Below are 129,853 nucleotides of genomic sequence, written 5' to 3' on the forward strand. Positions count from 1 at the left end.
CAGAAAGATTGCTCATGCCATCTGCCTGGTGTGAAGATTGTGAAGTCGGCTGGGAAGTATGGTGCTGTGGAAAACAAAACTGATGTCGATTACAGGGCATGAGTAACTGTAATTACATGTACTGACTGGGTAATCAACAGCGGGTCCTGCCTGCCGTGTAATTACATAGATATACCCATGTAATTACACACTTATTACACCATCGGTTTTGACCATGTTATTACATGGTTACCGTATTTCTTTGAATTTAAGACGCCCTCCAATTTAAGATGCAGCCCAAATTTACCACCCTCAGTTTGAGGAAAAAATTAAAACATCAAATAAATATGCATTTACAAAGACACAACCTCAATTACGCTGCTGTGTCATACAAAACTGACCCAAAACAGATGGAGCTTGTTTATTGTGCTGCTTACTGTATAATACTTAAGATGGCGTCTCTGTCGTACACACACCCCTCACTCACTTACAGGATCACGCATCCCAGCAACAGCAAGCACGACACAACACTCCACTACATCTGGTAACATGTAACCCAGCAACCACAACAGTCAAAATGGTATGCACAATACCAACAGAACAGAACATACTCATATGGAGATTACTCACACCTGTTTTTCTCCCAATTTGTGAACTGTGATATTGTTGGCATGTCGAAAAATAGGGAGGACTGCTCAGCATCCAAGCTGGTGGTGTTTGTTAGAAACGGTGAAATTGTAAAAGCTTCTTTGAATTCCTCAGGAAGCTAATGACTCATCTTTGTAAATGGCTGCCTGTATGTAATAGATGAATCGAGATCGGGCAGTAACGTTTTGGTTTGTCTTTTCTCGGCAGTCAGTCACGCTGCTGCTTGTGCAGTCGGGTAGTCAGGTCTTTTGTGAATGATTTTAATACACGCATCACTATACTGTACTTGAATTTAAGATGTAGGACAAGAACAGGACAAGCTGACAAAAAAAAAAAAAAAAAAATCAACAGATAACATCTTCAAATCTCAGCTCAATGTTATTCTATGTCTTCCTTGTTTCAAGTAAAGTACAATGCTACAGAAAATAGCTTATTGGCTGGGTGCCCGAGCTTAAAGTGGACACCTGCAGGGCCAGCCTTTGTCCTCCAGGAGACATCCGCTGTAGTGCTCCAGCTCTGATTTATTCTCTTGTTTGGGCAGAATTAGAAGCACAGTATAAAGATACACGTTATTTTAATTAAGTTTGAACCTCAATGTTTTTCATGTAGATTGAGAACTCAGAAATTAAGTCTTTGAAACACAGTCCAGGGTTAATTGTACTGATGAACACTTAAACTCATTTAAGTATAGCTTTAGTTATTTTGTTTATTCATAATACTGAGCGTTACATACTCACTCTCTCAGGCTGCCGAGTAGTGAAGAGGGGAATTCAATAAGTGAAGAGCATTTAGAATCCCATTATGTTGGTTTCAACAAGAAAGATTGTTAAGCGTAGGTATCATCAACTGTTTATACTGAAGTAAAACATGATGGTTCTTCAGTTCAGAAAAGGACAATAGGACTATTGTGCTGAAGTGCACATGTTAAAATATTCAAAAGCAATTCAATTCTTATTAACCCTTTACTTATTTGATCCCAGATTTAGCAAGGTGCTTTATTTCAAACACAATACTTTTACATATCTAATTTGCAGTTCTCAATGAAAGCTGCTATCCACTGAAGGACTGAAGATTAACAAGCGATCTATGGTCCTGCTCTCAGGCCCTTCACCTTTGTTCATCTGACCAAGTAATGGATGTTGCCAAGCTAAAGAACCAATGAGACACTGTAGCTTGGTCAGGCAAACCTTCTCCATCTTAGTTTCCTGTGGGCCCTCAGCCAAGATCGGCATCTCAGTGTGAATGGGATTGGAACCAAAACATTCCAGATTACTCAGCTCACCCTGCACTCTTACATACTGCCTTTATCAATGGCAGTATGTAATTCTGTAACTCTATAAAAAATGAAATGTCAGTGTGCATTTCTTCAGGACATTCTCTAAATAAAATGACAAACTGCATGGCACATTTAGACGGTAGGAAATGTTGGTAATCATATGTTTTATCAGTTAAAGCTAATATTGCAATACCTCCTTACCTCACAGTAAACCATTGAGGTAATCTGAGTCTGATTTGTGGTGTATAAATCAGAGTTTTTAATTCACAAGACCAGCTTCATTGCTTGCAGGTTTTCTGCGCTTGTTTGTGCTTAGAAAGTTGCTGCAGTTGTATTTAGCATTTCTGCATCACTGTTGGCTATTCCAGCAAACACATATTCACACAAGACTTGATTCTTAAGACTTATTTTCTGAAGTGAGATAGGGTAGAATTTTAGAGTTGCGCTGTGCACTGAAGCCTAAAGCATCGTGCTCTGAAATCGGTGCAACACTGGTATGTCATCACCTCAGAGATCTTACTTGGGGAGTCTTTTTAGAACAATTTATACTGATATTAATGAGTGTAACAGGCAGTGTTACAGATCCCGACCCCTCTCGGTGCAACGGTTGCAAGTTATCACCCAGCCTCTGCTCCGTGTTGCATTGGTGCCATTACTCGGAGCTCCTACCTTGGCTGCAGCCAATTACCAAGGTTAAAGGGGGAGGAGTGTGCGGCGTGCATGGTCACCAGTACAGATGCAGAACTTAATAGTATATAAACGGATAAGAAACATAATGTTACAGAAAAGTAGGTGTTATGAAAAAACACATGAAAAAACTAAATAAGTGAATATTTTTTATTAAACCTTTATTTTACTAGAAAATCACACTGAGATTAAAACCTCTTTTTTTAGGCAAGACCTAGCCAAAAAAAGGTATGAATATGAATATGAGAAAATCATGGCCAAAAATATGTGGGTTAATAAGAGAAAAGCCTCCGGTACACAAACTCTGTCATCAAGTGGAAAAGAAGGCGGCAACAAGAATCCACTTTGACTTATTGCTGCTCTAGAAAGAGTGCAAAGAAGAGCGACCAGAATTATTCCGGGCTTAAAAGGCATGTCATATGCAGACAGGCTAAAAGAATTGAATCTGTTCAGTCTTGAACAAAGAAGACTACGCGGCAACCTAATTCAAGCATTCAAAATTCTAAAAGGTATTGACAATGTCGACCCAAGGGACTTTTTTGACCTGAAAAAAGAAACAAGGACCAGGGGTCACAAATGGAGATTAGACAAAGGGGCATTCAGAACAGAAAATAGGAGGCACTTTTTTACACAGAGAATTGTGAGGGTCTGGAATCAACTCCCCAGTAATATTGTTGAAGCTGACACCCTGGGATCCTTCAAGAAGCTGCTTGATGAGATTCTGGGATCAATAAGCTAAACAACCAAACAAGCAAGATGGGCCAAATGGCTTCCTCTCGTTTGTAAACTTTCTTATGTTCTTGTGTTCTTAAAAAGGACTTTGCTAAATGAAAAATAAATCAATTTTGATTCTAAAATGAAGCCAGAAATTGCAAAGAACAAAGGCTATAAAAATAAATGGTTTATGGAATACAAAATAAACGATTTATAAAACAAACAGGATTCATAGTCTCTTAATATTATAAAGTGTGTACAGTGTGCTGTGCTTTGGGCGTTCTGGTTTGTGTTGAACTCTGTACAAATGCTGTATCCTTCTCCTGCACAGCTGTTGGTGTTTAATGTATTAGATCATCATCCCTTCAGACTGATGTATACCTGTTATTCGGTTAGTATAATCTCCAGACATCAAATTTGACATGCATGTCTCTGTTTACTGCAGGGAGTCTGACATGACTCAAGAGAGCTGCTATAAAATGACATGCAGGAAGTTGCCAGTCTGAAGTAGGATTGTCTGTTGTGGTGATACAGGGTGAGTCCGAAGTTGCACATCTTGGGGCTTGGTTTTGGTTGGTGGAAGGATTTTTCACATTTCTTAAGCATTTCCTACCAGCTTACACAGGACATGCTCCACCACCATGAAGGGATTTACTAGTTGCATCTGAGACTGGATCATAATTAGAACTTTCAGTTAATGAGTCATTCCTACCAGCTGAGCTGACAACTCGCAGTGATTAGGTGGGGCTAACATAGGAAAGTAATGATTGACACTGCTGTAGTGGGATTACATAACACCTTTTCCATTACTGGGACTTGTACATGGACAGCCCTCTCCTTCTCCACAGGGGATCCTAGTGGTTTTTTGATCTCAGAAGCAAGGAGCTGAGCTGTAAATGGGTTATGTCCTGAGTCTGTTAATAAAGGATTTAAGTTATGTGCCTACTTGAAAGTTATCACAGACAGCTGCTTCATTTTCTGTGATTTTCCTTAGCTTGGATATCTCTGGCCGCATTTGGTCAGCTGCTATCAGCAGCAAAGAGTGCTTTAAACATTATTGCATTAAGTAGCAAAGCCTTGCATCCTGTTGCACAATTACATGCTTCAATAAAGGTCAGTGATTTATTACACTATTTTGTAAATTTAAAACCCCCATTTGTGCATTTGTTTGAGCCATTCCAAATTTCAGATTCATCTTTTTCTATTTGTTAGTACAGATCATTTATAATAAGGTCTCACAGGAAAACCTGGAATGGCTCAAGCTGTTATTCAGTGGAAGTGTTTTCTTAGTAGTTCATATATTAATTTGAAAAATGTTATGACAATCCTCTTTTTCATTTGTTTCTGCAAGAATGTGCAGGGGAACTGTTCAGTTCAGAGAGTGACATAGCTGTGACAGAGCATTAGTGTGGATGAAGGTAGTTTATGTAAACAACCTAGTTAGTCAACAAGCTGTGTAATAGAAGAGTGCAGAACATTTGAACCTGAGTGTTGTGAACCTAAAAATCATATTTCACTATAATATTAAACATGATTGTTTGCATTTCTGTTGAATATTTCCAATGTATTTATTACATTTTGACAGAGGTTTAATTGTCAAGTTTATTCCCAAACAGTTATCAACGTATTATTTCCATTGCATTTCTCCTTGATAGAATCTGCTTCCCTCTTTCAACTGCATTAGCTGAGAGTGTGTCTCCCCCTCCCCCTTCACAGTAAAGCAGCGGCGTCTCACATTTTGAGGAATGTCGCTTTTAATGAGTCCCACTTGGGAGCCAGCGAGACCTTGAACGAAATCTGAAGGTGAACTTGTTGACCATCGAACAAAAAAATAACAGTTAAATGAGGTGGTTAAGCAAAACTCTGAGGTCTTTAAGAAAGGATTTCTGCTTTACAGCCTCACTAATTCATAACCACAAAATAGACAGCTAGCACCACAAGCCTCTGCTTAATTAAGGGCAACAACATCCCATTTAATTGCTGCCAGTTAGGCCACAGCCACCACAGTGAGTCTGGAAGGATTACTGGAGAGATGTCATGGTTAAGCGCTTCACAGAGAAGCTGGGTATTCTAATGATGTAGGCGCTACTTTTCCATGAAATGATTGATGTTCAGGGGCAACTAGAAACCTTTAAGCCAGAGAAACAATCATTACTGGCTTGTTAAAGTCTCAGGAACAAGACACAGATTCAAACTTTTTTAATGCCTTTTTTCCCAGAAAATCCTTTTAAAAAACCTTATTTTGTCAATAGCAAGCAACTGGTCTAATGAGCCCTCAGAAGTCATTTGGTGAAGCATCCTCAAAATGAATACTGGGAGAGATTTTACTGTCCAGAATAGTGCTTCAAGTGCTTTGTGACCTTGGTTTTCTGGTAATCTAGTGTCCAACTGACACCCGACTTCCTGCTTATTGATTTGCTTGGGTTTTTATAAAGGCTATTTAATAGATCTAGACAGAGGCTGATCTAAGTACCGCTAGTGTTCCAATAATACAATAGGACCAATTCGATCGACAGAACCCATTTCTCTTGGCACATTGCAGTGTGGAGTCTAAGAGGATATTGCCTACACACGTCCATCGCTTTTTAAAAGTAAATGCCATTATTCCTTATCAGATAACCTATTGCAACTGATCAGGTTTCCAGGGTTTTATTATTGTCAGAAATGTCATTCCATGCCAGCTGTTGAGGATGACACTGATCTTTCCAAGGTTGTATTGAATGTAATGGCTTTTTTTTCTATAATAAGATGAGTGTGGTCATGCTGGGATAATGGACTAGTGCTCAGCAGAATGGGTCTTCCCTGATGCTTTGAGATGTTGAGTGCTGTGGCTTTTGATCGTCCATCTAATTGACATCTAATTGACAATTTTTACTGTTACCTGTAAAAAATAAAAACAAAACCTTATTCCTAGGGCTCTTAGTTTCCCAGTTTTAACATTCTGTTTTCTTGGGGTACACGAGAGGCTCATTTGGTAAAGAGGTCTCTAATGAATCACTGACATCTATCTGCTTACGAGTTTTGAACAAGGGGCTTTCTTTACCTGAGTTATATACAGGGCAATATGGCTTATTTTATTCTTACAATATTAAAGCAGAAAAAATTGAATTGTCACATTAAAAAGTTATCATTTTCTCTACAGTTATTATACAAGAAATGTTCCTAAATATTAAAATGCTTTCAAAAACAGTAAAGGCTAAACTATAGAATTTTTTTTTTTTTTATGTCCACCAATCTGTAAATTACACAAATAATAAAAGAAATGTGAAATGTCCCCTTCTTGTGCTGGACAGAGCGTTCTTTAGCAGCTTGTGTCATTTTAAACAAATCGTAAGCAGTGTGTTCAATAGGTACATCGTGAAATCTGTGATAACCGTGAAAAAATATAGCCTTAGTTATATTCGGTTCCCTGACACACTACTGCTGTCTGTTTGAAGGTCATGGGGAGGATCAGTCCTGCTACAAATTGGAGTGTGGTTCTTACATTCTTGGTAGGCAATAACCCTTCTCCATTTGGGATTACCAGAGAGTACAGGCGGTTTTGTTAAGAACTCCCCAACATCGTCCAATATCCCTGCCAAATGGGGGTAGTGTTGCTTAACTGACATGCAAAGATATCTGCTGTCTGTACAACAGGATCAATATGTGAGAGCTAATGGAAAGAACAAACATTATTAGCACAGCTCAAAAGACAGGGATGGGCACAAGGTTTCTACTCTAAGCACAGGATCTTTTTCAGAGAAGAGCAAAAGCAATCAACACACTGAGGCACACAAGCATTATATTTCTAGGCTGAGAGCTATATTTAGCTTTCACACCCCAAGCAGCCCACTCACTTGTAAGTTTCAGTACACTGCGGCTGCTATGCAGGGAACAAAAGGTTTTTCCATGTTGCTCTTAACACCATCATAACCCTCATTACCGGCTAGGATAATTGACTGCTAACATTTACTGTAGGTGTCACAAGCCAACAACTGTTGTAACAATAAGGTAAATTATCACTGTTTAAGTTTCATTGAGGGATTCTGTGACACCATGAACTACAAGAGCCAGGTCCTGGTCAAGAAGTCAATATCAATTGTACATGAATTGTGTAATATGGAGGATGGGTTGAAACCAACAAATTCACTCATGTGACCAGAGCTGGATGCCGGACTCCTGCTGTGCCACCTATCCCCCATATAAAAATGTGGTCTTAGGATCCCACAGGGACAGTGTGTGGAAAAGAATTAATGAGTTGAGGTTTCTCAATTTGAATATTAATTTCCTGGAAAGGACACTGTGACAGGGTGTACATTCCATGCACATCTGCCACCTCAGCAGGAGCCAGATATACTCAGACACTGTGTGTATTGGATGCTATTTGTCCTTGATTTTCTGAGCACACTCTTAAACTCAGGGGAGACGTTTAAGGAGGACAGAGATGTTTTAAACTCCTGTAGTGGTTTTGTTCATGCACTGGGCTTGCTATATGTCCAGACAACTTTTTAATAATCAAGAAAATCACACAGACTCGAATACATCAGAAGTCTCAATTAAATCTGATCATCAATCTGCCTTGACAGTTATTATCTTTGAGTAAATGATGTATTCTAGAAGGATCCGGTAAACTCTCTTTTAAAACTAATTGTTGTATAAAAACATTCAAAATGAATTGGCTATAACTCCTTTCCAAAATATGGTCTATAATATATGTCCCTCTTAGCAGCATATTACGTTACCTTTTCAGTGTGCTGGCAATGGGCCAGTTTAACTTCATATGCACATGTGTGTTAACAAAATATTGGAGAAAGGCTGTAGGGGTTTATCACAAGCCTTTGAATAAAACCACTAAGCATGCAGTGGCCAGTCCAGTTATTTTAATTTAAATTCAGGCTATAATTAATATGTTAAATATAATAGCTTAATATTAACTGTACCATGCTTGGACTAAGCCTGCCCTCTCTCTGTTTCTAAAAAAATCTCCTTTCTGATAAGAACTGATACTGTAGACAACTTTTCTAATTTAAATGAAATGCTCACTTCGGCTGCTGAGTGGAGTGGGTTATTTTGCCAGGGACTGTTTCTCCTCACCAGTGGTGTAATGTTAAATCTGAAAGTACTGGAGCACCAATTAAAATATAGATTTTCTTAAACAAAAAATATAAAAAAATCTCCCCTTGATTAACTTCCCCAGCTAAGTCAGAGACACAAGAAAAACATGGACACACATTCCAGCCCACCGGCACCTCATTCCTCTCCCACCAAATCATAGCTTAACATGCACTTTATTCTCTGGACATTTACAATGTTATCCCCAGGTTACAAAGTGCCATACTAAGCCACTTGCAGGGGCAGTCGTTCATTCTAATCTCCGGGTCTCTGCACTGACCGATATACAAAGCAGCTTTAAGGCTGTGTTTATGAGAACAGTCATAGGACGCACTTTTGCTGTCTTCTTGTCAGCAAATTTAGTAAAAAAAAAAAACATTGTTAGACTTCTTAAACTTTAGTACTGTAGTTTGTAATATTATCTTCATTGCATAACAAGGATGACTGACTGAATCAGACAATTGTGCAGGAATGGAGAGACGTGTGTGTCTCTTGACTCTTGACATTTAAAATATGAGGCGGTTATGGCGACCAGTCATGTACCATCAGAAGTGGCAAGTAGGGAATCGGACACTGATTTTTTTGTTCCTAGTGCTTATTCAATGTCATTGAACAGAAAGACTAATTTGATTTACCCATGCAAAAGAGATTGCTTCATCAGTTAGAGCTGTTCCGTATCATCTCCACCGGCTGACCCTGCAACCCTTCTGCAGTGGCACAGTGGATTCATTCACTGGCCTCCAGTACTCTTCACCACAGAGGCCAGGGCTACAATGCAGCTCAGGTGAATGAGTGTGCAGGGCAGGATTCAGGTTTGCTTTCAGAGCCGAGAAGGGAAGCTTTCCTGGCGCCTGCCAGCAATGTCCTTGACTTGCAACCAGTGACATTGTCCCTCACTTTCCATGAGCAATAAATCACAAGCACCAACAATAAAAAAAGAAAAAGTAACTTATCAGAGATAGTTGGCTTATCATAGACCTAATTCCTCTGTACACACAGCATGGGAAAATAGCCTACTGGTGTAGCAAATAAACATTATGTTCATTTAGACTCCCTGTGCTGTAAACCTCTCCAATAAATGCAGTTGTGGCTTGCCCTGCCAGGGTATAGGTTTATCAAATCAATCCTCTAGCAGTTTTTTTTAAGAGTTTCTACTGGTATTGAGCCCTATTATAAACAGTTGGGCAATCAGGTCTGTTGTACTGTACTGTTTATTACAGGCTGGATCTTCTAACTGTCAGTGCTTTTCTCAAAAGCACAAATGACCTAGAAGCTGTTTTCCTACCAAAAAAAAGGCAAAATTATTGCAAATGATATTGGCACATTAAATATATGACTTTTTGCTTGAGCCATAGTTGTATTCTCCATCATATAATAAAACATACTATACCCGTTTAATTAACCAGCATCACATCGCAGAATCCAGAAACCATAATATTCTTTTTGTTTTTATTGAATTATTTATTCTAGAATCTAGCTCTGGTATGGACACAAACTATTTTGAAATACAGTAACAAAATAATTCTAGTGGAATACTATAATTTTTGCTTGTAGTTGATAAATAATCATTGCGAAATAATGCAACAATATATCTTGTAACAAGATATATTAAACAGTATTTCTCCTTCATGGTGCTAATAAGCTTTCTTTAAATCACATTTATTTTTGCACTGGAAACATTTACAAGGAAGGGGGGTAAGTTTATTGACCCAGACTACAGCTAATATTAAATAAACCCTATTGTTTCCTAAGCCTTCCTATCTGTCTCAATTAGCAAGTGGCACCACTCAAAGCTGTCAACACAAACACTGCTGATTTCAGATTTCATCTGCACGGAACTGCATACAGTACCCATGTCCTTGGGAATGCAATGCACACAGTATCACACATCGACTGCACACATTCTGAGGGGTTCTTTCTGTATAATATGATGCCCAGGGCAACACTCTAATTTGCATATCTCCAATTAAAGTTAAAAAAGCAAATAAATAAGTGATGATGCCGCAAATGCTAATAAGAGGGAAGGAAATGGGTAACACTTTATCAAGCCTATATTAATTCATTAGGAATACATTTGTAACTATTATTGAAAAACTGAGCTCTTAATACTCAGTTGGGAATTGTGTTGTGCTAAATAAAAAACTTTTTCATTAAGAATACAGATTTAACTACAGTGTAAAATACCCAATTATGCTCCCTCACTGCAGCAATTCCCCACAGCAGCTCAGGAGAACTGAAGGTCAGTGGGTGTCCTTTGAACTCACGACCAAGGCAGAATAGATGTTGGCAAGCTATCAACCACTGGAGGGCAAAGGCCATTCCTGCAGGTGTGCACTGACCTTACCAGCAGGGTCCGCTGTAGCACGATGACGAGAAACAGCCTCTGAGGATTTTGCCTCTATAACCAGCACAAGCACTAGAACCAATGCAACACTCCCTGCGAATTCTCATTGAAGACTTGCAATTCCAAACAACCAGGACATGAACCAGCACTCCCCTGACTGTAGGAATCACACTATGTGGCTATATCTTTACAAGTATATTATTTTAATGAGCCTGTTTACTAATGGTGACATTTCACTGATGTATGAAAACCCAAGTGTAAGATTTTGACATTGTTAAAAATTGTTAAAAACACCTTTATGAATTTGTTTCTAATTAATCAATGCAACTGAACATTTTTGTTTAAGCATAAAGTAATTGTAACATTTTATAACCTCTTACGTTTTTTAACTTCAATTTGGAAATCCCACAGAAGTATAAAATGCTATAGAAGTTTCTCCTACTTCCTGGTGCAAAAAAGTAACTTCCTGTGTTGCAGCTCAGTCTGGCTGCATGTAAACCCACCACACAGGAAGTGCTTCGATCTACATTATAGCATTGAATCTGTATAGCCTGAATTAGTAACCAATCCATTATATTTGTGTAGTTATTATTTTACTGTATTTCAGTTGCCATACCATCCATGTTTAATCCAGGTATTTAAGAATACAGCTCTATTTGTAATACAGTAACACAGTAATTGAAGTATAGTACTCTGCTTTTCTTGTTGTAGTGCAATAAACATGAAATAATGCAAGAACATATCTTGTAGTAAAAACCTGCATCTCTACTTCACAGTGCTAATGAGCTTCCTTAGTTTACACACTTGTACTTGAGTGTTTACAATGAGTGACAGAAACCCTTTCTTTGAAACAAAAATGTTGTTTTTCAAGTAAATCAAGAAAGGCTTTTTGGCTTCCATTGCTGATCTCCACCCTGGAATTTGGCTTGTGTTTCTTGAGCCTGGATCTCGTTGTTGTTTTTTAGAACAGAAAGTCTGGGGTTTTTGGTTCTAGGTTTTAACTGATAAGCACCGATAAAACATAATAAAAACAAAAAACAAAACCGATGTTTATTCCCTAAAGAGAGAAAGAACACAGAAGCCTACTACTTATGTTGTGTTCACTCCCACTCTAGTCATTGCTGTTGCAATAGAGGTACAGCAAGCTAAGGTATAACAGACTCCAGGGCCTGTGAGTTGTGTTGCATTACCATATGGCTTTGTTGGTGTGAAGGCACTCAGGTTAATGCAACACAACCCACGCCCTGTCGTGTGTTATACTTTACATAAACTATACAAAGGTGTATTTAAATATTTGTATTATTTCTTGACATTCACTTTCTTTAAATGTATTTTTGTATCACTACTTCAGGCTTTTATCAGCATTTGTGTGCCGATTGCTTCCTGACTTCCCCCGGTAACAGAGGGGCTGGGAAGTGTGCAGAAACAAGCAAACAAACAAATAAATAAATAAATACTCAGGTTTGCAATAAGCATCTCTCTTCCTGTCATAGCTGATGTGAGGCAGTGCTATGCAATGTAATATAAGAATCATACCGACCGTGGCATCGCCTGTTTTATACAGAATATTCTTCTCATGAGTGAAATTCGTACCTCCTATTGCAGGTACTTAAAAAATACATATGCATATATTTACATATCAGTGAATAAAAGTGTTTTTGGTATATTAATGCTGACAGTCTACATTACCGGGAAAACTTATCAATTTATCTCAACCTGACAACTGTGTCACCAAAAGAAATAATAGTCTTGTATAATCATTTACACGTGTGTGTGTGTGTGTGTGTGTGTGTGTGTGTTTATATACAATGTTTAACATGATTTCAATGAGACCAGATTGATTACAAATGGGTATAAAACATGGTCAAAGAAAGTATTCTATATGCCAGCAAGCCAGCACAACAAAATGAAAGAGCAAAAATAGAGCCCTGTTTTTTTCACAAATGCCAAATAACACTAAATGCAACATATAAAACGAAAAATCATTATAAAACAAACAAAAACAACATTTTTTAAATTGGGAGGATATACAAAAAATACTTTAAATAAACACTTGAATCCTAGTTGTCAAGACTCAGTCGCTGTTACCATAGACACGGTCTGAAGGGAAACAGAAGCTCTGTCTAGCACTTCCACTAATGTATTGTAGCGAAATAGGTCAACGCAGAGTGAGTGTGTGCCGGTGTACCTGCATCCAACTTCTAACACCAATGTAGCCTGGTGCGCAAGACCAGGGCGGACTTGAGGCTGGCAGGGGATAGTGTAGACAGCACAGGGGTAGACAGCAGCAGGGCTGGTAGGTGACATAATCATACACAGGGGCATAAGCCCAATATACGCTCCTTGCAAAGGAGCCGGCTCTTTTGTATAGCGTTATCAGCGCTATGTTTTAGTGCAAGAGTTTCTGTGTTCGTGAATAGATCACCTGTGCGTTGCCAAAAAAAGTATTGGAAACACATGACAGCTGTGTTACGCCTTGGCACAACATTTAACCAATCAGATAGTTGAAGGGGCGGGTTTTCTGTGTTAAGCACTTCGAGAGGCTAAAATGTTAAAAATGACTGCTAAAAAAATAACCAATTATTTTCAAAGCAATAGTGACAATGATAGCAGGGGGGTCAAAATAAGCCGGCGATCGGTGCAATCCATCACCTAATACTATATTTGTGCCTACTACTTTATTAAAACAAAATATTAAGATTATTTTCGGGTATTATCATTCAGTGCATTTTTTGTTGTATTATTGTACTGTAATTGATATATAGTACATAATAGCTAAACATACGCACACACACACACACAAAAAAAACACATTCCGTTTGTTGTGACATCGTAAAAATATGTACACAGTTGCTTGCAAGAGATATTGGGGTTCATGTGTAGAGGCTGTACGCCTTTAAGAAGAAAGACATGATGGGATATCAGCCGAACACTTGTCAGCTGACATACAAATGCTTATATAGATGCTTAAGTGCAGAGGTGCTGGGTGGATTATTACCCAATAATGTACTGATGCATTAGCATTAGAATGAAAATGGCCTTCAGTGTAACTGCTCAATCTGATTTGGTGTAACCAGACTTATAGATTACACCAAAGTGTCAAGATGGTTACACAGCATGACATCAAGCATGATCAAGTTTGACATTACAGATCCATATAGTGTTCTTATTTTTCTTCAAATTTTCAGTTGCCCTTTCAAGCAGGGAAAAGGTAGCTCGATACAGAGCCTGTATTAATCAAGATCCTGCAGCAAGAGCACCGTACCTTCATGTTTGTCCATATGATACAGAATCTGACAACAAATAATAGTCCAGCCAATAAACATAACAAATAGTCAAGATTGTGCACTTTGTTATACAAATGTGGAACTTTGCATACTCATACAACTTTAGCATCTGTACAATTTCTGATATAGTGGCATTTGATCAGCACCCCTAGTGAACTGTAACGTCACCCGGTGGCTGACGCAAGCAAGCGGTTTACTAGCTGAAGGGTTTTCGATGTGTGTTGTGATGTATGATGAACTACCATAAGTAGGGCAAGTCCTTAAGGAGGTGGGAAAAGACGTTGAAGCAAACTTATCTGCGTCCATTAGATGATAAGAATGCACACTTTCTGATGTAATTTGTGATTACAAGTCAGGCATAGTTGTAGTAATTACTGAGCCAGAGCCTTCCACTTCCAGATATTCCACTCTGTGCAGCTCTGACTGGATAAAACTCACAAAAGCCTGGTAGGTGCTGACTTTCCATTATCAGCAGCAGGATGACATGCTGTCAAAAGTGTCTAGTGCAAAATGTTATTTTTCTCATGTTGTGTTAAATTTCTATTCTTTCTGTGTTCCTCTTTTCACCAGTGTTGACTACATTCCTTTCATGTTGTAGTTCAGTTTTTTTTTTTTTTTTTCAGAAAGTTTCATTTATGTATTGACAATTAATCTAAAATTAAATTGTGAATTTCCTTGACCATATCAAACAGTAAAACAGGTCTTGATTGCGAGCTTATATTAAAAAAGTGGGGTCATTGCTAAGAAAATAAAGAAACAAAAAAACACAAATGTGGAAATGTGATTCTATGCATGATTAGCACTTGATTTTAGGTTAACTATATATGAATATATGAATGGTTTTGTGTATAGAAACTGTACACAAGTTAAATAATTTTTTTAAAAAGCTGTGGTTACACGGAATGAAACTTTTATGGTATTACACTTATGAATCATGCAATAAAAGGGAAAATGGGATTATATACGGTCAATTAAAAAATAATTGGATTATTGGGGTCATATATATATATATATATATATATATATATATATATATATATATATATATATATATATATATGTGTGTGTGTGTGTGTGTGTGTGTGTGTGTGTGTGTGTGTGTGTGTGTGTGTGATGGCTTACATTCTTAAGGAACCAAAAATACCAAATGCATTCATTTTTAAGACATTAAGGGGTAGATGTTCTAAAGTGTTGCAATCGTTGCAAACCACATGTAAACTAGTTGGAAGTGTAGCATGAAATGTCCGTTTTTTCTCGTGTGTTGCCATTTGTGCTCAATGTATTTTTGAGACGAATACCCAAGTACCTAATTTTCATTAAAGTCAAGGTGTACTTACAAGCCTTGAAAACAAATTTCTATGACATTTCTGGCTTTCCCAGCATGTAGGGAGCAATAGACTGCACACTAACTCCTCCAGCTCATTCTGAGCATCTGTATAGGACCATGATCTACTGTGTGTTAATTGTCTAGGCTACTAAGTAGACCAAGTTAAAAACAATGATAATTAAATAATAAAAAAAAACTAAAATAGTTTAGTTTCAATTTAAAATGATCTTTTATTTACATTGTACACCAATGTGTACAATGCTGCAGCAAGACTAATTTTGTGTTACCAGTAGCTAAAGTACAAAAAAAGTGCATATAACAGTATATAACAGTATATATATATATATATATATATATATAACAGTACTAAAATAGGTCAAATGAAGATGGAACATCTCACTAAGATGATGCAAATAATATTTCAATTAGTATATTCTGGATCGCTTCATTGACATATTTTTTCTTAGTACATACGACAAAATGTGCACCTTGAGAATTATCGTAACGAAAATGCAAACTGCGGTATGTTTGCACTGTCACTGGCCCATCTTAGTACATCTACCTAAGTTTTTTTTTTCATTTTTGAAAACCTTTTTTTTTTTTTCATTTTTGAAAACCTTTTACACACACACACACACACATATATATATATATATATATATATATATATATATATATATATATATATATATATATATATATATATATATATATATATATATATTAAAGGAAACTGATACAGTATATGTGTCATATTCCACTCATTATTTGACTGAAGTTGCACTAATTTGTCGACCAAGTTTGTTAAACTGTTGTATACGAATTTGACACATATATTTAGATTTTGAATTTTTCCCCGTTATATACTTCTAAAACTTAAAGAATCACTATAATCCAGAAATAGGAAAACACTTTTTTGAACAAAACAGATTTTGGATTATTATTATTATTATTATTATTATTATTATTATTATTATTATTATTATTATTAATAATAATAATAATAAAAAAATAAAAATTTCACTTATATAGCGCTCATCATGCAAGCATTCTAGGGTGCTTTACAAAAGAAATATAAAAAAAGCCTGTGTCTAATATATAATCCAGCTACAAATAAACACACCCAAACAAATACGTTTTCAAACAGGATTTTAAAAGATTAAATTGTGCTAGCATTCCTGATATGAATCGGGAGCAAGTTCCAAAGACACGTTATAACTAAATGCCCTGGCTCCAACAGAGATCAAACTAAATTTAGGGACTCCCAGAATTGTTTTAATTGCTTGACAGCCCAAGTATCTACACATCATTATATTATCATGCAATGTTACAGTATACTTAATCTTTTTGCACAATATATGTAAGTGTTATATTGTGCAAAAACTATTGTAGCTATGCATAATAACATTGTAATTATGTGTAAGTACACATGTTTTTACTACACAGTAATTAGAGACAATTAATGCAAAGTGTTATCCATTTGTGCAGTCTTTGACCCAGGAGCACTGAGAGCTACAATCTGACTGATCTGCAGTTCTGGTAGAAATTTTTATGGAGATTGGAGGCCCTCATGCAAGCCTGCAGGAATCTGTAAAGGTGGAGAGGAGAAGGAGGAGGCGAAGGGAGGATGATGCCAGTACAAGCATGATAGACTGACTGTTAATTAGGATTTTATACCATAATAAGAGTGAGGGAGAGCTGGAGCAATCCCTCTTCCTGAACTATGCTAATGTACAAAAGAATGTGCCTCATATTAAAAAGGTTTCCAAATGGTTTCTTTCATCCCCTGTGTTTTTTTTTCATCTTCTCCTTCTTTAGCATTGCTTTGGAGTCTTCTGTTTCTGCAGCGCTTCAATAGCCTAAGGAAGATTTAGCTACAACACACGATTGACCTGACACTCAAAGAAAACATTTGTGACCTTATTTAAAAGGCAAATTAAAGCTTAGACTTGTGAAAACAAGCAGTTTCTGTTAGATCGCTGGCTGATTAAATTAGTTAGAAGCCTGTTTTAAACCATGTGTTGTTGTTTTTTCACAGATTTCCTGACTGGCAGTTGAAATCTGCTTCTTTCAGAACAGTGAGAAAAACAACAGTTTATGAAGAGATGGTTGATTTTGGAGAACAGATTTTAATAACAACAAAATATTTAGAATGCCAATCAAAGTGTTCGAAGCAGCCATTCTGTATGGTCTGTTATTATCTAAAACAGAGTTAATTATATTTTATGCCACTGATTTTTGAAGGGCTCCAGAGACATGACAGCTCAATCTGATGCTGAGTAGCTGAGCTTGTGTGAGTCTGCATGGCTGTGAGAGGCTGCTTTTAGATTTCCTCAGGAAGGTGTCAGATTGTTTTTCATTGCCTCTGTGAAAGGCTTGTTCTGTTGTGTGAGCATGCAAAGAGAAGATCTGCCACATTTTCAAATATTATGAGCCACGCGTTGCCATAATGCAACTGATAAGATAATTATTAGAAAGTTGTTTGAGGCAACCAAAACAGGACATCATCCACTTCAACCTTTGCAATGAACTGGCATCTTAGACCATTGAATGAATAGAAAGGCAAGGGCTGGATGCGAAGTACAAACCATACGAAGAACGTCTTACCATTCAAGTCAAAAGCAAGCTCTGTAGTGGAAGAGCAAGTATGTGTCTTATGCTAATGTGGGCATTGTTAACTCATCAGCGGTTAGGAGAAGATCCGTTACACACTTAGCCCATTTGTACACAATGTCTTTGATCAGTCACACCGTTGACCTGGGTAAGACCTGGCTGCTATGAGGGTCCACGAGTGGCTCACCTGATTAAAGCATGCCTGCATGGTGCAGGGTGAGGCACAGTCAGGGCAGGTTCACATACTGGCCGTGTGAAGTCGTGGTCTTTGCTGGTGATTAATCATGGCTTTTTAAGAGTGGGTGCACATGCAGCTGTTCTGAGCTGTTTAAAAAAAAAAGACAACAGTTTTAATATGTTTCATGTATATCAACATATATTTAATCCATTAAAACTATTTAAATAAGTCAAGCTTTGTGAATAGTGGGCAGGCATACTAAGTGAATATGCAGACAATGCTTTAGAATGCCTAATTGTAAAGATGTAAAATATCTTTATAGTGACTAGGCTTGAAGTTGCAAAATTTGAATTAGAGTAAGATTTAGCTATATATATATATATATATATATATATATATATATATATATATATATATATATATATATATATATAAAACAAAGGAAATATGCTCTCTAGTGCCATGTCGATATTTCATGTCCAACAGACTTTATCGCTGTAGCCTTGATTAGTTCTAGCAAGGAAAGGGCACCCTGCAGTTTTAAAAAAAAAAATTAACTGTCAGTCTTTGACAAGTCAAAATATAATGGCTGTAAAATGTAAAAGTATTATGTATTATTGAGTAGTAACTAAGTGTATGGCTCGCGTCAAGACAATCAAGTCAAGTCAATCTTTCCTTGGCACTGATGGGAACCATCATTCTGAGGGGTTCTTATTGCAATTGTTTTCCATTGCTGTGTCTGTGTCAAGGTGCTTTCAACTGAACTCAGGAGCTGCTCATCGGTTCTAGCTGCCTGATGCTGCGATACTTAACGTAGGCCATATCAAGCGTTATGAGTTGAATTATGAGTTGTTTTTCTGGCAATGCTAGGTGGTACTGGCACATCCCAATATAAACCACTTTGCCTGATCTAGCCCTGCTATCTATGCCATGCAACTAGAACTGAAGAGTAGTTCTTGAACTCCAGGGTAAGCACCTTACCATAGGCTTAATAAAAAAGAACACATCATAATAACTACAAAAAGAACCACTTCCGTTGCTTGCAAACATTATAACAACTAAGGGAGAAGTAAACCAAAAAAGAGAAAGAAAGGCATTTGAGGCTAATATAAGACTGAAACAGAACATGATGAGTTATTTGAATCTGAATAACAGGAATACAGTAGTCAAGACAATTTACACCCTAACCTGTATGTTCTTTGAATATCAATACATCGTGGTAAACTCAGATTGAACTGGTCTTTTGCCTCTTATTTACAATTTAAGATTATAAAATCTCACATTGGTGAGATTTTTTATTTTTTTTCCCAGTTATTAGCAAGATTGTTCCCACCAATTTTCTTATGGTATTCATTTGTAAAAATAAACATTCCCAGGAAAGTCTGAAAAATGCTTCTAGCTGTGCAAAACACTATGTAACACAATTTTTGTTCCTGGGTAGTAAGTGTTATTTCCTAATTGCTTATGCCTCAAAAGTATAGAAAATGGCTATTATTCCCCACAAACTTTGCTTTTGTGACCAGGACAGTGATATTTCAAAATATCACTATTTCCAATGGGAAAATGGGAAAATGTGTGTCTTTTTGTTCACATAAAGTCAGAAAAAAACAACATATGAATCCAAATGAACATGTATTTATACTAAAGTATAAATTTTAAATGTAGAAAACACATTTTAAAGTCTTATTTATTAACCATAGCTGAAGCAGGGCTAAATTACAGCAGTACAAATTAGGGGTCTAGATATTTTGTCTTTAAACTGCAGCATTGTGGTTTTTCTATCAAAGTCTGTAAAATGAAGCCATTTAGAGTAAATGTATAAACTGTGATAATCGGAAGGAGATAATTGCCTTGGCTATTTGATCTTAAAGAGGTGTAGTCCTTCAGCTGAGGCTAGTATTGAGCATTGCTGCAGCCTTCATGACAGGATTCTAGTAGGAGATTAATGAGTTGCAGAATCACACGAACACCCATGTAGCTTCATAGAGTGTACATCCTTGGGCTCGGACATAGCTGTATATCAAGGGCAAGGCAAACAAATAAACAGATCAATCACCTCCTAGTAGAACTGTAAGAGGGCTGCTTAATTTAGCTTGATATTGATCACATGATTTCAGAGCTTACAGAATTCCATCCATTTCTGGAGAGATCTAGTGACCAAGACTTACCCCCCGAGAACAAATACAATTGCTGGTTCAGAAGCAGCACATAATCTGGCTGCCTCAGCAACTTTGCTACAGACAATTAAGAATGTATTTTCAAGTTGAGGTCCTCCTTAGAAGGACTAGCCAAAGGTTAAATTACAGTGTGGCTTGGGCTCTTTTAAGCTGTCTAATCATTTTCGTTTTGATCAGAGAGATCAAAAGAAAAGGTCTTACTGTTTGTAAATCTCCTAGCTCTGTTTGATTTGTTCATAGTTAAGGTTAGGCTACTGAATTCAGATTTTGCCTTACAATCCCACTGATCTCAATAGACCCTGCAGGTCTTATCGGATAGCGTCTGTGTGACAGGTCAGCTGATGGTCAAACGGATAAACACGCTTGTGCACTTTTATTTACAACAAACAAATGGTTAAACAAAATGCAGACTAAGTCAAAGGTTGTTAACGCAGGTGGCAGTTCCTTCTATCTCAGGTACCGGAACACTCCTCATTTGTGTCGTCACTTTTTGCCCACACTTACAGGTGAATCAATACATTTGTTTCTAAATTGAACATGTGTTTATTGGCCAACCAATCAGGGTGCAGGTTTCCTCTATTCATCACATTCCCACATGGCTAGAACAGAGAGAACCAGAAAGACAATTTTCATGCAGGGATAGGAAATGTCAACTCTATCGCTGCCAAACTACAGTCAGCAGTCACATATCCAACAGTATAAAACGAAGGGTAAACCAGTGTGACGCAGATCTGATTATTTCATTTTGGCCTGTTCCAACCCTTGTCTGTTTTTCAGGGAGCACAAAAAAGACACAATGTCAAAACTACATAGCTGAACGGACTGTGTTTTAAAATAAGTAGGCTTCCATTTAGATGTACTGCAGTTGGTTTTGTTGGTACAGTACTATATTTTCAACAGAAGAAGTATTTTAATTCATAACGACATGATTCTGAAAATATTACTTGCCACATGGACTGTAATACAGTACATACTTTTAAATCAGATAGGTATTATAGAAGTATGTAAAATTCCCCATTAACAACCCAACAGCAAAAAAATGCTTAAAATGTAAAAGACAATGCAATTTAGCAAAAGATTTTAAAAAAATAACACTGATTCCAGAATTAAAACAGTATCCAAAGTCAGTATTCAAATTTGCAGAATATAGTGCTCAACAAGACCATAACACCACAGTTCACTTACAAATGAAAATGCACAAAAGCAAATAAAGATCACAGATTTAAAAAAAAAAAAAAACATCACAGTATCTAAAACTGTTTAATGATAAACTGTTTTACATTGCTGTAGCTTGTCTCGTTCACTTTGTTTTGGCTGCATTTTTGTTCACTACTTTTACCTGTTTTTGGACAGGGAAACTGGAGAAGAGCTGTGTGTAACTGCACAATAAAAACAGACTGATTGACATGCGCGAAAAAATGGGCTGTGACGGATAATCAAATAAATTGTAACATTGAAGAGATGGGCTTTGTATCAGAAAACTGGTGGCAGAGTTGGAAATCGTGTGTAATGGGGTAAGTGCAATAATTTTTTTATATATATATATATATATATATATATATATATATATATATATATATATATATATATATATATATATATATATATATATATAATGGGAATTGATTTGTTTATTAATACAAGGATAGTAAAACGTGACTGACATGTATCTAAGTATCGTATATACCAGGGCTGTTAGGTCTTAGCCTAGTGAGGCCCAGGGCAATTGGGTTATGTTTATTTTTTTTGGAGCTTTTTATTTGATAACGGCAGTGAAGAAGTGTGGAGATACACCAGTAAAGAGATTTCTAGAGGAAACGTTTGTCATTGAATTTATTAAGTATTTTTAGTATTTCTAAATTCAGCACCATTGATCGCTGTTTAATAGTCAGGGACAAGGTAGATCAAGTAAACAAGCGTTTCAACTGTGCTCAGATTAGCAAGTGGTTATTACTGAGTGTACATATTCTGAATACAAATACTTGGGCTGATAAATATCCTGATGACTCATTGTTCTACTCAGTAAAAGACTTCTACGAGACATGACAATGAGATGGAGCAAATTAATTATTGGAAGCGCTGTTCTGAATGGACACAAACATCATGCTGACACAGTGGTAAGCATGTCAGACAGCCAGAACGGCGTGCAGGTGAGGTGTACCTGGTTAATATATTTGAGGTGATTGAAAGCAAAGGCTCACCTTGTATTCACAGCTAATCCTTACAAAATAGTTTGAAAATGGAACCATAGCAATTTACTGTCCAGTGATCCTGATATGGTGCCGCGATATTGTGTGTGTTGGTTCCTTCCATTCGGATGGCACTGGTAGCTCAAGATATGAGATGTTATGATTGTAGTAATATTTTGATGGTTCATACCATTGTAGCAGCCCATACAATTGCCCCAATGTACAAAAGCATTTTATTGCAATTTGGTGCCCATTGTAGTGCCACTGTATTGACATTACAGATCCTCTAGTAAGACAAGCTTACAATGTAGACTCTCAGAAGCTAATCAAGTTGCACTTGATAGTATAGTATATTTCATTTGAATCAGATGTTTAATTAAAAATCCATGGTACTATTTCACTCTGTATTCTAGACAAATAAGGTCAAGATATATTCTGCCCTACAAAATCAGAGGTCCCTCTGCTCCTGCTAACTCTGAACTCAGTCCTAATTAATAGGGTCATTTAACTATTCCATCCTCACTCATATTTTAATCTTCATTTTGTAGTCTTTTGAGTTATTAAAATTGATTGTTTTATAACTGTTAAAGTAGACCTACTTTTGCTTTGTCTTGCATTAATAATGAACATATTTTCTCATGCTTTAACTGTGTATTTACAATAGTTTTTTTCTTTAACAATGATGTGCCTAAGTATGGTTTATCACAAGTATGCTTTAACATTTATTTACCGTGGCGTTTCACTGTGCTTTATGAAGCACATGTACCTTTAAAAAAACATCTTGTGGCTGTTTAAATACAGCGGTGTCTATTTTAAATACTGCCACTCTTTAAATACATCTGTACTTTATCTCTACAGTAATCAAGCTAACATTCACCCAGGGTGATTTACTGCACCCGATATTAACATCTTTAAAATATAGTGAGAAGTCGTCTGTGGTAGAGCCTTTTAATGAGTTTTAGAGTAACGATTTTAAGATCCACCCCTGTTTAGATCAACAGACTCCAGTATTTTAAATATAAAATCTGTCACTGCAATCTATTCATATTTAGATCAGCTATAGAGCCAGGAAGGCAGTATTGATCTTGACTGGAACAGGTCTGACATGGAACTAATCTCCATCTGTTCAATATTACACAATAGACACTCAAACTCCCATCAATATCACTGGCTTAAGCCCCTGCTGTACTGTACCTGTGTACATAAGGTGCTATAATTGATCTATTGAGGGATATCAAATGTCAGTCTTTCATGTCTTGGGGGCACTGTTTAGCTGGCTGGCCGTCTGTGTCACTATTGTTTGTTTTTATTATACTGGAACCGTTGTTGAAAGCTTTAGAGTGACTATACCTGTGTGGCTCTTATATAACGTTGGTATGGTTATCTTTTAAAAGTAACGTTGAGTATCGCATAACAGATCTGCACAAAAGCTATCATTGTTGTCTAATGTGGATGTCCATGGAACTAACTGATGCATCATTTTTAGTTTGGCGAATCTGCAGGTCTGTTTCTATCTGGGTCAATCAAATGCTTAACTCCATACTTAACTTTTGTTTCTGCGTGGACTCACACTATAGTGGTGTTTGATAGTTCTGGTATAATTACTTAATTACGAATTAACAATATTCAGAGGGCAAAGGCAACTTTCCATGTAGTTTTGAGATAAGGAAAACACATTGGAGGTTAAATTAATGTTTCATGTAGATTTATATGACCAAGAAAAAACTTGACTTGGACAAAAACAGACAAGTTAGACAAAAGGGATCTGCCGTATATTTGATATATGTGATATCAGAAGAGATCACATAATGGGGCTAACCCCCCCCCCCCATCTCCATTTAGGAACTACTAGCAACATGAATGAAAATGAGTGGGGAACAAGGTATTAGCTATTAGTCTGTTAATCATTTAATCGATAACCTCTCAAACCTGATATGCAATGGCCCTTGAGGTCCCTGCACTAAAGTTCACCATCTATTACAAATATATGTACAGTGGCCAAGTAGGAACCATTACACCAGTTACAAACCATGCTGTCAGATGCACTGATCATTTCTTAAATAAACGTTTTAACCTACTGGGCAGAGTCACAGTGAACGGGCAGGTCTTGTGTGCCTCACTGGCAAAGCCTCAATGAACTGGGCAGGGCTTGTGTGCCTCACTGGCAGAGCCACAATGAACTGGGCAGGGCTTGTGTACCTCACTGACAATACCCAATAGAAAAGGGATCAACAATACCTTTCAGGGTATTTATTCCAACCATGTTCTTAATTGTTTCATGGAACCAATTAAAGTTTCATCCAGCTCTCAAAGCAAGCAGCTTTTTCATTCTATCTGTTAGACCTGGTATAGAATAGCCCTCCAGGACCGGAGCTGCCCATCCTTGCAATTGAACTACAGCTCAATAGAAGTGCAGCAGCATCTTCTTTAATTATTGCAGCATTTCAAAATTCAAGAGGTGACACAGAGCAACACAATCCTCAGTGGATGCAGCATTTACATGTACACACACGACTCTATCTTCATAAGTACAAATAAGGGAAAAACATCAAGGCTCCAAGAACAAGCCCTCTGCAGGGAAGATATTATCAGGGACGGTCACAAGTACAGGTTACACTCTTAAACTGACATACCAAAGTGCCTTCAGCACTTCAGATCACTCACTTTTGATTTGCAACCAAACAGGAAGAACCAGTAATTGCACATGCTTTGGAAAATATCTCTGTTGTAACATTTGTTCTTAAAAAAACAAAAAAAACAAACAAAAAAAAACAACAAAGAACAAGCTGTAAAAACTTGCTATGGTACATTTGCACGTTCATTTTTGAAGTTTGTTATGATTGGTTTCCCATGCAGTGCACTTACTGTGCTTTTTTTAGTGTTCTGTTTTATACAATGTGCTTTACCATATGTTGTGCTTTACCAAGGGGTACCACAGTAAATGATTATTATGGAGGGAGATCAATAAAGGAATGATAACAAAGGTTTATATACATTTTATTAGCAGTAGCAACAGTATCACTGAATCTGTTTATAGTGTGCTATATATTGGTCAACCCCTTATAGTGGTCCTTTTTACATGTTTGTATATTTATAATTTACATTTTTAAACTTCTGCTTGAAAAGAAAGAGATTGCTTGTTTCAAAGGAGAAAATAGCTACAGATGCTGCAAACAGCTAGCTCAGTAAGAATTGCAGCCTATTGACACACCACAGCTGGAATGCATCGTCAAAATAAGTCTTTCTCATTTGGAAAAGACCATAGTAAAAGCACAGCAAAGTGTAATAATAAAGCATCTAGAGAAAGCATGGTAAAACATAGGTAAGCATTTTAAACCCAGAGGTACAATAAAGCATATTAAAATTGTTAAACTTTGATGAATGCATACTATAATCATGGGAAAAGCATGGGAACACTACACCATGACTGTGCTAATTTATTGTGATAAACTGCTTTGATGGATTTAATTAAGTTTACTACTTTGTAATATAATTGATTTGCAGATGTGCAGCCAACTGCCTAGAAGTGGCCTGCTTTCATTATTTACTCGTCAGCTTTTACTATAACCAAATGCATTACATTTTACAAGGGTCCTGGCAAACTCGGCGGACACATAACCCACTGTACTGTGCAGATAGACACATAACCCACTTTACACTACAGATAGACACATAGCCCAATGTACTGTGCAGATAGACACATAACCCACTGTACTGTACAGATAGACACATAGCCCAATGTACTGTGCAGATAGACACATAACCCACTCGTACTGTGCAGATAGACACATAACCCACTGTACTGTACAGCTAGACACATAGCCCAATGTACTGTGCAGAGAGACACATAACCCACTGTACTGTACAAATAGACACATAACCCACTGTACTGTGCAGATAGACACATAACCCACTGTACTGTGCAGATAGACACATAACCCACTGTACTGTGCAGATAGACACATAACCCACTCGCACTGTGCAGAGACACATAACCCACTGTACTGTGCAGATAGAAACATAACCCACTGTACTGTGCAGATAGACACATAACCCACTGTACTGTGCAGAGAGACACATAACCCACTGTACTGTACAGATAGACACATAACCCACTGTACTGTGCAGATAGAAACATAACCCACTGTACTGTACAGATAGACACATAACCCACTGTACTGTACAGATAGACACATAACCCACTGTACTGTACAGATAGACACATAACCCAATGTACTGTGCAGATAGACACATAACCCACTGTACTGTGCAGATAGACACATAACCCACTGTACTGTGCAGATAGACACATAACCCACTGTACTGTGCAGATAGACACATAACCCACTGTACTGTGCAGATAGACACATAACCCACTGTACTGTGCAGATAGACACATAACCCACTGTACTGTGCAGAGAGACACATAACCCACTGTACTGTGCAGATAGAAACATAACCCACTGTACTGTGCAGATAGACACATAACCCACTGTACTGTGCAGAGAGACACATAACCCACTGTACTGTACAGATAGACACATAACCCACTGTACTGTGCAGATAGAAACATAACCCACTGTACTGTACTGATAGACACATAACCCACTGTACTGTACAGATAGACACATAACCCACTGTACTGTACAGATAGACACATAGCCCAATGTACTGTGCAGATAGGCACATAACCCACTCCTACTGTGCAGAGACACATAACCCACTGTACTGTGCAGAGAGACACATAACCCACTGTACTGTGCAGATAGACACATAACCCACTGTACTGTGCAGATAGACACATAACCCACTGTACTGTGCAGATAGACACATAAGAACATAAGAACATAAGAAAGTTTACAAACGAGAGGAGGCCATTCGGCCCATCTTGCTCGTTTGGTTGTTAGTAGCTTATTGATCCCAAAATCTCATCAAGCAGCTTCTTGAAGGATCCCAGGGTGTCAGCTTCAACAACATTACTGGGGAGTTGATTCCAGACCCTCACAATTCTCTGTGTAAAAAAGTGTCTCCTATTTTCTGTTCTGAATGCCCCTTTTTCTAAACTCCATTTGTGACCCCTGGTCCTTGTTTCTTTTTTCAGGCTGAAAAAGTCCCTTGGGTCGACACTGTCAATACCTTTTAGAATTTTGAATGCTTGAATTAGGTCGCCACGTAGTCTTCTTTGTTCAAGACTGAACAGATTCAATTCTTTTAGCCTGTCTGCATATGACATGCCTTTTAAGCCCGGAATAATTCTGGTCGCTCTTCTTTGCACTCTTTCTAGAGCAGCAATATCTTTTTTATAGCGAGGTGACCAGAACTGAACACAATATTCAAGATGAGGTCTTACTAGTGCATTGTACAGTTTTAACATTACTTCCCTTGATTTAAATTCAACACTTTTCACAATGTATCCGAGCATCTTGTTAGCCTTTTTTATAGCTTCCCCACATTGTCTAGATGAAGACATTTCTGAGTCAACAAAAACTCCTAGGTCTTTTTCATAGATTCCTTCTCCAATTTCAATATCTCCCATATGATATTTATAATGTACATTTTTATTTCCTGCGTGCAGTACCTTACACTTTTCTCTATTAAATGTCATTTGCCATGTGTCTGCCCAGTTCTGAATCTTGTCTAGATCATTTTGAATGACCTTTGCTGCTGCAACAGTGTTTGCCACTCCTCCTACTTTTGTGTCGTCTGCAAATTTAACAAGTTTGCTTACTATACCAGAATCTAAATCATTAATGTAGATTAGGAATAGCAGAGGACCTAATACTGATCCCTGTGGTACACTGCTGGTTACCACACTCCATTCTGAGGTTTTTCCTCTAATCAGTACTTTCTGTTTTCTACATGTTAACCACTCCCTAATCCATGTACATGTGTTTCCTTGAATCCCAACTGCGTTCAGTTTGAGAATTAATCTTTTGTGCGGGACTTTGTCAAAAGCTTTCTGGAAATCTAAATAAACCATGTCATATGCTTTGCAATTATCCATTATCGATGTTGCATCCTCAAAAAAATCAAGCAAGTTAGTTAGGCACGATCTCCCTTTCCTAAAACCATGTTGACTGTCTCCCAGTACCCTGTTACCATATAGGTAATTTTCCATTTTGGATCTTATTATAGTTTCCATAAGTTTGCATATAATAGAAGTCAGGCTTACTGGTCTGTAGTTACCTGGTTCAGTTTTGTTTCCCTTTTTGTGGATCGGTATTACGTTTGCAATTTTCCAGTCTGTCGGTACCACCCCTGTGTCAAGAGACTGCTGCATGATCTTGGTTAGCGGTTTGTAAATTACTTCTTTCATTTCTTTGAGTACTACTGGGAGGATCTCATCCGGCCCAGGGGATTTGTTTATTTTAAGAGCTCCTAGTCCCTTTAACACTTCTGCCTCAGTTATGCTAAAGTTATTTAAAACTGGATAGGAACTGGATGACATGTGGGGCATGTTGTCAGTATCTTCCTTTGTAAAAACTTGTGAAAAGTAATCATTTAACATATTTGCTATTTTTTTTTCTTCATCTATGATTTTGCCATTTGTATCTCTTAAACATTTAATCTCCTCTTTGAATGTTCTCTTGCTGTTGTAATATTGGAAAAACATTTTGGAATTGGTTTTAGCTCCCTTAGCAATGTTCATTTCTATTTCTCTCTTGGCCTTTCTAACTTCCTTTTTGACTTGCGTTTGCAGTTCTGTGTACTCTTTCTGCGTACTTTCTTTTTGGTCCTTTTTTAATGCTCTGTAAAGTGTCTTTTTTCGCTGAATATTTTTTTTAATTGATCTATTAAACCATTTTGGCAATTTAGTTTTACATTTAGATTTGTCTACTTTAGGGATATAATTGTTTTGTGCCTCTAGTACTACATTTTTGAAGAACAACCATCCTTCTTCTGTGGGTGTTTTCTCTATTTTACTCCAATCTACTTCTGTTAGTCTCTGTTTCATACCTTCATAGTTTGCTTTTCTAAAATTGTAAACCTTAGCTTTAGTCATTTCTTTTGGGGATTTAAAAAACACTTCAAATGAGACCATGTTGTGGTCTGAGTTTGCCAGTGGTTCTCTGACCTCTGTTTTAGTTATTCTATCTTCGTTATTTGAAAAGACTAAATCAAGGCATGCCTCCCCTCTAGTGGGTGCCTTCACAAATTGTGTTAGGAAGCAGTCATTTGTCATTTCCACCATTTCTATTTCATCCTTCGCGCAACCCACCAGGTTTTCCCATTTTATTTGGGGGAAGTTGAAATCCCCCATTAGTATGGCTTCTCCTTTGCTACACACATTTCTAATGTCATTGTATAACAGATTATTGTGCTCACCGTCTGAATCTGGCGGTCTATAGCATGCTCCTATTATTATGCCTTTTGAATTTTTGTCTGTTATTCTGACCCATATTGATTCGGTTTTATTTTCTTTGTCCAGGTTTAACACCTGGGCTTCAAGACTGTTCCTTATGTATAGCGCTACCCCTCCTCCTCTTCTGTCCTGCCTGTATTGTACAGATAGACACATAACCCACTCTACTGTGCAGATAGACACATAACCCACTGTACTGTGCAGAGAGACACATAACCCACTGTACTGTACAGATAGACACATAACCCACTGTACTGTGCAGATAGAAACATAACCCACTGTACTGTGCAGATAGACACATAACCCACTGTACTGTGCAGATAGACACATAACCCACTGTACTGTGCAGAGACACATAACCCACTGTACTGTACATATAGACACATAGCCCCCTCCTACTGTGCAGAGAGCAGGGAAGAATCTGGAAACAATGCGGCTGACCGGAGACAACGCGACATTTCTTGATTCTCAATTACTTACTTTGACACATAGTTTTGCTAAATGTTTTGTTCATTTAAGAATGCTGTGTTAAGCATGGGCGCTCTTGTATCTGAATGGGTTCTCCCTGGTAAAATATTTATGAGAAATACATCTGGTCATCCATTCGACATAGTGGATTCAGTGGTGAAATGAAATGACCCAGGTATGTTTGTCTAACTGTTTGGTGCAGTTGAAAACTATCCCCAGGTTAGCCCCATCAGAAGAGACACAGTGAATATTCAATTGATTTAAAACTCACTGTCAGTTGTATCATTAAAAGTATGGTCCTTTGTGAAAACTGTGCCCAGCAGTTTTTTTGTGTTGCTGGTCTTTAAGTAAAGCCCTTTAAATATCACTTCAAAAGGACTGAGCAGAAATGGTGACAGCACAGTGGAGTTCACCAATACCCAGGCAAAATAAACATTACAACACAGTGGAGTTCACCAATACCCAGGCAAAATAAACATTACAACACAGTGGAGTTCACCAATACCCAGGCAAAATAAACATTACAACACAGTGGAGTTCACCAATACCCAGGCAAAATAAACATTACAACACAGTGGAGTTCACCAATACCCAGGCAAAATAAACATTACAACACAGTGGAGTTCACCAATACCCAGGCAAAATAAACATTACAACACAGTGGAGTTCACCAATACCCAGGAGAAATAAACATTACAACACAGTGGAGTTCACCAATACCCAGGCAAAATAAACATTACAACACAGTGGAGTTCACCAATACCCAGGCAAAATAAACATTACAACACAGTGGAGTTCACCAATATCCAGGAGAAATAAACATTACAAAACAGTGGAGTTCACCAATACCCAGGCAAAATAAACATTACAACACAGTGGAGTTCACCAATACCCAGGAGAAATAAACATTACAACACAGTGGAGTTCACCAATACCCAGGCAAAATAAACATTACAACACAATGGAGTTCACCAATACCCAGGCAAAATAAACATTATAACACAGTGGAGTTCACCAATACCCAGGCAAAATAAACATTACAACACAGTGGAGTTCACCAATACCCAGGAGAAATAAACATTACAACACAGTGGAGTTCACCAATACCCAGGCAAAATAAACATTACAACACAGTGGAGTTCACCAATACCCAGGCAAAATAAACATTATAACACAGTGGAGTTCACCAATACCCAGGCAAAATAAACATTACAACACAGTGGAGTTCACCAATACCCAGGAGAAATAAACATTACAACACAGTGGAGTTCACCAATACCCAGGCAAAATAAACATTACAACACAGTGGAGTTCACCAATACCCAGGCAAAATAAACATTACAACACAGTGGAGTTCACCAATACCCAGGAAAAATAAACATTACAACACAGTGGAGTTCACCAATACCCAGGCAAAATAAACATTACAACACAGTGGAGTTCACCAATACCCAGGAGAAATAAACATTACAACACAGTGGAGTTCACCAATACCCAGGCAAAATAAACATTACAACACAATGGAGTTCATCAATGCCCAGGCAAAATAAACATTACAACACAATGGAGTTCACCAATACCCAGGAGAAATAAACATTACAACACAGTGGAGTTCACCAATGCCCAGGCAAAATAAACATTACAACACAATGGAGTTCATCAATGCCCAGGCAAAATAAACATTACAACACAATGGAGTTCACCAATACCCAGGCAAAATAAACATTACAACACAGTGGAGTTCACCAATGCCCAGGCAAAATAAACATTACAACACAATGGAGTTCACCAATACCCAGGCAAAATAAACATTACAACACAGTGGAGTTCACCAATGCCCAGGCAAAATAAACATTACAACACAGCAAAAGTGTTGAGACAACAAACAGTAGAGTTCATTGATAACACTTATTTTTAATGTACAGTCTATTAAACTGACCGGATACAACACACTGTAATAATTAAAACAGTACTGTAAGCATGTTGCAGTGTTCTGCATTCTTGTGCTACAACTTTATTTTGTGAACATTTCAATGCTGTACAACTTCTAATCTTATGCTTTTATTAAGTGGTATTAAGTGGGTGGAAATCACTTGTATGACTCATAAATGTGAGTGTGTGAATAACCCAAGTGATATTATCATCAACTTGTCCCTACTGACTCCCATTATTGTGGCTGGTGAATGTTAATGTAATGATAATACGCAGAGGATGAAATTACTAGGAGGGATATTAAGAGAATTTGAGTGTAAATAAAATGCCATGCTAAGTTTTTAGATCAGCCACTATTTAATCAGTTAAATAGTCCCCATTATCTTTTGGCGGGAGCCGCACACCAAACATTTCAAATTTATTCCTATTACAGAAGCATTTGCACAGAAACTTGCGGTTGTATATACTTTTAGTTCCAAGGGGGAGGTGGCAGAATGAATTAACTCATTATTCTAATGCATTACCTGATACAGGTATACATGAATTGCCCAAGACCGATTGTGCTTGATTTGATTTCTATGCTGTGCAGATCTAGGATACTCTCTGAACTGTCCCTCTTCAGTAGATGCTGGTGTTGAGGTGTTACGTCATGATGTTAAAGGGTCAGGATATTAAAAGGATATGTCGCTCACTTCTAAAAATTTAAATTGGGATCTCAGCAAGATTAATTGGCTGTGCCTTTTGAACAGAATGAAATGAAAATAATGTGCAGGAGGCATGCATATTTAATGTTTTGCACAGTTCTTATTTTTAATCTGCTGCTTTTATGCTGTTAAGACTTGTTATTAAATGGTGTTGTACAATGAAAGGGGCTATACAACTGAGATCATTACAGCTGTAAAAGTTACATTAAACAAGTCCTCTGCAGAACCACCAAGGGTGTTACAATTGCCTCAAACTGAAAGAGACTGATGGGGAGGGAGTTTTAAAATGAACTGGTCTTTCTATGGAGCTAGTTTTACTTGGTCTCTTTGCACAATCAAGACAGTTAAAAAAATTATACCAAGGATATAATTGACTGACTATGAGAGACGTGGCATAACAAGTACAGTCAATTTTAATGGGAGCATTTTAATTTGAACAAAATCAGTTGATTTGTTTTTTTTTAGCCAAAGGAGGCTGACATAGCAAGCTGTAATCAATTTTGTTTAAGAACAAGCACTAGGGCCTACGTTACCCATGTTTTCCTGGATGTTTAAATCTGTGTTACAATTTCAATTGTAACTTAAATTGAACCTTTTTCCCATTTATAGTATGTTTTAAAGACTTTATAACCACAACACTACTATTACTGCATTTCAGTGCTGTATCGCTGTATTATTCACAGATAGAAGGTGTATAAATGTTAGGTTACTTACCATAACCCTCGTTCCTTGAAAGAGAAGACAACCACCAACGAACATTATGTATGGGATTTGCCTGCATATTGGGTAGGCATTGCTGGTCTCTCTATACCAGAGCTGCCGATAGGTCCCTTCCTGGGATGATGCACTTGGTCCCTCCCACCGAGGAAATAAAAGTGTCATCCTGAGGAAGCCATTTCTCTTTTTCCATCGAACCCATGAGGGTGACCGATGTGACCTCGCAGTTGGTGGTCTTCTTCTCTTTCATGGAAAAAGGGTTACGGTAAGTAATCTAACGTTCTCTTTCAATTCAAAGACGACCATCAACAAACATTCTGTATGGGATAATGTATACCAAAGCCTTTGCAAGGGAGAAGGAACGTCAGCATATGAGGGACGCACTACCACTGCCTAACCCAGGGGTTAGTGGTGTGAACTTACACCCTCAAGGATCCTCATGCCCAATGAAGACAGGGCAGGGTCTATCACATTAAGCCGGTAGGACCTGGAGAAGGTATGCAGCGTATCCCAGCTAGCCACAGTACAAATATCAGACATCAAGGTCCCTCTGAAGAGGATCCAAGATGTAGCCAACCCTCTAATGGAGTGTACGGCTACCCTACCAGGTGGGGACAAGCCAGCATCATCATATGCAGTTGATGTGACAGATGCTGCTTTGAGAGGGGCTGTCCTAGGGTTTCATGTCCCATGACAGACAAAGAGCTGGTCATATTGACGTAGAGCTCTTGTCCTATCCATGTAGCATCTCAATGCCGACACTAGGCAGAGGAAATTAAATCTCTCATCCTTGAAGCAAACACAGGTGAATGGAAGGACTCCAGTTCCACAGACTGATTAATGTTGAAGGCGGTGATCACCTTGGGGAGGAAAGCAGGGTTGGTGCGCAGATACGCCTCCTGGGACCCTGGTATGCAAGCTGGCAACGTTCTGCGTTCCCTCTGCCTGCTGGGTGGGCCCGGTTGTTTGCTGTTGGTGTGCCCAGTAGGCAATGCACCAGGGGTACACAAGGGCCAAAGCCGCAGTGGATGAGTTTAAGCAGACAGCAAAAAACCACGGCAGAATAGATAGATAGGGGAGAGCATACTGTTTGTTTACAAGGCCTGATTCACCGAGGTGGGCGGGCCTACGCAGCCGGCGAGGTCTATTCAACAACGGGGGTGCGGCAAGGCTTAGCCCCGTGGAGGAGAGCATGGCTGGAAGAGTCACTCAACAGCGAGGATACGGCAAGGCCTAGCCCCGTGGAGGAACTGTGCACTCTCAAGAAAGAAACAGACAATCACTTGCGGGTGACTGAACAGGCAGTCGCTCACACACGACAGACAGATAACAAAGAGCGGCCTACCACACAAGCGAGGAATGCCGCTGAAAGACAGAGAGGGGAAAGGCTCGGCCTTTTCAAAGTCTTTGATTCCGGGAAAGTGGTGAGCCAGCTTTCAGCACAAATGCAAAGGAAATACAATCGAGTCGAGAAGCTCTTTTCTATCAAGACGCTCAGCTCAACACAGAGGTCTTACCATACCGTCTTGAGAAGGAAAAAGAGAAATGGCTTCCTCAAGATGACAGTTTTATTCCCTTGGTGGGCTGGATCAAGTGCGTCATCCCAGGAACTGGCATATCGGCAGCTCTGGTACAGAGTACTCAGCTATACCTACCCAATGGACATGCATATCCCATGTTTGTTGGTGGTTGTCTTCGAATTGAAAGGGAAGCAGGTGTACACATTTGTTAAAACTGATTTTTAGTTACAGTTCAGACTTATGAACAGCCTCCATTTCCAAGTTGGAATTGAAATACCCAGGCTTTCCGATAACCTATCCCTTAGTTCTGGTGGACTGCAAGAAGGAAAAAAAACAAGCACAACTATTCCCAACGTGGGGGGGGTACGGTTTATTTAAGGAATACACCAAATTTAGAAATGCATTACTGTACACTGTATGGATATTAGTCAAATGTATACTTTGTGCATAATAATATAAGAAAGTGTAAATAAATTAAAAAAAATAATGTTCAAATGCATAAATAAAAACGTCCTTCTGTTTTACCGCATTCAATTATTTTTTTCCATCAGTAGCAATATCTGCGAGGTTATGCACTGTAGTATTTTCTTGGTCCAGTCAGTTAGCTCTGCAATATGCTGCCCCTGAGTGCGATAATACTGAAGATCACTGATATCGCACAGCAACTAACCGTATGCAATTACAGCGTTTGTTGATCAGTCAGCCTTTTTTCACATTCAGGTGCAGAGAGGGGGGGGGGGGGAGAGAGGGGGGGGGGGGGGGGAGTGAGCTGTGTCTTACTGTCTCTTGAGTTCCTCCAATAGTGAAAGCTCACATTGTCACGTGTATAGAGCTACCGTCTAACCAGTCGGAGTAGAGGGAGAGAAAGAGAAAGGGGTAGACTTAGGAGGTAGCAGAGTGGAACTCGGGTAGGTAATAAAATATTACTTTTAATTGGTAAATGCGGTAAATTGGGAATTAAATGCTGCGTTGTTAAAAAAAAAAAATGCAAATACGTCAGCATTTTTTTTAAGCTGCTATGGTAATCTGCCTATATAAATAGTATTAGAGGACACTGTCAGTCTGTTTTGGGAGTATATAACATGCAACCCGAGTGATAGCGTTGCATTTATTACTTATTGCTTACCACAGAAGCTGGGATTCTCCTTTTTAAAAAAAAAAAAAAAAAAAAAATGTTTGTGAAAGTGTGATTTTCATTGCGTGTAACTGTTTTGCATTTGAGGTTGAAATAGATTGCTTTTGCGGGCTACTTGAATTATTTATAAGAGGCTGACTGCAAGAAATGTCAAAAAATTTAAGCAGCACTCGTTCATTTCGGTAGACGTAGACACGGATGTTTCTGCCAGTATTGTATTAAATGTGACATTTCAATGGGTCACTGTACTGTAATAAACTTTTTTTTAACGTATATCTTCAGTTGTTTTATGAAAGAAAACAAACAAGTTGTGCCAGTTTTAGCGTGCATTTAAAGCAGTTCTGAAATGCCACGTTTGCAAAGTGCAGCGTGCTGCAGAAAGTAACCTGTGTTGCGTGCTAGTTGTCATTCTGTTGTATGCGGTGGAGACCCCGTCCGCATGTTGCTCTGTTTGGGCTCCAGTCCCTGCTGCCAAATAGTGCTCCCACGCTGGGAGTATTGCTAGGTGGTGTGCACGCATGCGCACATTGTGCTCGGACAGGTTTCCTGCCAGATGGTGTCCGCAAAAGACCAGCAGGAGCCTCGCGTTGTACCAAAGGGGCAACGGAATAGAAGTACAACTTTTAATTTCAAATAGTAGATTTGGAATTGGAACACGTCGTACTAATTTAAAATATCAGAGCAACATGTAAGTACGAGTGAGTCATTTTATTTATTTATTTATTTATTTATTTTTTTTTAATGAATGGATAATGTTTTTGTTAAATTTCACATTGTGAGCACACGTTTTCGAAAGTAGCCGGTCACAGAGCTGGCGTGACTCAGATATAGTTTGCCACAACATAGATAAATAAATAAATAAACAAACAAACAGCTTTTTTTTATCGCTGCAAGTCGTGCGCGTTAAAAAGGTGCTGTTGACAGTTTGGATAGTTTTATCGGAAAAGCCAGGCAATACTGCTGTGTATATCCTGTTTCTCAAGAGTTGCAGAGCAAGTGCTTTGGAAATACGACACGGTACGGTCAGCACAGGACTTATTTTCTTGGGTTGAATAATGTTATTGCATTTTAATATTATTAAGCTTGTACTGCGGCTTTACGTCAACAGTGTGAGTTAGGAAATCGAGCTGTTGGCATTTAAGTTGATAGTCGCTGTCAGTGTCAGGTGAGACCCAGGCTGTGTTTTTTATTTTGTTCAGATCGCACACACTATTGATCCCTTAAAGTTAATATTAGCACTCAAGGCTATGTTATATTGTTAGTCTGATATTCCGTGCTGTAATTTGTTTTGTTGTCATTTGCCCTTTAAATGTTCCTTTCTCATCCCTCCATATTAAATAATATATCGTTGCGGGATTTTGATTAAAAAATAAAACAAAACCTATACTAAACACTTAATGTATGGTCTGTATCCTTTTCGTTTTTGTTGAGAAATCAGCAGCCCCCCTCCCTTTTTATTTTCCAAACACTTCATTGCTGAGCAGGTGGCGTCCTCTCAAGTTTCACATTTTTTCTCTTGTTTCGATTTACCTATGTGTAGGCCTTGTTATTTTTGTGTTTGTTTTTTCAAAACGGCTCGGATTACGACTTTTTAGAATCCAGCGTTTAATAGTTACAGATATAGCTTGGAGGAAGTACCCTTTTCTTTTGTAGAGATGCATAGAGGTGCATGCGGAACGGTGTGGTTCATGCCCGTCGTGTTTGTTCTGTTTTGGCACTCCGACAGCAGGTGCTTTATTCAAGCATGTTACAGCATGTGAGTAAACAAGCTGTCTGACGTTGCTGTAAAAATACACACTCTTTAAATATAGTGATATTTATATGCCAGTTTGGCGCATTGACCTTGAACTTGTAGCACCTTGTAGATTCTGCTGACATACATTTTCACTTTTAACTGCTAATTACATCATAATAACATTAGGCTACGTTATGCAATAATAAATAACTGGTGTTTATCGATGGCAAGCAGTAACATTTCTGTCTGTATCTAAAATATACTTTAGCATATTGTACACAAACTATAATGGATAGGGATCCTATACTATCGGCAGGCATTAGCAAACAAAAGCAGTTGTCCCACGTCCACTGTGTAGACAAATACAGCTCTGCTGAATGCAAAAAAAACACACAAAAAAAAACATACTTCAAACTGTCTAAGCAGCTTTGCTTGTCAGTATTTTTATTATGAAAACTGAAAAGGCATTTTTAGGGAGCAAACAATTCAAACTATGATGGCAACTGCACTTTTAAAATCTCAAATGAAACCGTTTAAAAGGTTACATTGGCATTGTTGGATGTGGTGTCCAGAAATTCATTTGACGAGTGCTGCTGGAATAATGTAATGTTGAAGTTTTAGTTCAATACCTTTCCATTTAGCACATACCAGTTTATCAGCATACAGTGGCTTCTTGTTATAGCAAATGACATTTACATTTCCTCAACCCCCCAGCTGAGTAAGCTGCCAGTATGAATGTTGATTGCTATTTGGGGTTTGCTGTTGATTATGATGACTCTTGGTTTGGCACCGTGCTGAGTGCATTGTCCAGTTTGTTCAGAAAACTGCAAGCTGTGTTAACAAGCATTATTAATAAACTAGTAGTCACACTGAAGAAGGCTGTAGCTGAAACATTTGTCTGCTTGACTTTGTTTTCTATTGTTTTGAAACAAGGGTGGCAGGGACAAGCTCAAGCATCTAGTTGATATTTTGTATCAATACTGTATATTTGCCAGCTGTTGTGCAGTGTGTTCCTATATACCACCCTCCCTCCAAAATAGCTTTTTGTTATGAAGCCTGACCTGTTAGCACCTTCCCATTTGATGTTGAGACCCCAGTTCTGAAAACAAATGTAAGGGTGATGGGATAGTGAAGAAAGAGGGGCTTAAACACAGGTAGTTTTTTCTATACATATTAGAATGTGCTATGGCAATTTATGATAATGTACATAAATACGTATCTCTGTTCGCACTGGGGGCCACACACATGTTATGGCTAAAGCAGAAATGTCCTGGAAAGTGGCAACCAGAAGTCTCAATATATAATTTAAAGCAGCTTTCATCAGTCACCATCAGAAGGCTTTAGATGTGGTTAATTTTGAAGGTTTAAGTTTGATCTTAATTTACAAGACAGAATTTTTGAACTGCACACAGTCATTCAATTTATATATTTTTTTCCATTCTTTATACATACCAGAATTGCTGGTCAGAAGGAGAGAAATTTTAGATTGCAAATTGTACATGACTGTCTGAAACTTTACCTTCTGTCAGCTACAACAAATATATTTTGTCTGCAGTATTTGATAGAATTTGTTATAAGCAGCTAGTTTTACATTGGTTTCTAGATGACTCCAATACCTTTGTTCTCTGGTACTGCAGCGGGTAATTGCAAAGCACAACAGAACACAATGCATTTTAAAAGAATGGGATTGTTTTCACAGATTTGTTTTTTGTGCCTTGCGAGATGTGAAATAACAGATGGATGACTTACTAAAATACCAGTCAGTAATATGCTTGGCTGTGTGTTCCAGGAAACATTAGCTAAACTCTTCCTTGATTATGCAGGAAGTTTATAGTGGCCGTGATAGGGCTGTGTTCAAAGGTTCCTTCGCTAGCCAGGAATTCAAAGGTAGTTCTGAGTCTTCGAAGGTTCGTCAGGTGGCATTCACGCTATCTTTTGATTTGTATAATGGATATTACTGAAACAAAAGTTGTTGTATTAAAGTCCACAACCAAATTGCTATACGTAGCAACTCTATATGGCGCCACTGCCATGCATTGGAGCAGGGATATTATGCCAAAGCACTGGGGGGAGGGTACCTATAGTGATTGTATTGCTTGTAAAATATGTAGCCTACTGACTACCTGGTGTACAAGACATTGTAACAGAAGTGCTATGGTGGAATGATAATGCAACACTAACACTAATAATTTTATTTTTGAAAACTGAGCACCTCCCCCCCAGCTCGTGTTATCCAGAGGCAGAAATTTAATTTGTTAATTCACCATCTCGACAGCAAAGCATTGTATAGTGTAGGCTGTATTGAAAGAAACGGGCAACCCTCTGCTGTTTGGGATTATTGTTAAATGGCCATAGAACCAAAAAAAGGTGAAATGCAGACTATGCAAGTGACTCCTATCATGGAGGCACAACCAGTCTCTGGGATCACTTGACAAGCTGTGCGTAAGTTCAAATTATTATTATTATTATTATTATTATTATTATTATTATTATTATTATTATTATTTTAGTAGTAAAGTAGTAAAATGTGACTGTGTCTGATAACTGGCTTGGAACAGTGAGTGCTAAATAAAGCTTTGTTTTGCCTAAGTCAGCTGCAGTTCTTTTAATTGGTTGCAATAAGGTTCTGCTGCAATGCAAGCCTGCTGTATATATTGCAGGCAGCATCAATTACGTGTACATAAACATGTATTTTTATTTAAATTATGTGAAACATGATTTAAGTGACGTGGATGTTTTATTCCATTTATATGGATTACCTGTATGATAATAGGATTTTCAAACAAATGTAAACTAGTAGCAATGGTGATGTCACCAGTAAATTATGTAAATGAGTACCATTGAAGATTCAGTCCGTCCTTCTGTAATGTTCCGAACCTTCAGAGGTCAAAATGTACCCTTCGTTACAGCCCTAGTCGTAACGGACCTGCTGTGCAGCTCTCTCAACTTCTGGAAACTGGGTTGTGTAAACTGAATCTTAAGTAATAGCTAAAAAGATGGAATACATGTCTTACACTTTTTTTTAAAATTAATTAATTTATTTATTTATTAATTTGCAAGGTCTGTGGCTTTCCGTTTAGTGATTGTTTTCTGGCTAATTTTTTTTTTTTTTTTTTTTATTTTTTGTGAGAATATAATAAAGGAACCTGACACATTTTTGCCTGTAAAACTGTTCCACATAATAAAAAATAAATTATGGATGGTATATCTAAAATACGATACTGATATCACAAGCATACAATTTGGGTAAAAGAGCAGGAGCTGGTTGCATAGAACTATATTAGACTAGTCTAAACAGCTAGACCGGTCTTAGTTTTGTCATTTAGACTAGTCTAATGCAAATTAGCCAGTTGCATAAAAAATAAGACTGACTAAGTCTTAGCCTAAAAAGTTAGCCTCCAAACCCTCAGGCTAACTTAGAAATTAGGTCTATGTTTCCATGGAAACCGTAAACTGTCATAAATAAATAATGGCCTCCCACCGTAATCTCTGGCTGTATGAACACTGTCTGAGGAGAGAGAGAGTGTTTAAAGACAGAAACAATCCACTGGAAGTGTACTCGGATACTGAGGTAATTGAAAGGCTTTGTTTACCAAGGCAAACCATTCTAACATTAGGAGAAGCTCTAAAGGATAACTCGAAGCCTGCCACAGACAGAAACCGTAGTGTCCCTGAGGTGTTACAGGTTTGCGACGGGTTGTTTTTTAAATTCTTTGCGTGATTTCATGGGGTTGCGTAAATCCACTGCCTCAGTCTACAGGTAAAAAGGAACTTGCAACAAGACTGCCAGTGTTTCCTGTAGAGTCAACTGTTCTGAACACATTGAAAAGTGACTTATTTTCTATTGCTGGATTTCCAAATGTTGTGGGAGCAGTTGATGGGACACATGTAAAGATGGAAGCTCCTTCAGTTGATGAACATCTGCATGTGAACAGGAAAGGATACCACAGCATAAATGTGCAAATGATATGTGATGCTAACCTGAAAATGATTGACTGTGTGGCTCGCTGGCCTGGCTCAAACCATGATTCCCGCATCCCGAGGCAGTCTGTTGTACACAAAGCTTTATAAGGACGCAGTACCTGGAATACTGCTTGGAGACAGTGGATATCAGCTGAAACCTTGGTCACTTACACCATTCATCAACCCCAATAAATGAAGCCCATACTCGCTATAACACACACAATCAAGAAATGTGATGGAGAGGTGTTTTGGTGTGCTAAAGAGAAGGTTTCACTGTCTACATGGAGATTTGAGGATGGTGCCTGAGCGAGTCTGTAACATCTGTGCTGCTGTAGTCCTGCGTAACATTGCAAAGTAAGAAAAAATGTGCGTTCATGTTCATTCTCCCATTGTGACAGGTGGAATCGCATTTAAATGTAAATGTATAGTTTGTCTTTAGTTAACTATTTGTGAAGATACTAAAATAAGTATAAATAACTAATTAAAATAAATATTGTAGAAAATACAATAGTCCTTTGTATTACCTTTTTCAGTGCAATGCAGTACATTAAATTAGTGTTCCTGTTAGGGCTGCAGCGAAGGGTACATTTTGACCTTCGAAGTTTGGGAACACGTTACCGAAGGAAGGTTCGAACCTTCGTTGGTACTCCTTTGCATAATTTATTGGTGACGTCACCATAGCACTTGTTTATATTTGATTGAAAATCCTGTTATTTTACAGGTAATCAATTTTAATGGAATAAAACATCCACATGTCGTTTAAAAATACATTATATAGAACAGTAAATATGTTTTAAAATACATATTGTTTATTTACACGTAATTAAGCCCGCTTGCGATATATACAATAAGCATTGCACCAGCGCCAACTGCAGCGGACACTGTGGATTTTAATAATAACTTTTTTTTACGCAATATGCATTATAGAAATCAAAAGATCAAATTTTGCATCTGAGTGACATTTACTGTGTGATTTTATAGTATTCACACAATGTCAAACCGTTTCTGTTAACAGAAAACAAAAAACCCAATGGTGCGTGAACCCGTCTGATGAACCTTCGAAAGGTTAAAACAATCTTAAGATACATTTGACAAATGATTATGAAAAACTGTGTAATGTTTTGCACATTAGTATTTTCAAAGCCATGAGAAATCTGCAACATAATTTAAAACCACAACCCCTTGTGTAAAACAAACCAGTAGCACATCAGGGACTCAGATTTTTGCCTGTAGCAGGCATCAAAATATCCTTTAGATCTTCAGCAAATGTTTTAATGGTTTGCCTTTGGTAAACAAAGTCTTTCAATTACCTCAATAATAATAATAATAATAATAAACTTGCAGTGATTTCCGATGTATTATACCTGCAATGACTTCTTATTAGGATAATACTTCTTATTAGGACAAATGTAGATATATTCAAATTAAACTTTGTGTTTAATAATTTAGTACATTTCCTGAAAAAAGACCAACTGCACTTACAAAATAAATGACCTAGTATTTTTATTTTACTTGTAATAATCAAAACAATTACTCCTAACATTACTCACGCATTTCTATAAACTACTAACAATTACTATTATTTAAAAAAATAAAAAAATAAATAATTAATCTACTACTATTTTCCTAAAACGTACTAAATATTACTGTGGAATTGGAACTTGGGTATATATAATTTCAAAGAATTATTAAAACAAGAAAGAGTTGATAATCTGTTGCACTGGACTTCAATGTTCTGTCAATCTTGCAGTTTCCATATGTAGTTTTTTTTTTTTTCCTAAGTCAAATTTTTCTATTTCTAAATTTATGATATTGTTTCTCCATTATCATAGCCTTGGTGATATTTCACTTCTCTCTCCCTGTGCCTGCACTCAGGTTGCTCCTGTACAGCTCGGTATTGGGACCTCGCTTTCTTTCTTTGTGCAGTATAGCTGATCAGTAGGGATACAGTATCAATGAAGGTTGACAGAACAGTGTGAATTAGCTAACTGTTCTTGTGTGGTTAAAAAAAGAAACCCAAAACCCCAGATGTAACTAATTGTATTCACTGTATTTGAAAAAGATAACCGATTAGGTTGGGTCTTATCGGTAGTGCATACCATTACTGGTAAGATCACTAAAAAAAACGAAACTTTAAATGCCAAGGACATGAAAATATATTTTTTTTGGTTAGATGTACAAACTCTTCTGCAGAAGTAGAAGGCTGCTGATCTTTGTCATTAGGTGCTGACTGCTTAGAAAAGAAACTCCCGATCGACATCTGCTTCGCCATTTTGACACGCACCCGCTAGTCTGACCGCCAAAAACGTCTGAAAAGCAATACAGTATTCGGGCATAATGCTGCCACCTTCAGGATTGGAGTGTACTTGGTAAATGCTGTTTTAATTATTTTCCTTTTTTTTTGTTAGTATTTTTGTTTGCGGCGTCCTGTGAAACGTAAGACAAAATGTTTCCAATATGTTGCATTTCTTTGATCTACAGTGCACCTGTCCATTGACCAGGTTTTGCTCTGCACTCATACCCCAAAATATTTATCTTCTAGCTTATTGTTTTAATTAAATTAGATGGTGAACGACACAAGCCTCTTATTTGTTTATTAATATTGACTTTAATGTTTTTTAAAACAAGCCTGTTACAGATTTAGTATAAACCGTTATTCTGCATTACAAGTGACTGATGGATGCATTGACCCTTTTTACTGTTTACCACCAATAGTAAGGCAAACAGACCCAAAAATAGTGTTTTTATTCTAAATAAGTCTGAAAGTCTGGAAGATTGCCTTTTAAAGGTGCGTGCGCGAGCGCACACTCCTTGGGTCAGTTAACTGCCAGATGAAACCTTTCAAAAATAATCTTTTTATTAAACTCTATGAAGATCAGATTTTTGTACCTGATTTGAATTGGACTTGCTTGTGGGGGATACAAATAGTTGTATTGTTTTCAGAGGTGAAGCTATCCTTCCATGGGTTTTATTTCTGTTGATTTTATCAGTGTGTGTGTGGGCACTGAAACTCAGTCCCTTTTGGAACTTTCACAAACAGATTTGTTCAGACTTATCTTTGAAAGAACTCTTATTCAGCAATTCTCAAATTTCCTTCAGAGAATCCGCTGTCTGTTCAGCAATAACCAGATCACCCTGCAGGCCTCCAAAGCAATCGCTAAGCTGCAGTACATGTGAAGTAAGCTTCTTCGTGCAGAGCCTGTATGAAACTAGCTTTGTGTAATCTTTTTTAAATGGTGCTTATTGTATGTATGTAGTGATGCAATGTGTAAAGTGTTTTACGCTTGGTCTTAAAATCCATATGACTAGGTCTAGCATACGTATCTTAATTCACTGATCTTTCACTCCAGACTGCTCTAATCTAGTATCTACTGTAACTGTCTCCAGCAGTTATGATTTGTAAGTGCTTTAAGCGCAGTAGCACTACTGTAGGCTGTGTAATTGCACTTGGCTTTGCCTTGTGTCAGACATCCCCCCCTAGTTGTACAGATATTGTAGCAGGACACCTGTCATCTGTTAGTGCTTTCTTATTGTTTAGAGTACATTTGTTTCGAGGCAGGATCTAATAAAACTCTTTACTGGAAATACCTGAGGCTTAAGTTTTTTCAACATAGGCTTTAACAACCTGAAAATGTCCTAATAATGTTGGTGCTCTTGTAAAGCATTCTGTACTTTGGACTTGATATACAGCAGTGCCCTTACGCTATTTATTCGATATACATTATAAACTAAAGAATTGCAGCTCTTAGTATTTATTTGGCAGTGATATATTTCATTGTGTTTTGTTTTAACAAAGGGAAGTTTACATGTTATGATAGTTAATGTAGCAAAGTATTGCAGTAAATAAGTGTCTTGGAAGTAAACTCAATACAGTACCACCTAACCTTCCAAAACTAAAGACCCACTCTTTCGAACTTAGTTGCATTTCAAAAATGACCAAGTGACAGTCCACACAAGAACTTATTTTTGTTTTTATATACAGTTGAGCTTTACTATAAAAAACCCTTCTTATAATGAACACCCGTTTAACGATCCCAACAGCAAGAACTGATTTTTTTCAGTGCAGATTATCCCTAGTAGAACGATAACGTACAGGATCGACCCAGATACATAGATCTCAGTACTGACTGACACTGAACTTTCTCCAGTGTCCAGTGTGTTATTATCTCATTGAAAACAAAGACCATGTTTGACTAATTCAAAGATGTCCTATTGTAGTATGAATCATGCATGACGAATGCAATCATTGCCTGTCCGTCATCTTCACACAAACTGCAACCAGGCAACGGACGTGAGGAGCAATCTACGCTGGATAGTTTTTTTAGAGAAAGGACATGTAATTACTGTATTCAGCATGTTAGTGTACATTCTTTCCTTTTTCATTTTTTTACTATTTTCTTTTAAACATACCTGTAGCAGGGTGATTGCCCTGCACAGGGGGAAATTAGTGTTGGTGAAATTTATGTGTGGAAACAGGTTTGTTTTGTGTGCTTTTTAGAGTGGTTCTGTTTGATCAAATTATTGTTTACAGACGGGCACTCGATTTGAGACTTGCTGCCTGCCTGTCTTGTGTGTGTCCTCTGTGCGTTACCGTCGTTGTAGCGTCACATTACCTATTTTGTTTACTTTCTGTTTTGTGTTTAAATCCTGCGTGCCTGTGCTGGCGTTTCAACTGCAACTCCCATGTCACAATACTGTAAATGTTGATCAATGTGAAGGAATCTTCATAGAAGTACTATATATTGATGTTCAATTCAAATTTGCCGTTTTGTCATTATTCTGATTGACCTAACACCTTGACATAACGAACATTCCTCCAGGTCCCATGGGGGTTCGTTATAGTGAAGTTAGCCTGTATTTTTTTGAAAATGTAAAAATGTACATAAGAAAGTTTACAAACGAGAGGAGGCCATTCGGCCCATCTTGCTCGTTTGGTTGTTAGTAGCTTATTGATCCCAGAATCTCATCAAGCAGCTTCTTGAAGGATCCCAGGGTGTCAGCTTCAACAACATTACTGGGGAGTTGATTCCAGACCCTCACAATTCTCTGTGTAAAAAAGTGCCTCCTATTTTCTGTTCTGAATGCTCCTTTGTCTAATCTCCATTTGTGACCCCTGGTCCTTGTTTCTTTTTTCAGGCTGAAAAAGTCCCTTGGGTCGACACTGTCAATACCTTTTAGAATTTTGAATGCTTGAATTAGCCACGTAGTCTTCTTTGTTCAAGACTGAACAGATTCAATTCTTTTAGCCTGTCTGCATATGACATGCCTTTTAAGCCCGGAATAATTCTGGTCGCTCTTCTTTGCACTCTTTCTAGAGCAGCAATATCTTTTTTATAGCGAGGTGACCAGAACTGCACACAATATTCAAGATGAGGTCTTACTAGTGCATTGCACAGTTTTAACATTACTTCCCTTGATTTAAATTCAACACTTTTCACAATGTATCCGAGCATCTTGTTAGCCTTTTTTATAGCTTCCCCACATTGCCTAGATGAAGACATTTCTGAGTCAACAAAAACTCTTAGGTCTTTTTCATAGATTCCTTCTCCAATTTCAATATCTCCCATATGATATTTATAATGTACATTTTTATTTCCTGCGTGCAGTACCTTACACTTTTCTCTATTAAATGTCATTTGCCATGTGTCTGCCCAGTTCTGAATCTTGTCTAGATCATTTTGAATGACCTTTGCTGCTGCAACAGTGTTTGCCACTCCTCCTACTTTTGTGTCGTCTGCAAATTTAACAAGTTTGCTTACTATACCAGAATCTAAATCATTAATGTAGATTAGGAATAGCAGAGGACCTAATACTGATCCCTGTGGTACACCACTGGTTACCACACTCCATTCTGAGGTTTTTCCTCTAATCAGTACTTTCTTACACACATGTGTTTCCTTGAATCCCAACTGCGTTCAGTTTGAGAATTTATCTTTTGTGTGGGACTTTGTCAAAAGCTTTCTGGAAATCTAAATAAACCATGTCATATGCTTTGCGATTATCCATTATCGATGTTGCATCCTCAAAAAAAAATCAAGCAAGTTAGTTAGACACGATCTCCCTTTCCTAAAACCATGTTGACTGTCTCCCAGGACCCTGTTACCATATAGGTAATTTTCCATTTTGGATCTTATTATAGTTTCCATAAGTTTGCATATAATAGAAGTCAGGCTTATTGGTCTGTAGTTACCTGGTTCAGTTTTGTTTCCCTTTTTGTGGATCGGTATTACGTTTGCAATTTTCCAGTCTGTCGGTACCACCCCTGTGTCAAGAGACTGCTGCATGATCTTGGTTAGCGGTTTGTAAATTACTTCTTTCATTTCTTTGAGTACTACTGGGAGGATCTCATCCGGCCCAGGGGATTTGTTTATTTTAAGAGCTCCTAGTCCCTTTAACACTTCTGCCTCAGTTATGCTAAAGTTATTTAAAACTGGATAGGAACTGGATGACATGTGGGGCATGTTGTCAGTATCTTCCTTTGTAAAAACTTGTGAAAAGTAATCATTTAATATATTTGCTATTTTTTTTTCTTCATCTATGATTTTGCCATTTGTATCTCTTAAACATTTAATCTCCTCTTTGAATGTTCGCTTGCTGTTGTAATATTGGAAAAACATTTTGGAATTGGTTTTAGCTCCCTTAGCAATGTTCATTTCTATTTCTCTCTTGGCCTTTCTAACTTCCTTTTTGACTTGCGTTTGCAGTTCTGTGTACTCTTTCTGCGTACTTTCTTTTTGGTCCTTTTTTAATGCTCTGTAAAGTGCCTTTTTTCGCTGAATATTTTTTTTTAATTGATCTATTAAACCATTTTGGCAATTTAGTTTTACATTTAGATTTGTCTACTTTAGGGATGTAATTGTTTTGCGCCTCTAGTACTACATTTTTGAAGAACAACCATCCTTCTTCTGTGGGTGTTTTCTCTATTTTACTCCAATCTACTTCTGTTAGTCTCTGTTTCATACCTTCATAGTTTGCTTTTCTAAAATTGTAAACCTTAGCTTTAGTCATTACTTTTGGGGTTTTAAAAAACACTTCAAATGAGACCATGTTGTGGTCTGAGTTTGCCAGTGGTTCTCTGACCTCTGTTTTAGTTATTCTATCTTCGTTATTTGAAAAGACTAAATCAAGGCATGCCTCCCCTCTAGTCGGTGCATTGACAAATTGTGTTAGGAAGCAGTCATTTGTCATTTCCACCATTTCTATTTCATCCTTCGTGCTACCCACTGGGTTTTCCCATTTTATTTGGGGGAAGTTGAAATCCCCCATTAGTATGGCTTCTCCTTTGCTACACGCATTTCTAATGTCATTGTATAACAGATTATTGTGCTCACCGTCTGAATCTGGCGGTCTATAGCATGCTGCTATTATTATGCCCTTCGAATTTTTGTCCGTTATTCTGACCCATATTGATTCGGTTTTATTTTCTTTGTCCAGGTTTAACACCTGGGCTTCAAGACTGTTTCTTATGTATAGCGCTACCCCTCCTACTCTTCTGTCCTGCCTGTCTTTCCTATACAGTGTATACCTACAAATATTATATTCGTCCCCATCACCCTCAGACAACCACTTTTCTGTAGCACCTATCACATCATAGTTACCTGTTAGTGCAGTAGCTTCAAGTTCTAGAATTTTGTTTCTGATACTTCTAGCATTTAGATAAATACATTTAATGGATGTCTTACCTGAGTTGTTGTTCTTGTTTTGATGCGGTCTCCCTTCTGTTTTTTTGTTGATTTCTCCCCCCTTCCTTTCTGGTTTAAATGCTTCTGAACCTGCTCGAGGATCTTTTCTCCAAGTAGTGTTTGGCATGATTAACACAAACCATTATTCTTTTGTCTTGAATAATATTTTTGCTTCTTGTAAACAGTTTCTCATAGTACTATTGATTTCACTGTTAAAGAATAAGGGGTATGTAAATCACATTAAATATGTTCAGGAAAGAGACTATTGAATCATGTCTTTTAACAACATAAATGAACATTGAGAAAAGGACACTGTAATCGGCATGTCTAAGTAATAAACTATGTGGAATGCAGTAATAAATAAAACTGCCTATGTTGCAGCTTCTGCAGTATAGCTTTATATCCCATTAGAAACCAGGGTTTCCTATACAAACGCTGCCTACTTCAATAATTGAATGTATGCCTGTTGTTTCTGCATATACTGTTGCAGCAGCACCTTGCATTAATAGCATGTTTCTTTGTATTTGCCAGGAAGTATTAACTGTAATAAAGTTATACACTAATCGCTATATGAACAGTAATGTAATTGACTTAAGTAAAACTGTACAAGTCGGCTAAAACTACACTGGGCAGCCCACAGTATGTTAATATGTAATGCTGCTTTTAAAATATCAGTTCTCACAAATTTATTTTCATGCTAATGTATTCGGGTCAAATGTGATGCCTTCCTGTTTTCTTTTATTCCCAAGATAAATGACTGCTACTGTTTGGCCCAGTTGTTGTCTTCGTTATAACATAAATCACACCCAAGTTCAGAGCCACTACCAGGTTTCTATTTTCTCTATGTTAGGGAGTTACCATCTCGTTCAGGGGGTGCGAAATTTAAAGTGTGTAATTCATGTCAAACTTATTAAATAGAAAGCTAATGCCTTTAACACATGGGCTGTGCTGTGCTCATGGTGTAAAACCTTGTTATGGATGATTTATGAGTGGGCTGTTTACCAGTTTCTTCCAATAACATACTGTGCTAATGTTAGAATATGTATGTTTTGTCCTGCTGGGACAGTGTCCTTTTTCTAAAGGCTGTTTTTAACCCTGTTTGGAAACGGTAAATCACAAGTGTACTATTATAATCCTACTTCTGATGGTTTTTAGGCCAAGGTGAATGCATGTATAGCAGGTGAGATCAGGAACCTCAAACAGCAGGCTGCTGTCAGTAGAGATTTGGTTCTGTATTTTATTTTTTTAGGGGCAGTTCAGGGTCACTATTCCTTCTCGCTGATATTTTTAGTTCATTTTCAGCACATCGCTAATTAACCCCTTCGCTCATCCAATCATTTGTTGTTAATGTTTCGGGACCAAACAACAACAACAGTACAATGTCATTAATCTGCCTTTGTGCAAATGGACAGTTTGGATTTACCGTGATTGATTTATTATAGGACCAATCTGCAGCAGACACTTCTTGATACACAGGGGAGATATCAGAAATAAGCAGTTCCAGAGGTTAAGGGCAGAACAAGACAGCATCTAATAAAGCGTATTGGCCCACTGTTTACTTTAATGCTAATTTAAAGCAGGTCTTTCCTCTGCTGGTTGAGAGTGCTAGTCAACTGTGAAAATTATGAGTTGCCTCCAGGCTGAATGAGAACGACCCTGTTGTTGGCCGCTATTTACCAGCGGTTGTCAATTTCCCCGGCAACATTGTATACTGGCCTGATGCCAGCTCGCTAGTGGCAAATTCAAGACCTTGACAAGCTCTCAGTGGTTGACAGAGCTTAGTGCAGTATTAAAACGGAAGACTATGAGATTCAGTGGGCAGCTTCTTTTTTTTTTTTTTTTTTGTGTGCAGAACCACCTTTTGAAAAATAACTAGGAAATATTAAAAATGCCCTGGTTCTAAATCTAATGTAAATGTCCTTAATGCATGAGCTTGAATAATATTCATAAGCACATTATTTAAATAATATCTCCTTCATTGCAGGCTGAATGTCATATTCCCAATCCCATTAAGTGAAGATGCTTTTTTAATAAGTGGCCTTAGGTGAGGTTTGTAGAGAGCTATTACAAGCACAACAAACCTTACACAGCTACACTGCAGTATAGCTGCTTCTATAATTAAAACGAAGAGGGGTGCGGTTGCTGTTCTAACAACATCTTGAGATTTTTGTGACCAAGACTGTGTAAGTGCTGTGTGTTTTGGCTACCTGCAGTAGTTCTATTTGTTTTAAATGCTTATATGGCATTGGTGGTACACTGTATGGACATATCGCTCTGTGGTTTCATTGCCTGGTGATTAGTAAGTTTTGCATTTGGTGAGACGATTGTGATGAAATGAATTAAACGGATCACACCTTTTGCAATCAGCAGTTGCATATTAAACCCCTCCTCTTCTCGACTGGATTACCTACATAGCAGGTTCTCGGCTTTTATTTCAGAACCTGGCTCTTTACAGAAAATAGCAGTAGCATTAAGCTAATGTTTAAAAATCAAATGCTTACAAAAATAAATGTTCTATGACTTTAAATGTCCCCATTTGAAATTCTAACCGTTAATTATGACAAAAGACAATGCACAGTATTGCGTGATCTGTGGAGCAGTCAGTCCGAGTGTATTTTTGTCCATGGTGAGGAATGTCTCTGTACATGCAGTCAGGGCATCGTTCTCATTGGAGTACTTATGAATTTTAGTCTTTGACCGCTTATCTTGTGGGTCAAGATGCACTAGAAATACATTACAAAAACAACAAACAAAAAAAACACCTTTTTATTTTCACCTAGAAACCAATCCTTTATACGCTCATAAATACTGTCACAAGGGGAATACTGATCTTGGGATTCGGTTTGGCATTATTTACAGACCTTTTTATGGGAAAACAGTGTTCTGGAATTCAGTTATCCTGTCAGTTTGTCTGTCTAGCGCTGTATGTGAAATGGAAATGAGCTGCCTTTGAATTGCCAATGTTTGCTGTTCATCATCCACTATTGAAAATGCACTAGTGCTGAATTTAGAAACACTAAAAGAAACCTAAATTCAAGGACAAATGTTTGGACTTGAAGTTTATTTCAGTGTCATGAAACGTTTGGCATTGTAAGTTTCTTTTTACTATTTCTAAGTTCTGTAATGCTTATTTATCCAATTGAAGAGTTTGTTACTATTTTCTAAGTTGCCCTACTGTAAACAAATCCTGCAGTTATACAGAAAATACGTTTTTCCTGCTGTCACAACTTGATATAAACCGATTAATTTTGGCTACAGTAATTTTTACTTATTCAAGAGTAAAGATGGTAAAAGTTTGCATTTTGAGGTGTCAAAATCTGCCTGTGGGATTGGGCTGAACAACTCTCAACAGTCTGAACAGTTGTCATTTACATTCAGTGCCATTCAGTAATGGATGCAGAACTTCTCGAAAGAATTAGATTCTTTTTTTATTACAGATTTGTACTGACTTCCTCATTTATTGTCTGCATTGTTACGGTACACCTGCCTACAAAGGATCAGTAATGTTCTTAGTTAACTTTTTTTTTATGAACTTCTTAGCTGAACTGCAATTAATCGCACACACACACTGTAGAATACAAGAGACAAAGCATGCTAAGCACTGGTGACAGGGGCTTCATTAGAATTATATTGAAGCTTAACGATTCAGTGCCAGACAATGATTCAGTTCCATTACCTACAGGAATAACTGGTAGTCGTGGTAACAGAACATGATCTTTTACAGTAGGTGTCTAAATTGTTTGAGGTTCAAGCAGCTGTTTTTATTCTTGCTAAAAATCCATTTGCTTAATAATAATAATAATAATAATAATAATAATAATAATAATAATAATAATAATAAAAATTTTTAAATCAACCACAATTGTTTTTTAGCCAGGTTAAAACTTTTTTTAAAACAACCATCTGTGGTCCACATAATACCTTTCTGTTTGGGTATTACTGGAATGCCCTAATCTGGATAAGCACTGCAGAGTGGTCTTGGTTTGTTTTAGTTTAGTTTTTTTTTTTTAGTATATATATACAAAAAGAGACTTCCATTAAATTAATTGTTATTTTAAATCTTTGTTTTTGTGTGGGTCAGCTGTCTACACTTAGGATTTTCCAAATATGCTAGCAGATTGCAAGTGGAAAGATTTAAAGTAAATATTTTGGTCTGTGGTGCTGACAAAATGTATTAGATTTTACACAGTGTGGTATAGTTAGTGGAAGAGGTGAGGCCAGCTCTAGAGGTCAATACATGGTTTGTAAGATTTCATGGGGCAACAAAGTACTGTATACAAGACTCTTCACACTCAACGATAAAAAGGGGTCGGTCTTCTCGGACAGACTTAATTTGGGTCCACTGATCTCCATACAAAGTCAATGCTGAATGATCTCTTTGTTGTTGGGATGGGGTTCAAAAAGACTTGAGGGATAGATCATGAAGGTTAAATTTGCTTAGAACTTGAAATTACATTACAGCAGAAAGAAAATTGATGTCCTTTTAACAGAGCTTAAAACTTGTTAATTCAATTTCAGTGAAAACATGTAAATCGTACCTTCTATTTTTATTTTCTGTTCGGAAAACTACAGAGAAGGTGATGACCACAGTGGTTTAGGAGTTCTTGCAAGTACAATGTGGCATTTTATTGGTGTCGTTTGCACTTCTACATTTGGCTCCATCGTATTAACATCTATGGTCATCAATAGGTAATATGGTGACACATTACTAAACTAAAGTATCAAGAAGGTATCTTGAATACCCTAACTCTACCCTCTGAAACATGCCTCGCTTCGGTGCTCGTTTTCACAGGCACTCCCCCACTATAGCCGATAACTTCAAAAATGAGTGATGAGAGCTAATCTTTTAGCATTCTTCCTTCTTCCTAAAATCCTTTGAGGTACTTGCTTATGCGATATGTGAAGAATCTGAGAGATGGTGTAGTCTGTGAAAATGACCCTTGTGACAGGGTAGTGTCACGGCCCAGGCTGGCTACTAGCAGGAATTAGACGCAGAAAGCTTCAGTCTTAAAGCACTGTTGCGCACTTTATTAAACAAAAATAAAATAAACCAAACACAAAAAGTACAAAAAAAAAAAAATCAGTACAAAGATCTCAGTACAAACACTCCCCCCTCGCCACCGGAAACTCCTCTGGCACGCAAAGATTGCTTCATTTTATACATGTGGCCATTCCCCAATTGGCATCAGTTACGTAATTGGAGAATGGCCACACCTGTGATTGCTGGCAGGGACAGATTTAATCACATCCCTGCCAACTTTACATTGTCACACACACACACTAACTATACCAGCAGGGCCCTGCCACACAACCCTATTGCATGTTCTAATCAATTTGAAAAATGCCATTGAAAGTCACAATTAGAGCTAGTTTGCTGCCACTTAAAAGATGCAATTTGATACCCTCAGTTCTACAGTGGCAAATTAGGCCTTTTGCATTGCATCTCTTTCTTAATTTTTTTTTAACTCCATAAATTCATTTCCGGACAAAGTTGATTGTGAGTGAACCTGGAGCTATTGAGCTGTCTGTGCTTACATAAGTATTTCTGCATGTATTGTACAACTGGTGAAGCAGCACACATGTTTGTTCTGTAGATGCAGTTCCTTTTAAAAGTGAAAGTCTGTTGTGGTGCATGTAGCTGCTCTTGATACTGTACAGAATCTGTCTCATAACAGTTGCATCCTTGACCTGCCCCTGCTACTTCTCTCAAGATACTGTATACACATTGACATTTACTCTGGAACTTGTTTAAAGAAGAGGGGCACAAGACCGTGTTACTCTTAAGAATGAAGCCGGGATGCCTGAATATGGTTAAGTATACAGTACTTGGAGGTTACTTTAAACTCTTATCTATTTGGAGCAATCTATGCAAGTGTTTATAACGAATGGTGAGGTGTGGGGACCCTGGTGCTGATTGAAAGTTACAATGTCACATTTTAATCCTATTTTTTACTTTTTTCATTTCTAACACTGGGCTATTTGCAACCGCATTAAGTAGACTGCTTCGAAGATATGAAAATATTGCATAAGAACAGTTTTTAAAATGAATACAGTATCCATTTCTAGTTTTCATTTTGGCTTTTTCACAACCTGATTTCAGTTTCACAGATTTCCCTAAAACACAGTGGAACAGTTTCTGCTTATTAAAGGATCCAAGCTATTTATATATTATTCTGTATCCCTTGGATCATTGCTTTTATTGTCAAAACAGGATTGCCTGGTATTCTGTCTGTCCTTCATCTTTGACTTTGTGTTTCTAGCAAGAATTGACCCATGTTTACAGCCTTCAAATGACTGCAAAGGAAGCTTCTGCTTTTATTTAGACTGGGGACGTTGTCTTGATGTTAAACTTGAGTTTACAGCTGTAGGTCAAAAGCAGCTGAGATCCATTGATCTTGATACTGTATGTGACTTATGTGCTTGTTGGAACCTGGTTACCGCTTTGTTAGGTAGTAAGGCCTGACAGAGTGGTTTATCAGGAGATAACCTTGCCCTGGGGACAGTGGCATTATCAGGCACTTGTCTCAGATGAGTGCCTCTGAACTTCTTCAATGAGACATTATCTCCTGATAACATTTTCCTGGAATTGTTTTTTTTTTATAATGAATTATACAAAAGTGGTGCTTATATGATTAAGCAGTGATAGGGCACTACAATCACTGATCCACTGTGAGTCTTTTCATTGTCACTTAAAGTAGGAGGCTAGAAATTCCAAGTAGAAGGCAGGGGGGTATGGTGGTCCTCCCCCAGCGTGGATGCAGGGGGGTGTATGGGGGTCTTCCACCAGCATGGGTGTAGGGGGGGGGATCATCATCCAAAAAACATCTATCCAAAAATATCTTTGGGTGATATTTCAGAGGGGTTTAATGACCAGTGTGGGGGACTTGAAACCAAAAGTGTTTCACAAAAATTAGAAGAGTGGTCCCCAAGGTTCTTACAGCAATACTAACGTTTTAGAACCTGCATCCCCTACAGGGTAAAGGGTTGTCCTGAAGTTTGAGTAAAACACAACTTACCCCTCATCTGGCAAATTGCCAAAAGTGAGTTGGATGCTTCTGCTTCTCAAAAGCCTATTCATTACGAGTCTAATGAGGTGCTACACATGACGGTAGCATTTAAGATGGGGCAAGGTGATTTTTCTGGTCATGGTTTTTTTTTTTTTTTTTTTTTTTTTTTTTCACTTTAGGTTGACCTTTCCAGGTCACAGCTTGAAGGGGAAATAAAAAAAATAAAAAAAAATAAAAATAAAATCTAAGACGGTCAGGCAACGGCTCTGGTTGAGTTGGTGTGGAATGACCCATTTCAGACTCAAAAACGCACAATGTCACATTATAGAGACACCATAATACCAAGTGAAACCGAAGAGAAACATTTCTAAATTAGACACAAGTTAAGAAGCAGCATTAATTGGTAGTAAATTTGAATACAGAAAAGGCATTTTTCATGTTTTTTCATTTTTTCATGTTTCCGTTTTTTCTTTGCATTTATACCAAAATACCCCACAAAAAACAAGACCAATTTTCAGTTAAATTTTAAATTCATGGAACCACCAGTCCTTACATTTATTTTTAGTCTTCCAAGATTCTGAGTTTACATACTTTCGCATGATTCCGTTTCTCATTCACTACAGAGTCAGAGAATGCGCAAGTGCATAAATAAATAAATAAAAATGCTCTTGCCAGAACTGCGATTTCAAACACTGTTTATTTTACAGTTTTCGGGGGGGGCGTCTGGTTTTATAGTCTGAAGTTGCTCTGAAAGTGGTCTGACAGACTGCGCTGCCATTTACTCGGGCTTTGTTTTTAACTCGTGAAGAGAGGCTTGCAGTGAAACCCTTAGCATGAGAACGATGCATTATGCGGAAGCAGATTTCCTTTACTGTAACTGTATTTCAGATCAGGAAGAATACTTCTGCACTGTAGGAAGCAGTCGGTTGAAAACTGGATCCTTCAGGAGACACATTGCTGCTGTTATTGTTTTGTGATCTTCAGCATTCAAATATAACTACAACACAGGTTTGCTGGGTGTCATCTTTGTTGAACAAAATATTGTGTATTTTGCTATTTGCATGTTGTGCTTGGGATTTTTTTAAACCATTTTGATGGACATTGCAAGATACATTACAGTCAAATTCTAACCATAGCATTCAAATGAGCTGGCAGCCAACATGTTGTACATTTACACAAAAGCTGTAGCTTTCCCCACATGTGCTGTGGTACATTAGCACTATACAACAGCATACTAAAAACTAATTAACACATTTTAGACATATTAATCTAGCCTTCTCAGCCAAACTTGGTTTCCTGTATGTTGAGGCATGTTTTTGTCTTGACTTGTTGCAGTAATCCAGTTACAGCAGGAGGCTGGTATTTCAATGAGTGGTGTCTCTTCTGTGATAATGATAACTAGTTTCATTGAAATCTATGTTTTAGTTTTAGCTCTTGATGTTCAAGTCAAGGCATTTATCAGGTCATTAATCTGCCCCAAATAAGCAAACAGATTTGAGGTAATTTTCTGTAATTACCAAAAGATAATGTCTAGAAATTCTTTCTTCTTCATATATTCAATGAAAAGGTCTTGGTATTAAAATTGAGCCTGCAATTTGTAATATACATTGTACTGGAGCTTCATATAGCTTGATTTTAGTAATGCTTGAAATCTGAAAAGACATAGATCATATTGCTAAAGGAGTCTGTAATGAAACACTCAAGGTTAAATTTGCAAATGAGCTGAATTCTAGAATTGCAACAAGCATTCAAATGCTACAGTAACGTGGACACAATTGCCCCATTTACCCGTTAACAATAGCAATCTCTAAACTGAGCAGGAATTTCAGATTTTATTGTCTTTTCCATTCAATGGTCACAATGCCTGTTGAGCAGCACCCTGCTTTTACATTCCCTCGTCTTGACAGAGTATTTAGATTTGCTTGTATTTAGTCAAAACCATGAGAGCATAAGGAAGTTATGCTGTATGTTAAACCAGAGGTGCACAGCTTCCTTGTCTTCATTTTTTATTTGAAAAAATTGTATTAGTCATTTTGTAGTAAAGGTATCACACACCCTAGATAGAAAAACAAACAACTCAACCACCCTGCTACAGAAAGCATGTTCCCACAGTTGTGTGGTTCAACCAGTTCCTGATGTACCACTTGCATAACACCAGGCTTGGGAAGCAGGCTTAACTTGCTCATCTGGTCGAAATGTATTGACTGAAACTAATTAATTATAATTTGATAATGAATCCTCCTTTCAGCATTTCAAGTAAACCCTTAGGCAATTGAGACATTATAACTTCCTAAACAAGTGAGCAGTGTGGCCTTGAGAAGAAGCGTCAGAGCAGAGGTCTCATTTTTCATGAGAGTAAAGCTTTGAGATTCTGGGTGTTAGTGACAGCGCATTCACATTTCAGACAGTGAGACAAACTTTGAATTATTAACCACAGTCTCCAGGTAGAGGGGTGCTGTTTTTTAATTGTTTTAAGGCTAGGTTTATCATGCTGCTTCTGCAACAAAATAATTTCAAACAGCCTTCAACAGTAGTAAAAATCGTGAAATACAGTCTGAATGAGCCTGGCAGATTTGTTTCTTTGCTAATCATCTTGTCATCTTACTGAGGTGTGTGTTTTATTTTTTACACTTGCCGACAAATTAATAAAGCGATCCATGACTACTTATGTGGTAAAATTTAGATGCCATTCGGTTACAGCAGCTGCACGGGCCATTGAATATTTATTATGCAAAGGAGGATATTGAGGGGAATGCGATTCCTGATGGAGGGTGTTGAGTCACCTGCAATTAAATGCTCAAATACAGATTGCACAGGCTTAAAAATACTGTGCTTGCAGCATGTGTCATTGGTATAGTTGCCCGGGTGAAGCCAATACTATAAAACAGACAGTCAGGGTTCGATTTTAAGGCTTGTCCATTTGCCTGGGACAGTCATAAGAACATAAGAAGAACATAAGAAAGTTTACAAACGAGAGGAGGCCATTCGGCCCATCTTGCTCGTTTGGTTGTTAGTAGCTTATTGATCCCAAAATCTCATCAAGCAGCTTCTTGAAGGATCCCAGGGTGTCAGCTTCAACAACATTACTGGGGAGTTGATTCCAGACCCTCACAATTCTCTGTGTAAAAAAGTGTCTCCTATTTTCTGTTCTGAATGCCCCTTTTTCTAAACTCCATTTGTGACCCCTGGTCCTTGTTTCTTTTTTCAGGCTGAAAAAGTCCCTTGCGTCCACACTGTCAATACCTTTTAGAATTTTGAATGCTTGAATTAGGTCGCCACGTAGTCTTCTTTGTTCAAGACTGAACAGATTCAATTCTTTTAGCCTGTCTGCATATGACATGCCTTTTAAGCCCGGAATAATTCTGGTCGCTCTTCTTTGCACTCTTTCTAGAGCAGCAATATCTTTTTTATAGCGAGGTGACCAGAACTGCACACAATATTCAAGATGAGGTCTTACAAGTGCATTGTACAGTTTTAACATTACTTCCCTTGATTTAAATTCAACACTTTTCACAATGTATCCGAGTATCTTGTTAGCCTTTTTTATAGCTTCCCCACATTGCCTAGATGAAGACATTTCTGAGTCAACAAAAACTCCTAGGTCTTTTTCATAGATTCCTTCTCCAATTTCAATATCTCCCATATGATATTTATAATGTACATTTTTATTTCCTGCGTGCAGTACCTTACACTTTTCTCTATTAAATGTCATTTGCCATGTGTCTGCCCAGTTCTGAATCTTGTCTAGATCATTTTGAATGACCTTTGCTGCTGCAACAGTGTTTGCCACTCCTCCTACTTTTGTGTCGTCTGCAAATTTAACAAGTTTGCTTACTATACCAGAATCTAAATCATTAATGTAGATTAGGAATAGCAGAGGACCTAATACTGATCCCTGTGGTACACCGCTGGTTACCACACTCCATTCTGAGGTTTTTCCTCTAATCAGTACTTTCTGTTTTCTACATGTTAACCACTCCCTAATCCATGTACATGTGTTTCCTTGAATCCCAACTGCGTTCAGTTTGAGAATTAATCTTTTGTGCGGGACTTTGTCAAAAGCTTTCTGGAAATCTAAATAAACCATGTCATATGCTTTGCAATTATCCATTATCGATGTTGCATCCTCAAAAAAATCAAGCAAGTTAGTTAGGCACGATCTCCCTTTCCTAAAACCATGTTGACTGTCTCCCAGTACTCTGTTACCATATAGGTAATTTTCCATTTTGGCTCTTATTATAGTTTCCATAAGTTTGCATATAATAGAAGTCAGGCTTACTGGTCTGTAGTTACCTGGTTCAGTTTTGTTTCCCTTTTTGTGGATCGGTATTACGTTTGCAATTTTCCAGTCTGTCGGTACCACCCCTGTGTCAAGAGACTGCTGCATGATCTTGGTTAGCGGTTTGTAAATTACTTCTTTCATTTCTTTGAGTACTACTGGGAGGATCTCATCCGGCCCAGGGGATTTGTTTATTTTAAGAGCTCCTAGTCCCTTTAACACTTCTGCCTCAGTTATGCTAAAGTTATTTAAAACTGGATAGGAACTGGATGACATGTGGGGCATGTTGTCAGTATCTTCCTTTGTAAAAACTTGTGAAAAGTAATCATTTAACATATTTGCTATTTTTTTTTCTTCCTCTACGATTTTGCCATTTGTATCTCTTAAACATTTAATCTCCTCTTTGAATGTTCTCTTGCTGTTGTAATATTGGAAAAACATTTTGGAATTGGTTTTAGCTCCCTTAGCAATGTTCATTTCTATTTCTCTCTTGGCCTTTCTAACTTCCTTTTTGACTTGCATTTGCAGTTCTGTGTACTCTTTCTGTGTACTTTCTTTTTGGTCCTTTTTTAATGGACTCGTCCATTTGGACGGACGAGTGCTTCCAATGTGTTCAGTGGTCAGCAAGTGTTTCGTAAATATATTTTAATAGCACCTTGTGTAATGAAAGCTGACGCGTCCTGTTTTGGTGTGCCGGCATCTGCACTGTGGTGGTAGCTAAAGATCAAACAGCAGGGGGCAGAAATGCCTTGCCACCACCAACTTCAATCTGGTTGCCAAGGACAACAAAATCTACAGACATTCCTCACATTTTTTTTTCTTTTTTTTTTAACTAAACAATTGCTCATAAATTGAAGATCAAGACATTGCCTTAATCTCACAAAAAATGTATTTTTCCTTTTATTATCGTTGTTGTTATTACTTAAAAACAAGTCAAATAAAATATCTAGCGATTTATTATTTCTAAGACATAAACTCGCTCCCTGCAATACTTGTATAAAGGAAGGAGGTGGGGTGGGGTGGGTATAATACTTTTAAATAACGTAACAATTTTATTTAGTAATAATCCCAATGGAACCCTCGCTTTTCTAATCAATTAAAACATTATAATTCTTGTGTTTTTCTGCATTGCTCCTAAAATGTGAATATTATTTCATTGGTTGTACTGCACTTGCAATATTTATTTGGTGTACAAGAATATATAACAGCAAAACAAAATAAAAAAACTTATTTGTGTATTTCGACCCTGAATAACAAAGGAGGGAAACGAATCCCCTTAGTGTCATGAAATATATGGTAAATGCCAATGGACTTTTTCAAAGAATACTAAAGATTTTTATTTCAGAATTCACTTCAGAAGTAAACAAATTCTAGCTGCTGTAATATTAAAGTTACTGAAACCACTTGACCAAACTCGCTGATCCTTCCGCAGGGAACAAGAGAACACCACTTCTGCAATGTACATAGCAACAGACCTTTTGTATCTTGTCAGTGACATTGCAGTTTGTCAGCCGAGCACAGTGCTATTATGGGATGTAGAGCTGCGTCCTGCAGACGACCTGTACATTTAAGCTAGTGTTTTGGTTTGTCGTTGTGGGATGAATGGTAATAGGCCAGAGTGCTTTATATGTGATTGGCGTTCCTGAAAGTCAAGTGACATGAATACAAGTATTACTGTACAAGCTTCGTTGCCCCAAACCTGTTTCTTGGACCTTTGTTTCAGGGAAAGTAGTGGTAGTAATAAATAGGCCTGCGTACATACAATATAATTGCCTACAGGCTTTTACATTTTTAACTGCAGATTTAACAAAAATACACAAAGGGGGGGGGGGGGGGGGGGGGGGGGGGGGGACACGAACATGTTTGATGCACATTACTGTTTCTTTGTAGTCTCTTTGTAGTATTTATGAACCAAAATATTTAAAAATAAAAAGGTTTTGCTTGTCTTTTAATATTTGTAGTAGTATGCTAGTTTAATGGTAAATACTGTTTTCATGTTTGAAATGTTACAGGAATGCAATATAAATAATGAAATAAAATTTGTAAAAACGTCAGCTTGAAACCATAGATTTATAAAATGTAGCCCAGGTTTTACTGTAGCTTAAATACACTGTCAAGTGTCAAATTACAATGAAGTGGTGATTTACAATTGTATTATTAATGACAAAAAATAAATCTATATCAGAATCGGTATCTGCCATTTATTGATATGGAATATCAGTACTAGGAATCAGCCCCAGCAAACACAATCGGAGCATCCCGAGTTTAAAGGGCCTGCCACCTTAAGCTATGCAAGCTGTTTGGTTTGCAGTGCTGTTTTTTAGAAATAAACTTTCAAGTGCTACACAATGTAGTATAATACTGTACATTTGCATGTTAGTGCAGTTTATATGTACCATAATGTAATAAAAAGGCACTTTTGCCTATAAAAAACTATATGTTTTACTGCATCATCATTGACACTGGTGTTCCTTTTAAAATAAGCTGCTATCAGGAGATCTAACTGTTGATCATCCCTGTGAGACAGAGCACTCTCCATTGCTTTTGCCATTGCTTGACGTGAAGTGAAAGTTGCAGATATGCGGGAGCAACTTGGAAAATGGGCGATTCCAGCAATCCCGCGCTGAAATTCAAGCCCTGTATTTTGTGCCATGGACAAGCAGTGATCTGCCTTGCACATGTCCGTGGGACAATTAGAAAAAAACTGTTGAAAAAACATGTGGCTTGCAGGAGAAACGGGCAAGGAACAATTATATATGTTTATCTTACAGGCTATGCTATTACTGAGAGTCACTGATCAGAAGTTCAGTTATTATTGTGGAGCACGGCCTAGCTATATCATTATCTGTTCTTTTAGGATACTTTTCTAAATACTAATGTTACTTCTATAGGCCCAAGAGGATGCTTAGAAAACATTATTTTTATTAAAGATTTGATTAATGAGAGTCACATCACAGCCCTGCATTATTTTCTGTTACATTATTGAGAAGTAACTGGATTCCCATAGACTGTAGTAGACCAATGGCCAACGTATAATAAATCATAATTCTGAAGTTTGGTTTTCTTAGGTGCATTACAGCTGTCTGACAATTTGGAATCCTATGACACAGGTCAGTCCAAGCCTAACAAACACCGTCAATGATTATCCTACAACACAAGAAGAGTAACGTTGTATTAGAGGCCAGGGAACTTTGCCAGACTTCCTATCTTCTCTGCCTTGAATGGAATTTGCAGTCCTCTATCATCGGTGGGAGTAGGTGCCTGTTAGAAGTGCATGAATCCTTATGTAGCTGTACATAAGCTGTTACAGAGGGAGGCTGAAGAGAAAGAATGATGGGTTCCAGCAGCTAAACCAGCAACTGTACATCACTTCAAAACGGGACTGTGCTAAATATCACGATTTATAACCTTTTCCCTTAAAACATTTTGCACAGAATAAACCCTTGAAATATTCAAGCAAACTTAACAAATTATAGATGTATCCTTAACAAGGGCTCTAGCATTCTTTCTTTCTTGGCAAATCCCAATTGTGACCAGAGCACGGATTATTCACAGCAGTCTGAAATATAGGTGTCATTAGAAAGTGACCTTGGGTTCAAATAATTTTTAAATGCATAAGTTGGAAATTTCTCCCCCTCTGGTGTAAGCACAGTAATATCATGTCTTAAGTGTTTTTCACATTGGTGCAGAATGAAAGCAGGCTCCTGACCTGGCTGACATTGGTGTACATCGTTTGTGTGATTAGGATGTGTTGCACACAAAAAGCCTCTCTGAGGTGCAGACTGGTTTAGACAAGCCTACAGTCAGGAGGAAGAGGCACAAATTCTGCCAGGCGCATTGCGAATGTTTCAGGGATCCATGAGCCTCTTGAAAACTTGCATGCTTTTTCTTCAAAATAAGCACGGTGCATAAGTAACATAAAACGAGGCATATAATATAGAGGGATTGAGTGTCTCGATACATGCGATGGCCCTGATGGGCTGTTTGTATGATGCATAAGATCAAATGATCACTAAATGAGATACTGTAGTGTAGCGCCCCCCCTAGGTAGCCAAGGTGATTCCAAAAACACAGGCAAGGAGATAGCTATGGTTATCAGTATAAATTAAATTTAATTAAATGACCAATTAAGTAGGTTTAATGACTGTGCCAATTTGAAGCTAGTATAACTCCAAATAAATAACAGGTTATTTTAATTATCAAGAAAGGCAAGTGCATAAAGTGAGGGCGACACCACACCAAAACTGCTCATACTTTAGTACTCATTTCTACCCATAAATATATGTAACAGTATAAAAAGATAGAAATTTAGAAGACAATTCAATCAGGCTCAAAGTACTATGGCACTTTAGTGAGTTTAACACAAACACTTAAACTCCAAAAGATAATTATTTTAACATACACAATTCAAATACAAATAAAGCTTCATATACCTTTAAATAATATACTTCAAAAATAGCAGCCTTTGTTTTCTTCATAGAAACAATACAAACATCAATAAAGCACCACATAACTTCAAATACAACACTTCAAAGTAACAGCAAGTAGTGACTTTAATAAAAATGACAGACAAAGCACCATATAAACTCTAAATACTGAATTGTAAAGACTCCAGCAGACAGTTCCATCAGTGTAAATGTTGCTAAAATACGAGTTTGCAATAAGAGTTTAGTGTACACTGTACTAAATATATTATGGATAGACAACAAGCACGCAAATGAATAATAAGTGACGCTGGTTCTACAGCTTTAAAACGGCCGCTAATACAGAAGGGGATTTATCACAAAGTACTTGAAGGGATATTGCACATAGATCCAAACAAACTTCCAAGGTGTAAATATATTATTTTAACTGGAAACTGCAATAGTCAGAGAGAAGGTATTGCGATATTTCTTTCAATGTTTAAAAAAAAAAGTTTCCTTTTGTTTAGACTTGACCTATACAAAGCAGCTACCGCAATCTGAGAGCATGAGGATTAATTTACCAAACCACTCTAACTATTCAATACGAATAGCAAAAGCTTAACAGTAGCTCCTCAGCCAATTTCCAGTCATGCAAGTAATAAAGTTTCAGCAAACAATCCTACCAAATGGCAGTTCATCGACCCGTGCTCTCAGCTCTCAATTCAGAAACCCGGTAGCTCTGCTTTGTTTTACCTACACGTCTTTATATACACCTGAACCAATCAAAAATTAGCACTGCAGTTTCTGTGGACACTCGAACCTTTTGGGCGATTTAAAGGACAACACCAAATTATCAGTTTTAAAGCAGACTTAATAAATAACACAAAAAGATCAGTAAAATAAATGTATAAAAATCAAGACAAAAATGACACTAAAGAAATTAAATAAATCACATTTCACATTCATTACAGTAAGGATGTACTATAGGTATTCATGCCATCTAGTAAAACATACTTTATTCATTTGAAGAACCAGTTGGTCAGTTACAGTGAGCTAATTTGTGCTTTTGGTCTTGTATCGCAATACAAATGATGCATACATCTTATGATATGGTATATTGTATAAAGATAAATTGTTCTACCCCTATTCACTAACCATAAAAGCATTTTGAATATGCATATAGGGCATTGTGCACTAAAATAGAATGTGTTAAGTTGCAAGGACCTGCATAAATGACAAAAAAAAATTGTAAGTTTCCCCATCAGAAGGGTGAGTCTAGACTCCTGTCATCTAAATCAGACTTTAATGTGAATTTGACTTACTACCAGATTTATAGTATGTCATAAATCCCTTGGTGTTATATATATATATTATATATATATAATATATTAATATAATATATATATATATATGTAAATATCATCATCACGTTCCGATTTTGCCAGGTAAAACACCAAATAATGTTTTAAAATAATTAATATATATTAATAGTTGTGTTCGTCTTCACCGCTCACGAGTCAGCGGGGGGGTGGTAGCTGTGAGCTGAGCCTAAAAATAATTGGCTATTCTACATTGAGAGAAAAAATTAAAAAATAAATTGGCGACGTACTAAATTAAAAAATAAACAAATAAATAATTAATTAATTAATACTCCAAACACCAGATTAACATGACATGCTTTCTGCTGTAAAAGAATTGCCAACGAAAGAGCTTTTATGTGAAATAGATTTGCTAACAGGCAAAATTCATTTCAGCTGAGCCTTGACTAGCATTCCAAAATGTATAGTATTGTCATTGGGTAGGGTGATTTAATGTATTCATATAAAATCGTGTCCTAAAGATGTCAGTAACAACGGTATGGGTTTAGCCTGGCTGCTATCTTTGAACACTTTCAACTGCTTCTTGTCCACAAACAATAGGCCTCTGCTAACTACCTCTGTGGTAGCTCCTAAATCTGTTTAATTAATTACCATTAATTACGTCTGGGAGCAGATAGTTTTGTAAATACTTGTATGCATTTTAAAACCTGTACGATACATTGCTAGTTTCTGTCGTAAAAACTGTGAGATGTCTGAAGTAATTTCTAGTATGTGCAAAGAGTTATTCTTCTCGAAACCCCAGTTAGATTTTTGTAGGTTAGTTGCTCTGCATCTACTGCAGGATCTAACTGATGTTGTAGTAAACCCTCCTGTAATGGCACTGTAGGTCAAGCACAGCCAACTCCACTAACACATGCCTATAGTGACCAATGCTGTACAGTTTATTTCTATATTCATTCATTTTTTAGTTTTTCAGTCAGTTGAATTTAAAGCTTAATTTCATTTGCATGTTTTAGATTCAGTAGCTTAGCTTTAGAGCCGTTCTGGTGTTTAGTTTTTCATCTCTAACCACTGCATGCTATGAAATAGGAACAGTAGTAGGGCTACATTTCCTTTAGCAAGTTACCCGAGGGAAAGCACATGTCTGTGAAATACCTGAAAGCAATGCAACACACAGCTCCTTAAAGCAAAACTGTACTTGTAAGCTCTGTTTTAGATACAACTAATTGTATAATGTAATTATTTAAAAATGTGTGTTATGCGATTTTAAGGAAACATTAAAATACTTTTCGGTTTCTTTTCCTTTAGATCGCAAGTTCAGTCTATTTTGGAGGCCCTTAAAACCCAAAGAACGTGAAGGATCTAGAAGGACAGAAACAGAAAAGAAAGGTAAGGTGGATAACAAAGCCCCTAAAGACTTTGACTGCAGATTTATCACTGTGTAGGACTGTGTTGAAAAAAGAACAGCGAGTAAGCAGTTTATAAAGCTACATGCACATGCAGAAACAAGCCTTTTAAAAGCCAAGGATGTGGGGAACAAATGCAGAATCTTTTTATAAAGGCTAAATTGAAACAATATGCACCAAACTATGAACATATATATATGTATATTAAAAGGAACAATTGGCATACTTGGGTTAATGACTTAATTCCCTTGAATTTATTTTGTTACTGGCAGTGAAAACCTAACTCAAGTAGTTAAAAGCTAGTATATTTCTTGTATCGCAGCTCTTTTCTAGTCAGTGGCGCACCTTATTAATGCTGTTTTTTTTTAAGCAACAGTAACAAATGTAAAGTAAAGGAAATGGATGATTGACGTTTCTGCTGTGTGTAATAAATGCACCAGTGTAGAGACAATTCACTTGTAAATGTCACACAGTAGAGATAGAAGCTAGGGTTATGTGTCCTGCGAACACTGTATTTGTAGCTTACGGTAGTCAGGTTTGGGGTTATAGATGTCTTCCTTCAGCTGAGCGTGACTGTCTCTCAGATAAGATGACAGGGTCCTGGTGAATGTAAAAGATTGTGGAAGTGTATACTGTTCAGTTCCTCGTCTGAAGCAGACAGGGATGAACTAATGGGTCACGATATTGTATTGTGCAATTCTGTACAGCAGTTAGGAGCCCTGGGTTTCTCTCCGGGCCATTAGATAGCAAACTGCTTGTTCATTTCTGGTAACGTCCACTTTAGGGGATTGGGCAAGTATCTGTTATACATCCTGGAATTTTAAATTGAGCACATATATTCAAATCTGTTTTGCTTCCATCCTGCTCTACAATACTTTTTTGTTGCAGTTGAGAACATTGAGAAATCCTCTTTCTTGTTGCATTTTGAGGTTCTCTATTCAAGATTGTATTCTAGAGAAAATACTTTCAGATGGTATAACTAACTTTTATAATGCCATCTGTTTTTTGTTTTGGATTTTTTTCAACAACCAAAAAAGGGGGATCCTTATGTGCTGATGATTGTCTATGTCTGTCACACACTGATTGGTAAACATGGTAACTGCATTGATTATGTACCCAGTGTTCACCAATCTTTTATCACTCATTCCTAGCCTCCTATAGATGTTTCGGAGTGCGTGGTTTATAATTTGATAAACTCTTCAGACATTGGGTCTTTCACCTTATTAGCTTGAACTTCCATTCAAACTGTTGCTGCATCTTTGCCTCACTCTGGGATGTCTGTTAAGATATGTCATTCTTCCACCTACTTTTGCATTTGAGACTATTTTAGATAAGTTGCTCTTGTCACTAAAATGTTGTGCTTTTCAAAGTATTCACATTTTTGACTGGGTTTGCACTTTGTAACACTTGCATAGAGTTTGTAGTAGGTAATATTTCCATGTTTGTGTCTGTATCCATGCAGTGATTTACTCATTCAGTACAATGCAGTACAGCATGGTTACCCTCGGGGCCAGGGTCATATCTCCTCTCTCCCTGACTCGTGGATTCATTGTGTCATTAAGCTCTGGTTTCATAGCTCAAGAGGCAACGGTTTATAGGTCAGAGCCAGTGAGACAGCTTGTTAGTTCATTCTCTTATGCCAGGGTTTGATGTGCTTGTGGATTTTTTGCTAGTGGGGGAAGAATTTGAACCAGGATTGCTCCAGCAGTTCATATGCCTTTCCTGAGCCGGACATCTAGTGATGACACTTCAAAATCACAGAGGCCGCACAAAAAAACATGACCACCCCACAACACCTTAGCAGAATTAATTCTATAAACAGAATGCTTGAGTTGCATACACACTGTACTGTTGCTGGAATAGAATAGTTAGTGCTGGATCAAACACGGCTTGAAATGTATTCGGTGGCATAATTGTACTTTCTGTACATTAAATTCACTTATGTGGTTGTATCGAATTTTCACTTTATTACATAATTCTGTTCTCATATTATTGACCAAGTTGTACCACAAAGTTCATATTGCACCGTATGTGATATGCAGGCCTACAACTTGTCCAGCATTATAGTAGCATTAAACTGTTTGTTACCTATTCAGTTGTGAAGCTTTTCAGTGTTTACTTCCTTACAGTGAGTTTTTTCCTTTCACTAGCAAATTTGCACTTTGCCATCATTAATCCATTAAAATGATATTGAAATGCATTCGGATGAAGAAGAGAGCATGGAATTGGGCAGGATCTGGATACTAAGCGGGCACAAACATTGTATTGTGATGCAAGGATTTTGCCTCTCAATTGCTGACCCTCCCAAAAACTTTACACCTCTTCTCACAAGGTACACACCATTGTAGAAGTGAGTAATTAAGAGCTGTATAAAAGCATACACCTGTCATTGGCTTCAGGATGGCTGCTGTGGTACACTTCCTGATGCGCCGACTCTTGGCTCTTGTTGAGGAGGGCAAGACGAAGAACACCCTGCGTATTCAATTCCAAGGTCTGTTTGTTTGGGATGCCGGAGGATGTGGTGCTAATGCGTTATCATCTCACTCCACATCCTAGACCTAATAGCTGAATTGAGGGATGAGCTAGACCCCAGCGTTAATCTAGGGGCCGCTATCCCTGCAGATGTGAAAGTGCTGACTATAGTCACACATTTGTCAAACGGTTTCTGTTAACAGAGGGGGAAAAAAAAAGAAAAAAACATATACATGAATGCCGCCTTACGAACCTTCAAAGTCTTAGAGCTACCTTTGAATTCCTGGCCAGCGAACGAACCTTTTGAACACAGCCCTACTTAATTCTGATGCTTTTTATTTAACTGTATTCTGTGATATGCTGATTTACTGTTGAGAGTTACTTTAAGTTGGCTTTAAATAATCTGCAGACGTTGCTTTTTGCATCACTGAGATTTCCGATAATTTGTGTTCGGACAGTGTTCTCTGTTGAAATCGGAGCACTTTTGAGGTCATTGAGAAAGGACTGAAAGTTTAATTGAACATCTGTACATTTGAATTGATTTTTGTCAGTGAAAGGAAAGAACAAACAAGGTGGTTGCTGATGCAATCTAAATTGAAGCAGCAAGGATGTCCCTGGAGTTGTGCCTTATTCGATTTCATTACACATCAGCAGCCTTGGTCTCGCTTTACCTCCTGTCTACTGCGTTTTAAATTGATATACTTCTCAAATGTAATATGAAGCGTAGAAGGTTTATCTGTACGAACATTTTAGGAATATTCTAAAGACAGCAGCCTCTCATGGTAAGTTGGGGTTGATTCATTTTACAGACTATGTGTTTTTTTTTGTGCTGAGGTTTAAAAATGGCAGAATTGAGTTTAGTGTTTCAGAACAGTAATATTGCTTTTGTATTGTATTCAGTGTTTTATAAAATGGTGTGTTGAGCTAACCATACATGTTTTAAACAGCATAAATCTACTTTCTTTAAGCCTTCTGGATTGATCAGCTATTCGAGCTAGTTGAGTGTAAAGTACAGAGATCTAATTTTTCTGACAAAACAATATTTTAATTGGACTAAATATACTTAGCTGTTTATCATATCTTAATATCTGCAGTAGCAATTGTAGAATGCCAAAAAAGTATTGATGCTGCATTTTCTCTGATGGAGCTAATGCTAAAAATATCAGAAGACATGAGCAGATTTAAGGTCATTGTATGATCTTGGCTATGTGGTTACTTCCAGTTGCCTTGGGAGCATGATGACATGGAGCAAGCTACTGCACAATATACTGGTGTTGGTTTTTATTCACTGCAGTGCCCTTGAAAACCAATGACTTTGTCTGGCTGTGCTTGCAGCTTTCAAGGTAAAGTGGCTAGTTCTGTAGACCACCAGGCAACCGTACAGTCTGTACATTCTTCATTCCCTCCAATTTCTAGATATCTTGAGGCTTCTGACGTGTGTGAATTATATATGTATCAGATTACATTAAGGACAGCCAGTGCAGGCATCTTGTAGTGCACCGTTTTGCATTGACTGTCTGCTTTCAGAGTGCATATCTCTGCACAGCTGTTCCGGTCAGAATCCAGATTTAATGGACTAATCCAGCACATTTCCAATGAATTTCTGCATGGCAAACTGTCTGGGCTCTATTGTGGTTTGATGTCCCAGGATTAGTATAGCGATTTGCTGCTTCACATTTCAGATTGTTGTGCTGTTTGAAGGGGATCAGACAAGCAGTGCATAATAGGCACTACACAGTAGCTGCAATGGCTAGAAATATGTCTAAAATGTAGTAGTGTCCTTATTTAGGCAGGTGGTGAGTGAGTTGTTAGCCATTGTTTGATTTATAACTTGGTATGGGAAAAGTATTTCCTGGATTACTGTGCTCTGATTAGACGTGTACCACCCAAGTGCTACTGTGTTAGACCAGGAGGTGCTGTAGTGCACTGCTGTCATACAGTGCATGTGGAAATTAATTGTCATGCTGTCCTGTAATAAAATAAATAGAGGACTTTCTGTATTTTAGTGATGTCTTGTTCAGTTTTGTGGTGGGGAAATGTGAACTAAATCCATGTTTAGTCATTTAACTTTGCCCAGTATTGTACAGGAGCAAGTGTATGAACTTGATCACAGTCTGTTAACCACTATGGGGATCAGTTTTTACATGAAGACCTGCTCATCCAATACCACAAGTTGTTCACTATCAGATTATGTATTTAAGGAGCAAACCTGGTTTTGTGTTTACAGCTGCAGTTTGGGATGGATGTTACTAACATACCTGTTACCTTGTTGTGATGTTTGCTCCGAGTAGGTCTGGGTGTTTTCTCAAATAATAAGTTCTATTGATTATAAAGCTGGAGTTAGGTCTTCAAGCGGTTTTGAAATTGCAAGCTCAGACATGTTGCCAGAAGTGTCTCTCTCTTAGCTTGCCCTGTTCCTTTTAAATGGCATACACAACTGCATGCATGGCTACCATTAAACAAGCCTAAAGTATTTATAAGATTGCACAAATAGGCACATGTGCACATGGTTACAGTATATGCTGTTTTCCAATGCAAATTCTATCTGCTGATTTATACAGTAAAATATTTAAAATGCAGTGCAGTCTTTTAAATTCACTACTTTTCTAGTAACCGTAGGCAGGTGGGTCAGTCACACAGTGTGTGAATTGGACATTAGAAAATGAGTCATTAATATACCTATATACAGTAGATGCCGGTTATTAGCAACCCTGATAGACACCCTTTAGTTATTAACAGCATTTTCCCAGGAACCAATCCCGTCCGATAGACTTTAATGTTAATGGAATTCTGATATTAGCAACTGCACGCCGCTTATTGACAACTTTATTAGTGGTTGTCAGTGCTACAGAGTGCACTTGCTTAATTTATGCACATACTTCATGCAGCTTTTATAACACACTGACTTCGCAACTGCGTATTTCTGGCGGACTGAGGCAGAATCGTGGCTTTGTAAACTGGCTACAAAGTTGAACGCAAAATTGAGATTTACAGCGGGAGGTGGTACATTGTAAAAAGCAGACAGCGCTGGACAATTTCTTATTTTAAAATTGTGTTTAAAATTGATTGTAAGTACACCACATTTATTTTTTTTATTTTTGCTTTACTCATTGTAAGGACAGTTGTAGTACATTGTTCCTTTTTTTGTTTGTTTTACACATGCGTGAAGTAAACAGTTCTATATTGAGTTTTGTGTTTGTCATGTTCAAAAAATTAACATCTACTGTAAAAACCTTTTGTACAAGTCCATTTTCTAGGTAGTTTTAGGGGGTCCTAAAAAGGGAGGAGCGACTTATACACTGGTGTGACCTATAGGTGTTTTCCTATAATTGTTGTCTCAAAAAAGGGGGTTGGCTTATACACTGGTGGAACTTATACGCTGGTTTTTACGGTAAAACACATTTATTTCAGTGCCATATGTGTACAACTACAGTATATAGGCCTATATCGTTCCACATAAATACACTTAAAAACAGGGGCTTCTTGCTTATTGGCAACTTCCGGTTAATGACAACTTTTTTGCTGGTAACTGAGAGGTTGTTAATAAGCGGCATCTACTATACTGTAATTGTATGCAACCTGAATGAAAACTCAAACTGTTACAGAATAGTAATATATCCAGAAAATATTGCAATATTGGCAAAATAGCGACTTAATGATAATTGCATGTCTTTTTTTAAACTATCAAGACACAGATTCATGGTAATCTGGTCTTTGAGTCTGCAGCTGGTTGAGGGCCTTATTGACTGTATGTCTCCTTCATGCTTTATGTACCCTGCATGATGTAAGTCAGATTGTGAAAGTGCATGAAAAAAAGCATTGCTTTAATCACAACAGCATCCTGGCTCAAGGGGCTGCTTTACCTGGGTGTCTGTATAATCCTTATTTACACATAGAAGAAAATTATCATATTTAGACAACCGGTGTTTAATTGTGTTCAGAAATTGGTTTGAAACCTCAACGCCCCAAACTTGTTGTTTTTTTCTTTATTAGTTGTGTCCATCTCCCTGCTTTGTTTCATTAGCAGCAGTAATGGTTTCTCTGTAAAACCCCAGAGTGCGAATGAATGAATATGTAACGGTGTAATTAATACATCACCACCTGAAATAACAAACCAGATGTGTTCCCTGAAATGCTTCCAAGGCTCCTTGCATGTGGTATAAATTTAAACTGTCCACAAGTGACTTAATCAAAGTAAACGCTGAGATTCACAATTCATACTGTGTTGATTATTTATTTATTTCCTTCGTGTGATAAACACACTGTATGTAATAGTGACATTGGTGGGTTTTTTTGGTTTTCTTTTTCTTCCTGTGTTTGGACTTGAGTCAGTCACACAGTTGGTCATACTGTTCAATGTTGTTGTAAGTGAATAGTGGAAAACCTGCAAGCTTGAATGCCTGATAACCTGTTTTGAGACTTAATCACCAGAAGCCGACAAGCATTGATGGGCTGAATGGCCTCCTGTAAATCAAACCTTTTTTGTTTTAAGAAACTGCTTTTCTGCCAGCAGAATCTAATGCTTCAAAACCAAAAATATAACAGATATGTTTTCCCATTTTGTGTAAATATTGGTTCAATGGGTGCTGTTTATGCAGTAGAATCAATGCAGTACTGCATTATCAAAGACTACTGATTCACTAGAAATCCCTATTTATTTATTTATTTATTTATTTATTTATTTATTGGTCCCATGAAATTAGTCTTTGCGAGAATTGACTGTATTACTGAACTCAGGCTAATTTCTGCCCCCCAAAAAAACAGTCCACAATCTGAATGTTTCTGCCCCCCCAAAAAAACAGTCCACAAATGATGTGTTGAGCATTATTGCTAAAAATGTGTTCATAATCAGATCACAATTTACATAGTGCAATTAATCTTGTGAGTGGAAATAAAAATCAGCTGCTACCTCAACCAAAGTGTGCATTAAGGGATAAGAGTTTAATATCTTGTCAGCCTCAGGTATCAAGTCAAAGTGTTGCATATTGTTAAACGCAATGTTGAGAGAATTTCTGTAGCAAAATTATTGATACTTTTTTTTGCAGGAAGAGTTGTACCTGCTTAGCACACAGTAATACACATTGTTAAAAGAAAGACTGCCATCAGTTCTAGGTATCCTCCTTCCCATAAAGCTCTTCATTCTTGTTAATTTTCTCCTGTGATGCTTGCTGAAGACGATCCACTTGAAACCCAGCCTGAGTACCTGAAGTCATTTTTATTCTTTGATGCGCCTGCAGCCTTAATAACCTAGTCCCTGCTGACTGTCTTAAAATGTGTTGATGTGGGGGATGCATAATGCAGTATTATTAGAGATGCATATCGCCTACTGTTTGCTGACTTAGGCTGAATTTCATCCTGCCTTTTTTTTTTTCCTATGTCTTTTACTGCGAAGCGTGCATGTGTCAGCAGGCCCCCACTGCTGCAGACCCTGATGGAAACTTTGATCAGCGCAGTGCCAGTTTTACACTGTGTTTCCAGAGCAGTCTGATTTATTTTGTGTGATAATGATTGATTTAGAAACTGTGTTTAACAAACTGTACATTTTTTGCTGGGCTGTAAACACAAAATTTTAGAGATTCAGAATCATTAAAAAAAAAAAAAAAAAAAAGATTCGAACCTCGTCTGAACTCCTGGTCTCCATGTTTGGTGAGGAGGAAATCGCTGATCTTTACCCAGAGATCATTGATGTAATCCGGTGTAATTTCGGTGCCAGTGCCCATGTCACTTCGTTCCTAAAAACTTGTGTGTGTATGTGTGTGTGTGTGTGTGTGTGTGTGTGTGTGTGTGTGTGTGTATATATATATATATATATATATATATATATATATATATATATATATATATATAAATATAATTACACACACATACATACATACACACACACACCCCCTGTATGTTACCTTGTGTAAGCATCTGCCAGATTAAATAATAATAATAATGAAATATTGGTGAATCATCCATATGAAGGAGGCAAGACACGCGAAGTATCCTGCACCGCAGCTGTGAGCGGTGCATTCCCCAGTGGGGGATTCTTAACAAGCAGTTGGCTTTTCAGGCAGTGATTCTGGTTCTCTTCGGAAAGGGAAGCCACTTCCAGCGGGGCCAGGGATGCTGATCTTTCTATGGACATAATAAGGGAATAGGCAAGCTTTACTTCTGATATTTCTACCCCTACCCCACTTTCTGACAAATGGGCAACATATAAATTCGCTTCCTTTTTCCTGGAAATAAAATTGACCCGACTACCCCACAGGATAAATAGCCAACAACACTGAGAACAGTTTAACACCAGCAACGGATAAATACGCACACTTGAGAACTGGTTATGCTCGAGAGTTTTACAAAAGATTCGATCCATGCGTTTGTTCTTTCAGGTATTGGCTGTGTTTTATTAGAATTCAGATCTGAACACTGCATTTGTTTGGGGGGAAATTCAGGATGGCACCACCAACGCCACCATCATCAAGACGGTCTTCCCAGGAGACTGACAGTTTCCAATAGATCTGTAGGAGAGCAACATACAGTAATACCTCTATTCTCCATCGGGACCTGAAAAAATAATAATAATAATAACATATTTTTATTTCTCTTGTGGATCTCTATAGCTGAAGTATTCTCCAAGTATAGATGAAGTAACATTCACAAGGCATAGACCTACATCGTTAGATGTCTTGGGGGTGCGCTCACTCTGTCCCGTCTCCCCCCCCCCCAATAAAAAAAAAAAGATGACAGTAAATCCTGGAGCTCAGTAAGAGAACTTGTCTACAGGGAAATGTGACACCTCTCTATAGCATACTCTCGGCATTTCTGGGAGTCCAATTATATACACTTGCAGGAAGAGTGTACCTTAGAGTGTATTTCACAATGAAGCTGTCAAGCCTGTTCTAGATAGGGGCCACGCCAACAGCAGTTATTTCAGCAGTGTCTGGGCACTGGCAGCAGCAATTGCCTTGGTAAGGGAAGCAAAACTACAGGTGACATGCATAGGGGTGTCCTCGTTTTTTTCTTTTAACTATTGCCCCAGTTTTCCTCAGCATCAAGTCTTTGGGAGCTACAACAGGAACCACAAGGTGACAACTATCACCTTCACTAAAGTCATCACGACTTTCAGAAATCTGCTGTGCGCTGAAAACCCTTTGCTCACTTAAAACAAGGTCATACTTCAATCAGTAAGACAAAGGACATCACAGCCTACTTGCTGGACTTACTAATAGCATCCGGGATATACTCGGCACAGAGGGTACCCCACATGTAACAAATCCATCACATGTGCTACAGGCCATATTCAGCTACTAGTTTACAAGAGTAGCCATTTTTTTTTCACACAACAGAACACCATCAGCTACCACTTTTAATTGCTCCAGTTCACAGCGGGGAGCAGCCATGGCACAAATTCCAACCCATTCCTTTGTCGACTTAAGGTTTTGGATTTATGAGATCCTGGAAATAGCAGAAGCGGTGCCCTGCACCTACAAAAGAACAGAGATCTGCTGTCCAGAACAGGACAGTGTTTTCCACAATCGTTCACGGTTGATTTTAGCTGTCTGAAGACTGAAGGGCAACTGCTGAAGAGCTAGGGCTATGTGAACAAGTACAAATCTTATGTGGTCAAAAAAAAGGGTTGGAAACTTTCAGGCTTTAGGTGCATAAAGATGAATGGAAAGAAGTTATCCTCGGGAGCGATCCAAGATCCGTGCATGATCTGGAGTCTTTCTAGCTACATTTATTATCATACCTCAGCCACCTGTTTCAAGGGTTCTACCTACTCTCCATCAGCGTTCACATTGCTGCAATCTCAAACATACTACCTGGCTGGGAAGGTCACTCTGTAGGTACCCACTCTAGGATTGCTAGAGTGTTTGGTGGGGCTGCCACCGAAGACCCCTCAAGGAAACACATCCTCCCTCAGGGGAGCCTTGGCCTGTATTCAGTAATTTAGGTAAGAAAAACGTTTACTTCATTTCTAGTCACTGTGATCTCAGGAGAGGGATCAGAAAACCAGAGCAAAACTGCCTCTAAGCAGACAGATTTAAACTGTATCTAATCCTGCATCAAATTCTATTGGAAGGAAACCATCTTCAGGATCTATCAAAACCCACGGGGTAAAGTGTGACTAATATAGGGGCAAAACTGAAATCTGCCCAACACAATGCTGTCACCCTGCTACCTGGGCCTCCACTGAGACCTTTTATTAGCGTTACAACTTGAATGTGTCTTGTTTTCTGTGTTTTCCTCTACTAACTTCTACCAACCACCCTCTTGTCTTAAATGCTTTTGTGTGGTTCACAGTGTGTGGAGTTTCAGACGAGCTAAGACAACAAAGATTACCTGTAATACGGTTTCTTCTTAGGATGGTGAAAGTTCCACACACCTGTTTCCGAACCCTCCTTTTCCTTACTGTTTTTATTCTTTTGATCAGTTTGGTCCTGGTGTTAATTTTACAGAAATTTTCTGGAAGACTGCGCACAAGCACACTCATTCAGTTACATGCAAATGACAAATGATCTAGTCACTATTTGACTTGAGTTATTCCTGGTAATGAAATGCTTAAAATACCATATTGACCTTGTTAATTGACTGCTTATTTGTCTTGGCACTGGGCAGTAAGGTTGCATCAGATTTTAAGTGAACCCTAGGTAGAGGATATTTAGGGGACTGACTATCAGATGAGGGTCATTAGTATTGAATACTCACTTATAGCGGTGCTAAGATGCAACGAGAACATGATGATACATTTCTTGCATGTCATATACGGCACTGGACTGTAACAGATGGTGTAGCAAGGTCTTTCATAACTGTTGTGCAAGGTTGATGTTGTATAGGAGATGGAAACTGCAAGTAGCAGTTTTGCATGCAAATGATCTCTGCTTTAATAAAATGACTTACTGGTCCAAAGTTAATTGTATTTGTTGCGAAAGTAGGAATTGGCAGATTGGTGTGCAGCTCCAGTTCTATCGAATCTTATTAAAGTTTGTCTAATCCATATTTAGACAAGCTAAAGTACAGAAGAGTGCAGCGGTGCATAATGTGGTGACAGTACTGTCAATAATGGCTAATCTACTAATCCCAACACAGATAATCAAGATTATACTACATTTGTAAAGTGAATCCAAAAAGCTGTTCTTGCTGTGAAGTGTGTATGTGTGTTTTTTTTTAACCAGTTACTTTACTGGTCCATTTTTCATTGATCTTTTGTTTTAGTTTTTTTAAATGTGCAATGCATACTGTCTGTACGTCAGTATGTCACCCTTACATTTATGCATACTGTACATCTGCAGAAACACTTTGTTTCATTAAATGCTTTTTAACATTTTAAAGTATCATTCTGGGGATATATCCATTCATCTATCCTTCCGTCTGCCATTATTTTGCATATGTTTTAAAGATTCACAAATCTGATTGCTTATTCTATACTGTTCTGAACATGCTGTTGATATGTTATAGACGTACTGTTTTGTAGTGTTACATACACTTAAAAACTGACATTGAAAAATTTGACATTTTGAAATCTAACATGAAATACTCTACTAATATCTAAATGATGTTCATACAGTGTTTATTTTTTAGATTGTCTCAATCCTTTAAACTGTCGGTGATGCAAAACTTTTGGCCATAGCTGCACACAGAGGAAGTGCTTTAGATTTCATTTTGTTTCATAATATTTCTCAGCTCTACTCCATTTTATATATTTCTTCCTGTATTGGAATTATTAGTTTGTAATTTTAGGGTTCGGTTCAGTTCAGTGATGTTGTGGGGGACAAATCTATATTTATAATTCTCAGCAATGTGTGTTCTGAACCTTGTTAAAATGCAAATAAAAGGCAACATACCTGTGTAGCATTATTTATGTGTATTCAATAGCCTTTTATATTTTAAGCTTCTCAATGAAGTTCAACATTTAAGCACACTTAGTATTGCTACCTCACATGACGTTATTTTGAAACAGAGTAATGTTACTTCAACAGTGTTGCAGTAAAAAAATTCAAAACCTGGCAAAAATGCACTGGTACATTGGGCTAAAACAGACTTGAAGAACAGATCGATTTTAAACAAACACAAAACAGCCACATAACTTTTAAATATGTTTACTAAAGCATCTTATAAATTACATACAATAATAAATATAATATATATATATATATATATATATATATATATATATATATATATATATATATATATCCATGATAAGGTGTGAGTAATGTTTCAGTCACAACACAAGCTTACAGACAGTCAATAAATGAAGGGTGTATTTTTTAATAATAAATTTCCCATTGGCTGTAAATGGTGGGAGCTTGTAAACTAAACCTGCCATGCCTGAGCAAACCTGACAAGTGCATTGTCTACACACTATGCATCAAACTGAATTGCACTAGTGCTGTATGTGACTGCATCTGGCGGACCAAGGTTAAGCAAGTTAAAATCGATGATAATGATTTAAAAAAAAAAAAAAAGAAAAATGGGAATTTATCAGTAAAATAATAAAAAGAAGCATTATATGTTTCAAATCTACAAAATATTTCTCCAGTTGGGCAGACTGGTGCAATGCTGTGCTTCATTGGTCAATGGCTGAGGCTGGCTGGCTGGCATGCTGTAGGAATGTTGTGATGGAAGTGTTCATTTGTAGCTCCTTTATAATGTACAACGCAGCTAAGGTGCATTGTGTTTAAGTAGACTTCCCTGGTGCTGCACCTCAGTGCATTATTCAGTGTGCAATTAAGCATTGATGTACAAACTGAATTATTAGCTATGGTGTCCAAGTGGGGAAATGTGAAGGTGGTTTTCATGTAACTTATTGTTTTTGCGTAATGCAGTTTCAATATTCTAAATCCCCACTGACTTTACACTCCTAAATAAAATAACAATGACCCTTTTACTTATAACTTTATTGTCTGAATATGAAATGTTTATTATAAACAGAACCTAATGGAATGAATTTAAAAGTGAAGTTATCCAGTACTGTGTATTGATGTTTGCAGTGTCTGCTCCTACAGTATCTAGTCAATACCCAAATGCCTTTACAATGTTGGTGAATGGCTTGATGATAATTGCATAAAAAAAGCTAATGCACAGTTGCGATGACTATGCAGCTTGAATACGAAAATAGCTGGTGATTCTTTTTCCATTGATTAGCAAGTGAGAAACGTAGACCAAAAATGCAAACCTAAGCTGAAATGCTAGAATCATTAATAAAATACCCAGTTTTGCACTTATGGGACTTTCTGGGGGGGTGGAACATTTTTTAATTGTAGTAATGCATTAATGCAACACGTATTAATAAAGTCCTTAATCCTTTTAAAAAAAAAAAAAAAAAAGGGGGGGGGGGGGGGGGGGGCTTTACTTTTAAGATGGGTTTTACATTTTATTGTGATTTTTTTGGGAGGTGCAGCTTATATAATTTCTTTTTTTTAATACAAAGAAAAATACATTATCATTAGTAAGGCCTTTCTGTGGATATGTTGGGTTTTCATTTCTGATTTAAGGTTGCCAATCTGCAAGCGCTAAGACACAAAGTAAAATAACTCCCTTTCCAAGTATCTTGCTTATTCTTTTTAGTCGTTGCGGTGTTCTGCTTATAATTTAGTATGTGTTTATATTCATCAAAGTTAAATTGGCTTCCTAATTTCAGTGCTACCCAAGAGTGGCGGCCTTCTTTTAGCACTTGCTATATGTATTATTTTCGCTTGTTTACAAATTTAAAGTCCGCCAGTGCCATGCATCCGGATATTGTTTCACGACTGCCTAGCAACAGCTGTAGAAACTGCAGTGTGCCGTCATTACAAGGGAACTCAATCTGGGATCTTTAGAATTTTAATTTCTAATCATGAATTTATTATTAAAAGCATACATCTGAGGAGGAATTTCAGATCGGGGAATGCCTGTGGTGGTGTCTCTGTTGCTTACACAATACTTGCACAGTATGTACTTTGTTTTTGCAAATCTATTTTTGCAAGTGTGTTTGAAATTATTAATAGTTAGCTGCTTATATTAAAAAAAAAAAAAAAAAAAAGATTGACTGTCAACAAACAGTCTCACCTTTTTATTTAGAGGTTAATCACTCACTAACAATTCAAGGAAATCCATTCAGCTGCTTTGAAGCTGTTGTGGTACAGTCACCACCACTTAGAATAGGCATGTTTTTGTGTTAATGTGATTCGCCCACATTTAGGTGATGGACGATGTAAACTCCCACACAATAACCTGACATTCAAAATTTCCCTCAGTCACCAGTACAGTAAACTAAACAAACACGCGCTGTGAAAGACAGCTCGGTTCCTACAGAACAGCATCCAAACCCAGACACTGGAAAATAGCCACACCAGCCCCATGCACACATAAACAGAAAAAAACAAACACACCAAATAGGTAAATCCCAGCTTATCGAAGCGGGTGGTGATCAGAACCCCAAGTGATTACTCACTTTGTTAGCAGTTAGTTAACCACAGGGCATCATATCAACTCATTTATTTTCTTTTATTTACTCAAATAATAACAATAATATAAAAACCGATATCATTATTAAAATCACCAAACGCCAAACTTAAAATCTCCTAACTAAACAAAATATGAAGTTGCAGCATTGACCTCTTTGTTTCCAGATAAGTAACTTTTTTTCAGTTTGTTCTTGGCTTTTGGTTTGAATTCGGCGGTCTCCATTGTGTTATCCAACACATTTTTGGAAGTGTGAACGGCAAACTGTCGGCGTTTTCTAAAAAAAAAAAATCACAATTTGGCTCTATATCTGGATGCTGCTTCATAGCATGTGTTAACAGCGCAGCACCACGTACATGTAGCCATTCAGAAAAAAATTCCACAACCATCCAAGCGGTTCTGTTTGCCTGGAAAACCACAGGCAGGTGGTGAACTCAAACAACGTGGGGTTTTTGATTTATCAAGCACATTTTTCACTTCCATCCATATACAGCAAAGCAGGACTGAAATTATTTCCAGCCATGCTTGCTTGCTGTTGCAGTCAGTACTGTTTTTTTCAAACCTGTAAACCCGACACTGCGTACAGGGATTGAATAGCCATGGTACAGTACAGGGGTAAGAACTCAGTAAAGTGGTGCAAACAGCTGATTGATTGATTGATTGGTCAAGTTTTTACTACAGTAAAGTGCTGCCTTTTGTATTAATCTATGTGAATGACAAGGTAACAAGGTGAAAACAGCTGATTAGTAAGAGTGATTGCTGAAGTAATAAGCAGTGCATTTGTTATTTAAATCCTATGTGAAATGGTACATAACGAGATCCAAACAGCTGAGTTTGCCCACAATATATGGCATATGCTTAACATGGTATAAACGATACCTGTTCTTGAAATCCATGGGAATGGCAAACACTGTTTGTCCGATATAAACGGCTGCCTGAAATAACCCTGTATGGTCTAAGTGGTGGATACTGTAATGGGAAAAACTGCTAGACAGCTACTTAAAGTAAAATTTGAGATCTCTCTACTAATTACCTACAGGTAGTTGTTACACCAAAGTTTCAGAGATACATAAGGGTACAACGTGATCTACCTATACTGTATCACTCCATGAGAAGCCATTGACTGGAGTGACACATGGCAGTATGCAGTAGGTGCAAAAAGATGAAAACCGCTACAAGCAACTAATATAAGAGAGCAGTATGTCACTTGTCACTGTGCTTGGGTCTTGCTGTATTGACTGGAAATGTGGATAGTAAAGCAGTCACCCAAGGGGGGGATTTGTAACAAATATGACTGTCTGGTGACCATGTTTGCAGCTTTCCTGTGACCAGGATTTCTTTAAAAGAGCTGAATAGGTTTCCTTTACATTTTATTTTTGGTTAGAAAAGGATCCAGTCAAAAATAACAGACTGGTGTCCATTGTTGATTGTTTTTTTTTTTTTTTTTTGTTTACATGGTTGTATATATCTGTTGAAATACGTAATGTTTGCATACAGTGGAACAGACTTTCAGGTGACAGCTTTGTCTTTGTAGCTTTTCATTGTGTTGCTTTATTGTTTCCTTCTGACTGTGTAGAGTATGGTGTTGTTGAGGTAGTTCCTGCTGAGTTGTATGTGAGTGCAAGTCTGCACTCGCCCATCTTATCAGCACCCAGGAGGGCCTATCCAGAAGGAAGCTGTTTCTTAAGGAGAGCTCCTGCTGAATCATTACGTTTATTTTAAGAGTTGTCCAAAATAGTAGAATGCTGCTAGGTTTAAGAATACATGACGTGCTGTTATCCAGACCTGCTCACAACTGCTCAGTTGTGGCCTCTGTGCAATTCAGTAGGTCTTAATTTATACACGGATAGTACATTTCTGCTGCTCCTTAAGTATCATTGTTAAAACATAAGAGCGAAATAAAGAAAAGGTGCATTTTGTTTAAAGTGGGCTGATGTGATCCAGTCGGTGTGACATCTCTGCCACGTCTTTGACCAGTTGAGCCATTCCCAGAAATGCAATCTGTCAGCAAATGGAAAGAGCAGTGTTCTCAATAGAATTTATGTTTTATAGAAACCTGATGTCATTGATAAAAAAATAAAAAAAAAGATCAGTTCCTGATTTAGTCTGGAGTGAGATGGGGAGAGGGTTAGTGTGGATTGAGCTCTGCTTGAGGTGATTGCCGCTGCGATCATAGGAAAGATGAGCTGAGAACTGTGACCCTCCTGCTGTGGCTGATATTTATACAGTTCATTTTCCAGAGCTCCTATTTAAAATATGCAGCTGGACAAATGAGTGTAAGAAAGACGACTAGGCTGTTTTCCATTCCTGTATGTTGAACAGCTTTACATAAACAGAACATTTATTTTAGGCTTGCTCCTGATGCAGTTTCCAAGTTGGGATTTGGGACAGTGCTATTGAAGTTGATTTATATGTCAGATAAAATCAGCAAAATAGCTAAAGAAATTTCCATGCTTTCATAAATCTGGGCAGTGTCTGCTTTGGGCTTTTGAGAATTATCAAGTTAGGGGTGCTAGATTCCATTTTAATTTATTAATTTAGAAGTTTAAAATTTTAAAAATATATAGTTTTTAAACATTAAAATAAAAAAAATAAAAAATAAACACTTTGACATAGTGCTGTAATTTTAATTAAATTGCTTTCTATAAATTACTGCTTACATCTCTGTTCTGATTTTCTGCGTTTTACCTCTGCTTTTCTACTCTCCTTCAAAAATGCAGTTGATACCTGTTAAGCCATTTGTGTATCTCAATCACAACTGAGAAATGCATTACTATTAAAATTTATTTTAAAATGGGCTTTTAAAAAAAGTATTTTTCATTTAAATGCAGAAGTGACTAGTCTGTATTAATATAAATATGGTTACTCATAACAATTGTAATAGTGTGTCCAGCAAAATACTTCATTTTTCATTAGATCTTCAATAAAGATTAGTCGCTTATTAACATGTTGCGATCTGGTTTATACGTTCTGTTTGTAAATGAAAAGGCTTGACCTATTTAGAAGCCCATTAAGTTGTTTGACAGAAAAAAAACAACAAAATTAAGCCCTATATTTAAATACATATATTTATATAACACTGAAGCAATATGAAAATAAAATAGCATTGGGGGTACGATAATGGTCTGTTTTGATAGAGGGTGAGTATTAATTGCATTATTACAGAAATGTTATGCAGTCTAATAATTAGTCAAATAATTTGCTAATAGCAATAGTTTGTACTTGTCTGACTGGCAGCAGTAGGATAAAAAGAAGACCAAAAAATAAACATAAAATGTAAGCAATCTTCTTCGCTCTTTTAAAAAAAAAAAAACATCGCTTGAGTCCCAAAATAGCAGTTGCAAACTAAACCGACATCTCCCTCCGTATAGGTGCAAACAAAAAAAAATTAAAATAATAATTTAAAAGATCAACAAGTCATTCTGTAATCTGACTCAACAAAATACATGAACTTGCTGAGTCCAGTATCCTCCACAATTGAAATTGGTTGATATTCTTATCTCCTGGTAGCTGTAAAGCAAAGTTTCCAAAGCTGTGGTCTCAGTTATTCCCAATTTTGTTTTCCATTTCTACACACTGAAACCGTGAATCTGCTTCACCTCATGTCTCTAACGACTTACTAGTGCGTATGTTTATCTGTCTGCTCCAAGCACTGACGCGTTTTTTAAATCTAAGGTTCTGCGTTGCTAAAATATAATCACAAGCTGCTGTTTTCCAATTACAGTTCAGTTCACACTGCATGAAAAGCTGCAGTTTAAGTTTCTTTGGAATGACCTTTTTCCTCTCTGTTGCTAGCCTTGGTACTAAGTAGCCTGTCTCAGACTGTCTCCCCAATGCTTAGCTAATGAATGGATTGCTTATCTTGTGATCTAAGATCATATAGTCTCTTCATTTTACTTACTGGCACATTTATAAGAAGCACAGGAGGGCTGCTGTATTAGTGGCTCCATGTATCAAAAAAGAATGTTTGACCCTTATTGTGAAAGGTTACCATGCTGTTTGATATCTGGCGAGGCTGCAAATGAATTAAACAGAGTTTCTGCTGGTGCTGAAGATAAGTACTGCAGCACTCTAACATAGTAACCCTGAGCGTAAGATGGTCAGCAAGTTAGAGGACCGTCAGGCATGCTGCTTCAGTCTGAATCATTTTAGATGCATATCATAACATATTGCTAACTTCTTATACTTACATTTTTGAGGTTGGATTCAACATTCCTATAGAAAGTCACTACCTTAAAATTATCATTGCAGATCTACAGTAGAAAACAAATGAAAGTCCACAACAGAAAACATTTATGGAATTATTTTGTTAGCAACAGTCACTTTAAATTAATCACATTTAAATAATATCTTTTGGATTTCTAGTTTTACAACATTTGTTTCTATAGAGGGTGTATGTATATCTTTACCTGAACTACAGTTATTAAAATCTGGCTTGTTCTTTGAAGTGGGACATAGGCAACATGAAAGGTTGTATTCCGTGAGTAACACACACACACCCTTTATGTATTCAAATGTACAGGGTGTAACCAGACAGATCCAGTTACTACTGTGAATATACACCAAAGATACAGCCATAGCATAGCAATGACTGTTATACAGAAGGCCCAAGCACAGACCATGAGATTATAGTGTCTGAATGTTTTTGTTATGGTGTGTTAAAACAAGCTGTTTGGAAATAGCCAAACGGTGTCCTAGCGTAAAGAGGGTGCAATTAGAGATGGGCTGCTTATAATGAGGATAGACTGTGCATTACATTAACAATGATTACTCATGAAAACTCTGCCATTTGGAAAAATAATTTAGATTATTTTAATTAAAACTAATCTACAGATTAATGGAGAATAACCACAGTAAATTGCCCTATTGATTCCATTTAATGTCACCCTGTTGCATGGTAGTGTTTGTATTTCAGATATGTTCTTACTCATTGCAAGGTATCCTGTTGCGTTTTTTACCTTCACAGCAGTTCAGTGAAATGTCACTCATGTGCCAGCAGCAGCTACTTCCTTTTTTCTTTATAGAAACTGCTACAGGCACAACTTTTAAAGCCTCCTGTATTAATCTACCAGCTTGTCAAAAAATGTAAGGTTAGTTTAGGTGCATGAGAAACAAATACACATGTGCTTCCAGATAAGATTGCTCTTATCAGTCATGTATCTACAAATATATATATATATATAAAAAAGGGCTTTATCCCTTTTATCAGCTGTTCATTAATCAACGTTTGATAGTTAATGTTTATTGGATTATGATAGTGGGGAGAAGATCATGCATGTTTTTTATCTAGCCTAATAGTTTGGAAAGGATAGTCAAAAAATGAGGGAAGTTCTCACAACAAATTTAAGCTACTATATAGATATGATGCATTATATGTGACTGTGTTTCTGATCCATTAACGTGACATTGCAGTGAAAGTTCCTTTACAGGCACAGGGAAAATAACTTGTAGGTCTCGTCTGATTTAGATTGAAACATATCAGCTTTTGCATCTTCGTGTGTGCTGAATGGAAATGCACAAGTGGAACCTGGCCTGCTAATTCAAGATGTTACACTGCTCCCTAGCTGGGCTATACTGGGATGAATACATACAGCGCATGGAACCATATGTAATTACATTAACACATGATATTGAATTGCTTGGCTGTTCATGTTCATTGGCATTCCAAAACCTGTACACTTTAGCATTTGTTTACAGGGACAGTAACATTCGTTTGCATAGTGGGAACTGCCCGATATACAAGACTAGTTGTTGCTTGGTGGTTGTCTCAACATAGACCTTAACTACTGTGACTTCCTGTTTGAATGTTATCACTTGGAATTATTTTATATTAAGGTTTCTATTTAGATAGTATCCTTCAGGCAGTCAAGAACAGTGCTCACTATTGTGTCACATCTTGTTATAGTAAATTGGGAATTTCAGCAATAAATTACAGTGCGCATCAAACAAGAAAAACATGGTTTTCATTTTACTTTCAGGTTAATATGTTGTGTTTGTTAATGCGTTTTTTAGTTAAGTTTATTCGTTACTTTCTAATTTGTGTCCAGTACAGTAACTTTATATTTAAAAATTAATTGGTATAATTCATATACATAGACTGCACTGGATATAGACTTGTATATTAATTGATCTTCTATAAAATGTGTGAGCTTCCCCAGTTTTGTTAATTAGTTTATGTATTTCAAGCAATGTTGCCCAGGCACTGAAATTCGATGTTTACATGCTTTTTTTTAATTTTGATGATGGATTTCAATGCATTCAGCAGGTGAAACACGGCACAGGAGAATAAGCTGTCCATCTGTTCAGACCAGTGCAGCCATGTGGGTACTGATCTGAGGTTGTGTACCAGAGCTACTTACTCCTGTCCTGAATTACCCACACCAGAAAGGACCATTAAACCCGGGGTTTCAGTAACCCTAAAATACATGCATCTGTGGGTTGCATCCCATGAGTGAGAAATAAAAGCAATTGCCCCTTTCTGGAGATCCATGTGGGAACTTATCAGGAAGACTCTTGAGTAGCTCACTGTGAAATGCTGCTTTAAGAAGTATTTTGAAAGACTGAAAGTTTGGTCCTTGTGGTTTTGTGACTATCCTTGCAAATTCATGTTACATATTTTAGGACATTAACTGTGCATGCAAACATAGCGCTTTCTTGTTTAATATATCAAATGTAGTTATTCACATTCTAATGGAAGATATTTGAATGTGTTTTGCATGCATTGCAGTTACTGTAATTCTTCTAGAGGTGAACATGTGTTTGGTTCAACATTACATTATCGTCAATAAACTAGTCATTGGTTATTTCCAATTGTAGTATTTTACATTTAAGTTGAATTAAAACACCCTATTTAAAATGATTGCTGGTGATTGATGTTTATTATTTGTTGCTTCAGGGATATGATTGATTATAATTGCTCAAGTTTAAATGCATGCTTAAGGAAACTGAAATAAAAAGTATTGAAGTATTGAATCTGTAACATTCACATTGAAGAACTGCTACAGTATATATGTATATGTATATAGAATAGACTGAATAAGTACAGCATATTAAATACATGAAGTATACTATGTGTGCACTGTACTGTTCATGTCTTTTGGCTTCAGGAAATTCTGCTCTACTGTGCATCAGTATTTGTGCTTTCAGTGCTAGTTGTTTTAAGTAAGCATAATTGTGTAAAAAATCAAACACATTACTGGTAGGTACTTTACAAACATCTGGAGTTTTCCAGCATGCTGCGAAGAAAATGGGGTTCCCTTTAACCACTTCAACTCCAGGTTTAAAAATGAAACCCCTTCCCAGGTACCAGATTTTGAAAATAATAATGTTTTCAAACCTGTAATTGCTGTAAAATGTTAACATATGATGAATAAGACACAAATAAATGACCTAAACTGTGTTTTTCATTAGTCCTTTATGCTTTTGTGTACTACATACCCATGTTCAGTATAGTGATAAACAAGCTTTTTTTTATTTTATTTAATTTTTAGTTTGAACAATGAAAACAGAAATGCTGCTAATAACAATAATAATCAGTAAACAGTAATTATCAAATAAAAATCAAACATCAAAAAGTGTGCCATTTTTTGAAATGTTCAGTACAACAGAACCTGGGATTGCCTTTGCAACCACTGCACATTTTTCTTGTGTCCTTTTCTTTTGTTTTTCATTTTTGTAACAGACCCTGCACCTTTTTTGCAGTCTCTGCTTCTCTTGTGTTGGAGGGATAGTCACAGATGCGTGTTCAGGGCTACTTTGCGCAGGCATTGTGATGGATCTGGCTGTTGCAGACGCCAGCGTCATTGCCTAGTAACCAGTACTGTGTTCTGATAGAATTTCGTTACAGCACTGTAAAAGGTAATCCAGGACCGGAATCTTACCCTCCACCACTGCTGTTACAGCACTCTACTGCACAGTATCATCTGGGACATGAAGTGGATGCCTAGTTTGAACCAGGCAAGACTTTTTCTGCTAGGATCATATGGCTCAAAGTCCTGATCGCAGGCATCCACAGCTCCCTTCAGTTCGCTGTACTTTTCAATGTGGAGTGGCTTTTTGAAAAATACTGTTGCTCCTCCAGTGACAGCACAGGTCTTTTCTACAAAGCCAGCAGTGTACTTTGTAGTCGGTACATTCATGTCCCTTTTGTTGTGCCACCTCGCCAACAATAAAAGCGTTTCTCCATACGTTGCCATGTTTAGCTTTCACTAAAAACTATATAAACTAAAACTAAACAAGTAAAATGAATAATAAAACAAAAAATAATGTAAAACACTAATATGTGTATATATATATATATATATATATATATATATATATATATATATATATATATATATATATATATATATATATATACATATATATATATACATAAACATATATAACTATTTGAATGGCTTCCCACAATATATCTGTCTTCTAAACGTCCACAGGTAGATTGGAATGTCTACATGACACGCAATTGGATACAAATGTCACCTGACCTTCCCCCGACTTTCATTGCACATTCCACAGTACTAGCACTGCTTTAGAGAATGAAACCTGAAAGGCTAGACTGAGAAACCACTCATAGAATAGAATGGGAAACTTGACGTACGGGGGTTTTCATTTGATATACTTGCGTACGGCATGGTGTTGAAGTGGTTAAGGGCAGTGCGTTTGTTTTTGATAAGGAAGGTATTATTAATGTCTTACATTCTGAGTCTCTTTCGGAATACACAACATGTAGCACAGTCTGTATAAGATGCAGGGGTCTTTATAAAACATATTGTTGTTATGCACATTGGGGATTTCTGTAATTGTATAAAAGTGTCCTTCAATTCGGTTGTTTTATTGAAAAATGGTAAAATAAGATTCACTTCACTCTGTTGGATTCCTAAATTAAATTGTTTGTTTCCCTTATTGCATTTCAAATCAGCTTTTTCTCTTTCAGCATATTCATGTCATAACTGCAACAGTCTATTGATAATCTTGAATGCCATTCGCATTTTTTTTTCAAATGCTTGCCAAGTGTAAAAAAACAAAACAAAATGCTGTTTAAAATTAAGAGCTCTTACTTTCTTTGTGCTCTATAGACGTCGTTACACAGGATTTCTGCCAGCACTTGTTTAAATTAGTTCAGTTGAAATGTCTCTACTAGTGTCATGCTGTAATATGGGCTATTAGATCCAGTGTATTGGATGAGTAACTCGGAGTATTGCTTGGGTGCACCTTTGCACAGTTGCCTCCTTTCATCTTTCAAACTGTGCTCAGCCTGGGGTAATAATCCAGTTTACCGAAATTGATTTCTTCCAGCAAATTATATATGAAAACCTTGCAGCTAATTAAATTATTCTATACATATTCCTGCTTCCTGCTGCACTTCCATTCACTATGTAGATCTGATGTATGCAGTTTGAAAAGAAGCCAACATGTATTTATATTAAAATGAAATATACAGTACGTACAAGGTTATGTACAGCCTTATGTGTTTTAGTTATACAATCTGAATACAGAAATGGGGTTATTAAAACAAGCAAACTAAGAATACCTTGGGTAAATAAGTTGATTTTTGGTTGGCATTGCTAACTTGTTCAAAGGACTGGTAATGTGAAGTAAGGAGTTCAGTTGAGAGAGCAGATTTCTCCAGGGATCACTGCTTTCTGTTCAGCCTTTAACGGTGTGACAGTTTCTAAGATGTTTGCCTCAGATTTTACTGGAATATTGTGGATCCTCCTGTATTAATTGCTTTGAGTCATGAGCAGTGGTTGTGTATGTGCTGTAGCTATTGTCTGTGCTTTAAGTATTTCATTGTTTTTCCTTTTTGTCCTTCAGGTGTGATACAGGAAGCCTCTTGCCAAGACTCCTTTGCTATTTTGATACCCGAGTTGTCTAGGGATTTCGGAGGAGCTTATGAGGAAAACAGTGCCTTGTGAAGACGACTGAGCAAGACCCATAAAGGAGGAGAAGGGGAAGCTGAAATAGCCAGCAGCAACCATGGTACACTCCCTGCTCTGCCTTTGTGCATGACCTTGTCAAATGACCTTGTGCAGTGCAGAAATTGAAATGACGAGCAAGAAAGAAGGAATAGTAAGAATTAAAAGAAAAACAATTTATTGTACAGTGTAGGTTGATTAACTGTGGTGGGCATCACAGCAGTAATAAAGAGAAAGCTGATTTTGATTTATTGCCTTCACCTTAAAACCACAGAATGGAGCCTCCCGAGTCTGCAGCACATGAATTATTAAAGGCAAAGAAGAGGATGTTCATAAATAACATTCTCTAATGAAAGCAGTGCTAACGTGCTGTCATAAACTGCTGGGTGACCTTGGGCTTAGATCACATTTTTAACTGTGCCGTGATGTCGCTGCCACTGCCAGCTTCTTTTTAAAGGTACAATCATTAGCGTTTCTGAGAGAGAATAAGGACAGTCTGATGGATGTCTTCTAGCTGCACATGGAAGTTTAAAGGGATGCATAGATGTTACTGAATTCTGAACCAGGGTTCATTATACTGTAACACTTGCTTATTTGCTGTTATAAAGGCATTTTTGTCTGCTTTGCTGCACATTACCAAACTAAAACAATAAGAACATAAAAGGTATTTTGTAAGAAAAACAGCAAAGTGTATTTTATTGTTTTTTTTTTTTTTTTTTTTTTTATATGTGATGTTGTACTACTACTATATATTTAAATCAGAAAATGAATACCGCAATATTATTAAACATTGCCAGTGGATAGTAATGATTTGAATGCAGTCCCAGTAAGGTAAATGGTGTACTTGCATCAACTGTCTCGCTGAATATCCAATGACTGTTGTTAAAGTAGAAGCCATTTAGGAAATTCACAGATAAACCCATGTGTAGAATTAAAACAGTAACAACAATGATGGAAGTGTGGGTCAGAGGTTCATTATTTTGCAGGATTTTATGCAAGTCACCCTCCTGAGAAACAAATAGAAAGCACAGTATACCTGAGGGGAAGACATTCACTTAAATAAAAAAGAGGTAACACTAAGCACACTTGGTTCAATTCTAAAACTGTCTTCTGTGTACAACACCTTTTAATGCTTGCATAAATTAAAATGTACCAGGGATACTTTGAGAAGTAATGTGGCATTGCAACGTCAAAAGCATCTGAAAATCTTTTAAAGAGTATTTTAATGCATGAAGAACATTGCTTAATTTGATATATAAATGAAGGCTGAAATAAAAATACAAAAACATGTAGCACATTCTATATAAAATGCAGAGGTCTTTATAAAACGTATTGTTGTAGTGCACATTGAGGATTTCAGTAGTTATATGAAAGTGCCCTTCATTTTGGTTGTTTTAATGTAAAATGATAAAATAAGATTCACTTCACATTGTTGGATTCCTGAATGAAATTGTTTTGTTTTTTCTTATTGCATTTCAAATCAGATTTTTCCGTAAACATGTTAATCTTCACTGTCTTTGAATGTGGTTTATAACCTCCGCATAGCTGCATTCCTTTTTTTTTTTTTTTATGGAGTCAGTCAGACACAAATGGACACAAGTCTGTATTAGCCATTAATAAAGTCGACAGCCACGTGAACTTAGTTCTGTACTGTATGTCTGGAGTCTTAAGCATCTGCTGATCTTCAGGAACTGAGCTTTTGACATCAAATTAAAAGTGACAGGAGCACTTTAAACAAACTGCTTTTGAATTGCAGGAGTACTGACTTTCAGCAGTCAGGTGGAGGCTTGAAACAATTGGTCTGGGCATCATTGCAGTTTCTAGATTACAGAGCAGATGAGAGAATTCACTATGGAAGCTTGTCTTCCTTTGTACCTCTGGAGGCCTGGGCTCTAACCCAGCTCGGGTCACAGGTTAAACGAGTTTGGTGGTCTCAACCTACATGTTGCTGACATTAGTCCACATAATCTAGCTCGATTGGCAGAGGCCCAGGACTGAATGGGTAGGGGGTGTTCGGATCGGGATTGTGGTACTAGTCAATAAAAAAGCAGATGATGGTCAGTAACTAAAAAGGTGACAGCTAGGGGTGTTGATTGTTTTTAATATTTTTTTTTTTACATGCACTGCAATTTTATTTTGCTAGCAATACTATTATTGACGGCGTGACCCCTGTATTGGTGCACAACGACACACTGGCACAGTTCAGTTATCTGCAGTGATACAGTAATGTGACCTTGTCTTATTTTTAATTAAACGTGAGACTACATTCAGAGCTTCAAACAGGGCTTTCAGTTATTAATGTAACATTTCAGTGCACTGTCCCATAGATGTAATAAGTACTGCACACACACAAGGGCTATATTGAATACAACTTTTTTTTAATTAAAATAATACTGAATATTCTGACATTGCTCCAATCAAACAAGCGACTGGAATTGTGTTAACCTATTTGATTGTGCGACCATTTGAAGCACATTTGTTTCACAGTAACCTTGCTTTGGGGGAGATGGTAAGATTTAAAAGCATATGCTGCAAAGCATGTCTCTCCTGGCTGAGTTCTAGCCTCCTTTGCATTCAAGTGTAAAGTGTATCTTTGGTCAGTGAAGTAACTTACAAAAAATAGATGGTGAGTAAGTAGATTCAAGAAAATGCACAGAGTCCTTTTCTTCAATCAGTTGCCAGGTTTATTGAAATATGCAGGGAGTCTGGTCCCAGGTACAGGATATACAGAATACTCAACATTACAATGTTTGCATGACATTAAATACCCTTCTGTATATATGGTCCACCTCCCCTTTCTCTGACACTTAACCAATTGCAAAGGTAATTTAATTTATTGTGTGAGTGTTAATGTGTGTGTGTAGTCTAGTGTGACAACCTCTGAACTCAGTGCATTCTTCACACTCCTGGAGACAAAAGGTCCATACATCTGCCTTTTGTTATCTCCTTGCGACCCCCGTTGATGCCAGTGGGATTATCTCTTTTGATCTCTCTGAAGTCTGTAGAGCCTGTTCCCTTCTAGTCCACAGCATTGTTATCTCGTAAGCTTGCAGTCATTGTTGGGCAAGAGTTTGTAGATGCATCGTCTCTATCAATGGTTAGCAGTACATGCAATTTGAACCAAACAGTCTGCTATCTGCAATATTAGTCTCCTTTCAGAAAAGAACACCAGTATAGCTCTGCTAGTCCACATGCGTAGCAAACCCGTAATCAATTCTCAATCCATGTTTTCCAACAGTCAGTGGTCTTCAATTACTGTACCACTGTGATCATTATGACACAGACAAAAAGGTGCACTGGAGTCTCTGGGTTGGTTTGACTTTGCTTTGTTCGAATGACACTGAGGAGGTAAAAACCAATACATTGCCATTTACCTGGTAGCTCCCCATGTATTCTGACAATTGAGAAAGTAGCTTTAATAATAAACAGATATATAATGTATGTAAGAGGTCAAACAGCGTTATTGTCCTATTGAATTTAAACTTCAGCTGAGATAGGCTTTTTTATTTGTGCTTCCTGTGAGCAGATGGTATAACTGCATTTGTATGATTTGAGTCAGGGTACAAGGACACTGCAGAAAAAGGACAGCTTGTCATTGGGTTTAGAGATTGGTTGCCTCTACAAGCATGTTCCCTGCATACTGAGAGTGCCAGGAACAAGGCGACCAGCACACACTAGTTATAGATTTTTGCAGGTTGCATCTATAAAGGCATCCAGGACTTCAAGCTGCACAAATTGATAGATGACCTGAAACAGAAATAGGCTGACATCTAGTAAGTTTTCAATATTGTCTTAATCCTATCTACATGTCCCCTTGCTGTCTTTTTTTTTTTATTTATTTTTTAAAGCAAACATTTTTCTCTGTATACTTTTTAGCCTTATTAGTTTATATAGGGCAACTAGTAGCAACTAGTTTTTTAAGGGGGTCAGATTTAAAAAAAGTTAGGAGTAGGCAGGTCAGAAGTATTTTACTCTGCACATTTTTAAGCAGTATAATAAATATAATGTAAAGTAATGTTAGTATACTGAATTACTTACTGAGACTTACACATTTTACCATATGAGTAGTACTTTAATAATAGAGCAGTGTGTACATTTTAACAGAGTATCCTTACAAACATTTTAAAATGTATGTCACATAGTGAAAGTATATCTGTTATACTATAATATATGCTATTATATACTAGTGCTGGGACAAATATCCAAATATTCCAATAAATATTTTTTGACATGTATTTGGAAACAAAAATCAGATGTTCATATTTGCTACACGACAAAAATACCTTGCACTTATTTACCGTCTCGCCAGAATTTGCACGACAGTTTCAAGAAATTGCAAATGAAAAATAGCTGTGTGATATGAGATGAATGAATGAAAAAAAAACACACACACACACACACACACACACACACATATATATATATATATATATATATATATATATATATATATATATATATATATATATATTATTACACACACACACACACACATTAAACTGAACAATTGTACAGTGTGTATAGGTAAAGAATGCAGAATAAAGTCTATAGGACAGCTCACACATACAGTATTTTTCAAAATAAAATTACTTTACATTTTAGTACTAAACCCTTGAAGGACCGGGACCGTGTTAACACGATCGTACGGAAGTGGGCTTCTAGGACCACAACTGTGTAAACATGATGAAAAAAGCACTTTATTTTGATGACTTACAGGGCCACTGTACTTTGCAGTACAGGCTTGAAACGCATATCAATGGATAGGAGAGGGACAGACGTTCACTTCCTTATTTAGTGTTTTTTTTTTTTTTTTCGTGTGACGTCACTTAGAGGGGCATTTAGTGTCTAAAGGGCGGAGACAGTTTACAGCAGAGACAAAAGCAGAAACAAAACATCTCAGGAACTTGTTTAGTGCTAATAAAAAAAAGGGGAAACTCTGTAAATCTGTATTTGACATTTATTCTGTCTCATGTTTTTAATATATATGTTTTTATAACATTTGTAAACATAAAGAAATGAGTGGATATAAGCATATATTATTTCATGAACTAAATGTATTGGGTGCATTTTTTTCCTTGTTACTGATAATGGAATGAATAACTTTATTTATAAATATTTATTTAGAGAAAATAAATCGAGAGTAGTGACCATTATTGCTTATAAAGACCCTGAGAATAAATGCGTATTATTACATTGCAATATCTCAGGTGAATCAATGTCTTGTAATTTGGCCAAACAATATTTTTCAACAGATCTTTCAGGAAGTATTGTAAGCGCCCTCTGGTCATAGAATAACACGCTTTTATACATGTATCTCTAAGCAGAATACATAATAAAAAAAAAAAAAAAAAAAAAAAAAAAATATTGTTGAAAAAAGAAGAAAAAGTTTGTATGGTTTCTGAAGTACTTTATAATGTTCCCCGAGTGTTCTGAAAAAAAAGGACACAATTTCCAAGATGTAAAATAGATTTTTAGTGAATTTTTATAGGAAGACTAGCCAAAAATAATTGTTGTCACTTGTTCATGCTTCAGGTACACAATCACGGAATGTATCCTTCAGCTTGAACATACCATTCAAGTAGGTCATACCACAGCAGTTCTGGGTACTCATTTATATCCTTTGTTTGGTGATATTCTTAATCTTTCTTCTAACAGAGATCAATCCGATCATTTGGGAATGATGACCGCCATGTTATGGCTAAGCACTCCACAATTTACCCCTCATCAGAAGAGCTTGAAGCAGTCCAGAACCTGGTTTCCACTGTCGAATGTGCATTGAAAAATGTTTCAGACTGGCTGGACGAGATCAACAAGATACCACTTAAACGAGAAGGTGCTGATGAGGAGAAGGAGATTAAGAACGAGGACTCTGCTGAGAGCAACGCAAAGTAAGTTGTCTGCTGCTTTTCTTGAAGTATGATAAATTGATTTCTTCCTCTCCTTAATAAAGGACATGCTGTTCTATGCGTGTCCTAATATTGATGTCTCTTGACCAACATTTGCTGAAGAGATTTATCACAGTCAGCAGTATGCGCAGTGGCAGTTGCTTCTTGATTAAAAGGAATGGAAAGTGCACTTCCTTTAGTTATCCATGTACACACTGAATTTATAGTATTTAAAGCCAATGCTATGTTCAGTCTTTGCTTCCTCGTGTTTGCCTCTCGCAGTGATCAGAGCTGTGGAACGTTGTGTGGTGTGCTGAGAATTGGCCTGGTTGCTAAGGGTTTGCTGATAAAGGCTGATATGGACCTGGAGCTGGTTCTCATGTGCAGGGAGAAACCCACAGAGACCTTGTTATGCACGGTCTGCGATAATCTTCCTGTACAAATCCAGGTGAGTTCATTTACAAACGCTGTTGTCAGAGTGATTCATTCTCTCTCGCTCTCTCTCTCGCTCGCTCTCTCTCTCTCTCATTTTTTGACATAATCAAGTGTAAACCACAATAACATAACATACAGTAAATTCACACAACCTCTAATGTTAATGTTGGAAAATTGCTGCAAGAAGTAGTTTCTAAAAATATAGGGTGATCAATCTAAAATGTTCTTGAGATTCTCTAATTAGAGACAGCAGTGTGTGTTGCCGGGGGGTTCTGATTTTTGCATATAGCATCTTTATCACGGTTTGTGTGATCTATGCATTTAAAGTAAATGGAGTAGTGTTTGGCGAAGTGTCTAATCTCATATGATATTGGTTAATTGCTTTCTATAACGCAGAAGCGTTTTGCTACAACATTTATAATTATAAATGTATCCTAATAGTATTTGAGTTTCAACCTCATTCTCATGTCTGCTGTTTCTATGGGACTAGTGACATTGCCACACATTCTGTTCACTTATCTAGTTTCCATACTGCATTTACAAAATGTATTTGTTTTCCATAACTAACCTAATGTACTTGTTTATAGAAACTTACAGAAGATAAATACGAAGTGGAAAAATGTTTAAACGAGGCTGCTATCATGGTCTGCAATACAAAAGATCCTAAATTAACACTGAAAGTGATTCTAACGTCACCGTGCTTGAGAGAAGACCTGGACAAGAAAGAAGGAGGTATAAAATCTGATTTAAAACAATTGCTTTTGTCTGTGTGAGGCTCTGCTGTGTGGGACTGGTGGCGCACAGCCCATGGATGTTGAAAACAAACTTCAGTCTCCTTGTTGGGTGTTAATGAAATGATGGGGATTTATTGAAGAAAGTAAAAGGACAATTTATTTATTTGGACTTTGTTGGCTGCTCCAATGGGGAATGAAATGCTTTGGTTTTAAATATATGGAAGGGTTGGATTTGACTCCTTCCAATTTCAGTGCAAATTTTTCTGGATGTAATTTGATGAGCTGACCACAGGTTATAGTGCAGGTGCCTTTGACAGATATACATACATAATGCCACCTTTCCCATGCTTCATGGAACTTGCAATGGGATAAAGTGGATTCAGTTTTTTCCCTAAAAATGTGCCTCAACATTTAAGTGTGATAGCACAGTCAAATGTTTTTTTCATTATAAAACTGTTTCATTATCGTACTCCAATTATAGACTGATTTGCTTGCACTGAAGGTTTATGTTTTTCAAAAATCAGGTAAGTTAAAATTACATAAATAAAAAGTCACATGAATATGGACACAGACATTCCGTGTTTTACTGTAAGCTTAACTAGACCCATATAGGAATCTATTTTAACGATCTAAACAGTGCAGATCTTAATACTGCCATAAAACTCATTGTTTTGTGTAGTTAATATGGACAGTAGTATCCTTGTTCAGTTCAGATCATAAAATAGATCCCCTAATCGAGTGACCTCTGCGGTGCACCATATTAGGCTCACGGTAATACCTGTAATGGCTCAAGCATCTGTGCAACTGGATTCTTAGTTATTTCCCTCAACCCTACTGAAGCACCGTGTTGATAGAGTAATCCCATTTTCATAAAAAAATATCACGGCACCAATGTTGAATAAAACCAAACGGAACAAACCACACGTCAACAAAAAAGCCGTTCAGAAAAAAAGCAAGCAAAAAAAACCTAATATTTCTTTCTTAATTTTGTTTACTTACCAGTCATTTTGTTGCTTCAGCCTCCAAAGCCAGTCTCTGGTAGCTTGCCAAGCATTACTGGACTATGTCAGACCTTTGACCAACTGGCCCCTCTCTGTCATGGGATCTGAGGCAGCTGGGCCCACCTGGGCTGGACGGGACTCCCTGTTGCTGTTCTCCCATTCTTAGATATGCTACAAGTCCCTTGGCTATTTTTTTTTTCTCTTTCTACTGTACTCCTTGAAATTTTGGTCAATGCCGTATTCGAGCAATAGCCCCAATCCGGTTGCCGGGAATGTAAAAAAAAAAATATATATATATATGAATACGGATGAATACTTTCGTATTTTGTCGTCTTTTTTTTATTGTTGCCATTTGGTACTTTTTTTAAACACAGTTATTACATGGCTGCTCAAAAGTGACATGCCATAATTTCATGAAGTACACTTGGTGTTTTTTGGTCACTAATCAAGCCTAAAACCAATTATATAAAGTAGCTTTCAGTGGTGTTATTTATCATTGTACATTTCTCAGATATGAGTGGTGTTTGTACCTTCATGCCCTGCTTTCAGCTGAACGACTGACTACCTACACGAAAATCTGAGAGAAAGAAACACATTGGTTAAACAGTCCGGTAGGCCACGCATTGATTTAATTCTTAATATTTTTCGCTTTCTAGTAATTCTGTCAGCATGTCTGTAGGCAAAAGCCTTTGTGTGTTTGGCCACACACTCATAGTTCTAGTGGGCAATGGATTATTGGATGTAGTCAGAAGTAATCATAAAGATTATGTAGAAAAAACAACTTTAGAAACAAAAAATAGGTTTCCTTTAATAAATGTTGACTCAAGTACACTGCAAATATAAAAGTGACAACATGCTTGTACAACAGTTTAGCCTGACCGTATGTTCAAATGCACAGTGAATAGTCATTTCGTCACAAGTACGGGTAAATGAAGTAAAATGACAGTAAATGGAGTCCACACACAACCCGGGGTAAATCATTTGATGTCTCTTTCTATTGCTGATAAAGGCTGTGAAGCCTCTTAAAATTAATAAAGCTTGGTGGGCCTGTTGAAATGCAGTATGTGATCCGCTGGAAATCAGTGTGGTAAAATCAGTTTTCGAACCCTTAAACTGGTGCAGAGCATGAAGGCCATCCTATTGTCTGATGCAATTATGAGGGAATCTGGTGGTAGTCTACCCTATTCACTGCCTGATCCTTTTGTCTCCTCATTTTTTTTTTTTTTTTTTTTTTTTTTTGCATAAATTGATGACTGACTGCTTGCATAAATTGATGACTGACTGCAAAACAGTTAAAATTCGATATTTAGTGATCATTGTTAAGAAACACACTTTAAAACCTGAGCAATGAAACTTCAATACAAAACTAAAATGCAAAACCGTACCATAAAATACCTCCTACAGATTATCATGCTTATTTGAGTCACGGTACATGCTAATTCCACTTTCAGAAAGATCTTTTAAAAGTTGCACAGGTTTTTTGTACCCAGTAAGGTTGAAGTTTTGCAGTCTGTCACCTTGTCCATTGTCTAACCTAGAGTTTTTTAAAAGCTCTTAACCACTCATTTGCAACAGTATATCTATTTCCCTTGTATACAATATGGTGCACTCTATAGCAGATCTTTATGTTGGGTTGATTCTGATTATCACTGATTTTAAGTCCATGTTTGAAAGCTGGTATTTAATCTCTTCCTTGCAGGGCCATTTATCTGAATAGTACTGCAATAGATTATGTATGATGATGACTTTTTTGAATTCCTGTTTAAAAGGTTAATGAACAACATTAAATATCTGCTATAAAATCAGACCACAAAATAAGAGCATAACACTTTAAAGATCTGTTAAGACCTTCGGGTAAAAAACAATGGCAAAACCGTCTTAATACTTACCTGCAATGGTCTAAAAACTGCTTTGCTTTGTCAATGGATTGACATACCAAAAAATATAGCTTGAACGCCACCCCCGCCCAGCTGGAGTACAATCTCATATATTATAATGGAAAGAGTATTCTAAAGAGCCAGTCGTGGTTTAAATGAATGCAGATGCTTACAATACAGAAAAGATTAAATAGACTTGTATCCAGACTGTTTAACTAAAGATCAAACAACCATGTTTCCTTCTAGAAGGACAAAAAGACTGCAGTTTTAGTACAATAAATAAAATGTCAGTATTTCCATTCTCTTGCATATTGCCCTAAAAACATTTAAAAGGAAACGCACACATTTGTTACAGTTTCTTGCTGACATAGTTTCCAATCAGTTGTAATTATGTTTTGGCTAACTCATTGGGCAAGGTAAATTTAGCTTCGAGTTGCATCAGCTTTTAAAGGGTTTACAAAATACATATTTTTAAAAAAGGAAACCCAGCTTTTATTTCTGAACTGATCCGTTTGTCAGCCGGTTTAAAGATTGTTGCAGGTTCGAGTGTTAAAGCGCTGCAGTTCAATTGCTCAGCGTGCCTTTGGCTAGCCCTACAGTGCTCTATCCCATCACATGCAGATGATGAAGTGCTATGCATCTATTTTACATCCTGTGAACTGTAAAACATATTTAACAATCCAGATCAGACTTAGCTGTGATCATTGATTTGCACATCGAATGGATGCTTTTTGCTTTAGTTGCACATGTTCACATTACTTTTTTAATGGCTGTTAAAATGGTAACCACTGTGCACATGATAAATCATTGCTAAAAAAACAAACACAAAAACAAACATCCTGGAAGCCTTATCTGCCCATTAGAATGCTGCCACTCCCTTGTACTGTGACAGAAACCCCTTGGTCAAACCGTATCTGTCTTTTTTTTTTTTTTTTTTTTTTTTGTTGATCCCGTTTTTACCTGTAGAAAGTGTTGCGCTGAAAGATCCTGCGGACTTATTGGACAGGCAGAAATGCCTGAGCGCCTTGGCGTCTCTGCGACATGCCAAATGGTTTCAGGTTGGCTATTTGTTCTTACCTTGTTGTTGTAGCCTTATGAAGGTTTAAATGAACAGTTTCATTTAATTCTAAGTATTCCGTATTTTTTATTTGTGTCTTTATTCATTTTCTTATTCTGTGTACTGGTAGTACTTAAATTGATTTATAGTTTTATCATAAGGCTACAAAAGCAATTGTTACACATTTTGCTTGTTTGCTTTTACTTTAAACCTGCTTTCCTAAACATAAAATAATTTGCTTTATTTTATTTGTGTTCCATTTTGTTTGCATGAATTAATCATTCTGCACCTTTTAATAAATTATTAAGTTAATTAGCAAACCTTTTGCTTATGAATCTATGCAACAATCCGCAATTGATTTCAGCACAGTATTGCCATCATTTTGTTCTTTTTAGGCAAGAGTTAATGGATTAAAATCATGCGTAATAGTACTCCGTATTCTGCGTGATTTGTGCAACAGACTGCCCACATGGGAGCCATTAAAAGGATGGGTAAGTTTTAATGTTCAAACCTTGACAATTAACATCTGTGATATTTTCTAAAGATCGGTTCTGTATTAGATTAGAATGTGTGACTAACTCAACTTGTCATTTTATAGTTCATTGATTTTAAATGCGTAATTTGCCAATATGTTCTAAGATTATTAAAACATACCTTTTAATCTCAAAGGGAAATCTTAATTTACATTTCTGTTAGATTCCATTAAATCACAGGTTCTAGTCTGAAACTAAAACTACTTATTTCCCCTAACTTGTTTCCCTGTTTTCTGTGATTTTCCAGCCCCTTGAGCTCATTTGTGAAAAGGCCTTAGCTACTTGTAATAGACCGCTTGGAGCTGGTGAAGCCCTGCGTCGTGTCATGGAGTGTATAGCCTCTGGCATTCTTCTTCCTGGTAAGAGTTAGAGTTCTTTAATAATGAGCTGAAAAGATCTGGTAGAGGGAGTTAAGATTGTGGCAGGATGAGTGCCGTAGCTGTATAAGAAATTGTCTTAAAAAAAAAAAAAAAAAAAGTTCCCTTTAAGACGCACTTTGGGCCCTACTCTTCAGCTAGTTCCTGCAAATTGTTTCTTTCTAGTTTTGTAATTTTTTCTTCACAATGGCTTCAGGTTGTCTCGATGTCAAGGAAGAAGCAAGTGCAGTCCTCAGTTTGCTAAGAAATCTAGTAGGGCTTGGTATTTTTTCTATAATCAACTATAAAGCAGACGTAGTCCAGTCACTCGTGCAGTTGCTGGAGGTCCAGATCGGTTACACATGCAGGTCGTGTTTCATGGGATAAATCCTGCTATTGTCAACACCAAATGTTTTAATTGAGCCACATCAATCATGCAGCATACTCTGTGTCTTTAAATGGGTGTGTGAATAGTTAACAATTTTGTGATGGATGCAGTCTGTCACGTCAATGATATTTGTTCCAAAATATACATTACCAACTGTTTATAGTTATTTTATTATTTGCAAAGACTTACTTTTAGCAGTGGTGACTAGGCATAGTACATATTGTTGAAGCACTCTTCTGTTCTGTAAACATGTGTGATTTCAGTGTCCTTTATGAATTGGTTTTTGCATGCTATATTTGATGGTTATTTTTAAATTGTGTTTTATGGATACAAGATGTTTGTTTGAGTATTCAAATATTTGTCCCATCATTATTCATTCATACCATATAGTTTTGTAAATTGTTTGTGCAACCAATAACCAACAACTGATATTGCTTATTGAAATGAGCAGAAATAAGGACCCAAACCATTTGCTGTGTTCACTAGTGTACTGTGCTAACTTCTTCTATGTGTTTAGGTGGGCCTGGATTACATGATCCATGTGAAAAAGAACTAACGGATACCCTGTCCAAAATGACTGCACAGCAGGGAGAAGATATTACACAAAGTGCTCAGGTATGATCAAGAGCTTCACTTCTGCTGCTACAGCATTTCCAGAGAGGCAGGGCTGATCTAATCTACTGATTTTAAGATCAAACTGTTTCTGACATGGTAACTGTTTAAAAATGCAGTATCTATACCTCTGTTCCAGTACAGTGCGTGTGTCAGGCACTTAATAGTTTTTATTAATTTAGCATGCTTATTAACTGCTTACATTTATCATAAAGGCTTAATGCTTTCCATGCAAAAAAAAAATAGGATATTTATCTTTACATGCTGCATGCAAATGTATTCAATGTTAAGATTACCATGCAGAAAAAAAAAAGTCATGTATAAACGCATTTTTCTGTGACTAAATGATGGGATATAGCAAAAAGCTGCTGTCAAGCAAAATTAAGCTTAACTGTTTTTCAGATCTGTAAAGATGCCCAAAAGAGAGAATACCATTTTGAACTACAGTTAGTGAAATTAAAGGTTTCCAAGTGAAAAAGTGCAGGTGCTGTTTATCTAGACACAATGTGTGATGCATTCCTTTATAGACACTGAAATGTGACTAAAATGTAAGCAGATCTTATCAAGGGTCATGGAAAGCTTTTCTGAGATAGGAAGGATGAAAGGAGTCCACTGGTCCCAGCTGGGACCTGGAAGGTTGTGCAGAGAAATCGTTCAATTCGTGAATAGATTATGCAAAAACAGAAGTGTTAAGCAATGGCTTTGTCTGCTGCAGTGGTTCTTTTAATAGTGCAGGAATCTCTCAATTCCATATCGGGGAAGCTTGAGGGATAATGCTCACTTACTGTAACACTCCAGAATTGTTTCTTAATATGGCCTTAGTGATTCGCTTGGTATTTTGTAGCAGCTGTAGGCTTGTAGGCTAATAAGACCATATTAATGCAAAATGGATCTTTAAATGCATCATATAGAGTACAGTAATGTGCAGTCAGTATACTATCCGTGTGTTATGTAATGGTAGTGTTATATTCAATATTAGCTTAATCTTTGTTCAGTCAGTGCAATTTTACATGGCATAGTGCATCAGTATTCTCTGCTGTACAGTGTATTGACATTTTATGCTTTCCATTAGTCAGACTGTAATGAGTAAGCCATGGCTGTTTTACAGTAGAAATGTCATTTTAATATTTACTACTAGTGTGATTTGTGCAGTAAACCAACAGAAGACAGTAAATCCTTACAGTACATAAGAATACTAAGTCTAACTTGCTTTACATGTGTTTCTCAAATATTAGTGTACATCAATAGATCATGACCACTGTACAGTTACTGTTTTAAGTACATTTTTTTCTTTAAATGCAAAAATGCATGTATTGTATGTTACAAGACATTCTGTCATGACAGGCATTTATCAGATTAATAAAACATATATTTTTTTGCCAAATTACTTGTATATAGCCACTTGTCCAAATATGGATAGCGTTTTATGTCCTTGGAAAAAATAAGCATAAAAAAATATTTTGGTAGCTTAAGGTTTTGAACAAACCTTTTTTGCCCTATTTCCTGCTGTTTTCACTGGCTTTGAATGAGCTTCCATATTCTAAATGTGTTCAGTTGCTTGTGCATTTCCCACAGCTGTGTTCATTTTGGCACATCCCAATGCCAGGCTTATAATAAGAAAAACAATGAAAAGCGCTACTGTTGCACATGCTAGATCGGGTGAGGTGTTTTTGGATAGCTGCTAGTGGGATTGGAATAATACTATTGGCCACCATTCATCTCAAGAAGGGCTTCTATCATAGAAGCAATGTTAAGGTGGCTGTAACTAACAAAAGAATTTTACCTGAATCTTACCTGACAGACATGCTTTGCAGCCAGTAACATGCCTCCACCCCAATGACAGGTGGTTTTATTACCATCCTGTACAGAAGCCTGTCCCAGCCACTGCTATGTTTTCAAATAAAGGGGTCAATTCAGGTGATCTGAACCAGTGGTTTTCCAACTGTGGTACATGTACTTTTACTGGTACATGACAGGCTTGCCACTGGTACGCACCGACAGTTCTTCATGACCATATGATTCCACATGTGTAAGTGCAGAGAGGTATATTAACACCAGCAGAATATGGAACCCCAGTTTCTTGCAACAGTTGTGATAGTGACTAAACATGCCTAAGTACTGTTGTGTGTTCAAAAAAAAAAAAAAAAAAGTAGCTTAAAATGAACAGTTGCATTTAAGAAATGTAGAATAAGAACAGCAACAAATACACTTAAGGTTTGTGTAGTGCACATGTGCCATTAACAAAATGCCCTGGAAATTTAAAATAAAGAATATAATGATTGAAGGGCTGTACGCAGCAAAAAGCGCAAGAATTAAACAAACAAGGAAGTGAAAAGGTTACCGTACCAAGCTGAAAAAAGTTATCTTTACGAACTCCAATAAACCAATGTTATCTTTCACCAGTCAAACTGTAGAGTGCCTAAATAAAGTTTTGAGTCAACACGTCTGTTGCGTCTTGCATTCCAGATGTAATAGACTTAGTTACATTGTTTACCGTCAGCAGTTTAAGTATGATTCAGTTGCACAAGATTCCAGGTGAGCTGGTCATACCTTTTCAGCCAAAGAAGCAGGCACAGTAATTTATAAGCACCATTACCATTATGTAAAACACTATGTAATGCAAGTTTTGTGCTAAAGCAGGGTTAGCTGTTGCAGTGAAAACAATTTCTCAAACTGACCGAATGTGACAGCAGAACACACAAATATTTGGGACTGTAATTAGGAAGTGTACTATGTACTGCAGCATACTTGATTGCAGTAAACAAAACAAAAAAACAAATGCCATTTACTAAATTTGGTGCTTGGATTGTAATTTATTTTCATTTTAATTAGCACAGTGTGCTTTCTGTGATGTATTTAATATCGTAACTATAGCAGAACAAACTCACTGCAATTGAAATATGTTCTTACTGAAGAGTAAAGGTATGTAAATCATAACAGCTGTCTGTGTTGCATGCTGTCAGAGCAGGATGTCACTAACACTGAGCACAATTAAAGGTGCGGTCACCAATTCCATACACAACAATTGCAAAATGTAAACATGCAGAGTTCATGAATAGATTAACCATTCATCAGAATGAGGCAACAAACAAGCGAGTACAGACACAAACCTGGTTGTAATGGGGTATGTCTCTGTTTTACAACAGCAGTTTAAGATTGCACAGTTACTGGTACACCTGGTGGTCCCTGCTGGAAACACTGGTACTTGAGATGAAAAGGTTGAAAACCACTGATCTCAACAAACCACCTCTGTTTAGATGATTAAAATGGGGCCTTTCATATGCCAGCTCATATATGGATCAGTAAATCCCCAAAAGGCTTTTTGTAAACCACAGTATTTAATAAAATTAATAATTTTAATAAAATACAAAGGGTTGGATTCAGTAAAATATAAACTGTAGAATGTGGTTCTATGTGTTCATTATTTTTACTGCCCTAGCTTCACCCAAATCTGCAGGGTGGTTAATTAAAACTAATGAATTAATGGTTACAGTGTGTTAAATGTTTGCTAATTTGACATTCATACAAAACTACAGTTTCTGATTCTTTGTTTTATTTTGCAGCATGCATTAAGACTATTAGCCTTTGGGCAGATTTATAAGGTACTAGAAATGGATCCTCTGCCTATAAATAAACCTTCCCAGAAGTATTCTTGGGCAGACAGAGAAGGTACGCATTTATTTATGTATGTATGTATATGTATTTTACTTATTTTAAATTTCAAAGTGTTTAAACAGACCTGCATGTATGTGTTTCAGGTACAGCCCTTAAGAGACCGTATGAAGATGGATCTGGGGATGACAAAGATCTTATTAAAAAGATGAAACGTAACATAAGAAAAAGTAAGTTTATACTGTGTGATTTGCAACGATCATCCAGCTGCTATTTATACTGTTATTATATAATTGTTATTTTACTAAAGTAACTGCAAGCTCTTAAATCAGTGCAGGTTATTGTAGTTCACTTGTTCTGAACTGGTGGTCTGACGACTGCTTGAGCAGGGAGTCCTCAAAATACCCCCAGTATATTTCAGGTGTGTCCACCACACCCCTGAACTTTCTGCAACCCAGCACAGTACAGCATTACAACAAACAAAACCAGCACCTCCGTACCACCTGCAACCCAACACGCAATACAACATTACAACAAACAAAACCTGCACCTCCAAACCTTCTGCAACCCAACACACAATACAACATTACAAAAAACAAAACCTGCACCCCCAAACCTTCTGCAACCCAACACACAATACAACATTACAACAAACAAAACCTGCACCCCCAAACCTTCTGCCAGCCAGTACAGCATTACAACAAACAAAACCTGCACCTCCAAACCTTCTGCCATGTCTCGCGCTCCCTGCTTAAGGAATAAAATCATGTTTGTTTCTAAACTGCAACAGTGAAAGCTGCTGGAGTTGTCATATGAAGCATTCACGCCGATATCTATTTTTTAATGTGCTGACACATTGCTCAGCCCAGTCAACAAGGATAAGCTGATGCAAGTGGGTGGTCTGCTGGTAATGTGTCTTTGTCCTATATAGTTGGGAAAATAGAGAAATAAATAAATACATAAATAACCCCCCCCCCCCCCCCCCCCCCCCCCCCCCCCCCCCCCCCCCCCCCCCCCCCCCCAAAAAAAAAATAAATAAATAAATAATGCAGCAGTTTATTATAAAAATGGCACTGTTCCCTTATACCTAAGGCAAGAATGATGCTTTTACCTCAAAGGTATTGTTTGCAGTGTGTATGTTTGTGACATTTTTAATAAGGCCTCCCTCTTAAGAATTTTTCTTGGTTTGAATAAGCCACTGTATGTAAAAACATATGGGACACTACACAGTCATATCGGAGATCTTATCACCAGCCATACTTAAAACAGACATTCTGGCTTTGATTTTCTACGAAGTGTATTTATTCTGCAATCTAAATGACTGGGTAATTTTGGCAAAAGCAGAACAAAAAGACAGATCTAATAGTCCAGTCTTATTCATTGTATTACTCAAACAAGCATAGCTAGGTTTCCTCTTATAGAGGAGGTGTTGATACCAAGAACAACAATTTTGTTTCAAAGAAAAGCAATCCTACTACAGATTGAACTGAAAAGTCAGTGTAATTGAGTTCTAGTCTGCCTGTACAGTGCTTGCTATTCTAAGATCACCCGTTTTGTAAAGCTGCTGCATTCACATAGTACTGTGATCTGAATGATTTCAGGGATTTAAATCCCACAAATGGTGTTACTTGGAATTGGAGTGTGAATGTGATAGAATTCAACCACACTGTATACATTTGCATCAAGAAATATCAATCTGGAGTTAGATGAGTATATACTGTATGAGCTGTCAAACGCCTAGTCTTGAGTGTGCATTGCAGATGCACCCGTTGTTCCAGTCAGGTTCATATTTTGAGGGTATTGTACAAGCAAGACCAAACCCTTTTATGAGAGTTATTTTACAAAGCTGCTGTCAGCACATTGTCAGAGCCTCATATCTCAAACACTCCGAGGCAGTCACTTCATATTTGCTGCCATATAGAGTTTCCTGTTGTATGGAGACAGGGCACCTATTATGTTAATATTTGGTACACAACTGTATTCTGATATCTTTATTAGTCAAGTTCCATTACCGTAAGACACATCGCTTGTCAGATGCATTTTACACAAGTCTTTCTAAGAAATTGGCAGTTGCACCACTCTGAACGTTTTTAAACCACTGTACAATGTGCAGCATGTTTATGACATTCCTTCGTTACTATTTTGTATTCATGTGTTTGTTTTCTCTCCATTTCTTGTTCACAGTTCTTGACAGCAAAGCAATAGATACCAACCAGCCAATGAATGCTTTAATGAGGCTGAATCAAATCCGACCTGGACTTCAGTACAAGCTCTTATCACAGTCTGGTCCCGTTCATGCACCTGTCTTCACAATGTCTGTAGATGTGGATGGAACAGCATACGAAGCCTCAGGGCCATCCAAGAAAACCGCCAAACTTCATGTAGCAGTAAAGGTAATAACCATTTTGCCTGTGGTAGCCTGAATGCTCCCAGTCTGGAGTATAAACTTTTAATCAGATAAAACATTTACATGTTTATGCAGAGCATTTCATTATAATACTTTCTCTGTTCAAATAAGGTATACTAAAGGGCAGTATAAATTCTGTACTACAACAAAAACAAAAAATTGTTACTTAGCCTGCAAGAATTAATTTATTTTTTCAAAAAAGCAATTGCGGGTGTTTCTATGCTAATGGAATCCACTAAACCATGTGTTCATACATTCTCTAAATAGAGGTGTTTTTTTTATTTTTTATTCCGCAGGTTTTGCAGGCAATGGGCTACCCAACTGGTTTTGACACAGATATGGAGAGTATGAGCGCAGACGAAAAATCGGACAGTGAAGGAAAAAATGAGACTGTGCCTACAAACTCGAGCAATAATACAGCAAACTCCACAACAGACAGCTCCAATACACTGGAGGTATTACATCACAAGTATCTGAGGTCATAGTCTAATATTTACTGAAATACCAAGCCTGCTATCATTAGAGCACCTTTCATCGAGGCTGCCGGGTAACTAATCCATGCGCTTCCATTTTTATACTTTTAAAGAATTGATAGAAAAAACAGACACAGATGGACATTGTCTTTCCTGTACTATTGGATCGGTCTGCAGTTTAGAGTGGAGGCATCTTTCCAAGCCCTTTATACATATCTACATCGTTGAAGGAGTTCATAAAAATAAAAAGGGTTTTGTTCCTGAATTGAGATTTTATTAAGTGGATTCAGTCTGCGTTATCCAAAATTTCTGATGTTCAACCAGCTATTTACTTATTACAGTTTGTTATAACCTAACATTGATTTTAATCAGGGAATGCATTAAGCAGTTTAGTATGAAATAGCCATGCAGTCTTTTTTTAAACTCCTTTAGTGCTGTTTATTTTGTATTGCTTTCAAAGCCATGTCTAGTTACGCACTGCTACCGATCCTGCTTTTATACAGTACATTTATTCTTTTTTCCTCTACAAACATATTAAAGAAGTGGATTGATGTTGAATTAAATTAAATTTAGGAATCAGACATTAATTATTTTGTTCTGGCTGATGAGGACTTTACCATAGCACCATGATGGATAAGAACAGATTGTATAAACATCTACTAAACTGCTTAAACATTTTGTGAAGTTAAATCTTTCACTAAAACCCCTGGTTGTTTTTATTACTGATCTTTGTGTGTTGAACATGGTTACGCAAACATTTAGCTTGTAAAGTACTGTAGTTGGATTTTATCAAACCCCCCTTCCTAGTACGTAGACATTTTGTGCTGCTGTGGTTTGAAAGGACTGAAATTACTTTTCTTTTGGCATAAATGATTAATTCTCATAAAAAATGCATACATGCTGCTTCAAGGTCTGCTTTAAAATGTGGATAGCATGTACAGAATTCTCCACTTTCTACCCGCTTTATAATTTTGTCACGTATCTTGTGTTAAAACGGTATTAGTTAGCAAACTGAGGGTTCTGCAGAGGTCAGCTGATTTAATAACCTGTCTCTGCAGTCTGAATGAAGGGGTTTATCCACTTATGTTTCCAAACTGAATTCATGTTTGTCTGGCTTGCTAATTTCTTCATATGCAGTAATGCAGGGGTATGCCTGTTCTAGTTTAACCTTATCAAACGAGAAGCTTCATCACTCTTCTATTTTTCAAATGTGTTTTTTTGGACAGGTACGAACTCAGGGTCCTATCCTTACTGCCAGTGGCAAAAACCCAGTCATGGAACTGAATGAAAAAAGAAGGGGTTTAAAATATGAGCTGATTTCAGAGTCCGGTGGGAGTCACGACAAACGGTTTGTAATGGAGGTATGTCTAATATATTTAAAAATCAAAGTAATGCGTACATTTCAAATATCTGACTTCTGTACTCTGGGAATACTGTATAAAAAGTGTAGCACCCCCAACCCTATAAAATAAGCAATGTAAAGCTGTTTGAGGACACTTGCTGATAAAGCTCTTTGGCTTCTTTTCTGTTTTAAAACTTAAATGTCAGGGGTCTTATCCGAAAATGAAGCCATGGAGATCAGCAGCTCAAAGTAATAACTCAGGTTTATTATGTCCGGTCACTCATAACAACTAGCAATTATACATTATATGCAAATATTTCTCTCTCCCCCTCCCCCCGTCCGTTTTGTAAAGGTGGAAGTAGATGGACAGAAATTCAAAGGAGCAGGGCCCAACAAGAAAGTGGCGAAGGCCAGCGCAGCTCTGGCTGCCCTTGACAAACTCTTTTCCGGACCGAATGCAGCAGGCATTAAGAAAAAGAAGATTATTCCACAGGTCATACCTTTGTTACTTTCCACTTTGTGCATTATTTATAACCAATTTGTTAATTCAAATCAAAGCTTGTTCTGTGTTCTTTGAGGGGAAAAAAAACCCCTGCTGATCTGAAAGAAGCCTGCTAATTCACTTTTATCAGGAGAATATTTTATACTGTAACAGCCCTATACATCGTATGATAGAACCCTAACCCATAAAGGCTTAGCATAGTAATGGAGATCAGCATGGGAATTGATTTATGAATATTATAACTAAATAAGGAGGTTTAACAGAATATTTGCAAGACATTTCAGATGTCAAATATTAACATGATTTTCTTGGGTGTGTGCTGTCACAGTAGTTGTAAATGGTAATTGTATTCTTTTATCATTGCTAGACTAAAGGGGCTGTAGCCACAGCGGCATCTGTAGCTGCTCAGGTGGCAAGGGGGAGAGGGAGAGCGGCTCTGCCCAGGGGGGCCTTTGTCAGTGCTGCTGCTGCTCCAGGATATATGACACCAGGTATTCTGCTGTGAAATTCACAATTTTATACGGACGCTTGATGTAAATGCCATCAAAACGATGTTCTGCATAACTGTCACACTGGAAAACTGGTAGAGAAAGCACATGATCTTGTGGCGTTTTAAGTTTCTTTTGTTTAATTTTAATAACCCTTCTTTGTAGGTTACGGGACACCCTATGGATACAGTGCAGCAGCTGCCGCTCCTGCTTACGGTACGTGCAAACACTTGATTTTATAGCAGACGTGAATATGCACAATTATTTTCTTAAAAGGTGTAGTATGCAAAGTTCCCTAAAACCAGTAATACAAATGGCAGTCCATTTTCAAAAATAAAGAAAAAAAACAAGCCAAATTTTAGAATTTGAAAACAATAAACCATGACCTTTTGGTTCTTCCGGTGGTTGGAGCAAGCCTTGCTAAGCTTTGCCTGACTGTCAAAGGACTGCTCGTTAAACTGCCTGTTCCCTTCCATTATGATTCTGGACATTTTCTTAAATGTAGTTCAAGCGCTTACAGCCAATATGGGCTCTATTCAAAGCAAACCTGTGTATCAAACAGACTCTGGGGTATGAAGCCAATGCCATGTATTTAATAGAACGGTAACTTTCAAACAGAGGTATGTAACCGTGCGCTTCACACAATCAGTACACAGTATGAGATTGTCTGTCTGGTTTCTGCCAAAAAAAGTTTCTGTTCAATCCATTGATTTTAGTTAAATAACAGTTCAGATGATGCATATTTCAAGCTGAATTACATTGTTAGTTTTCAGCAGTAATACAGAATAACAGCCGATGTGCTTTGTACTTAAATATACATCTAACCTATATTTAGAAATTGATTTCCTTTTAAAGAAACAGCCTGGTAATGATGTACAGGGTTATTTCTCTCAAACTTCCAAACTGATTGTGCCTTTATTTATTTATTTAGTCTACTTTTATAAACCACATTTGCTGCCTCCTTATACCTGCTTTATATAACGCTTAAATCTTAATTTAAAACAAACAAGGTGTGTGTGAGATTTTATATCTATAACACAAGAATTGCATTTTTTTCACTGTTTATTTACAAATTACATCAAAACACACAAGAACATAAGTTTGAACAAAAACACTACATGCACAAATAAACAGCACCCAAGCCCAGCTCTCGTGGTTCCCTTCTCACTGTTACACTCCATCTCAGCTCCACACTCTCCTGCACAGCCCACACCAAGCATTCATCCTTTGTTCTTTTTATATGGTGTGACCAGAGATAATTGACAATCAGTCATTAAATTGCCACATTCCACACTTTTCAATAAAACAATCGCAGTTCAATTAAACAGTTAGTCACCTGTGGCTGCGCATGGGCAACCACAAACATTTGAGTGTGCCTCTGCCCTGCCTACATCCTCCCCCCACTCTGCCACTATATCTATATATCTATATATCTGAGAATGGTGAACACTTCATTTGTCATTATCGGCTTATGTTTTTGTCCCAATATTTACACAATGTTCCCCTATTCTTCTGTGGCATTGGAAAACTAATGACTACCCGTTCTGTATTTTGGTTGCTTTGAATGAGCCTTGTGTGCAAATGGTGACAGAGCTGAGCTGCAGTATAATGTTGTAATATAGAGATGTGGTTCTTGTTAAAATGATTTTTGTGGGGGGGCAGAGGGTGTTGAATGAATGTGTAAGTGGACCCTTTTTATTGAGCCACTTTTCATTCATATTAAATCTATGGAAAGCAATCTGAGAGGCCTTAGAGTGATGTTTCACAATAATGTTGTCACCATTTCTCACATAAAGACTTAGTTTATCCAGTGTCTTAATGTGATGCAGTCTAGTATTTGGCTGTAAGAGCATTGCTTCTGAAAGCTGTTGCATGCTGGTAATTCCTACTACAGTCATCTAATGCTGTTAAGTAATACCTACTGTTGCTGCTTTGTGATTTCTTAATGGGAATGTGAGAAAAACAGAACGGAAAAGCAGGTGTAATCTACAGGCCACAAGAACTTAGACAGACTGAACAACAAAACAGGAAACTTTAAAATCCATCTTTCCAGATGTGTCTTTCAGATACACCGTACTGCCCAGTGCCTCCCAGAGAGCTCCTCGTTGCTTCACCGGTCAATTTCACTTTCTTTATTTATAGCATTTCAAAATAGGATCATACTAATGTTGCAAAAAACATGCATCTGTAATTGTTATTTAGATTGTAGTGTACACTTTAATTCTTTCAAGAATTACTGGTATGACTTTTAAAGGGCACATCTTAGTAATGTGAAAAAAGAGGCCAGTAATAACTCTTATGAAAATCCTAAGAATAGAAAGTAGTACAATTGTGTTTATTATCTTTCGGCAAATAAATGTCTTTTTCATGGGATCTTTCTGACTCTGTTACTATACATACAGCATGTATCAATTTGAATACACTGTGATCCTTAAACTAATGTTAAAATGCAACATACGTTTACCTCAAGTTATATTTTTAGGTAAAACATTGAGTATATCTCCAAGTATCAAAGCTGAAAAGACAACGACTAGCTCTGATGGAGGCTTTGTTTTATATTCATAGTATGTCGTCTCTTGGGTGATGTATTGTTCTTGAAAACGGTATTGATTGACTTAGCTGGAAAGATGAATGGTACCAACCTGTTGGTTTTGACCTGGTTTATTGGACCTCTAAGCTTATTTGGAGTCCTTTTCGTTTCTTCTCTCTGTAGGTTTACCCAAGAGAGTGCTTCTGTTACCAGTTATGAAATTCCCAGCATATCCTGTACCACACTACTCATTCTTTTAGTACAGTCTCAAAAAAAAGTTTCATCCAAGTTAACAACACTGTAAAAAAATGTATATCTTTTTTATTTAAAAAACAAAACAAAAAAAAAATTCTTGAACATGTACATTAGCAAAACCATTCGTAAAGGATGTTTTTTCTTTTTCTTACTACTGTTAATTTTAACTGAAGAAACTGCAGGTTAAGTTCTTTAAAACTTGAAGGATACGTACTGTGAAATGTTACCTTTTTCTCAGAATATAACGTATACCAACCTTTTGTTATAGAGGAGAATTAAACTGAAACCTCAAAATATTACAACTTGTGTAAAACGAATCAGAGTGTGTGAAGACTGTGTAGAGTATAAACCGCTGATTTACCAATAAAATGTTTTACCTTAAAGATGTATGTTTGTGCCTGTTTTATAATGATTAGGATCCAGACCCAATATTATTTGGACATGTTCATGTTGCACAACTAGTAAACACCGTGGGTGCAAAATGCATCATTCAGATGGTTTGCTTCTAATTGTGAAACATCAACACTTTTCCTTTGGAGAAGTAACTGGAACCATAGGAAATTATAAAACAAATCCAATGATCACAATTTTAAGTTAATGAAACATTTGTACAACAGTACACATTAGCATTTGTGTAAGCACAGGCATTCCCACTGCACTATTTAAATATCATTTGCAAACAGGATAAAGGCTCCTTGCAAGATAAAACAGCATTGTAGTTGCACCACTTCTGGTTCGAGGTTCTGTTTCCTTACTGATCGTACACTTGGTTCTTGTGGCCTTCCTGTATATTTTCTCAACAAAAGACACTTTGCTGATGTATATATATATTTGTATTTAGGGTAAGTAATATTACCTTTGAACTAAGTGATTTTTCTACATCTACAAAATGGAAAATCTAAAGCAGCAACAAGGTCCCCATGGATACTTGCAACCTAATTGTCCCAATTTTTTTGTTGAGTGCTACTGTGAAATGTGACCCCCTTTTCATCCACGGGCCAGCATATGATAATGTGTTCATTATTTTGTTTTACAGCTAAAGTATAATGCAAAAAAACCTATAGAATACTGCTACATTTTGTGCTGCCCATATTGAATAATTCACCATCACCAGTTAATGGCATTTTATTCTGGTCTGCCTGAATGAATTACCATTGTTCTAAATGTAGTTTAAAAGCACAGTAAGTCATTTTGGGGGTTTGCAGTCCTGTAGTGAATATACTGATTGCTGTTTTAAGTGGCGTCATGAAGTATTGCAAAATGTTGTAAGCAGTTTGGACTGTCAGGAGTGTTGATGGGAGACAGATCCCTGGAGATGGACTATCTTGTTCACATGGGTGTCCTTTTTATAAAGGTGAACCTGCCATAGTCAGAATGCTTGTAAATACAGGTGCTGTGTTCCTGTTACAGAACAGGGAAGGGGGTTGCTCTTCAATTCATTAAAAGGGTCATATTGATTTATCAATAGGACATGCTGTTGCTGGCCCGTGGCTGAAGGAGAGCCATCAGTGATGTGAAAAAGCACTGCTGATTTAGCTATTTGTCTTTTATTAAATATTTATCCTATAGCTTGCACTGTGGTTCCATACAGATTTATATGTTTTTTTATCTGTACCATTTTGGGAGAAAGCTTGCAGTGATTTTGCAGGATGAACATTCTTAAGTTTGCCCCACAAAATGCTGCTGTTCCTGAAGGAGATCAGACAGCATGGTCTTTCTTCTGATATGGCCCCATTTTCCTATAAACCGAACCACAGTAAATCAGCACAGCCTTGCCTTTTCACAGCATGATGGCAGCCATTGTATAATACTATTTCTCCAAAGTCACTTTTAATTTGTGTCTGTTCAGAGTTACTAACCACATTGTCTATAAACTTTCCGAGTTGCTGCATATTTTTTTTTTTTTTTTTTTACATTTCTCTGCTTTATTTCGAGTGAATGAGCTCAGAGTTTGTCAGCAGTGGTAACTGTGCAACTTCAGTTTTTTTGATGTCTTTATTAACCAGAGATGCCCCTGTGCAATGAAAATTCCACATACAGCTGAAAGAGCAGAGATATATAAATGGAGTATGAGCCTCACCAAAGTCTAAACATTAACCCCCAGTTTCTGCTTCTCTGCTCTTTTCCTCACTGTAGGTGGTTTTTTCATTGACAATCCCTTTTACCAGCCTCGGACCATCGCACCTTTTATTATTCACTTGGGTCCTCAAGATTTCTTCTCTGACTTCTAGAACCATCAGGTTGTGTGTCTCAGAACCAAGTCTTTATTCACTTGTCTTACCAGTCCTGACCTAAACGAAAAACAAACAAACAATCATAACTTCTTCAGGTCATTAAACTGGCACAAATGTAGACAACAGCTATATTTTAGCATTTCCATAATGTATATCTCCCATAAAAAAAGTTAAAGCAATACTTAATTTGACTTCCAGCTTAATTTAATGCTGAATTCTCTTTGTTATATAGCAATACTCTTGAATTTTAGCTAAAGCTTACTTGAAACCATGTGAATGTTTTGAATTCAAAGTCTGATAGAGCACTATTTAACTTGGATTGTATATTGCCTAGTATGTGTATATAGAATTATATTTTTTGTCAGGATTAACCACTTCAGTGCTGCAATCTATATGTACCTATACATTAACGGGATCGCTTTTGCTGCAGACTTTTAAAACCATTTTAATACGCCATGACACTTACATACATGAATGCAATAACGCTATACAAGAAATGTAGAATACAGAATATTCAGTTTTTTCTCTAGCAGAAGAGATTATTAATGTTACATCAACACAAGGGACATCACTTTTTTCATTAAAAAAATGCAGAGATTGAAAAAGGAATACATTTGAAACCATTTTCTCATAAATCAATGGTTGGTTTTTTTAAATTTATGAATGTATTTTATTTGTCTACTACACTGAGCCTTTAAATTCGTAATATTGCTCTTTTTAAAAATGTATTGAGCACAACACCCCCAGGCTGTACCTGCTGTATTTTATTGGTACATGGGGGCTATGTAAATGCACAATTTAAGGGAACATTTTAACTAGAACATTGAGTGTTCCTCCACCACCAAAAAGCACATTTATCATCAGTAAGCACCTCTGGATTTATATGTGACCCTTGCATGATACATTCGTCTAGGTTTAATATTTTATAAATGCAAGCTTGTTTCAGTGTTTTGTACAAAATAAATCAGCTACAGGACATGCTTTTATATATTAGATACATGTGCTTCCCAAAATACACATATCCTTAAATAAGCCAGTTTCATGGATACACATATCCTTAAATAAGCCAGTTTCATGGATTTGTAGTTCTTGCGCATTATGAGTTTGCACCCTTATGATAGAATACGAAATAGTAGCATCTTGACAAGCTTGGTGACAAATGTGTAATGTTACCAGCTGTACAGACTCTGAATACATCATTGTAATTTTTCCTCATAAATGTGCAATTCTTCATTACAGGGCAGCGCAGTGCTGCTGCAGCAGCTATATACAGTAGTATACAAGACTTGACTTGAATTACAAAGAGATACTTTTATCTGTCTTTTCCCCCCTCCCAATACTGTTTGAGGAAACAAGTCATTTTGAAGCATTGTTACACCCAGTTTAATATGCAAAATACCCTCCTGCAATATCCTCATAAGGGTGCAGACATAAAAATGTTCTTTTAATTAAAGCCATTCATATTTTGCACTGTAGAGACAAGTTTTCTGAATAAAGAGCTTTGTTCAAGTTGTCGTATTTTCTTAATACCTTAAGTTAGCAGTTCAGCCTAGATTAAACAATTTGCTCTTCTGAAAATGGTTTTACAGTTTGCTTATTGTCCTATTAATGCATTCTATTTGAGTCTTCCATCTGTTGAAGTTCCACACAGATACCTTGTTTTTAACTGCTTTGCCTATTTAGGTTTTCCAAACAAATGCTGAAGTGATTCATTCTGACAAAAGTATTCCTTTGTTTTCGGTTTTAAAATACATTTATTAAATGGAAACATTGCAAACTGCTGATAAGTGTTTAAAAAGTGTAGCTTTGTACCATGAACAACAACTATAATTACCAAATGCTTTGTTTTTTACTTGAACAGTGTATGATCATGTATAATTTACATGTACTGGAAATGTTACCTCGGCAGCGAGAGATTTTCAAATTTCTACATCTCCTCATTAAACAATAGGAATTGAAAATTAAAGTATGCTTTTAAAATATATTAACACGCACATTGAATGCAGGTATAATAATGGGATATATTGGTTAACATGTCTTTTCCTGACCAGCTTGAAATTACTATAGTGCTAAGCACACACTATTTGGACCAAATTAATCACGTTTATTAAAAACGCATAACATATGACATAGAGTTCGAGCCAATACTCATAAAAAAAAAAAGTCTGTAAAGTGAAAAAAGGTCATCATTGGTGTAATTAGTGTTGAAATGGAGAACATTTAACTCAAATATATGATGCAGTAGTCTTCACTGCTTCACCTAATATCTGCAAGATGTCGTTGGATCAAACAGGTAACATTAAGATATTAAGCTCTGTTTCTGTGTGTCAGACAAGCCTACCACTGAGCTGTGTCAATGCCAGATCTGTCCTAGAGCAGCTTGTTTTAATGTTATTGTCCCTTTTAAAATCCATCCCAGGACCCCAGACCATTCTATGATCTGTGCTCCTCTGAAAGCCATTAACCAAGGAATTGTTTTCTTAAAACAGGACTTGGAATGTAAAGAGTTAAGACTCATTCTCATGACAGTGTGATCCACTCCAGTTCTTGCTGCACTCTTTATTAGACATGCTCTTGTTTAATACTAAAGCTCATAGGAAAACATGTAATGGCTCATGCAATTTGAGACCTGAAGTTTGAAAGGTACAGAAGTGTATTAATATAGACCACCCCTTAGTTTGGAGTGCTGCCTTCTAAAGCAATCTCTGTATAACACCCTTCCTTTCCATCTACCTGTAGCTTAAGCATGTAGTGAGGATTTAGTCTTTAAAAATAACACTGTACTGCTTCTTAATTGTATTCAAGTGACAGACTTTGATGTACGCACTCTTATGGAATGGAGCTAAATATTAGAGGCGAGATAATATGGATAAAAGATCCTTTGTCATGCAGCACCCTCTTTATAGAACGTCATTTTTTTTGTTTGAAAACAGATTGTTACTGTTAGTGGAGTGTTAAACCACTCTTCTGTATTAGTTTCAAGCACTGTCTTGGGTTCATTCAGTTAAGTTTCTGTTTCATAAGAACATAAGAAAGTTTACAAACGAGAGGAGGCCATTCGGCCCATCTTGCACGTTTGGTTGTTAGTAGCTTATTGATCCCAAAATCTCATTTCAGCTTAGTTCATTAAAACGGAAGTGAAGGGATAAGACTAGTTCCCATATAATATATACACCGGTACCCCCCCCCCCCCCCAAAAAAAAAAAAAAAACAAAACATTTAGATGTACACATGTATTGTTTAAAAGCTATGCATTTGTGGATTTACTATTGAATTACATTTTGCAGGACGGTCTACACTCCCCTCCTTCTATTACCTCAGCTTTTTCAAGTGATACAATTATTCTGTCCCGTGTTTGTTATAAATCTCTGTGTTCAAGATTATTTATTTCTTAGTGTGATGGATTGTTTAGTTAAGTCGTCTAACCTGCATTTCCTAATAAGATTCGTTTGTCCTTGAAGCTCTAGTTTTAGGAGAAAGGGGTGTTTGTTGGAGGAACTGAACCCATTTCATTTAAAACTGCTGTGTTCAGCTGAATTATTCACTGGTCCATTTAAGGATTCAATGATTGCAAATTTGTTTTTTTATTACATTTTCATTTCTTCATTTTACAATAGAAGTCACATGCTTTTGCAGGAAACTTAAAAGCTAACAACTGACTTCATACAAATGTTTGTTGTCTAATTATACACCATTCAAAAATATTTATATTTTTTTATTGCTATTGTTTAAATGTTAGTCTGTAAATAGAATATGAAAATGAACCCTAAATTCAGTTATTTTGCGTAAAATGTTTATTTACTAAAGCCATGATACAAATGCTCTCGTTTTGTTTTTAAAATGTTGATTTTTCAAAGCTATTTCTATCATTTGAATTTGTTTGATGTCCTTGTTTTTTGTTGTTTTTTTTTTTCTCTAACTCGCTTAGGGTTAAAGGGTGTCCCATCAAAGGACTGTATATTGTCATTAATTTGTGTTGAGAAGGATTCAAACAATGCATTAACTTGGGACATTATTTTGATTTAATGTAAATAAGAAAGGCATGCTTGACAATAAGTAATAACAGCAATAAAGGTGCACACTTTCTGTTAAACCCCCCCCCCCCACACAATTACATTGGTTTTTAAAAATCGATTGTTATGAAACTTAATTGCTTTCTTATATGATCACTTTAATTTGTGTGCATACGAAAAAACGATATACGGTTTAACAGAACTTAATAAATACATTTATCAATTTAAAATTGTGCCGTATCACCAGAACAAACCAGATGGAATTGGATCACTTCTACTGAAGCACAAATCCACATTTTAGCAATATTTCTCTCAGGGTACAAGTTGAAAAAGCGGATCACTGATATTAACCAGGAGTTTGACTTTTCTGTGTCCCTGTACAGCAGCTGAGGTGTACTACAGTTTAGTTTTAATTTGCATGCAAACAAGTAGAAATATATTAGTAAGTGAGTAGATATAGATAGATAGATAGATATGTTTGTTTATACGGATATGGAAAGAGCACCAAGTTTGTCTAACGCTGGGTCAAATTGCTTCCCCAGCATTGTGAACTTAGTTTTCAATACAAACCATTACCTAAAATACATTAATATGCGCTTTACAACAGATATTCAGTGCTGGTCTGCCACACCACAAAGGGCTTTGCAGTGACTGCTGATTGCACACATTACAGTTAAGGACTGAGTTGGTGAATCTAGGTGTTTTAATGATTTGTTTTAATAACAGCTGTGGATCCTGGTGCTTTTTCAATCGCACTACTGTTAAATTCCAGGAAGTGTGGGATTTCTCCACTTCAACCTTTTTGTAGTTTTAAAAATCTCATCGCTAAAAATAGACTTGGGCTGTTATAATTATAGAGCTGGAAATTCAATTCGGGCAATTAGACCGTGAGACCTGGAAGCAGAATGGCATCTTGTTCCTGCCTAAGTTAGTCATTCATAATTTAAGTTCTGAACTTCAAATATAATCCAAGACTACCACTTGCAGCACAGAAAACGGGCTGGCTGGTAAACATATACAAATGATACATGTTGGAGTCGGAATGTCGACTTGAAAGACTCGGAAGTAAGCCTTTAGCACTTGCTGCGTAACTTGCGTGTGATTATAGCTTGTTTTGAATGTATTACTAGTGGACTGTATGAATGTAGAAAAAAGACCTACATCCATTTTATAAAAAAAATATATAAACCACGCTTTGTACAACAGTATTTATGAAGTATGAATTCTTGATTGGGCCTTTGAGCCTGTTGTGTTCACACTTTATTTTGAAGTTTGCAATAGTAGAGTTTTCATGTTCACACCTCAATACATTGTGCAATGGTGCAGTCATTATTGTTGTAAATATTATTTTTCAGTTTTACATATATGTGTGGTGAAACCAGCAAGACAGATCTGGTTTACCTGGCTTGCTCTTAAAATTATACAGAGGATGGTTCCTCTTGAATTAACTTTGGGGAAAAAAGTAAAAAATGTGAAATGATGATTGTACAAATTTTGTGACTGAAATGCGCTTCAGTAAAAGCAGTTTTTAGTGGTTAAATAGATTCATGTTTGCTAGTTCAGTGTAATAAAACTAATAGTAGAAAATCACAATGGTGATCTGCTGTTTGTCACTTATCTGCCATCATTTATGCTTGAGCATTTAAAGTGCTGATTCACTTGGAAGTGTCAACATTTTCTTAAAACAAGAAAATAAAAGTAGAATGCTAAAGAATTCCTGCCGTGCTGGTGTTTTTATATATCATCTGTTATTGACTCACTAATGCAAAGGTATTAAAACCTACAGACTGGCCCACAATCCATACCTGTAGCTCCCAGGGCATTGTCGAGTGGAAATGGTGGGGGTCTTGTCCAGTGTTGAAGTTTTCTGTGATTTGGTCCAGTGTAGCAAGTGTAACTGTGTAATGTGTAACACTTTAATAAAACTTTACTTTGGACATATCTGTAAATCAAGAATAACCAACTTCCTTTACCAATAAGCTTTGGTAAATGTCCAAAAAGCCACAGATTTCTTCATAATTCCAGACATTTAAGCTTGACCAGATTCTGACACTTACTGTAACGCATACAATTAAAAGGTTGTGTTTGGGGCGCAGTGTTTGTTAAAATGCAGTTGAAGATACACATCAACAGATGGATGCAGGTTAATATAAAGAAAAAAGGACAGAAGCAACAGAGCTGCCAATTAGTATAATTCTGTCCATTTTTGAGACAGCTCGTTATTTGACGCTATTAATCCTTTGAATGCTTAACCCATTCTCAACATTTCAAACAATCTCCACATCTAAAAACACCCCAATGACTGAAAATAGGAGGGGGATTATGATTATCAAAACTAGTTTAGTTTAGGTGTCTTGTCTGTCAATGTTCTGTATGTACTCAATCAATCCAGAGATCATTTCTGCATACAATACATATCCTGCCAGCGCTTCCTTGAATGTGCCTTCCTTGGCAGGAATCGCAGTCCAAATATACTAGAATTATACAGGTGTCTGTGTCCATCTATCTGGCTGAAGCCAGCCAGCCAACTAGAAGTTAGGCTAACATCACTTAGGCTGCCAGGGTTTCTACATAAGACTAGACATCCTGGCAGGATTTATCATACAAACAATGACATCTTTATTGTCGAAGGGAACTGATGTATCTAAATGCTGTGATAGCTGTCTACATTTTTTTTATATGCTTATTTATGTGTTACTGGGTTATTCAACAGCAATGCATAGTACACTGAAAAACAACACAAGAACAGATTACAGGACAGAATTAAGAGAGAATGGGCATTAAACCGTACTCATAACAGTGTAAAAGGTCCTGACTACAAAAGTGCCACCTGGCAATGAACATTAAACATGATAGAAACTTATGGAAAAGTAGACCATGCATGTCATGCTTCGTCTTCTAACTGCATTTAAAGCACAGCCACGTGATGACGCAGAGGCTCCACACAAACAAGCTGCCAATCAAGGTTAGGGAGCTATTGGATGCAGTAAGAAAGGGTGCAACACACACAAATACAGCAATGCCTTGGTGGGACTGGAACAGGGCATTTGGTTGGTCAGTTGGTTAACTTGCGACTACTGCTGTGTTTAAAAAAAATGTTTTTACCAAAAGCGCATTCTCTATGCTCCACAGTTCCCATTGGTTTTCCTGTGCCAGTTGCCAAGGCAAAACAAAATGTCAAGCCCTCAGTTTAGTGTGGTGGCCCAGAACACCTTTGGGCTCTGCAGTGTTTTTCCTACAGAAGCTGAAACTAGCTGAGCATGAATTGAAACACATCAGTTCTTCAATCTTGTGCTGTCTTCTTGAAATCCTGAATGCACTACTATTGCAGAACTCAATAACAGAAGGGATTACAGATTGCCAGCAAATTTTTTCTCTGAAAACACACTTCAAAAGAAGCAGGAGCATATGCAAATTTGTGTCACTAATGTTGATCATTAGGATACATTTCTCTCTGTAAGGAGATGACTGTGTTCATATTTCAATTAGAGAAGCTAGCCTTAATGCGATTAGAATTAGAAAATATTTGGCTACTTTTTGCACATTCTGCCTACTCTGTTTTTTTTTTAAATAATTAAATTGACTTGTTTTTGTAAGAAAACCATATATAATTGCAACATTTCAAAATGTACAGTATGTAGACATTTGGAATGATTTGTGTGTGCTGTCTGGTACCACATAGTGATATACTGTACACTTCAATTGCAGGACATGAAAACTTGCTTATCTGTAATGACCTTGATATACAACAGCTATGACTCCATATACAGTACCATACTGTCAGTGGCAATTAATGATACATTTCTTTACAATACTAAAAACAAAGTGGCAATATCTTGTTCTGGAAAAGTGTAATACAACATCTGCTTTGAATACTACAAGCTGCTGAACTTCCCTGCTTACATATGTACTGCAAGTCACAGGACAGTAAATTAAAGGACAAATGCTTAGGCTGTCACTATTGGCGCAGGAGCTGCATAATGTATTAAGTCTAGGAATGCTGTATTGCAGCAGAGGGTCACCACAATTTGAACATTTATTTTCAGAGCTCCTGTCTGACTAAATGTATAAATACACAGACAGTAACATCAGCAAGAAATATGTAATGGAGAAAACTACTCAGTCCAGTGCCAATAAATCAATATGTTGTAAATAAGCAATGCCTACAGGACATTCTTATTTGCAAAAGTGATTTTGACCAGCGAACATGTGACTAAGGTATTGACCAGATTTTTTGATGTAAGGTAAGTCCTGCACTATTTTGGAGCAGTCTAATTTCAGCCTGCTGGGAGGAGCTGATGACAAGATTATTTTTTCACGGTGACGCCATGCCAGCCAAGCAGGCCAATGACATCAGGACCCCTGCATGGACAACAAGTGTAGACCTATCTGTGCCTCTTCCACTCAGATTGCTAATGTGGCAAGCAGCCTGCAATTGAATCCCAACACATTGTATCACTACTTGTCCTGCACATCCTGCTGAGATGATAGTATTTTTAGATACATGAGAAAAACACATCAGGTTCAGAAGTGCCAACACTTATTATTTTGCACCTGGGATGCTGCAATTCCAACTTCTAGCAGGCTGACCTCAGGAGAAATCCTATAATGTCAGCAGGAACCAGGCTACATGTATGAAATGGATTTGTTACTTGCTTAAGGGGTTCGTTTTATGGCCATCTTTCCCTGCTTCTTACGGATGCCAAAAAACAAACACACAGCTGGCATTCAGCATCATAAAATCACAGGTATAAATAAAATTAACATCAATCAAAGCTTGTGTTGAACATTTTGATGTGAATTCAGTAATTAGGATATTTACATAGCTGCAAAATGTGCAGTGGTAGTAAATAGCTTCTCATAGAATGCTTACCTTAAATATATGAGCTGCTGTCAGTTCTTACCGGTTCAAGCTGTTAGCAGTTTATTTTTAGCCTCTTAAGCATCTGTTCTAGAAATCACTTGCTATCTGCACCACAGTTAAAACACTTCTTAATTCCTTTTCATATTAACTACAGTATGCTCATTTTGCCATTTCAAATACATATTTGTTTAATAATAGATGTAGTTATTGATCTTGGCTGACCCTGAATGAAATGAGTTTAGCTTTTTATTTCTAGTTACATTTTACTTTATGTATCTAACCAGGGTAATAACCTTAAGCTAAATTCACCCAGCAGTATGGATCTGTTGTGAGACAAACGCATCCTGAGCACAGCTGATTTTAAATTAATGTGGGCAGGGTTTGAGTCCCACCACAGTTGGACAGGCGACGGACTACTGTACTGTAAGTTTGATTTTAAAAAGGAAATGGAATTTACCCTGACAACAAGCACAACCCAGATTCGAATCTATGGTACACAGAGCAGAGGAGCGACACAACGTTCAACTGATACTTCCTTCACACGTAACAGCATTTTACAACACCTGCATTAACAATACCTCTGGGGGTCAGATTGTTTATGTCAAGCAAGTTTATAGCAACCTCAGCCAGCCTTCTGCTGATTGCACAACTAATTTAATACAAACAGATGAAGAGGACTGAAGAGCGAGGACCCTGGGTAATGATTTTCACTGAAAAGGCCAATCAGGCAGTCGTGGAACTTGTTACAGTCAGCAGTTCTCCCTGTTTAATTCCCTGCCCTCATTATATAGGGTGTAACCAGAAGAACACTTTAAAAAGGGCAACAGCACCAATGTTTATAGCAATACATTTCAAATCAGCTCACTCAATGAAACGCACTCCATTCCAATCTTTGTGTTATTAAAAGGAGTACATGACAGATTGCAAATTGATCAACTGCCAATTGAAAGCCATGGGATAAACCCTAAATACACATACCATTACTGAACTTGTTTCTTGGCTTTTTTTTCAAGTATGTACAGTATCTATGCTGAAGCCTTGTTTTACCCTGTTGTAAAAACAAAACAAAAAACCCAATGTGTGTTATTTTTCTTTGCTGGTTAAATAAACGTGTAATTCTAAGTCCATGCAATGGAAACACTTCTGCAATGCAGACAATGCAACATAATGGAGTGAGAACAGTTTGGGGCACCTGGCGCATGTATAAATGAATGTTTCAAAGTATAAATATCATTCCTTTAGTGTGCAGAATACCCACTCCTTAGTTCTCATTGGTTCATTTACAGCACCT

At 37.1% G+C, this 129,853-nt stretch overlaps 1 protein-coding gene across 5 annotated transcripts; it reads left to right on the top strand.

The window, feature by feature from the left end:
* The first annotated feature begins 36,050 nt into the window (after positions 1-36,050).
* Positions 36,051-120,726, top strand: LOC121307046 (spermatid perinuclear RNA-binding protein-like). 5 transcript variants are annotated; one of them, XM_041239127.1, is made up of 19 exons: positions 36,051-36,122; positions 68,046-68,126; positions 92,864-93,028; positions 98,620-98,852; positions 99,132-99,297; positions 99,872-100,016; positions 103,863-103,954; positions 104,349-104,444; positions 104,734-104,845; positions 105,748-105,845; positions 109,406-109,511; positions 109,601-109,684; positions 111,639-111,847; positions 112,158-112,316; positions 113,561-113,695; positions 114,029-114,169; positions 114,546-114,669; positions 114,832-114,882; positions 119,588-120,726. In XM_041239127.1, exons 3-19 carry the CDS (start codon positions 93,026-93,028, stop codon positions 119,680-119,682), a joined length of 2,049 nt encoding a protein of 682 aa, XP_041095061.1. In that variant the 5' UTR covers positions 36,051-36,122; positions 68,046-68,126; positions 92,864-93,025; the 3' UTR covers positions 119,683-120,726. The 5 variants fall into 5 exon arrangements, with proteins under 5 accessions (XP_041095061.1, XP_041095063.1, XP_041095064.1 ...); XM_041239129.1 differs by having other exon boundaries at positions 36,107-36,126; XM_041239130.1 differs by lacking the exons at positions 36,051-36,122; positions 119,588-120,726 and adding exons at positions 36,894-37,037; positions 117,380-117,836.
* The last annotated feature ends 9,127 nt before the right edge of the window (positions 120,727-129,853 follow it).

Source organism: Polyodon spathula, chromosome 52 (genome assembly GCF_017654505.1).
Source record: "Polyodon spathula isolate WHYD16114869_AA chromosome 52, ASM1765450v1, whole genome shotgun sequence".
Lineage (NCBI taxonomy): Eukaryota > Metazoa > Chordata > Actinopteri > Acipenseriformes > Polyodontidae > Polyodon > Polyodon spathula.

Coding starts and splice junctions, on each gene's coding strand:
- LOC121307046 (XM_041239127.1), top strand. Junction 98,853..99,131: donor TCTGCTGAGAGCAACGCAAA/GTAAGTTGTCTG, acceptor TGCCTCTCGCAG/TGATCAGAGCTGTGGAACGT. Junction 105,846..109,405: donor ATATTACACAAAGTGCTCAG/GTATGATCAAGA, acceptor TTTATTTTGCAG/CATGCATTAAGACTATTAGC.